This window comes from Monodelphis domestica, chromosome 4 (assembly GCF_027887165.1).
Source record: "Monodelphis domestica isolate mMonDom1 chromosome 4, mMonDom1.pri, whole genome shotgun sequence".
Classification (NCBI taxonomy): Eukaryota; Metazoa; Chordata; class Mammalia; order Didelphimorphia; family Didelphidae; genus Monodelphis; species Monodelphis domestica.
This window is the reverse complement of record NC_077230.1, coordinates 422,881,128-423,025,306: the sequence shown is the minus strand read 5'-3', so window position 1 is coordinate 423,025,306 and position 144,179 is coordinate 422,881,128. Positions and strand designations below refer to the sequence as shown.

Sequence of the window (144,179 nt, the reverse complement as noted above, 5' to 3'; positions counted from 1 at the left end):
TCAGTCTATCAAGGAGCAATTAATGTTTTCCCAGTTGTTTAGATCTGACTTTGTATGAAAAGTGTTTTGTAATTCTGTTCATATAATTCTTGTGTTTGTTTTGGAAAATAGATTCCTAGTTTGGAAGTTTCTATTGTCTAGATGTATTTTAAATGCAATTTCTCTTTCTAAGTCTTGCTGATGGATGTTGTTTGTATTACATAGATATGTTGATGATGTATGTGGATTTATTTTGTATCTGCAACTTTGCTTTAAGTTATTATTTCAACTAGTTTTTTAAGTTGATTCTCTAGGATCCTCTAAGTACACCATCATATTCAAGATTGATTGGCTAGTTTCATCATTGCCTACTTTAACTCTTAATTTACTTTTCTTCTCTTATTGCTAAAGCTAGCATTTCTAGTACAATATTAATAATCATGGTGATAATGGGCACCTTCGCTTTACTCCTAATCTTATTAGGAAATATTCCAACTTCTAACTTATCCCCATTACAAATGATACTTGCTGGCTGTTTTAGATGGACATTTAGTTTTCATTTTACTTACTATTTATTCCTGTGTTTTCTAGTGTTTTTAATATGAATGGATGTTGTATTTTGTTAAAGGCTTTTCTGCATCTATTGAGATAATCATGAGATTTCTTTTAGTTTGTTTATTGATATGACCAATTATGCTGATAGTTTTCCTAATAGTATACCAGCCCTGCATTCTTGGTATAAAGGTAAATTGGTCATAAGTCTCCTTGAAGTATTTTATTTAAATTTTTTGTATCTAGATTCATTAATGAAACGTGCCTGTAATTTTCTTTCTCTGTTTTTGTTCTTCCTGGCTAAGATATTAGCCTCATATTTGTGTCATAAAAAGAATTTGATAGGATTCCTTCTTTGCCTATGTTCTCAAATAATTTATATAGCAATGGAATTAATTGTTCTATAAATGTTTGATAGAATTCACTTGTGAATAATTCAGTTAGCCTTGGGGTTTTTTCTTAGGGAGTTCACTGATGGTTTCTTCAATTGCTTTTTCTGAGTTGGGATTGCTTAAGTATTCTATTTCCTCTGTTGTTAATCTGGGTAATTTATATTTTTGTTAATATTCATCCATTTCACTTAGATTGTCAGATTTATTGTCATATAATTGGGCAAAATACCTTCTAATGATTGTCTTAATTTCCTGTTCATTGGTGATGAATTCATTATTTTCATTTTTGATGCTGGTGATTTGATTTTCTTCTTTCCTTTTTTATTAACCAGTATTCTATTTTATTTGTTTTCTTTTCATAAAACTAATTCCTACACTTATTTATTAATTCAATAGTTCTCTTACTTTTAATTATACTAATGTAGTACTAATACTAATACTGGGACACCATTAGGTGCAGTAGGGGGAAATGACCTTGCCAATAACAACATGGCACCAATTAATGCATCTGCTAACAATATTGCAAATGCATCAAAAGCCCAAAAGATTATGTCTTTGCACCTAAGGTCACTGATAACTCTGGTATTTTACATGCAAAGGTTCATAAGTCATTCATCACCCATGACTTAGAGTCTTTACATAAACCTATGCCTAAATTTTTATTAGATCCTCATCTTGCAATTAAAGAACTAAAGAGAGCATTTTGCCCCTATGAACCAGATTTTGAGGATGTAGAAATTCTTTTATCTGAACTTTTTACAGGCTCGGAATATAAAAATTCTATTGAGCAAACTAGAAAAGATTCTTCACTCACGAGCTGGCCAGAAGTTTTTGAGGATCTGCATTTTTCTAATCCAAGATCAATGGTTTATCTAAGAAAATGCCATGAGAATCTATAAGAAAATGCCATGAAGATCTATTGCAGGGAATTAAGCAATTGTCAGAAAGACCCAATGCATGGGGAAAATTGGACAGATTATCCCAAGAAAAAAATGAACATCCCACCACATTTATTGATCGCCTTAATGAAAAAACTGAGGGACTGTTAGGTTTTAGCCCTGATTCAAAAGAATTGGAGGCACACATGTGTAGACAATTTCTCAAGTGCTGGGATAAGCACTTGAGGGATTTCTTTTTTTTTTTTAAACCCTTACCTTCCGTCTTGGAGTCAATACTATGTATTGGCTCCAAGGCAGAAGAGTGGTAAGGGCTAGGCAATGGGGGTCAAGTGACTTGCCCAGGGTCACACAGCTAGAAAGTGGCTGAGGCCGGATTTGAACCTAGGACCTCCCGTCTCTAGGCCTGGTTCTCAATCCACTGAGATACCCAGCTGCCCCCTGAGGGATTTCTTAAGGAACTATTGCCCTAAGTTTTACACCATCTCACTTAAATGAACTTAGAGACACTGCCACCTATCTTCATAATAACAAAGTAGGTCAAGAAAAAGAAAAGAAAAAGAATGATCTAAAGAAAAAGCTCCAAGAGACCTCTGAAATATTCAGGCAGAAAGAATTAGAGGAGGTTAAAAACCTGGCTACAATTAAGACATTTAACAGACAACCCACACAGTATAGACAGAGACCCCAAAGTCAACAGAGGGTGAAAAGAGATACCAGGACATGCTTTTTGTGTTCTTGTCAAGGACACATAGTAAGAAACTGCCTGATGAAACATCGCTATGAAAAGGGCCAGTATAAGAGAGATGGGAAAGGTCAAAATGCATATTATCAGAGAAAGGTATATAATAACAAAAACAATGTAAGGCAGAACTCTAATAGTAAGCAGTGTTGCTCTCACTACAGACTTAGAGAACAGGAAACCCAATACCTGAAATCCATGGAAGCAGCAATAGTTTCTGGAGCAAAATCCTGTTATTCAGAAGTTGTAGCAAGAAATAAGCAATAATATACCTCATGATGCCAGGCTATTGCATAAAAAAGACAAATTTTGGAGGTACCCCAGGGAGGAAACATGAAGGCATACGCATAAAGAGCAAAAAGGGAGATGGCAAAAAGGAAAATGAAAACTTTAAAATTTTAGTGGTGGAGAAAGAGATAGTTAGGCAAGATGCCAAGGGAAGTACCTTAAGTATAAAACAAAAATCTAGAATTGAGGTGGCAAATGAAATTGCACAGATAATAGCAGACATGAAACATGACATTTATGGTTCACAATACATGGGCACACAAAACTGCATGGAGAAAAGCAAGGAACAGATTAAATCTGTTTTGGAAATTTTTTTAGTTTGCAGAATGGGTCTAGGCAGTGGAAACTCAAACAGGGCTAACAAATCTTTCAAACAGCAACTTAAGTATCCAGGCCATTCTGACAAGATAGCTAAACAAGACATTGTTGCAAGAGACTTTGGAGCTGATACATTTGTACATCTAGAGGGGAAAGAAAGGAAAATGAGGGGAGGACTAACTTAAATCCAAAATTCAAAGACTTTTACCCATGAAATCCAATAACACTCAAAGATTCCAGTCCTGGGGATGGGTTTAGTACAGATCAATACCAAACTTCCAATGATTTTCTATTCCCTGTACCAGAGACTGCAGAACAATCGAAGGGAGCAGGAATAGAAGAGTCTTTGATAGTGAAACCTCATCCAAGCAGTTCTCAAACTGAAATGAACACAAACACAAACCTTTCCTCTGAGCAGGCCGGTAGCTCACAGATAGCAGTGGTTCAAAGTGATTCAGAGCTAGTTAATAATAGTGCATTGAATGGGGATGGAATAACTGAAGAGGGGATGGCAGATTACACTGTAACATCTACAAAACCTGAAGCATCTAGTAGTTATACAAGTGCATTACAAACCCTGGGGCAAGAAAGTAAAGAGGATAATGGGAAACCTGTGTGTGTAAACACCATAATAGATAATTACAAGAAACTCCAGAACCATATCTTCGGACAGAAGTGGGAGAACAAAAGTACAAACCTCTCAGTGATACAGGGCAAGGTGGATCTGTATTGAAGTCATTCCCAAAAGGTAACTTCCCAGTATAATGAAGATGATTCTTCTTAGATTGTATTGATTTTGTTGATGTTAATTAACCTTTTTCAGTTTTTTTTCTCCTCTCCAAATAGTAGGAAAGAATGAATAAAGAACTTAAGACTATGATTGGCAAATTATGCACTGAGACCCATTTAAAATGGCCTGAAATTCTCCCTCTGGCCCTATTTTATCTTAGAAGCAGGCCTAGAGGAGACTTACATATTTCACCATTTGAGATGCTTTTTGGACATCCGCCTATACAGGCTAAGCCTTTCTCCCCGGCTTATACATCGCTATTAGGGGGAGATATTACTATTGCTTCCTATATACAGGAGTTACAGCACAAACTACGTGAACTTCATGAATCCGGAGCTGCAGTACAAGCTGGACCATTAGACTTTTCTCTGCATGACCTGAACCCAGGAGATAAAGTTTATATCAAGAATTTCAAGCGAACTGGAGCAACTGAACCTTCCTGGGAAGGACCATTCCAAATATTATTAACTACTCCAACATCTATAAAGATTGGAGAAAGAGACTCTTGGATTCACTGCTCACATGTGAAGAAAGCATCTTCTGCTGAGACTGATTGACTCTATCCTATCATATGAATTGTGACTCTATCTTATCATATGAATTGGAGATAATAATCCATAGACAAATGGATGCTGTTTTTTCAAGAATATATTGAATTACTGATTTTTTTCTTATTTTTCTTATTTCTTTTCTTTTATTTTTTTATCAGAATATTTGATTTTTTTCTCATTTTTTGTACTGAAGGTACACATAATTAATATTAATATTTTTCCCTGCAGTAATACAAGTTAATATATATACTCTTGCTATAATATCAATATATGCCTAAAAGCTTTAAACTATGGGAACCTGCCATTTATTGATAAAATATTATAGGACTGTGATTAATGTTTGTGTCTGATTCCAGGAAAAGGGATAAAAACAAGGAGCGCAGACTAAACCTGAATAGTGCCAATAGAGCACACAAGAAATATTAAAGTGAGACTCGAGGTTGTGACACTTAATCCCACCTTTTCTCTTTACCCCCATGTGTGACCCAAGGGAAGTTCCTACTTTGTTTGAACCTCTTTCTTCCACTGTCAAATGAGATTGTTGGACCAGATGATTCCTGTTGTTTAATCATCGTCATGTCCAACTCTTTGTGACTCCATTGAATCCAATGAATCCTATTTAATTCCTCCCTTTTCCTGCTACTGGTTCCTTTACAGGGCTCCCAAATCTTGACTAGTTTGCTCCTCTCACTGCCCCCCTCCCTTCTTGTTGGTCATCCTTTCTAATGATTCCAAAAACCTGGGCATCTCACACTCTCTCCTTCTTAGTCAACAGGTCATGGAGTGTCCATGATATATTTCTCAGGCAAGCTCAGACCATGTCTAAAGTCATGTGGCCAATAAATGATCTTCTGAGCCTTTGTGTTAGGCTCTATGCTAAGAACTGGGGATCCAAAGAAAAGCAATAGATAATCTTTGTTGTCAAGGAGCTTATTGTCTAAAGGGTGAGATAACTCACAAGCAACTATGTATGAGCAAGATGTAGAGAAAATAATTTGAAAATAAATAAGGGAGAGAAGGTATTAGAATTCTGGGGGATCAAGGGAATCTTGGGGATCAAGAGAAACTTCTTGTGGAAAGCAGGACTCCAAGGAAGGCAGGGAAGTCAGAAAGTGAAGATGAAGTGGAAGAACCATCCAGGCAAAGGGGATAGTCAGAGGAAATGCCCAGTGTAGATAGTGTCAGGATGTTTCTTATCTAGGGTTCTGAGGTCCTGGGGGTGCTATGATTTCATGATGGAACCTGCATTCTCAGAATTGTTAAGGCTTCCAGGTCTTTGGTTCTAAGAACCTGGACTTCTGCAGTATAGTTCTAGTTACTTCCACTCATCTCTCAATCTGCCTTGATAGTAAGAACAGAGAAGCTATAGAAGGGTGTAAACTCATTGAGGGAAAGAAATGTTTCCTTTTAATCACAACACCTAGCTCTGATGCCTCATTGATGCCTAGCAATAATACAGACGTCCCCAAAGCTCTACCAGTGGTATGGCAGTCCTGGATGGCTTCATCATTCTTGAATGGCTTCCAAATAAACCCTTCACAACAGGCTACATCTGATTTCTGAAAACAGATATCACTAAGTACAGAGAGGCTCACCAGCATTAGGTTGGTCACTCTGGGATGAGTGGAGTCATCTCCTAAGCCCCTGACTAGCTGTTGCTTTCCTTGGGAGGTGGCTTTATTCACTATGCTTGGGGACTGAATGGTTCTTCTCTTGAAAGTTATATTTACTTGATCTTACAAAACAAACAAACAAAGACATGAGAATGACACTCCTGAGCAGAGTGAGAGAGCTCCCTGTGCTAGAATAGATATTTCTGTGATACCAAGTCTTGCCTGTGGATACCTTCAAGCTTTATATCTCCCTCCTGTCCCAGACCTTTAGACTTCTTGTCCCTCTCTGAGGTCTTTGGCCTGAAAAGAGATCACCTCCTCCTTCCCAGCTTCCCCTCTTTCACCTTTAGAGTATATTCTCCCATTCATGCTGTCTAACCCACAGTCCTGTCCCAAAGACTTTTCCAACTCACCTGACTTTTCTTTCCATGGCATACATAAGTTGTGGCATTTTAAAAGGCCACCTTTTGATGCAAATCCATCTTTTGCCAGATTTTCCCCCAGCAATGTTTGTCAAATAAAGAAGTTTCTTCCCCCACCAAAAAAATAAAATAAATTATATTTCTTGTAAATGTTGTGCATTTAGTCCTGTAATATGTACTATTATGCCTCATATTTTACCTACACCTGTTTATTTTTTTCCTTTTAAACATTATTTTATTTGGCCATTTTCAAACATTATTCATTAGAAACAAAGATCATTTTCTCCCCCCCCCCATCCCTCCCTTAGCCGACGCTCGATTCCAATGTGTATCACATGTGTCCTTGATCCAAACTCATTTCCATGTTATTGGTATTTGCATTAGAGTGTTCATTTAGAGTCTCTCCTTAATCATGTCCCCTCCACCCCTGTAGTCAAGCAGTTGCTTTTCCTCGGTGTTTTTACTCCCTGTTTATCCTCTGCTTGAGGGTAGTATTTTTTAGATCCCTGCAGAGTGTTCAGGGACATTGCAATGACACTAATGGAGAAGTCCATCACCTTCGATTGTACCACAATGTATCAGTCTCTGTGTACAATGTTTTTTTGGTTCTGCTCCTCTCGCTCTGCATCACTTCCTGGAGGTTGTTCCAGTCTCCATGGAATTCCTCCACTTTATTATTCCTTTGAGCACAATAGTATTCCATCACCAACATATACCACAATTTGCTCAGCCATTCTCCAATTGAAGGGCATCCCCTCATTTTCCAATTTTTGGCCACCACAAAGAGTGCAGCTATGAATATTCTTGTACAAGTCTTTTTTCTTATTATCTCTTTGGGGTACAAACCCAGCAGTGCAATGGCTGAATCAAAGGGAAGACAGTCTTTTATCGCCCTTTGGGCATAGTTCTAAATTGCCCTCCAGAATGGTTGGATCAGCTCACAACTCCACCAGCAATGAATTAATGTCCCCACCTTGCCACATCTCCCCTCCAGCATTCATTACTTTCCTTTGCTATCATGTTAGCCAATCTGCTAGGTGTGAGGTGATACCTCAGAGTTGTTTTGATTTACATCTCTCTGATTATAAGAGATTTAGAACACTTTTTCATGTGCTTAATTAATAGTTTTTATTTCTTTAACTGAAAACTGCCTATTCATGTCCCTTGCCCATTTATCAATTGGAGAATGGCTTGATTTTTTTGTGCAATTGGTTTAGCTCTTTATAAATTTGAGTAATTAGACCTTTGTCAGAGTTTTTTGTTATGAAGATTGTTTCCCAATTTGTTCCTTCCCATCTAATTTTGGTTACATTGGTTTTGTTTGTACAAAAACTTTTTAATTTGATGTAATCAAAATTATTTATCTTACATTTTGTGACTCTTTCTAAGTCTTGCTTGGTTTTAAAATCTTTCCCTTCCCAAAGGTCTGACATGTATACCATTCTGTGTTCCCCTAATTTACTTATAGTTTCCTTCTTTATGTTCAAGTCATTCACCCCTTCTGAGCTTATCTTGGTGTGAGGTGTTGTTCCAAACCAATCTCTCCCACTCTGTCTTCCAATTTTCCCAGCAGTTTTTTATCAAATAGTGGATTTTTGTCCCCAAAGCTGGGGTCTTTGGGTTTGTCACAGACTGTCTTGCTGAGGTCACTTACCCCAAGTCTATTCCACTGATCCTCCTTTCTGTCTCTTAGCCAGTACCAAATTGTTTTGATGACCACTGCTTTATAATATAGTTTGAGATCTGGGACTACAAGGTCACCTTCCTTTGTATTTTTTTCATTATTTCCCTGGATATCCTTGATCCTTTGTTCTTCCAAATGAACTTTGTTATGGATTTTTCTAATTCAGTAAAAAAGTTTTTTGGAATTTCAATGGACATGGCACTAAATAGATAAATTTGGGTAGGATGTTCATTTTTATTATATTGTCTCGTCCTACCCATGAGCAATTAATGTTTTTCCAATTTCTCAAGTCTAGTTTTAATTGTGTGGAGAGTGTTTTCATTTTTTCCTCCTTCAGGACTGCCCAAACACCCAAACTCCATGTGGTGGAGAGAGCTATAACACCTTTTAACCTGTTCTCCTGTTGGCTATGCCAAGAAAATAGAGAAAACCTATTGTTGTTTCCCACCTTCCTGGAAGCATGGGGTGAGACAAATGGGTAGAGAGTGCCTAGAGAAGTCATGGTGAACTTTTTAGAGAAACTTTTAGAAACTGTAGCCCACATTTGAGCCACCCCCCTACCAGAGGCAGGAGGGGTAGGATGTACTCCCATTGTGCTGCTGGGCAGAGGGGTGTGCCATATGAGAAATTTCCTCAGTAGCAGGGGAGAGGGAGCAGAGAGCAGCCCCCTTTAGCATGTGTTAAATAGGTTCACCATCACAGTCCCATGAATAAATAAAGGTAGATACTTTAGACTTGAGAGGAGGAGGATGTGATATGATACTTTGTTTATATCCAAAAAGTATTTTTTAACTATCCTCTCAGAAAGAAAGCCAGAGATGACTTTCCTTCCCTGGGTCCGTAGGTACATATGGCAGTTTATTGGAGACATTATATTATATATATATATATGTATATATATACATATATATACATATATATGTATATATGTATGTATGTATATATACATATATATATGTATATATGTATGTATATATATACACATACACAATAAATATACTATTTATTAATGCATAATGATATGAAAATAAGGATTAGTATATTGAAAAGCCTTAAAATAACGGAACTAAATCCACCCAACCACAACATCCATCTCACAATGGAATCTTCAGTTCTTCAAAACTACACTAATATGCTAATACTTACTAAAAAAAAAATCAACCCAAAATACTATCTGACTACAAATCTGCCTAAATCCTTATCCAGTTTAATAAAGATGTCCTCCAAGATTCAGTCAGCCAAGATGGCAGATGATGGTGGCCCAGAGACCAGACCAAACAGCTTCATTCTTCCTCCTTCTCCAAAAACTGTTATCCAGGAAAGCAGGTCTATCAGCTTTTTCTGGGTTGTGACTTCTCTCAGTCAGGAATGTAGAAACCCCTTTAGATGGGATTCAGAGGTCTCTCCTCTTATTCACCAACCAAGAGTGAGATGTCTGTCTCCAGCAGTGGCCAGAGAGCGAGCACCAGCTCACCCACCAAAGTCCAGTCAGTCCTAGTCGGAGGAGCTCCCCCAACTGCCACAACCTCTTCCTGTGTTCTTTCTTCCAAATTCTACTCTCGTGCCTTGCTCTCTAGCTTGCTTGTGCTCCCTCAGAGATCTCTTTATCAGCTCTCTTATCTTTAACTCATACTTGATCCCAATTTCCTTACTACACCTAGAAGAAATATGGATATTATAGACACGCCTCATTCAGATAGCTGCTATGAGACCCTGAACTGTACAAAGTACTTCCAGAGCCAAACAGAGGTAAACACTGAATTGACCGTAGAAGCTCCAACCCCTGATCAAAACTCAGTGTACAGTGATACTTTTCCTCCTTGCTATTCTGTATCTCATTCACACAGTGCCAAAATAGGAGAAGGTCCCCTATCCCAGTGTATTTTCCCTGTTACCATCTCTATAAAAGGTCACAAACCTACAGGCAGCCTGGATACTTGGAGACACCCAGACTCTGTGGCAGAGGCCATGTTAAGCAAACAAAGAGGCCCAGCATTCACTAACTGGCCAGTAAAACAAGAAGGATGGGGCAAGTCTAATGCATATTGTCAAGGTTTCCCCATACGTGTGAACCCAGGATCCATTTCACTTTATCAAAACCAACTATGAGCCCAGGAATTGGCAGAGATTTGACGCCTCTGGACCACCTGGAGAAGCTGCCTGGGGACTCAAAAATAGGGCACCCATGGAAGTACACCCCTGAAACTGGCCCTCATACATCTAACCCTGGCACTAACCCTTCTATGGCTTTCCTCCTTACTCATTCCCAAATTTTGCAAAATCTTTCCAGCAGCAGACCAGACCCCATCATGTCCAAACCCCCTTGGGCTTTTACTGAACTTTACTCAGGAACACCCACTGCTTCAGGCCTCCTTTTTCTTTATGAACAAACCCTCTATCACTGGCTTCCCCTCTTTTCCCTGGCATAGGTATTTCTCCCCATCAAGACCTGGGATGCTACATTCCCTGTCCCTCTTCCTTCTCACATACTCCAAAGCAATGCTGACGTTTCCCATTTTTCCCAGTCTTATTGGGGGCAGGAGCTCTCCCAGGGACAACCATTAGAATAACCAGATTTAGTGTTTCCAAGGCTAATTACCAAGAACTAGTGCATTTTAATTTATTGAAGGAAGATATGCCATCATTTGGGGAGGAATCAATATTCATTATAAAATAATTAGAGAACATGTTCAGAACTTTTGACCTGACTTGGATGGATGTTGAGAATTTATTAGAAGCATTTTTAACAAAAAGAGAAAAAAATTGTCTCTCTGGCTAATCAAAAATGAGGTAGAAGAGGACATTATTGGCCAACTGAAAATCCACATTGGAACCCCAATGTTGAACTAGATCACAGAAAACTAAATCAGGCCAGAGAAGCATTATTGATAGCCATGAGAGCATGCTCTGATAGACCTGAAAAATGGTCAAAATTTTAAAGAACCCAACAAGATATTGATGAAACACCCTCCCAGTTTATGGACAGACTTATTGACATAGGAAATATATATATGGAACGTGATTTATCCAGAGAAAGTGACATTAGGCAAATACATAGGCAATTCATTGAGAATTGTTGTTCAGTGGTAAAAGACTACTTTAAAACTAGCTGTCCCAATTGGGACTCTATGGACCTCGAAGAATTAAGGAGAGTAGCAACCTATGTTTATAAAGGTCTTGTAAAAAGACCTGAGGAAGGCAATCCTTTAGTGGAAGACTTAAAGAAAGAAATTGAAATGTTAAAAAGACAATTGAAAAATAAGGGAGAGACTATAGCCCCTTTGCGGGAATTCACAAATAAATCAGTAACCTGCCACTTCTGTGAGAAGAAGGGCCACAAAATGATGGAATGTAGAACCTTTCATAAGATGATTGGAAGAAATACACAGTTTAATAACAACTTTAGAAATACCAACTATAGAATTGATGATAATGGTCATAGAAACCAGAATTTTAGAAATTTTAGAAATTATAATAATGATTATGGAAATAACTATAATGAATATAGAAATAAGAACTTTAGAAACCAAAATTATAGAAATAGGAATTAGGAAAATAATGACAATGCTCAAAATGAAAAAAATGATAATACCCAACAACAATATATGAGAAATGGTGCTCGTCCAAAAAATAGTCGAGGTGCTAATGACCCTCAGAGGGGTGCCCTTCAGGGGGTGCCCAAGGAACATCCCAAACACAATGAAGGTGTATGGGGGGGGGGCTGGGGCACAGGAATAAGAGGATACAACCTTTGATTTTCTGGACCCGGATGTCCTCCTACCTGCTGTCCCCATCCACTGCCCTCCCCATACTAATGAACTCCATGTTACCATAAAGGTGGTAACACTTATTATGATTGTCTCTTAGACACTGGAGCTACCAGGTCTGTATTGAAGAATGTACCAGATTTAAATTGTTATTCCATTGACTCACAAAGTGTAGTGGGAGTATCAGGAATATCCCAAAGAGTTAAAAAAAACTTTCCCCTTGAATGGTGTCTGTAGGACCCCTAGAGGTACAACATTCCTTTCTTTTAATGCCTGACTCCCCTCTAAATTTGCTAGGGATGGACCTTCTATGCAAACTCAGAGCCACAATAACTTGTTCACCAGATGGTTCCTTAACATTGGAAGTACCAGAGGAATCTTTAAATTTAATACCTGTATTTCTCTCAGAGAACCAGGAGGCAAAAGATCCTCCCACTTTTGAAATACCTAAGGATATACTGGAGTCTCTTTGGGTCACATCTTCTTCCGATGTAGGCTTACTTAAATCTGCTGTTCCTGTACAGATAAAAACTAAATCTAGCCTACGTCCTTCCATTCCTCAGTATCCCCTCTCAAAGGAGGCAATTGAGGGCATTACACCAGTTATTAACTCATTAATTAAACAAGGAATAACAATCCCTTGCAAATCAGAATGCCATATGCCCATCCTGCCAGTTAAAAAAACAAAAAGAGGGCTTGATGGCAAGCACCTCTATAGATTCATACAGGATCTGAGGGTGGTAAATAATCATGTTATAAAGAGACACTACGTAGTTTCTAATATAAATACTATTATTTCCTCTATTCCCAGCACAGCTACATACTTTACAGTAGTAGACTTGTGCTCAGCTTTCTTTTCCATACCTATACATGAGAACTCCAGGCATATTTTTGCTTTTACCTGGAAGGGCTCACAATATATATGGAGTCGTCTGCCACAGGGTTATGAGGAAAGTCCGAGTTTATTTGAGCAAATTTTGAGCCAAGACACAAGCAATATAACATTTAAAAATAGTAAATTAATCAAATATGTAGATGATCTACTCTTGGCTTCAACAGACACGGAATCATGTCAAGAAGATAGCAAACACCTTCTTTTGGAATTGCACAAAAGAGGACATAAAATCTCAAAGGATAAAGTTCAGTGGTATCTCCCTAAAGTAGAATATTTGGGGTTCATCCTGACTGCAGGTGCTCGTTATATTTCTCCAAAAAGAATTGAGAATATTCAAAATGTAAGCACTCCTACTACTAAGAAACAGTTAAGAGCAATTTTAGGAGCAACAGGGTTTTGCAGAAAATGGATTCCTTGCTATGGGGAAATTACTAAACCCCTTATAGCATTAATAAAGGATTCGGGTCCTGAACCCCTCAAATTAGAGCCTGAACACTTGTCAGTTTTATCAGATATAAAAAAGGCTATTATGTCTGCCCCTGCTCTAGGCATCCCAGATTACAACAAGCCATTTACTTTGTACGTGCATGAGTGAAGAGGAATAGCTTCAGGTGTTTTAACTCAGACTTTAGGACCTTCTCAGTGCCCAATTGCTTATTATTCTGACCAACTGGACCCAGTAGCATCTGGAACACCACCATGTCTTAGAGGAGTAGCTGCTACAGCCTTACTAGTGACAAAAACTGTTGATCTAGTATTGGATGTCTATTAACAATTATGTGCCCACACGAGGTAGAAGCATTGTTGATAAAACATAGAACATAGGCTTTCTCAGATCAGAGAATTACAAAGTATGAAATAACATTGTTAAATAGCGAAAACATTACCTTAAAATGCTGTACAACTCTTAACCCTGCCACCTAGCTTCCAGATTTACCAATTTCAGGAGAACCATTACACAATTGTGAAACATTAGTATCCATGGCAGAAAAGCCTCGAGATAATCTATTGGACACTCCCTTAGACAATGCAGATCTGATTTTATTTACCGATGGTTCCTCTTTTATGAGGGATGGCATGCGCTACACTGGAGCTGCCGTAGTCTCAGAATTTGCCACTGAATGGTCAGCTTCATTACCCTCTAACATTAGTGCTCAAGGAGCAGAACTCATAGCTCTAAAACAAGCTTGTATAATTGCCAAGGATAAAAAGGCAACAAGTTATACAGATTCTAGATATGCTTTTGCCATTTGTCATTCAGTCAGAATGCTATGGCTCCAGAGAGGATTTTTAACCTCAGCTGGAAAATCTATAGCTAATGCAGAAATTATTAATGAAGTTCTTTCTGCTCTACAGCTGCCTGAAGCCCTAGCTGTAGTTCATTGCTCTGCCCATAAGGTGGCACTGACCCTGTCTCTAAGGGAAATGATCGAGCAGATGCCGCTGCAAAGCTAGTAGCCATAGAAGGACCTGGATTAATTTTAACATTAACAACTACTGATAATTTAAATTTATCACTTTCCTATAATGAAAAGGAAGTGGAAAAATGGAAACAAAAATTTAAAGCAAAACAAATTAATGGAGTATGGGTGTCATCTGAAGGAAAACCCCTGGTCCCTAGAAGTTTCTATAACCAAATTTGCCAATCTATTCATAAAAATGGTCATTTTGGCATCCAGGGCATCGTGGACTCTGTTAACAGAGTATGGACAGCCCCTGGTATGACTACTATAGCCTCTAACATATGTTCAGCCTGCTCTACATGTCAAGCATATAACCAACATGCATATCATGGAAAAGCCTTTGGTGGATGTCCTCTGGCTTACACACTTTTGAATGTCTACAGATAGATTTCATAACAATGCCAAAGGCTGGACATTATAAATTTTGTCTAGTCATTGCAGATCAACTGACCAGATGGCAAGAAGCATTTCCTGCAACCCGAGCCACAGCGGATTTTGTTGCTAAGATACTTTTAAAAGAAATTAGTCCTCACTTTGGACTACCAGCATGTATTGGTTCAGATAGAGGAAGTCATTTTACTGATTCTGTCCTAAATCAGATATATTCTTGCTTGGGGATAACTCCAAAATTCCATGTTCCATATCATCCCCAGAGCTCAGGCCAAGTTGAGAGGATTGTAAAAAATAGACTCGAATACAGGACTACAATCCCCACAAGCCTTTGCTCCACTTCCCCAGAATGCCTTGTAATCTCACCTGGGCCAAGATCGAGAAGGTATTTAAGCTGATTCAAAGGCTTTTGAGGGGCTCTCTCTCTCTCTTGGGCTCTTTTTGGACTTCCGTTTTGGAGCAGGCTCGTCTCTTGCGTGATGTGAGGTTATTTTGTCTAGGCCTCTGGCCTAGGCACATGTTTCTTACTTGTATATTCTTTAATCTTTAATCTTCAATAAACCTCTAAAAAATATAATACTCCTTGCAGAGAGAAACTAATTTCTACCTGCCTCAGTCTCCCCATCTCCCCTAAATTTTAACTGTTACAGGATGAACAAAGAACTTAAAACTATGATTGGAAAATTATGCACTGAGACACATTTAAAATGGCCTGAAATTCTCCCTCTGGCCCTATTTTATCTTAGAAGCAGGCCTAGAGGATATCTACATTTCTCACCATTTGAGATGCTTTTTGGACATCCGCCTATACAGGCTAAGCCTTTCTCCCTGGCTATCGCTATTAGGGGGAGATATTACTATTGCTTCCTATATACAGGAATTACAGCATAAACTACGTGAACTTCATGAATCCAGAGCTGCAGTACAAGCTGGACCACTACTTTTCTCTGCATGACCTGAACCCAGGAGACAAAGTGTATATTAAGAATTTCAAGTGTACTGGAGCAACTCAGCCTTCGTGGGAAGGACCATTTCAAATATTATTAACTACTCCAACATCTATAAAGATTGGAGAAAGAGACTCTTGGATTCATTGCTCACATGTGAAGAAAGCATCTTCTGTTGAGACTTATTGACTGTATCTTATCACATGAATTGTAGATTATAATCCATTGACAAGTGGATACTTTTTTTCAAAAAACACATTTGAATTACTGATTTTTTCCTTATTTTTATTATTTCTTTTCTTTTCTTTTGATTAGAATATTTTATTTTTTTCTCAGTTCTTTTACTAAAGGTACATATTATTAATATTATTTTTCTGCAGTAATACAAGTTAAAATATATATTCTTGCTATAATGTCAATGCATACCCAAAAGCTTTAAACTATGGGAACCTGCCATTTATTGATAAAATATTATGGGACTGTGATTAATGTTTATGTATGATTCCAGGAAAAGGGATTTAAAAAAAGGAGCACAGACTTAACCTGAAAAGTGCCAAAAAGAGCACACAGGAAATACTAATGTGGGACTTGAGGTTGCAAAGCTTGACATATGTTAAGTCATTGGACTTCCTTGTATCTACACTCTTTGAGAAGTACTCATACAAGTACAAAATTTGACTATCATGCTGGTTCCCTATATCTCTGAGAATGAGAAAAAGGTCAGACGAGGGAATGATATCCCCATCAAAATGGAATTCTAATTCTTTCCTTCTTATATATTATGGCAACTTCCTGTAGTCTTGGCTGCAAATGGCTAAATGAAATATTACTAAATTCTGTCCTATAGACTTATGAGATAGAAATTACTTTAAATTGGACCTATACAAGGATCTGTTAGAAATTTATTAAACTTAAATAAGGGTCTATTTTGAATTTTTTCCTTATGTTTTTGATTGTGTTTTTCTCTTCTTTAAAAATTGACTCATACACCCCCATAACTCTACATTGCATCCTGAGCTGAACTGGATGTTTTTTAACACCTACTTCAGGGGGGATTGTATTTTAATTTAAAATCCAGGAATTTTTTATCTTTTGTTTAAGATTGTATTTTTATAAAAATCCAAGATTTGATTTTTGTTCGAGAAAAGATCTTCAAGGAAGAAGATGGATAATTCTTAAATCCAGAGAATATCCAGAGAATGAATTGTTGCAGAAAGATGCAGGAAACTCACACTTCATCAAGATGATCAAGAATGAACTTTGGATATGGTTGAATGAACTGAACTTTCATTGAACATTTATTGTAAATGTATACATTTATGCCCAAAGGGACTGCCCCTAATTTGGCTTTCTGTCAATACCTAGAAAAACATTGGTTTTGCTTTCTTTCTTTTCTATTCCTCCCTCACTACTCTAATTTCCTTTTAGAAAATTGTATATATCTATAGTTAGAAGTGCATTTAGGACTACAATATATGTATGTTAAATTATCAATGGGGAGACTAGTCTCCCAATGATCATCAGGGGGGATTGTGAACCTTAAAAATTCTCAGACCCCTTTATAAGGTTTGGTTAAGACCATTCCCCATTTTAAACAATGAAGGAACTTAGACCAGGAATGTGAGACCTCTACTTAGATCAGGAATGTGAGACCTCTACTCCAACCCTACTTAAGCCTGCTTTAGGGAAAGAAACTCCTTGCTGAACAATGAAAACTACTTAAACCCATACTTATAGTAAGGCAAAAGTTCTTAAGCTGTGCCTATTTTTAGATCTAATACAAAAGGGTGCTAAGTACCTATAAAGGTCAGGCAACTTGTGAATTTACAAGGAGCAAAGAGGTGAGAACTTACTCAGAGGTTTTCTGGTGTGAACTTAATCAAAAATTTAAACCCTCTTAGGTGTGTTAGGTGTGAATTAAGAATGGTCTGACCTTTGAAAAACATCTACCGTGATTTGTAGATGTGAGAATTTAGGGGAGGTGACATAGGAGAAAATTCCCTTTAAAAGGAGAGGAAAAACTGAGAGCAAAGGACTCTCTCCTGCTGGAGCTCCCTCTGGTCTCTCTCTCTCTCTCTCTCTCTCTCTCTCTCTCTCTCTCTCTCTCTCTCTCTCTCTCTCTCTCTCTTCTCTCTCTCTCTCTCTCTCTCTCTCTCTCTCTCTCTCTCTCTCTCTCAGGACTCTCTCAGGAATTGTCTCAGAGATCTTGTGGTGAGTTGATAAAAGACTGACTGATCCCTCTCTTAGGGTTTTCAGCTTAGGCTGGCTCATGCTGGCCTAGGCTGGTATAGCTCTTTTCTCATTATTTCTTTTCTCTCTCTCTCTCTCCCCCTTTCTTTAATTACTCATTTGTATGAATTAAAATCTCTATATAACCCAGCTGACTTGGGTATATTTAATAATTGGGATTTTTCCCTGGTGACCACCTTATAGTTGATTTAAAACAAGACACTGCCTTGAAACCATATTTTCTGCAGTCACAATTTAAGCCAAAACACTCTTTTAACTGCCACAGTTTATGTATTCCACTATTTTAATCATCACACTAGCCAATGTGATATTGGAAATAAATGACCTCATTAGAGGCTTAAAAGACATTAAAGTCCCTCTTTGAAAAGGTCCTTCCATGCCATAGAGCTCTTTTCTAACAGCAGCACAAGGGGTTGTTTTTATGTTAACAAATCGAATCATTTGCTAATAATCATCACTGAGGCACAGGGAAATTCCCAGCATGGAAGAGGAAAACCTTCAAACTCAGGATACTCTTGGGGATCCTAGCTTTTTACTATTGTGAGTTCCCTCCTAATACCCTTGCTAATCATAACTCTCCTTTTGATTATCGATCCATGTGTTCTAAACATGCTCACTAATTTTATTTCTTCTCATTACACTCTATTAGATTTCAGATGGTATCATTCATTGCCAGTCTGCCTGCACCCACTCTCCACAGCTTGGAACAAGCCCATTGATCCTTTCCAAAGACTCAACTAGGGCCAGTACAACATCCCAACTCATCCTGAAGTTACAGCGGTTGAGACTTTCACCTATTCTCCACAGATTTCTTAATTTCTCAGATTTAAAAAAGGGGGGGGATGATGTAGACTGACAATGAGCAGTAACAAGTAGTAATAGGAATTGGATCCTCATACTCTGAAACCTTGTATTTCTTAGTGAGCACTTGTTAAACATCAACTAGGAAATCTGTAGTTTCAGCAATAGTCAAGCATGAATTGTAGATTGTTCAATTATCTCTCAGGGTATTGAATCTGTAAAATTCTATGCCTGGTATCAGCTTTATACCTGTTCTGTTTTTATTAATTACTTTTATTGTTCTTGGAAATAATTAATTACCTCTAGTGGTCTTCCAATGTGCTGCATCTCTTCCACCTGACATATTCCCTTTCTAGAAGTGCAGCAACACCTCTCCCACCCTGACAAATGATGACAAGGTGGACAATGGAGGAACATGGAACCTATGCAATGGGGACTCAGGAATTCCAGAAGAATCCCCTAATCTTGCCCATGCAAAACTCCCAGATCCCAATAAATATACCAACCCAGATCCACATGGTGTGGAAGCTCCTCTCCTCAGAGCAAACTACCACTCTACAGCAGAGCTACTATTCTATACTATCAGCTCTAAAGAGGCTAATCTACTAGCCCCGGGGCTTGCCAGCAGCCCTAAGGCTACCTGATTAGCTCCCTCATTACTCCACCAGCTATTAGGCTATCACTGTCTTAAACATCTTCTTCAAATAAAATTTTTTTCTTACATCTGCACTGAATACAGTTGGAGGCTCCCATTCTTGTGGTGAGTCCCTGCTATAAGCTTTGGTGTGTTTCTCCCACATCAGCCAGACCTATTTTAAACTTCCTCCTTGGATTCCATGTAACCTGGGATGACCTCCAGGAATTGATGCAGAGAAAGGAGCAGAACCAGGAGAACATTGTACACAGAGACTGATATACTGTGTCACAGTTGAATGTAATGGACTTCTCTACTAGCAGCAATGCAATGACTCAGGACAATTCTGAGAGACTTATGAGAAATAATGCTATCCACATCCAGAGAAAGAACTGTGGGAGCATAAATTCATAATAAATGCAAGTGCTTGATCACATGGGTCGATGGGGATATGATTGGGGATGTAGACTCTAAGTGATCACCTTTGTTCAAATATCAATAATATGGAAATACGTCTTGATCAATGACACATATAAAACCCAGTGGAATTGTGGATCATCTACAGGTAGGAGGAGGGACGGGAAAGAACCTGAATCATGGAATCATGGAAAAATATTCTAAATTAATTAAATAATTTTTTTCTGCTGGTGGCCATCAGTCCACGACACCTTGACAGAGTCAAGTGTGGTAGCTGGGGAGACCACAGAGAGGTCCTTGGAGAGATGTGACTGCCGGCTCTATCCTCCTTGCATGACCTCTTTCATCAATGCCCCTGACCTATGAATTGACATGATTCTTATTCCCCCTAGTTTCAAAAGAAATAATGCAAGAGCAAAACACCTGTACCCTAATTCCCCAAAACATCACCAAAAAGAGCAGACCCTCAAACCCAATCCCAAAAAGACTATCATGGGTTAACTTTTACTCCGGTACATAATTCCCAGCAAAACTGCAGCTACAGGCCAAGCCCAAGAACTTCCCCACTCACAGAAGATTATTCTCATTATATCAGCACACAAATCAATCATAGAGGCCCAAGCGATAAGTACAGATACATCAAGCTTCGGTATGCCTCAGTGACTCAGGAAACCCCCAGTAAAGAACCTGAAAAATGATCAGTCTCAATTTTAATTTTGTTCCCAGACCCCTCAGCCTCAATGGTATGATTGTTGAATTGTGTTCTAAGAACAGTTGATTAATTATTCCATTTTATTAAAAGCAATACATAATTTTCCTGATTGTTTGTAAGCTCAAAACTTGTCACAGTGAAATGAGAAAATTAAGCCATCTGTGATGAAATCATTTATCTTTTGTGCAACCTTGATTGTCTGTAATCACAATACAAAAAATATACAATGTTAATCAAGTGATTTGTTAAAAGTTAATATATCATTTTTCCAATTATCTGTCTTTGATTTTGTGTATCTGCATGCCAAAAAAAAAATGGGTATAAAAATAAAGACCAGATATCATCGGGATAGTGGAGTAGCTTTGAGATGCAAAGCAATCCCTTGGCTGTAATGATTAAGCTGTCTTTGACTTGTTATTTTTGTTGACTGATCCTTTGCCACCAGTCAGGATACCCTGGAGTCTCTGGCAAGGGTGGACTTTGCCCGGGGCATTTTTCAATTAAAAAACTGAGTAACTTTGCACATAAAACTCATAAACATTCAGCCAGCTAAAGAGAAAATGCACAGATGCATGGTGAAAAAATTATAACTCTGAAACTATTCTAGAACTCCAGCAACAATCCTACTTTTAATGATAAAACTATTGTACTGGGCAAACTTGGCGATTATGAACCTGCAACTACTATGACAAAGTCTGAGTGTTATATGAGGATAAGAGCATTATGGGTAAGAATGCCATTACACAGCTCAGGCTCTAAATATATGGATTTGCATCGATATCTTTCTGTTATACTTTGAGCAAATTATTTCCATTTTCAACTTCCTGTTAACTCTTACAAAACTCACTTGAGCCTACACAAGCCTTCTTTTAGCAACATTCAATATAATTAACCAAAAGGCAAATTTTAGCTCAATTCACAACAGGGAGCTGCCTGAGAATGGAATGGGCTACCTTTGGTGGTAATAGGCTCCTTTCAATAGTAGACTATTTAAGAATCAAGGGCTGCAAGGAATTGTGTTATTGTTGAATCGATGTCATTTTACATAATTATTAACTGTTTCTAAGACTTGTGCTTTGACCTATTCCTTTTTTATGATTTCATTGTTGTTACACTTTGGGTCTCTGTCTTGTTTTGGGTCACTGAACCAAGGACTGCTATTATTGCTTTATTATCTGTAAATAATGTTTAAGCTATTTCTGCCTTTTTACATTATTTACAAGATGTCTGTGCTCTAATAAATGATCATGGTTTGTAAAGGTAAAAAATAAAAATAAAATAAACTTCCCCCTTGGACCTAATTCAAAATGGACCTGCCATTGTGGTGGGCAAGACACTGAAGGGAGAAAAGGATCAACAAAATTGTGCCTGGAGATAGAAATCAGGTCCTAAACCTAGAAAATAAATTTGAAATACTTGAATCAAACACCCTCAGTTTGCACATAAGGAAAACTGAAGCTTAGACAAATTAACATTGGTATTCAATAGTTTTAGTATTCTTAGTTTCAATACTAAATAGTAAGTAACGAAAGCAGCATGTGAACTTGGATCTTCTGGCTCCAAACCTAAGGAGGGCTTTTCCCCAATAAACTCTGTATGCACTCAGCCTTGGGAGAAAGGAGGTGTCTCAGACAAACAATGAGCTGTACATGGTCACACAGCGAGGAAACATCAGGGCTAAGATCCAAACCAAGGTCTCCTCCCATTGGAAAACTTACTTAGCCTCTGGATGACTCAGCTTCTGGGCTAGCCTTTGCCCTCAGTTTCAGGGATGTGGGCTGATGACCCTGAGCTGCAGTTTCTTCCTCTACCCCTGTTTCAAGGAGGACTTTTCTCATCAAATCTGAAGGACAGATTCCCTGGGACTGGTCTCCCTCCTGCTGAACCTAGCATTGATTCACTTGCTTCTATCAGGGTCAGAATCCACAAACCTCCATTTTTCCTTTAGGTTCCAACAGAGTTGATATCTCACCTGTGATCAGGAGCCACTTCCATGGATTGCCTCCACTGTAGGGGACTTCTGAGGACGTCTCCAACAGTCTGTGCTGCCCATTGTGTGGCACCATCTCTCTCCTTACCAGGAATCTAGATTCCTCTCTTGAGCTGTGGCTCCCTTGTTTAGAGCCCAAGTGCAGACCCTGGAGGTGTCTCTTCTGGTCTCTAGGCTCAGAGCTATAACTGCCTGGGATCCCAGTACTGTCTCTGCTCCATTTCCTCGTTCTCTTGCTAACTGATGCCTCTTTTCAGGGCTGGATTTCTTTCAGCAAGAATCACATACATTTCACAGGGCAGAAACTTGGCTTTTGACTTCCTTCCCCTCTTCTCCTTCTTCTTCCCCTCCCAGCTACTATGGTTTCCTGACTGTCCCAGAGAACCCCTCCACTGCACAGATCCCTCCCACTGACCATAGAGAAGTAGTTTGTCCCCCAAAGGAATATGGGTTACCCAGTATTACCTCCTATTGACTTGTATTGACACCTCATCTCCATCTTTATTTTTCCCCTTCAGTAGAGACTATTTAGACTCCTAAATGAACACGGAAAATGGTACATAGAGAAACTGTGCTTGAATCCCTATATTAAGGTTATATGACGCAGACTACCAAGATCACCTCCCCTGTCAGGCCACACTAGAATACCCTGACCTTTCCTCAAGTATTTTACTGTGCCTTTTGAGAAGTCCCAACATGACTGGGAGTGGGAATAAGAGATGGTGCTGACTAGAGTTTCCTCCTTTATATTGAGAGCACAAATGAAGCATCTTCTCTGCCCTCCACTCTGCTCCTCTGTGGCTCAGTCTGGAATCAAGAAGATGGGAATAGTCCTTACTTCCTCATTTTTAGAGAAGGGGCTGAGACCTTCACTTTTCACAATGACCCAAAGAAAAGGAACAAGTTTTGGGGGAAATGGGAAAGAATGAAAGGGCAGCAAAGGGGACAGGGAGAGAGGACTGGCAATAGATTCAAAGCTGACATGAAAAAGCTGACATTAGGCTCATGATGGATCATGGAAAGAAAACCCAGGTGAGAGAGATAGGCATTGGAGACAAGACTATGCGACAGACATAGCATGAATGGAGAATAGACGCTACAGAGTCTAGGAAGAAGGAGATGATCTCTTCAGGCCAAAGACTTCAGAGAGGGACAAGAAGTCTAAAGACCTGGAGAGGAGAGGGGAGATGAAGCTTGATGTTATCCAAAGGCAAGCCTTGGTCTTGCTGCAAATGTCTCTTCAGGCCCAGAGAGCTCTCTTATTCTAGTTAGGAATGTGATTCCCTTGTAATTCTTTTTTTCTTAATCTCCAGCAAAGATAAGCTTCCAGAGAAGAACCATTCAGCAGCCAAACATAATAAGCAAAGGCACCAAATACAGAAAGCACCAACTAGTCAGGGCCTCAGGATATCTGGTTCCACTTGTCCCCAAGTGGTCAAACTACTGGTGATGAGCCTCTCTATCCTTAATGATGTCTGTCTCCAGAAATTACATGTAATCTGTTGTGGGGACTTTACTGGAAGCCTTTCAAGAATGAGGGAGCATTTTAGGACTACCTTCCTCCTAGCAGAGCCTTGGGGACTTCTGTATCATTGATGGACCTCAGTGAAGCATCAGAACAAGGTATTGTGATGAAAAGGGAGAATTTCTTACTCTCATTAAGCCTACATCCTTCTATAGCTTCTCTGTTCTTACTATCAAGGCAGATTCAGAGAGATGGGAGGTAATAAGATTGGATCCACCTAAAACAACTCAAGAAACTTATTCTCTGAGGGAAGAAAGAAAGCATTTACAAACAATCTAGACTGTAATGTCTTTGGGGATTGATAGACTGGTCCCAGTGTTCTTTACCCTGAAGGTAACAATGCAAGAAGTAGAACAGAAAGCACTAGGGATGGAGTCCCCTATGCTGGAGACAGGTTTTGAAGCACAAACAATCTAGTGACTAGGATGGCAAAGAAAATACGGAGTGAACCCATATTTAACACTTTTTTCATGAATCTATTAACTCTAATTTTTCTAAGATTTCATTCATATCTCTTACCTCTTATTTTTTATTTGATTTATCTATATTTGATAGTGGTAAGTTCATGTCTCCTATTAATATAATTTTACTATCTATTTCCTCCATCAACTCCACTAGTTTCTGTTTTAGAAATTTGGATACTATACCATCTGATGCATACATGTTTATTACTGATTTTTCCTCATTGTCTATACTACCTTTTATCAAGATGTGGTTAACTTCCCTATCCCTTTTTATCAGATCTATTTTTACATTGGCTTTGTCAGATATCATGACTAAAACTCCTGCCTTCTTTCTCTGAGTTGAGGCCCAATAGATTTTGCTCCAACTTTTAATTCTAACTTTGTAAGTGTCTACCCACCTTATGTGTGTTTCTTTTTAGACAACATATGGTAGGATTTTGGTTTCTAATCCACTCTGCTGTTTGTTTTTGTTTTTTGGGTGAATTCATCCCATTCACATTCAAAGTTATGATTGCCACTTGGCTATTCCCAGGCATTTTTACATCCTTTCTTAGGTCTGTACTTTCTTTAACACTTTTCTCAAACCACAATTTTCCCCCCTCTAAAACAAATATTGACCACCAAGCAGACATGTCCAAGGTGAGCTAGTTCTCTCTGAGATGAGCTGATAATATACTGAGCAATGAACATGCTACTGGGAAAGAATGCCATCGTCGGACTTCATGGAAGATCTCTTGGCAGCCAGTTAATCTAATACATGATATGGCATAGTAAGTATTGTTGTTATGTTAACTCACTGTATTAGACTTAGGTTCACAAAAGCCTGATTTAAAACCTGCCGGTGAAGATTATTCATCATTTGACTTCAGATAAGCTCTGTGGTTGCCCAAGAACTTGACTCATCATGGACAATCCCTGCCCTATTGACCCAGAAGGGTGAGTGTGGTCAGGAAGATGCCAAGGTTTTGGGAAGGAATGGTGAACAAGTAGGGACTAGTCCTGTGAGAAGAATAAACTACTCATTAGTCAGGAGCCCTTCAAAGCCACCAGCAGCAGAGAAAGGGGAGAATTCAGCTGGGTTTTCTACAGTCAATGGAATCACAAAGAGCTGGACACAACACTGATTGAACAACAACAGATGATCTGATCCAACAGCCTCATATGGATGTGGAAGGAAGAAGCTCAAAGAGAGTAGTAACTTTCCTCAAGTCACACAGGGAGTTTAAAAAAAAAGTGGGATTCATATTTAGGGACTTCTTACCCAATATCCAGAACTCTACCATATTCTGATTCAGTCAAAACTCAAGCTCTGTTTCTGACTTAGAATCAATACCAAGTATCACTTCCTAGGCAGAAAAGGAAAAAAAAAAGGCTTGGCTATTGAATTTAAGGGTCTTACCCAGTGAGTTAACATAATAACAATGACAATTCTACCCAAATTAATTTACTTTTTTAGTGTCATACCTATCTACTATCAATAAACTTTTATTTATTGAATTAGAAAAAAACTATAACAAAGTTCGTTTGGAAGAACAAAAGATCAAGAATGCCAAAAGAAATAATGTAAAAACTGTGATGCAAGGTGGCCTAGCAGTACCAGACATCAAACTGTACTATAAAGCAGTGGTCATTAAAACAATATGGTACTGGCTAAGAGACAGAAGGGAGGCTCAGGGAAATAGACTCACAGCAAGACAGTGTATTATAAACACAAGGAGCCTAACTTTTGGGACAAAAATCCGCTATTTGACAAAAACTGCAGGGAAAATTGGAAAACAGTATCGGAGAGATTAGGTTTAGATAAACATCTCACACTCTACACCAAGATAAACTCAGAATGGGTGAATGACATGAATATAAAGAATGAAAGTATAAGAAAATTAGGTTAACACACAATAGTATACATGTCAGATCTATGGAAAAGGAAAGATTTTAAGACAAAGTAAGAGTTCAAAAATATTACAAAATGTAAAATAAATAATTTTATTTAAATTTTAAAAAGTTTTTACATACAATACCAATGCAATCTAAATTAGAAGGGAAGCAACAAGATGGGGAAAGAAACCTTTATAACAAAAAACTCTGATGAAGGTCTAGTTACTCAAATTTATAAGGAGCTAAAGCAATTGTACAAAAAAGCACACTATTTCCCAATTGATAAATGGGCAAGGGACATGAATAGACAATTTCGAGATAAAGAAATCAAAACTATCAATAAGCACATGAAAAAGTGTTCTAAATTTCTTATAATTAGAGAAATGCAAATCAAAACAACTCTGAGGTATCACCTCATACCTAGGCGATAGGCTAACATGACAGCAAAGGAAAGTCCTGAATGCTGGAGGGTATGTGGCAAAATTAATGCATTGCTGGTGGAGTTGTGAATTGATCCAACCATTCTGGATGGCAATTTGGAATTATACCGAAAGGGCTTTAAAAAACTGCCTGCCCTTTGATCCAGAGATTGCACTGCTGGGTTTATACCCCAAAGAGATCATAAGGAAAAAGACTTGTAAAAAATATTCATAACTGCTCTCTTTGTGGTGGCAAAAAATTGGAAAAGGAGGGAATGACCTCTGATTGGGGAATGGCTGAACAAATTGTGGTATCCATTGGTGATGGATTACTATTGTGCCCAAAAGAATAATGAACTGGAGGAATTCCATGTGTACTGGAACAACCTCCAGGAACTGATGCAGAGTGAAAGGAACAGAACCAGGAGTACATTGTATACAGAGACTGATACACTGTGGTACAATCAAATGTAATGGACTTCTCTACTAGCAGCAATGCAACGACCCAGGACAATTCTGAGGGACTTATGAGAAACAATGCTATCCACATCTGTCAGAGGTCAAATTCTCAGGGTCTGTCTGAAACTTCCCTAGTCTCCACCTTCTTTTAGTTTCCCATAACAGTATTGCTGACTATTTCATGAACCCCAGAGAATTCCTGGAACCATTATCTTGCCCCAACCCCTATCCTACCAGCTGTTCTATCTACATTTTTGTTACACTTTCCAAATGAACCTTTCTCACAGGAGATTGTTTGTAATTCCTGTGGTTTTTACCTTTAAAAGATCTACCAAGTTTGTAATAAACTCGACCCCATTGCCACTAGCATTGGGTCCCTTCTGACCCCACACTGTAACTGTGACTGTGTGATTCTTATCTTTTCCCTCACCCTTATTTTTAGGTGAGGTCCTTTTTACTTCTACCTGTGTATTTCCTCTTATTATTTTTGCCATTCCTTACCCGAAGAACCCTGGTCTCAGTCCAGCCCCCATCAGGGGCTTTAACACACATCCATAGAAAGAACTGTGGGAGTAGAAACACAGAAGAAAAACAACTGCTTGATCACATGGGTCAATGGGGATATGATTGGGGATGTAGACTCTAAACAATCATCCAGGTGCAAATGTTAATCATATGGAAATAGGCCTTGATCAATGACACGTGTAAAACCCAGTGGAATTACTCATTAGTTATAGGAGGAGGTAGGAAAAGGGGAGGGAAAGAACATGAATCATGTAACTATTGAAAAATATTCTAAGTTAATTAAATAAAAATTTTCAAATGAAAATACAAGTGTCTTGTCCAGGATCTATCAGTAGAAGTATCTCAGATCAGATTAGAACCCAGATCATCCAAATTCCATGTCTGGTTCTCAATTCACTGTACCTAGTTACCCCAGCTATGGCACTCTTGAAGTAGGTATCTTCAGAGGAGGACACATCTCCGTGCCCCATTATATATCAGATTTTACTGGGGTGTCCAGCAAAAATAAGACTTTGGATCTAAGGACTTGAGAGTGTGAAGATTGAAGTTAGCTCTCCCCTGATTATAATAATGAAAGTACTTAGCACTTCCTTGATTGTGATGATTGAATTGTAATCCTCTGTCTATTTGTTGATTTAATCCCCAGAAATGTAAGCACAATAGTTGAAGTTGAGTGAGAAGATCTGCCCATGTTACATCTGATCACCAAGGGTGTAAATCTCCCACTTAATCATGAAGTTGGAGGTCTGTGACTCATATGTGCAATAGTGGGTAATGAATTAGAATTGACTAATTGCCTTCTGGGTAGTCCTACAGCAGAGCATCTGCTGTGATTGATACATGTGAAATTTAGGGGGAGGTGACACAAGAGAAAAAGATCTTAAAAAGAGAACCAGAGGTGATAAGAGGATACATTCAATTCAATTCGATCCTAGTGAGATGAAAGAACTCTGACTCGGTGTAATGACTGGAGGACAGACACTTGAGATACTGGAAGAGGAACTTGACCCTGGAGGAACTCCTGCAGGAGACCTAAGACTATTTTCCTTTTAGACAGTTACCATTGGTGAGTGAAAGGCTGACTTAGTGACCCTGCCTTACTGGAAGCCTGTACCCTCCAGGAAAGGCCTATCATCCTGAGACTCATTTCCCCCTGTCTGGGGCTTAGAAATTCTAACTGATATCAGTGGAAACCAGAGCTCTCTCTCTCTCTCTCTCTCTCTCTCTCTCTCTCTCTCTCTCTCTCTCTCTCTCTCTCTCTCTCTGTCTCTTTGTCTCTCTCTGTCTCTCTCTGTCTCCCTCTCTGTCTCCCACTCTCTCTTTCTCTTTCTCTCTGTCTGCTGGTCTCTCTTCCTTTTTCTCTCTTCTTTAATAGCTTCCCTCTATTGTAAATAAACTACAATAATTTGCATTTTCTTTAGAAATTCATTTTGAGATTTAGAAATTAAATCCCTGGAGAGCACCTATATAAATATTCAGAGTCCAACGACAATTAAGTTTAAGAAGGGCTATGTTTTTCAGTGTCATTAATGATAAATTTGTGGTGAAGTCATCTCTTTCCTCTCCCTCTGCTTTTTGAGGATGCGACTTGATCACTGATCTTTCTAGGAAGCTGATGTGCATTTCCCAAGGACTGTGCCCTCTGGCCAAAGGATGGAAGGTATATTTCATCAGTAACCTCTTTGTGGTCACATTGGCTCCTCAATGGCCTATATTCTGAAGGTACTGGACTTCTTACTTGTATATTATTGTTGTGGCCATTGTGTGGACTTGTCTCTCTGTTCTACTCTCTTCCATCTTCATCAGTTTATAAAAGTCCCTCCATATTTCATTAAATCCTTCAAATTCACATATCTTAAGATACAAAATCCTATGACATTCAAAAATCACAAGTTATTAAGACAGGTCCTAACATATGAATGGCCAGTTTGTTACCAATTTCTTGTTATGATAAAAACTATTGCTATATATATTCCTGTATTTATGTCTCCTTTCTTTCTGTTGTAAGAGTTAAAATTTAGGGAAACTGAGGCAGGTAGAAATTCGTTTCTCTCTGCAAGGAGTATTATATTTTTAGAGGTTTATTTAAGGTTAAAGATTAAAGAAGATACAGAAAAAGAAAGCATGTGTCTAGGCCCAGAGTGGCCTAGAGAACCTCAACTACATTATGAAAAGAGACACGTCTGCTTGGAAGCAGCAACAGAAAAGAAGAAGAGACCCCTCCTACAACAGAGAGGAACTGGTACAAAATCTCTAGTGACTTCTTCCTCTGCCTTAGGCTTGAGGGTTCTTCCAGGGAGAAATCCTTTCATTAATATCCACTCTGATGATGTCCAATATTTGGAGATGGAGGGAAAATGTGTCATTGGCATCTCAAAATAGAGGTCAGGATTAGGAGTACTCTTGCCTCACGAAATATATCTTTTTTCCCTCCTTCCTGGCTTTGTTTCTGTTCCCTGTTCCATCAGACATAAGAAGTTCCTCTTCAATCAGTATTTTTATCACTCTTATGATCCCAGAGTGAGGACTGGCCATTCCCTATGCACATACATGATAGAGACTATAAAAATGGCACTCATTTTAGTCATTCATTCATTCATTTGTTTGTTGGTTTATTTATTTGTTTATTTATATTTTAAACCCTTACCTTCCATCTTGGAATCAATACTGTGCATTGGTTCAAAGACAGAAGAGTGGAATGGGGATTAAATGACTTACCCAGGGTCACACAGCTAGGAAGTGTCTGAGATCATATTTGAGCCCAGGATATCATGTCTCTGAATCTGACTCAATCCACTGAACAAGCCAGATGCCCCCTTATTATCTGTTTCAATGGAAATTTAAACAAACTTCTTTTAGTCAGTGCACCAACCTCTCAGGGATGACATTGGGGAATAGCTGTTTCTAAAGTACTTAGGTCTGTACTTTGCCTGCATCATATAGCCAGCAATATATCAGTAGTGGCTACGGTGAGCATTTCATTCTCAGTGCTCCATTCCTAGCTGTTTTAATGTGAGATCCATTTGTCTTACGTGATTTCCTTTACATTATGCGTGTCTTCCTCTTGGGGTAATTAGCCAGAGCTCATCCCCTCAGTTTCCCAGTCTAAAGGGAGACCAAAGAAGAGATGAAGAGCATTACGAGACGTACAATGAATGATGTTGATTACATGAAATGAAAAGGCTTTTGTCCCAAGAAAACCGATAACACAAGATTCGAAGGAAACAACAAACTGGGGAAATTTTGTAACAAATTTCTCTGCCGAAGGTCTTCGTTCTCAAATTCATAGAGAATCCATAAGAATACAAGTCATGCCACAGTTGACACGTGGTCAAAGGATATGAACAAGAAGTCTTCAGATGGAGAAATCAGAGTAATCCCCAATCATCGTTTAAAACGCTCACGCTGAAAAATCACTCTTGATTGTCGACAGGATGCCAGAGATCTCTGAATCAAGCACCCTTCGTTTATGGACCAGGAAAGTGAGGCTCAGACAAATGAACAGACGTGATTGGTATTAAAAGCTGAAGAGAGAAAGCAACCTTTGAACCTGGATCCTCTGGCTCCAAACTCAGGGAGAACTTAACTTTTCCCATTAAACCACGGGGGCATTTGAAGGCTGACAGGAGGGTGGTCCCAAACAGCCTTGACAAGAAGGTGGTGTTCCAGATAAACCCAAGTTAGGAGAGGTAAGTGAGCTGCCAGTGGTCACACAGCTGGTAACTACCACAGGCAGAGCTCCAAATCCAGGTCTCCTCTGATTGTGAAAAACTCTCAGCCTCTGCAGCTCCTGGGCTAGACGTTGTCCTGAGTGTCAGGGATGTGGGTTGGAGGTCCTGAGCTGCTACCTTCCTCTCTGTCCCAGGCTCTGGGAAGACTCTTTTAGTCAGGACTGCAGAGACTGTCTCTGGGACAGATCCTTTGGGACTGGTCTCCCTCCTGATGATCTTAGCATTGATTCACTTGTCTCCATCAGGCCCAGAATCCCCCAGGCTCTCTCTCCTCCCCTCAGTTCCAACAGATTTGCTGTTTCACCTGTGATCATAAGCCTCTAAAAGGGCTGCCTCCACTGTGGGCAACTTCTGAAGGGCCCTCCAGCCCTCTATGATGCCCACTGTGTGTGACCACATCTCTCCTTCCCAGGAATCTCTGCACTGCCCTCCTGAGCTGGGTCTTTCTTTTATAGGTCTCAGGTGTAGATCCTAGAGGTATCTCTTCTGGTCTCCTATCTGGGAGCCCAGAGCTATTTGTGCTATGTCTCCTTCTTCTCTAGGTGCCCAAAGTCTCTGTTTTCAGGCCTGGAGTTGTCACAGCAAGAATCATAGGAGGTCCACAGGACAGGCACTTGGTCTCTGACTTTCACTTTGTTCTCTTCTCCTCTTTCTTCCACTCCTAGCTGCTGGGGTTTCCAGCCTCTCCCAGGGAGCTCCTCCCCTGCATAGGTCCCTCCCATAGTCCACAGAGAAGTGGTTTTGTGCCCAAGGGGAACATGGGTCACTCAGTATTACTTATTGTTGGTTGACTGGCATTGACACCTCACCTCCTTCCTTATTTTTTCTCCTTGAGGAGAGACTATTTAGACTCCTAAATGAGCACAGAGAATTGTGGGCAGAGATACTGTGCTCTGATCCCTATTTGGAGATTCCAGGACCAGACTGCCAAGGATCTCTTTTCCTATCAGGCCAGAACAGAGTGCCCTGGCCTTTCCCCGGGTATTTCACAAGGGCATCTGGGAGGGTCCAAGAAGGCTGGGAAGTGGAAAGAGGGTATGGTGCAAACTAGAATTTCCTCCTTTATATTGAGAATACAAACAAAGCTTCTTCTTCCTCTCTCTCCCCCACTCTCCAGCTAGATAGTTCAGTTCTGAGAGAACTGAGTCTAGAATCAAGGGAAATGGTCTTCAGTTCCCCATTTTAGGGGAGATTGGGACGAGTCCTAGACTTTCCACAGTCTCCAAAACAAAAGACAAATTTTACGGGGGTGCGGGGGTGAGGGAGGGAAGAAATAATGGAGAGATAGCAAGGGTATGGAGAGAGGTCTAGCAATAGAATCAAAGGGATATGAGGAAGACCTGTCATGAGTTTCTTAATGGGTCAGAGAGAAAAAGTTGAAGCAGAAAAGACTTTGGAACCAGACTTTGGGATAGACATAGCATGAATGGAAGAATAGACCTTACCAGGAGAAAGAACTAAGCCTGGGGAGGAGGGAGTGATCTCTTCAAGCCAAAGACCTCAGAGAGGGACAAGAAGTCTAGAGACCTGGAAGGAGACATGAAGCCTGAGGTCATGCAGGCTGAGGGAAAGCCATGAGGGTAAGGTGTTTTTCCAAGTTAGCACAATCCAAGAGAGTTACGTGAGCTGTCCATGGTCACACATCTAGGAAACATCAGGCCTGGGCTCCAAATCCAGATCTCCTTTCTTTGGAAAAACTCTCTTAGTTCATGCAGAGATTGCTCAGGTCCAGGCTGGACTTCAGAATCCTGGATTAGAAACATCTTGAAAGTATCCACACTGGGCATTTCCTCTGAATATTCCACCTGGATCATTCTTCCCCCTCATCTTCACTTTCTGGCTTCCCTGGCTTCCTTGGAATCCTAATACCTTCTCTCTTTCTCTATTATTTATTTCCAAATTATTTTCTCTACCTCTTGCTCATACATATTTGTTTGGAAGTTGTCTCACCCTTAAGACAATAAGATCCTTGATAGCAATTATTATCTATTCCCTTTGGATCCTCAGTTCTTAGCATAGAACCTCACACAAAGGCTCAGAAGATTATTTATTGGCCACATGACTTTAGACATAGTCTGAGGTTGCCTGAGGAATATACTTATCATGGACACTCTATAACCTGTTGACGAAAAAGGAGAGAATGTGAGATGCCCAGGCTATTGAAATCATTAGAAAGGATGACCAATAATAAGGGAGGGAGCCAGTGAGAGGAACAAACTAGTCAAGATTTGGGAGCCCTTTCAAGGAACCAGGAGCAGGAAAAGGGAGGAATTAAATAAGGTCTGTTAGAGTCAATGGGGTCACAAAGCGTTGGACATGACAATGATTAAACAACAGGAATCATCTGGTCCAACCATCTCATTTGACAGTGGAAGAAAGAGACTCAAAGAAAGTAGGAACTTCCATTGGTTCACACAGGGAAGTAAACAGAAAAGGTGGGATTCATCTTCAGGGTCTTCTGACCTCAAATTAGCCCTCTCTACTTCTCTGATTCAGGTGAAGCTCAAACTCCAATACAGCAGAGAATGACGATTGTCTTTGTGCATTATCATCTTTTGATGTACCCTCATGTGGCTTTGAAGTCCAAAGACTGAGGCGCAGTTTGTCGCACATGGGGCATGGGATGCCAGTTGTTACGGGAGGTGCGGTTGTGGCCTGGTGTCGGCATTCACGCGCAGCGGCAAGACGTCGACGTCGCTCATCTTCAAAGGTGGTGGCGGCATGGTTAATGTGGGTTCACCAGCTGCTTCTGTCAGAAGCAGCAGGTTCTAGTTGCTTTGGTGTAATGCCAGCCCACTTCAAGTTGGACTTTAGCTGATCCTTGAATCTTTTCTTTGGTCGGCCTTGTTTCCTGAGTCCAGCTGACAGTTCACCATAGAATACCTGTCTTGGTCTTCGCTGTGGGTCCATGTGGATGACGTGTCCAGACCATCGTAGCTGGGTTTTGAGGACCAGGACTTCGATGCTGGTGGAGTTGGCTCTGTCGAGGACTTCCTGGTTGGTGATTCGGTCCTGCCATCAGATCCTCATAATTGACCGGAGGGAGCATTGGTGGAATTGCTCCAGCTGTTTCATGTGCTTCCAGTACAGTGTCCATGTCTCACAACTGTACAGGTGCGAGCTGAGGACCACTGCGTTATACACTTTGAGCTTCGTTGCAGTGCTTACACCGCTGTGTTGGAGGACTTTGCAGAGCAGCCGCCCGAGTACCTGGCTGGCCTTTTGGATCCTGGCATTGATCTCGTGGTCTAGGGACCCGTCGTTGGCGATGGTGCTCCCCAGGTACTTGAAAGTGTTGACATTGGAAAGCTGCGTGCCGTCGATTGTAATGCACAGCTGGTTAGTTAGCCTCCCTGGTGCAGGTTGAAATAGCACCTCTGTTTTGCTGAGGCTGATAGTCAGGCCAAACAGTTTTGTTGTGGTAGAGAACCCGTCCACAATGGTTTGGAGATGATTTTCTTGGTGGGCCATGAGAGCACAGTCATCTACGAAGAGAGCTTCCAGGATGAGTCTTTCTGTTGTCTTTGTTTTTGCGGTCAGGCGGTGAAGGTCGAATAGTGAGCCATCCAGTTGGTATTTGATGTAGATGCCCAATTCTAGATCCATCACAGCATGTCGTAATACTTGGGTGAAGTATAGGTTGAATAGCACCAGAGCAAGGACGCAGCCTTGTTTTACATCATTGGAGATGTTGAAGCGAACGGAAGTCTCTCCACCAGATAGGAGTTCCCCTGTCATATAGACATGAAAGAGCTGGATCAGTTTAATGAATTTTGCTGGGCAACCAAGCTTGCTAAGGATCACCCACAGTGCATCCCTGTTCACTGTGTCGAATGCCTTCGTCAGGTCTATGAAGACAATGTAGAGACTCAGGTTCTGCTCAAGGCATTTTTCCTGCATTTGCCTCACCGTGAAGACCATGTCAATGGTGCTGCATTCTGGTCGGAAGCCACGTTGTGATTCAGGCAGGTTCTGCTCTGAGACAGATGACAGGAGTCTGTTGAGTATAACACATTTGAGGATCTTTCCAGCAGTGGAGAGCAGTGAGATGCCTCTGTAGTTGTCACAGGCTGCTTGTGCACCTTTGTTCTTGTATAGGGCTATGATGGAGGCATCTTTGAGTTCTGGGAGCATGTCTTCCTCTTCCCATATGCTGGTCAGCACTATGTGGAATGCCTGAAGCGCCTTTCCATTTAAGGCCTTGTACACCTTGGTTGGGATCCCGTCTTTACTGGGTGCCTTGCCTGCACTCATTTGTTTAATTGCTTTTTGGACTTCTTCTAATGAAGGAGAGATATCAAGTTGCTTGATGATGTGGTTTTGGGGGATCTGGACATGGGCACTTTGGTCAACTGAGGAGGGTAGGTTAAAGAGCTAGTTGAAGTGTTCTTTCCACCTGTTGCTGATGCCTTTTTTGTCTTTTATGTGAGTGTCACTGTCAGAGGATAGCAAGGGGATTGTGGCAGATTTTAATAGCCCATAGACAGTCTTGAAGGCACTGAAAAATTGTTTGTAGTTTTTCATGTCAGCAAAGTGCTGGATTTCTTCTGCTTTTTTTCCCCCACCATCGGTCTTGCATTTTCCTGACTCACACTGCGCCGTGGCTTGGAGGGACTTGAATCTGTCCTTTTTAGGAGCAGAGTTTGGGTTATTTTGCCATTCCATAAAGGTTTTGTTCTTTTTGTTCAACAGGTCTTCAATAGCAGTGTTGTTCTTGTCGAACCAGTCCTGGTGGTTGCATTGTTTGGGGCCTAGGACTGCCTTTGATGTTTCTGTCACCGCATCTCTGAACTGGTTCCATTTCTCGGTTGGGCTTCCAGTGAGTGTTCCCTTGGCAGAGAGTTTGTCATCCAAACAGGACTGGAATGTTTGCAGATAAAAATAGATCTCTGAGATGACTCACGTTGTAAGATGCACGAACTGTCTGGGCACGTTTTGGATGGCGAGGCGCAATGTGTATTTGAAAAGTCATTCTAACCAATCAGTGGTCTGTCCATTCAGCTCTTCTCATGGCTCTGGTGTCTGGTGACTACAATGATGTAGTCAATGAGATGCACTGTTTTGATCGTGGATGCATCCACATTGTTTATATTTGTTCGCCATTCTGAACATAGTGTTCGTGATAGTGAGTTCGAACTCTGAGCACTTGCTGAGTAGGAATAGGCCGTTGTTGTTCATTTTGCCCATGCCGTGTTTGCCAAGCACTCCTTTCCATCTTTCATGGTTCTGACCAAAGTGGACGTTAAGTCTCCCAGTAGTATCAGCTTGTCATTGGTGGGCACTGAGTGCAGGACGGCACTCAGGTCATAGTAGAACTGCTCGATGGTTTCCTCTGTGCTGGTCAGTGTTGGGGCATATGTGCTGATGATTGTGGGTATACTGGTCTTTGCTGAGAGGTAAATGGATCTTCATGAGCCTCTCGCTGATGCCCACAGGCAAGTCTGGCAGCTGTTTAAGCAAGTTGGTTTTTGATGGCCAGGCCAACACTGTGGAACTCATTCTTTCTTTCTTTCTTCTTCTTCCTTGTCTTCTTTCTTTTCTTTCTTTCTTTTCTTTTCTGATCTTTCTTTCTTTCTTTCTTTCTTTCTTTCTTTCTTTCTTTCTTTCTTTCTTCTTTCTTTCTTTCTTCTTTCTTTCTTTCTTTCTTTTCTTTCCTTTCTTTCTTTCTTCTTTCTTTTCTTTCTCTCTTCTCTTATCTTCTTTCTCTCTTTCTCTCTTCTCTTCTCTCTTTCTCTCTTTCTTTCTTTCTTTCTTTCTTTCTCTCTTTCTCTCATTCTCTCTTCTTTCTCTCTTTCTCTCTTTCCTCTCTTCTTTCTTTCTCTCTTTCTCTCTTTCTCTCTCTCTCTCTTTCTCTCTCTCTCTTTCTTTCTTTCTTTCTCTCTTTCTCTCTTTCTCATCTTTCTTTCTCTCTTTCTCATCTTTCTCTCTTTCTTCTCTTTCTTTCTTTCTTTCTTTCTTTCTCTCTTTCTCTCATTCTCTCTTTCTTTCTCTCTTCTCTCTTTTTCTTTTCTTTCTTTCTCTCTTTCTCTCTCTCTTTCTTTCTTTCTTTCTTCTTTCTTTTTCTTCTTTCTCCCTTCTCTCTTTCTCTCTTTCTCTCTCTCTCTTTCTCTCTCTCTCTCTTTCTTTCTTTCTTTCTTTCCTTTTCTTTCTTTCTTTCTTTCTTTCTTTCTCTCTCTCTTTCTCTCTCTCTCTTTCTTTCTTTCTTTCTTTCTTTCTTGTCTTTCTTTCTTTCTTTCTTTCTTTCTTTTCTCTTTTCTTTCTTTCTTTCTCTTCTTTCTTTTCTTTCTTTCTTTCTTTCTTTCTTTCTTTCTCTCTCTCTCTCTTTCTCTCTCTCTCTTTCTCTCTCTCTCTTTCCTTTCTTTCTTTATTTCTTTCTTTCTTTCTTTCTTTTTCATTTTAATCAATCCATCCATGTTTAATTTACAAAATCAAGTTCACGACTTTCTTTTTCAATTTTTTCCCTAATACATATGACTTAATTTTTTACCCTATTGCCCTTTATCATGGTATGGGGAAAAGAATCCTCTAACTTCTTCTCACATCTTCATAATAGACCTTACCAACATTCTTCATCTAACAGTGAACAGAGTCATCTTCAAAGAAACACTGGCAGTCCCATAGTCTCTCTTGTGGTTGGCTGGTGCTCAAGGACAGGCATATATGCTTGGATTGTCCTGTTCTTACTGCTCCTCATTTCAGCTTCTGTAGACTTGTGAGAGGATGTGGGAGGATCATACTCATTCCTGTTTGTGGTCAAGCCTAGCTTTTCCCTAGATGCTAGGTTGTGTTCACCTCTGGAATTGTCTCAGGCCTGGACCTCTATGATACGCCTGAAATCTGGGCCATCATCACCGGCAAGCCTCTTTGTCTTTTAATTCCAGCCTGTAGCCTGCTGAGACCCACTACTCTCCCACACCAATAATAATTCACAAAAGCAGCCTTTCTGAAAATGACTTCATGATCTCTCTGGGCTATTCCTTGGGATATTTCCCTTCAGTATTGCTCCATTCAATTAGCCCTTTTCACAGGACAGAAAGCAAAAGGGCGCTAAAAGCTGCTATTTATGGAAAGTTCCTAGGAAATGCCAAGGCCCGCAGTATGAATTTGTTTTGTTTTTGTTTTTTGTTGTTGTTGCAAAACTACCTCCTCTATACCATCCACTGTTACCAGTCTGAGCCAGAAAGAATGAACACTTGATTGCTTATAAGCATGCATGGGGTGACATCAGTAGATGGAGATGATCTACATGGGGAAATACTAAAATATCTGTTGTGATTCCATTGGACCTCTCTGATAGTACTGGGGTAACTATGTCATAACACTGTTCTTATACTCTTTTAAATTCAGGAGTTGTGTCTCTCTCACACAAACACAACAGTTGTGAAGGCTATTCCTTCCTTGGGTATTGAATGATATCTGCTCATTTTTGGCACTATTAAAATCCACTTTGCCCAAGGCAGGCTTCCTAGCATGAAATCAGTTAGTCATAAGGAGCAAACATTTCAAAGGCAGAGTCCACACATTTCTGTTAATTTGCATTTAGAGACTCACTTGGTAAGGCCAAAGGTACCTTCCATTTAACTGCCAAATAACATGCGGCCTCCTTTCTTTTCTGACAGAAAGAAAGAAGGCATCATGTCTCAGACTAGCTTGGTTCTTGAAAACCAGCTGAGGAAGTGAGAAGATGTAAACTCAAGAGCAATGCCAACTCAACAGAAATACAGGTACTGTTGTCATAACGGTATGGAGAGCCCATTGTGGCCTGACTCATTTCCAAGGCAAGAACTTTTGTAGCTAATTCTCACTCCCAGAGAAAAACAAGTAAATCTGGAGGAGAATTACTTCTAATGGTCATACTCTTCATTCCTTTATGATAGACTATGTAAATGACTACTAAGCCAACAATCAGTCCTTTAGTCTGGCTAAATGGCCAACATGATGATGGGAATCTCAGCAAAACAAAACAGGGTCCATCCAGGAAGTGCCATGACTTTTGTTGCATCTTGGTAAACCAGACACAAGGAGCTCAGTTTTCTTCATCAGAAGAAATGCCTTCAATCTCATCTCTGTCTCCACCAATTGCCATCCAGAATGCTTTGGCCACCTTTTCTGCATTCAACTTTCTTTGTTCATGAGGCAAAGTCACTGCTTTGTCTTTCATTTCTTTTAGTTTTGAAAATAGTCTTTCCAAATTTTCCAGATCTCCTCCCTCCAGTAGTGAGACTGGCTAATTCTTGGATATCCAGGTCTAACATGGGGTCCACAATGCTATTGACTTGGCATCAGCTATGTTAGAAGCACTGTCTTGATAATCAAAGCAGCTTTTAGCCCTATCTCCTACTGGCATACAAGGTTCGGTTTGATGGTTTTCAGTTGACCCAATGTTACAATTTGCACCAGCCAATGAACTGAGAAGGCCAAAGCTTTGATTTCTTTCACTCTTCATTACCACATTCGGACCATACATTGGCATTCAAGGCTTGTACAATTCTCTTTACTCCAGTAGACTCTGGAAAGATCATCATCTTCCTCAGGTAATTCCTCTGGATTAAGTTCTACCAATTCAAAGCCATGTTGAATGCGCCATTCTTGAGCTCTTGGTCGTCTTACACCATTTTCAGATACTCTGTCACAAACCAAGATGGTAGCCATGCTTCTGCCAATGGAAGCCATGCTGAAACACTGTCAAGACTAGAGTTTAGTGTGCTGTCGAAGTAAACAATGAATGCCTGGACAGTCTCTACAATTTCAGCTGTGACAAGGAATCTATTTGGCACCACACACAAATTGATGTCTGCAAAATAGTATTTGTTATCAATGGTCCAAGGGTAAAATCTCACACCATTGTTGGTAGTAGTATCTGCAGGAAGATCTTCTGTTCTGAGATATGTTGGACCAGCCTGTCCCGGTGAAGTGGAAGAACAGCTGGTGACAAGAGCACAGGGCACACCAGCAGCCATCGCTGCCTCGTCCTAGCTACCTCGCTCCGGAACTCTTTTCTTAAACCTCTACTTAGAATCAATATCAAGTATCAGTTCCTATGCATAAGAGAAATAACTGCTAAGCAAAGAGGTTAAATGACTTTCCAAGGGTCACATACTGAGCAAATGTCTAAAGTCACATTTGAACCCAAGTCCTTCTAACCTGAGGACTGCTTCTCAATTCACTGAACCACCTAGCTCCTCCAGCTACGGGATGCTAGAAGTGTGAACATTCAGAGGAAGACATACCTCCCAGTAATACTACATGCCAGGTTTCAATGGAGTGTCCTTGTAGGATAAGAACTTGGATCCAAGGACTTTGACACCATGTGTTACAGTGTCATTGATGATGAATTTGTGGTGAATTCATCTCTTTCCCTCTGCTCTCTGAGGATGTGCCTGGATCACTAATCTTCCTAGGAAGCTGGGTCTCTTCTCCAAGGACTATGCCCTCAGGTCAAAGAGTAAAAAGTACATTTTATCAATCATTTTGTAGTCATGATTGGCCTCTCAAATATCTGCATTCTGAAGCTATTGGATTTCTTCACATCTGTATTATTGTTGCAACCATTGTATCAACTTGTCTCCTTCTTCTATTCTTTCACTCTACATCAGTTGATAGAATCCCCTCCAGATTTCACTAAATCCATCAAATTCATATTAAGAAACAATAAAATTTCATGATATTCATAAATCAGAGTTTATTAAGACATGTCTCAATGAAGGAATGCCCAGTTTGTTTGTAATTTCTCACCAAAATAAAAACTGCTGCTGCATGTAGGCATATACTTATGGCTCCTTTCTCTCTGCCCCTGACATCATTGGGATACTTGCCAATTCCATCACACCTCTCTCCTGATTGGTATTGCCACTGACCTAGATCTCTCAACTTTCTCTCCCAAAAGATGCCTCTCAATTCCACTTAATGAAGTGAATCCAAGGACTATCACAACATCACTAGTGACTTCTCCCTCTGCCTTAGACTTAAGGGTTCTTCCGGGGAGTGATCTTTTCATAAACATCCACTCTGGTGATGTCCAACATCTGGAGATGGAGAAAAAAGTTGTCGTGGGAATCTTAGAATGGAAGTCAGGATTAGGAGAAATCTCCACCTCATCCCCCCTTAAATCCTATCTCCTTTTCTCCCATTATTGACTTTGTTCCTGTTCCCTGTCCCATCAGAAAGAAGTTCATCTTCAGTCAGCAGCATTTTTCTCTCTCTTACTGCCCCCAAGTGAGACCTGGCCAGTCCCTGTCCACATACCTGATAGGGACTCTCAGCTGAGATTTCAGGGGAAATAGAGGAAGAGGCCAAGCCCTGTAGACAGAAAAACAGCACTCAGTCAGAGACTGCAAATGTCAAAGTTTGAAAAGAACTTAAGACAGAGAATGCTAGGACTAGAAGGAAACTCATGACAAGACACAACAGGAAGGGATCCTAGAGACCTCATGGTCATGGAAACTCAAAGTAAGAAAAGGACCAGAAAAAGCATCTAGTTTGATCCAGTTCCAAACACTAACCTCCTTTTAACTCATGTGAGAAAGATCATCCCATCCTTCTTGGAGATTCCATTGTGGGGAAGAGCACCATATCCTAAGAAGCCCATTCCACACTCTTTCTTCAGTAAGCATTTATTTTGTCACTTACTACATGCCAAGCACTTTGTCATAAACTCTGGAGGATTTTTTGTTCTCTACCTGCGACTCCTGCTATAAGAATCTACCTGTCCTGAGTCAAGGTTTCCATAGCAGCTGTCTGCACCACCAATTATTGGACTACAGCCATGAGTCCCTTCTTTCCCAGACCACTGTTCAGCAGCTGCCATCTTTGATACACAAAATAAGCAATCCAGGACCTTTCACTCCTGAAACTTCCATCCTGCAAACTCCACTCTCACCCCATCTTCTCTCCAGGTTTCCAGTCTTGGAAACACAAGTTAATCAATTCTAGCTTGATGTTCAATTCCACTTGCCATTCCTGTAATTTCCCAAAGCAAAATCTCACTATTTGGTCACTAAATGCAAGTGGAATCTCTCTCAATGAAATATAATCTCATCATTGACAAAGATCTATGTTATTTGTATAATTAAATTCTATACTTGGCAGAGTTCTGAACATACAATAAACTATGAATATAATTTGAAGAGAAATGACTCATTGAATGAATGATTTTTCATTCATTTGTTCATTCCTTTCATGAAAAATCCTTGCATACAAGGAGCTAATACTCCATCAGAAGGAAATCATTTTTAAACAGACCATCAAATCTGAAATAAAAACAAAAAAAAAATCACTCAAGGCAGCACACCTATAATAGGAAGGAGCAGAAGAGGTTCCTTTAGGTGTTGGCAGTTGAGCTGAACTAGGCAGAAGGATTGAGGTTCCATGACATGGAGTTGAGGAGAAAATATCTTCCAAATATGGGAGAGAACCTAAATGAAAGAGCAAAGAGGGCAAAAGACCAGAGAGGGCTGGGAACAATAAAAAGTAATTAGGTTGGACATTTGAATTCAGGAAGCACAATAAAGTGAGCTATTTCCATGGAGCAGGAAATAGCTAGCAAAGAGCTGGCCTGGAAGCTAAAAGAAATTTTTTTTTTCCCTGTCTGGTCTCTAACACATAATGGCCTCAGGATCCTGGGCAACACTTTGATGTGTTAAAGTGTTAATGTGAAGACTGGATTTGGCTATTCCCTGATTGTAACAATGAAGCTACTTAGCTCTTCCTTGATAGTGAAGATAAAATTGCAATCCCAGCTCTGTTTTTGTATTTTAATCCCCAAAGTGTTAACTCAGTTCTTAAAGTAGATCTACTCATTTTAACTACAAAAAGGTGAACTAACTACATAAAGGTGTGAACTAAACAAAAAAGGTATGAACACCCATTTCATACATTGAGTGGGAGGTCTGGAACCCATCTGTGAACTAATGGGCAGCCCTAGGGAGGAGTGTCTGCTATTATTGGTAGACCTAGGTAGGGGAGGTGACACAAGAAAAAAGTCTTTAAATTAAGGAAACAGAGGCACACAAGGGGCAATCAAGAATGAAATAGAGTCACTTGGAGGAGAGACTGGAAGACAGACACTCATACTTGGAGTGAAGACACTTGGCTATGGAACTTTTAGACGGTCAACATAGTGAGTGAAAGACTGACTTAGTTTCCTTGCCTTTCTAGAGTTGTGACCTCTGAGAAAGGCCCATCTTCTTGAGACTACTTTCCCCTGGCTAGGGCCTGAGAATTTCTACCTGGCTCAGAGGAAGCCAGAGCTCTCTCTCTTGCTCTCTCTCTATCTCCCCCTTTTCTTCCTTCCTTAATATCTTCCCTCTATTGTAAATAAACTATCATAAATTCCATTCTATTTTAGTAATTCATTTTGGTATTTAGAAATTAAATCCCTGGTGACCAACAATTAATTATTCAGGTTCATATAAATTTAACAGTTAATATCCTCACTATATTCTTTTTTTTAATAAACTTAATTTTTTTTACCACTTACATATAATAAATTTCCACATCAATTCCCCAAAGTTATATGATCCAAAATGTCTCCCTTCCTCCTTCCCTCCCCCTTCCTGGAGATGGTCAGCAATTCAATCTGGATTAAACATATATTATCACACAAAATTTATATTTTGTATATTGTACATTTTTATAATTGATTAACCTGATCAAACCAAAAACCCCACTAAACATTTTCAAACAAAAAAGGGAAAAATCATATACTTTCATCTGTATTCTTACTCCAATAGCTCTTTCTCTGGAGGTGGAGAGCATTCTTTGTTATAGGTCCCTCAGAATTGTCCTGGGACATTGTATTGCTGAGAGTAGCTAAGTCTATTTGCAGTTGATCATTCTAAAATATTGCTGCTGTTACTGTATACAGTGTTTTTGTTCTGCTTATTTCACTCTGCATCAGTTCATGTAGGTCTTCTCAGCTCTTCCTGAAATCATCCTGTTCATCATTCCTTACAGCACAATAGTATTCCATCACCATCATATACCACAATTTGTTCAGCCATTCCCCAGTTGAAGGACATCCCTTTAGTTTCCAATTCTTTGACAACAATAAATATTTTTATATGAACAGTCCTTTCCCACTTCCATCATCATATTCTTAGAATCTGGCTTTCCTCATTTTGCCTCACTTTGAGAATGGAACTTTCTCCCACCAAAATCAGTAACTGGACCCTAGAAATAGAGAGACACTGAGCCTTCCCGATGCAGGAAGTGACATAGTCAGACATGGACCTAAGGAATATGTTTGTCAACTGCCTGGAGAGGAGGATAAACAGTAGAGTTTGGGGCACCAATGAAGAGGGTGTTCCTGAAGATAATATAAGAATGGATAATGACTCAAACTAGAGTATTGGGATGTTTGAGTATGGAAGAGATGGAGGGGGCTGGAGAGATCATGGCTGACATGTCAATGTTAGGAAGATTTCCTAACATCAAGTCTTCACTGGCCTCTACAAACTCTATCCCTCACTCCCAATTACATCCTTTGTCATCAAGGAATGTAAATGTAATTTCTCTTCCACATGACATCTCTCCAAGAACAATTATCAGGTCCCCATTTACCACCACAATCCCCTTCAAAAGTCAACCCTTCTTCATGATGGTCCCCATCCCGAAATTTTCCCAATGCCAGGGAATGAATACCCTCCTTTTTGTCCTCCTTCACACACTCCACCATATCAAATTACTATAGTGGTCATGCAGTCTCTTGGGCAGATCACATTGTCCAAAGCACAGGACCACAAAGACTCTCCAGACCCAGGGAAAAGGGCCCCTTCCCTCCCCCTGATGAACACCCCCAAAGTCCTACTGGGTATTGAGAAGGATCTTCAGTCCCTACCTGTGCAGGCAGAGCCAAGCCTTTTAGGTGAACAGTGTTCTCATATACAGTGGTGTCCTCCCCTGCAGGAAAAGAAAGTTAGAAGAAGATTTCCTTGGTGTATCCTGGGCATAAATTCCAAAAGAGACTGACTCCTCCTTCTCAATTCCACTCCCTCAGTAAATAGGTGAGGAGGACACAGAAGAATTCTATCTTCCTCACTTCCCCCACAGAAATTCAGTCAATAAGCAGTTCTGAAGTTTCTTCTCTCTGACAGATGCTGTGCCAAGCATTGAGCATATGAGGAAAACTGGGAGACAGTCCCAGATAATCCAGAAGATCATAGTCTAAAGGAGGAGACCACTGACTAAAAACAATGTACAAGCAAGATGTAGACAGGAGAAACTGGTGAGACAATCAACAGAGGGAAGGCATTATAATTAAAGGTGAGCAGGAAAGACTTCTGGTGGAAAAGAAACATTAGCTAGCACTCAGAGGAAGACAGAAAACAAGGAGAAGATGAAGAGGGAAAATCTTCCAACATGGGTGGAAGACAGCAACAGAAAATATCCAGTGGAGCCTTTTCCAGGTTGTCTCATATAAGATTCTGATATTTAGGAGTTCTAAGATTTCATGATGGCATTTGTTAAAGCTTCTAGTTCCTTGGTTCTAAGATACTGACCTTCCACAATATAGGTCCCATCTTATCATCTCCACTAATCTCTAAATCTGACTTGAGGGAGAGAACAAAGAAGCTTCAGGAGAATATAAGCTCAGGGAGGGCAGGAATGTGTCATTTTGATGATAACCCCTCACTCTGGTGACTCATTGAAGCTTAGTGGTGAGCCAGACACCCCCAAATGTAGGAAGCTTCCTCTCTTCTGGAAGTGCTTCTAGTCCCTATAACAGGCTATGTATAATTTCTTTGGTCTTGGCAGCTCAGGGTAAAAACACCACCACACAATGTCTGTAATCTTTTGCTTAAAAGTCACCTTGCAATGAAGCAGTGATTTCAAAGCAAAGATATGGAGATGGATGAGACTGCTGAGACCAACTCATTAAGCCCTCTTTCTATGCCCATGAGGAAACTGAGGCATAGAGATCTTTTCCCAAGATAACCCAGGTGGTAAGAAAAGAGTCAGACTTGGAGAAGAATAGTAGAAGATGGAGTAGAGAGAGTTGGGAGGGACCATCTCTGGGCCATGCATAAATAGTAGCAGAACTCTTTAACCTCAAAATATTAGGAGCTTTGAGCATATATAATAACAAATATTGTTTCAATTGAGTAGAGTAGAAGACTCTAAGAACAGCTGGATTGTACTAGTCTCCATAGTCTTCCTACTAAAAAAAATAAGCCAAAAAGAAGGTTAGCTCATTGGTTCTCATTGAAATGAGATTGAAAGATTTCTTTGGTTTGAGACAAAACTCCCAGGATTGGATGCTGCTTTCAGTGGTCGGTGCCTTTACTTACCATATCTTGGTGCTGACTGTTTCCCTCGAGGGTGGTGTTTTTTGCCCCTGAAGAAAGAACAGACATGTGGGACTGACATTCCCAATCAGAGTAAAAGAGTTCCTGGACCTAGAAGGGATATTTGGAGCAGAGCCAAGTCTGGTCATATGATGCCCTCAGGTTTCCTGTCTTATCCTTGAAGGACAACCCTCTCACTGCTAGTTCCTTTCCCCACACCTACTATTATTTTCCTGCTAAGCCAGGCTATAGCTTCGGAATCTGCCCCACTGGCCTTTTACTGCACTTGGTTTTTCACTATGTTGTAGATACTAAGCTCTCTCCTTTCTCCCTGCAGCCCCCGCCTCCCATTCTTCATCCCTCTGCCTTCTTGATATCAGTTCATTTGGTTTTTGACCTGACAAGATGGTTAGCTCTAGAGCTCAGCCCATTGGGAAATTGAACACCTCTTCTGAGATGTACTAAAGTGTGACTGTAGAGGAAGGAGGAAAGCCCAAAGAAGGAGGTCACCCCAGGATATTAGTACTGAAATGTAGGACTTTGGGAAAGGCAGGTAGACTGTGTACGAGGAGGGGGAACAGATTACAGAGGACATTCATGGCTTCTTTTCCTCATTCTGGGACACGGACCAGGAGGGAGGACAACAAGAAGCATGATTCTACCTTCCAGTATTTTTGGTGATGAGGACATAGATGAGAGCCCCAAGAAGAGCCACTCCAGCTAGAACTCCAATCACAACGCCCATGATAGCTCCACCAGAGAGAGTGGCACCATTACTTCTTTCTGGAGACTCAGATGCTGCGGACAAAGAACAGAAAATGGACCTTCAGGGTTTTTGAGGTGTTCCAGACATGAAGTGCCTACCACTTGTGCACAGTGCCTGGCCATTGGGAAATACTGAGTCACTGCTAGCTGATTTGCAACATAGACTCCACTTTTCTTCCTCAAGTCTGAGTATCGCCTTGTCAGGGTCCCATTGTAGGCTACCTGGCAAATGATTGGAGACACCTGAATTTTGGTCAATCACACCAAACTCTACATACCTAATCTCTGAATTTACGATCTCTCACCAACATTGTGTCCACTACCATTCCATTTCTGTTGATGGCACCACCACACTACCAGTCATCCAGGTTCAAGTTAAAAGCCATGTTTGACCTTTTCTTCTGAAATGATCATCTAATCAATGTCTCTGATGGTCTCCTTAATGCTATGATTATTTGTGCTTTTACTGGATGGTATCTCTCACACCTATCCCTTGTCTCAGGTTCCATCCACATAATGGCAATAGTTTTCTTTTTTTTCCCTCAAGGACTTTAAATTATATTTTAATTTAATTTATTTATTGAATCACTTTAGAACATTATTCCTTGGTTACAAGAATCATTATTTCTCTCTCATCCCCCCACCCTTCCCATAGCTGATGCACAATTTTACTTGGTATTACACGTGTCCTTAATCAGAACCTATTTCCATGTTGTTGGCGTTTGCACTAGGATGTTCATTTAGAGTCTATATCCTGTGGAAGAGGCATGAAGAAAGAGAGAACTTCATGCTTGCAAAACAAAGTGAGGGACCTCGTCTCTCAATCAAGGTGAACATTCCAAATCAGAATGTTCCCAGGAAAGTCAATTAGAGCCTGGCCAGAGGAGATGAACTGAGAGACTTCTTCTCTGGGATTTCTGACCAACGGAGAGACTGGCTTTTTTTGATCTAGGCAGAGAGAGACCTTGGTGGCTTTTCTGAGAGAGTGGTGAAGAAGCTGGATTTTCTAGCTTTGAACTATTTGTCTTGGTTTCAGAGAGAGATTTCCTTGGTTTTTGGCTGAAGTGGGAAGAAACTGAGAACTGATCTCTGTTAGCTTCTGTCCCAGGATGAAGAACCCTGGGGGGAGAGGGGGCTTCTTGAGGTAAAACTGAGAAGAAATTATCTTTTGTTGGTGGCTTTGTGTAACTGAAAGAAGAAACAAGTTATCCTCCATCTCTCTGACTGTCCCTGAGTCACAGTTGTGACAGGACTGTTATTTCCCCAAATCCTCCTATACCTCATTATAGATTAGGGAAACCCTCATCCCTCTCAACTCAATCCCCATCCTGTTGTTCCCAATAAAACCCCTTACTTGAGAAAAGAAGAGAAAAGAATATTTCTCTGAAATCTCATAGTTCCCCTGAGTTACTTAGAAGGTGGCTGACTAAGACCAGGAGAGGGAAAAAGAAGGCAGAAGGACATGGGTGGAAACTGGGAGGTGAAGGGAGGAGGAGGGTAGTAAATATCTTGATCTATTAGACATCAATAGTGATCAACAGGCAATCCCAGAGTACCCCTCTAGTAACATCTCTCTATCTTTCAGAAATACCTTTATCTCCATCATAACTAAGCACCTTGAGGTTTCCCCTGATTGTAGTATTTCACCATTACAACAAGGCACTTTCAGGTTTCCCCTAGTAGCTCTCTATCTCCTAGCAGGCCTTTAGTCAAACCAGAGTACATTCATTTGCTGCAATCAGAAATATCTCCACAGTATCCTTTTTCTAATACAATCCCCAATCATATCCCCTCGACCCATGTAATCAATAAGTTATTTTTCTTCTATGTTTCTGCTCCCACAGTTTTTCCTCTCAATGTGGATAGTGTTCTTTCTCATAGATCCCTCCCAGTTGTTCAGGATCACTGCATTGCCACTAATGGAGAAGTCCATTACATTCGATTGTACCACAGTGTATCAGTTTCTGTGCACAATGTTCTGCTTCTGCTCCTCTCACTCTGCATCAATTCCTGGAGGTCTTTCCAGTTCACATGTGTAAACCTTGAAATCTCTCAGACTTGTGAATGTTAAAAATTTCCCCATCAGGGAATTCTTAATTGGAACAAATTCCCTACTGAGAAACATTCCCCATTTTGATGTGAGAACTCACCAGGATCAGAAATGGGAGGACCTCTACTCCAACCGTACTTAAGACTGCTTTAGGGGAGAAAACTCCTTGCTAAACAATGAAAGTACTTGGACCCATGCTTATAATAAGGCAAGCAGTTCTTTGAGCCAGGCCTGTTTTTAGAATGGATACAATGGGATGCTAGGTACCTAAAAGAGTCAGGCAAGTTTTCTCTTGACGAGATTAATTGACTCAGCTGTGTTTTCTCTGATTCAGACTTACTGAGGAGATTGGTCGACTTAGCAGGACCTTAGATGGGCAGTCCTTTGGAAAGCGTCTACAGTGGTTGGTAGATGTAGGGACTTAGGCGAGGTGACATGGGAGAAAAACTCCTATATAAGAAAAAGCAGAATCTCTTGATAGAGATCCTTTTGGAGAAATCCTCTTGGAGAATCTCTGATTAGGATCACTTGGGAAGAATCTCTTGAGAGAGGCTCTGGAGAAGGGAAGCTCTTGGAGGACAATCTCTAAGAAGGTCTCGCTGGATCTCTCTCTGGTGAAGTCAGCTGAAATGGAGCTGGTCTGGTGTCACTAGAATCTTTGTTTAGGCAGACCTTGTGGTGAGTGTTAAAAAACTGACTGATTTCTCTCTTAAGACTCAGGGCTAGGCCATATTGGCTTGAGGCCCTTCATATTTATTCGTTTCTTACTCTCTCTCTCTCTTTCTTTGATTACTCATTGTATTGTTAATTAAAATCTCTATAAAACCCAGTTGACTTGAGTATTTGAATAATTGGGAATATTTCCCTGGTGGCCACCCTATATTTAATTTAAAAACCAAGACACTGTAGTGAAACATATTTTTGCGGTCAAATTTACTCACCCTCTCTTATATCTATCACAATTTATATCTTCCACCATTTTAACTCACTACAGTTTAAGACCTCAACCATTTTAAATCTCACACATGGAATCCCTCCGGTTCATTATTCCTTTGAGCACAATAGTATTCCATCACCACCAGATACCACACTCTGTTCAGCCATTCTCCAATTGAAGAGCATCCTCTCATTTTCCAATTTTTCATGGCAATAGTTTTCTGGCCAATGTTTCTGCCTCTGATATGTCATCTCTCTAATTTATCCTTCAGATCATTGTCCATATTTAAGCATCTTTAAATACCATTCTGATTACATCATTTTTCTCCTAAAAAAATCTCTAAATGATTATCTCTGGCTTTGATACCTGAAAGGCAATACATTGAAACAGAAAGTGCCCTGGGATTAGAATTTTGTGAGCAGGATCTAGCTATGAGATTTAGGGAAGTTTCTTCCACCATCTGGTCATCACTCTCTCAATTGTATTATATGATGCAGCGTGGGTTGGGAGTAGGTCTATGTGTCACATTCATCTCAGCTTTCAATCCTCTGAGTTCATCTTTCTCTCCCTTGGCACTTCCTAGCCTAAAAGCCTTCATTAGTGTAAAAGAGGATTTACAAGACAAGACAAGCCTGCAAACCAAAGTAAAGGACCTCAGCGGTCAATCAAAAAAAGAACATTCCAAATAGAATGTTCCCAGGAAAGAGAGATGGAGTCAGGCAGACTGAAGGGGAAGAAGCTCTGAACAGGTCCCCTGTTAGTTTCTGTCTTAGGCTGAGGGACTGGTGTGGCTTTGGAGGTGAGAGAGAATTTTGTGAACTAATTTTGGGCGGGTGGCTGAGTGTGGTGAGGAAGATACTGGTTATTCTGAGACTTGAGTTTGAAGGAAGAAGAAAGAAGATTAAACAGTTGTCCTCCCATCTCTCTGAGTGTCCCTGAGTCACAGCTGTGACAGAACTCCCAATACCCTCTGAACTCCTTGTATAGATTAGAGAAACCCCCAACCCTCTTACCTCATCTCCACCCTGTACTATCTTCCCCAATAAACCTCCTTACTTGAAGAAAGAGTTTTTTCTCTAAACCTCAAAGTCCACTCTGAGAAGGAAGGGGGAGGGGTGAAGCTAAGGACTTCAGAAGAGAGAGGTAAAGGCAGGTATTGAGGGAGACGGGGGGGTAGGAAAATTATTAATCAATTAGTCATATAGTGAATTGATAAACACCCTCAAGTGTTCCCCTAATATCACTCTATTATAACTAGGCACCCTAAGGTTTCCCCTAGTATCTTTCTAGTCAAGCCAGAGTATATCCTTTATTATAACTAGAAATATCTCCAAATTATCCTTTTATTACATTATTTTCCATTTTATTATTTTTTGAATAGCTTCTTTATTGGTCTTCCTTCCTTTAGTCTTTCTTTCAATCTGTGCCCTTCCTCTTTGCAGTTTGAGTGTTCCATGTATTGTTATTGAGGAGAATCATTAGGATCTCTTGGAGGATGGGCTAAGGTTGGCGGATAGAAATGAGATCACTTCCTCTGGTCAAAAGGAAAAATGACAAAACTGTCCTTGAGCCACCAGCTCTTTACAATTATGGCATTTACTCTGTAGTCTTTCCTTTTTAATTCAAAGATCTTTACTTAATATAAGTCTTATTGCATTGTGATCAGTATATGTGTTTAATGCTTTGCTTTTTAGCAAGCAGGAGTTCATTATGCCCTGATGCATGGTCAGTTTTAGTAAAAGTGTCAGACACAGATGAGATGACTCTATGCTCTTTCCCATTCTTATTCAATATTCACCAAACATCCATCCTATCCTGCTTTCATACACTTTGGGTCAGGCCCTTAGGCACCTCTCTTTGTGGTTATATTTTCCAGATCTGAAAGCAGTACATTGAGATCCCTTACTGTTATGATTTTCTTCAGCTTTTTTTTCCCCTTTTGGTACATATATGTTTGGCAATTTGACCCACACTCATTATTATAGTGGTGCAGTAATTCAATGTCTATGGTATCTTTCAATATAATGGAGTTTCTCTAATTATTTTTTTCATATCAAGTCCATTTTTGCTGTCATCTCAGATCATGATTGATACCAATTTCTTTTAGTTCTACTGGAACATAATTTGACTCCATTCTCTATATATTTGAGAAATGAGGCTTTGGTCAGAGAAACTTGCTCTAAATTTTCTCCCCCCTAGTTTTCTGCTTTCCTACTAATCTTGGCTGATTGTTTTTGTTTCTATAAAATCCTTTTATTTTAATGTAATAAAAATGATCCATTTTACATTAAAAACTAACTCTATATTTTACATCTGTGAGTGAATCATCATATTTCAGATGTATCCTTTAGAGACAACATATTGTTTAGCTTTTGCTTTCTGCTAAACTATGCTAACCCCTTCTCTTTTATGGATGAAATTCTAATTTATATTTACAGTTTAAAAATAATACTTTTCCTCCATCTTCTTCCCATATCTTTTCATCTCATTGTTCTTTGTCTCCTTCATTCAGAAAATGGAAGAGAGAGAGGAGTGTTCCTTTATTATGATAACTGTTTAGTTTTGTGTGATCCTCATAGTGATTCCTTATTATGAAATACTTGAGTAAATACTTCTCCTGGCCATGCATTGTCTGCCCAGGCTGCATTGGTCTGTTTTCTGCACTCAGCCATACACAATAGTTACCTTTGAACTCCTTTGAACATTACCTTGAGCTATTTCTCCATAGAAATGGAACATTCTCACTCCTCTTCTTTGATGTATTGAGCTCCTCCCCATTCTTTAAAGCACAACTCAGGTGACAGCTCCTCTCTGAAACCAGATGATTTCTGACCTCCCAGAACTGTGATGGACTTTCCCCCATCATGCACATCATTCTCTAAACTTACTTGACCTCTAATATTGTCTGCCAATTACTTTTGTTGGAATATGAACCATCTACTAAATTATAAGATTCCCAAAGGTAAGAATTAAATCTTGGGTAAATCTTGTGCATCATTCAGTGTCTACCATAGTGTTCTGCACATAGTAGGCACCTAAATGTGTGTCACACAATGAATGAGCTTGCATTGGACATGAGAGTTTCTCACATTAGTAAGGGAGAACAAGTGGTTTGTCTCCATTTCTCCCAAGGACAACTAGGATAAATGGACTAACAGTCACTACAAATCTGACCACATCCCTCAAAGAGATGTTGTTCCTTTACATGTCCTCTCCCAATGCTCCATGAAACGTCATCCCCATTCTAGGCCAACTCAAGGGACTTATTCTCTGAGGAAAGAGAGAGAAGACTCACCAGCCACCTTGACTGGGATGTTCTTAGACACTGATAACCTGGTCACCCTGTTCCTCGCCCAACACGTATACTTTCCTAAATGTTCCAAAGATGCTGGCGTGAGAGTAGAAGTGCTCCCTGAATGTACAGATCTAGAACTCTCCTTGACATGCCATTCATACTGGGCAGGGGGGTAAGACAGAGCCAGACACTGTAAAGTCTGGGAGTCATTGAATTGGACCTCAATTTCCCCACTTTCTCTGAGGAATCCTGATCTGCTCTGGTCCAATCGAGGAAAGAGCAAAGAGGGAAATGGGATTTCAGTCATTTATTGCTGGGGACAGCTTAGGAGGAAGGAGATAGAGAATTACTCACAGCTCACAGTCAAGGTGAGGGCATCACTTCTCTTGGCATGGGCTGGATTCCAGGCTTCACACTGGTAGGACCCAGAATCTTCCCTCTTCACACCCTTAATGAGGAGAATCTGATTATTCTCGAATGTGCTCATCCTTCCATGGAGAGACAAGGGCTGGTCGTTGAAGAACCACCGAATATTTGCCCCCACATTTTCTGTGCTACAGGTCAAGATCAAAGACTCATCCTCTAGGATGTTGGTGTCATTGACAGCAATCATGGGTTTGGCCAGTTTCTCTGGAGAGAGCAAAAGAAGGGAGACTTGTGTGAGGGTCAGGGCTGCGTCTCCACCAGGCACCATTTCATGGGAAAAAATACCAAAAACCCAAACCCAAACCCTTCCATTACAGACATTGGGGGAGGGAGATGCCACTTCATTCTACAGTTGTGCTAATAATTAAGGTGAGCAGGAAACTATGGCAAAGGAGTACTGTGTCCTGGGCTACCTTTGCACCAGATAGCTCCCAGGACATGAAGAACTAGTGATTAAGGTGAGAATAAGAGAAGAGAATAAGCATTTATTAAGTGCAGAATGGATTCCTGACAGGAGCAGCAAGGTGCTACAGTAGATAAAGGTCTAGTTATGAAGATCTGAGTTCAAATCTGTCCTGGAACACTTACTAGCCGTGTGACCCCAGGCAAGTCACTTCACATCTATTTGCCTCAATTGCTCATCAGCAAAATAGGGATAAAGTGAAGGAGAAAATGCAAGCCACTCCAGGATCCTTGGAAAAGAAATCTTACATTGTGCATGTAGAGGCAGATAAGGCTGAGCATCTGTGTAACCAAAACAAATATGTCCTGCACGTGGTAGTTGTGGTTGTTCATTTGTTCCAGGTCTATCTCACTCTTTGGGACCCTGTTTGGACTTTCTTGTAAAAATACTAGTATTTCTTTCTGTTACTCATTTTTTTTGATATTGCACATTTCTTTAATTTTATTTGAAGGAAAACAAAATGCCATTTTCATTACATTTTCATCAATTTTAAGTTCTTTTAGGGATGGTTTTTAGATCTCATCAAGATTTACTACATACTTAAAAGTAATCATAGCACGATGGGAATTTTACATTATTTGAAGATAATGAGATACCTGTTTTTGAGTTTAAAATCAAGAAATTTGTTAGCTCAAAATGCAAGAACTCTTTTGAAATAAGTCGGAAGAAAGAGAGAAATTTTATCAACTATTGGTGATTTAATTTTAACTGTCTATCCAGCATAAACAAAGCTGACCTAAAGGGAGAGCTAAAAGCAAAGAATATATTCCTTAGAGCAAAAGGGGACAAATTGAATTATGTTGATGAATTTTCCTAATAAAATTGCTATACAACTGGTTAGAATTACGAGGTACAGAAAGCCAATGAGCCGAGTGGTACGAATGATTATACAACAAAAAAGCAAGTATTGACAATGCTTTCACCTGGTGCTGGATTTAAAAAAAACAACTATTATACAAGTGCATATGAAAGTTTGTGCATACCACATATAATCCACATAAAGCACAGCATAGACCTCTTACTGTATTAAATATCCCACCTATATGGGTCTACTTTGGGTTTATGTCCCTTTATTAAGTAAAAAAATTATGTAGATATTAAAATTATAAGCTAATGACCTGCATCTTTTCATATAGATGACTTTAATACATCTGAATAGAAAATAAATGGTAATCCTAGCTATCTATCTCAGAAACAAAATTTAATTGAACTTTTCAGACTTGCATACAAATCGCTCTACGAGGTATGCAGGTTTTAAAAGGATTCATGATCAGTTTTCAGAAAAGCAGCAAGTTACTCCTGCAAAGTCTCTTATGGGAACTGATTGAATTCAGTCATTTTTGGATGAGATGTCTTAGAAATGTATGAAAGGTTTTTTCCAACCACACAGTAGTAGCTGAACACTTGTCTCAAAACCTAAATTATGCAGACACACTCTAGGTTCTATTTGTTTTTATTTGTCATTCTAGAATCACTATTGGTTGAGGAAGAGCTTTGAAATAAGAAAAAACCTAGATGACCATTTCCTTAAATATCTAAAAAGAATCCAGCTCTTCAAATACTTTTAATCTCAAGTCATTTGGTGCTGCTGAAATATGGAAACAGTGAGATTTCAAGAACTATGTTCATAGTAAAGTTATGAATTCTTCTGTAGTCTCCCCCAAACCAATCACCTGGTAAGATTAAGTGGCGTGAGCTACCCCTGATCTAAACCATAAACCGTATACCAATTTATCAGTTCTGGTACCTGGTAAATTTCTCTTGTGCTGCTCTCTTCCTACTCTTAACACAAAGCAATAGAGACCTGGAAATAAATCCATGGATTCAAAGGAATGCATTGAAGCAGAAGTGAATTAGGAGAGTAAATCCTGCAAGGCAGTTAGTTTTTCTTGGCTGCCTCAGGTGTTGTTTCCTCTAGTAAGTAAATTTAAAACTTAACCTTTTACACAATTCAAAGATTTTTAAAAATCTGGAAAATCCTGTAGGCCAAAGGAGTTTTTTATGAATGAATGCTGTAGATGTGGCCTCCAGTGATGGGTAGGGCTGTGACCATTTCTGTGGTGCAGCTGGAGAACGGATCTCATTTGTCATTTGTTGGCACGAGGAGGGCTCGTTTCCTAGGAGCCTACTGAAGGATCAATGAGCTCCCATGATTTTGTAGTGAAGGGTTCAGGTCACTGAAGTTACATGCCATGGTCATTCCTTGTGCAAAGTTTGATGGAGGTGAAGATAAAGTGGTTTCTTGGTCAACAACTGCAGTTTCTTTCTTTTAAAGTCAGTGGGTTGTTTCTTGTAGAGTTCTATTATAATCGGCCCAGGTTTAATTTCATCCATCTCCATGAAAGCAAAACATTTGGTGCTGGTGAACCTTTTTTTAGGCTTATAGTGTTTGAATTCAAAGAAAATAGCTGCACCTTTGGTGAACTTTTCAATGTGTTTCTAAAATTCAGTGTCCACATTAAAGTGAACATATGTATCCTCCTTCCTTGAAGCCACAGGAGTATCTTGCACAGGGGTTAAATCTATGCCATTCAGATCTGGAACTCTAGCAGGGAAGGAGTCTGGAGACCCTGCTCCAGCACCACCCTCTTCATCGTCATCCTCAAATTCCAAATTCTCTTCTTCACCAGGTGCTAAAATTCTTCTTAATGGGACAGGCTGTACATCAAAGGGGAATTCTTTATTATAAGTAAGAATATTCTTTAAGATTGGTTCTAGTTTTTTCAGGTCCTCCAGTTTAAATTCATCTTGAGACTGTGTGGACTGTAAGGCGGCACTTCATAATTCCAAGCATGTTGCAATTTTACCAATGGTCTTCTTTTGCTCTTCTGTGAATTCTGAATTATGTTGAGCCTGAGCTTCTTTCTGAAGATGTCTTGCTAATATCTGGTACTCGTCTATCGCTTCCACAGCTGCCCCCACGAGTCGAAGTCGGCGCCCCTCCTGAAGCTGGCGCCCCAGTGCTGCAGGAGACTCCGGGTCACCTCAGACATGGCCGGTCCCGTCCCCACCCCACCCCTGCCCGATGGTTTTAGGGAGCCATGATCTTGGACTGGAGCCGCGGCATCCGCGAGGCACCGAGGAACGGCTTCAGTGGCCTCCACCGCCCGCTCAGGAGCCACCCAAGCCCATTTGCCGCCTCTGTTACTCATTTTACAAATGAGGAAACTGAGGCAAGCAGAGATAAGTGATTTGCTCAATGTCACACAATGAGTAAGTATCTGAAGTCAGTTTTTAACTCAAGAAGATGAATCTTCCTGACTCTAGACCACACACATTATTCACACCATGTGTAGCATACCAGGCATGTTAGCATCTGGGAAGTATGGTTGATGTATTGATATTGTATCCTATATATTCATTTATCAGATACATGGTAAGATCAGTTAATGATCATTGTATGGAAGTTACAGTCCAAAGGGCAAGAGAATTCCTGAGCCCCCACAGGGTCCTAGCTCACACCTTGTCAGACCACATTCCTTTCCAAGGCACATGTCAGGTTAATCTCCACCTCTTTGATCTTGTCGTTGTCAATTCAACCAATGTTAAGACCTATGCCATGTTACGTCTTCATTGATCACCTCCCAATCCACATTCCTAAAACCTCCAATAAAAACTGGGGAACAAGCGCGAATCTCTCTTTTACATCCCTGGATCTTCAGTGTGCTCTGTCCTAACTTTTTCCTTTTGATCTCACTTTCCTCTCAATGCTGTCAACCACATGCTTCCTATTAATCCTCGGACACTCTCGTCCATAGGATGCATTAGGGAGTTCTTACTTCCCATGTGTTTTCTTATTCCTCATGTTTCCCTTTAATTAATTATCCGGGGGAAATATTAAGGAGTTCGCACCATTCCCCATGTGTTTTAACTTGTTGGCTCTGAGTCTTTATTATTCACCTACTTCCTTAGTCTCCCTTCTCCTTCTCAGGTTATTACCCACAGGTAAATATATACAGGGACCACAGGTCGGTCTTTATACCATGGCCCATGGTAGATAGCACAGAAATGTTGCTTTTTCATGGTTATTACTATTGTCAGGGGCTTTACAAATATTAGTTCATTTTATCCTTATGACAACCTTAGGAGCTTTAGTGCTCTCAATATCCCCATTTTACAGTTCAAGAAATGGAGGTATGCTGAGGTTATGTGCCTTTTCTAACATATACATCCAACAAGTACCTTGTAAACCTCAAAATTTCTTAGACTTATAAATGTTGGAAATTTCACCATTGGGAAATTTCGTACTTGGAAAATTTCCTATTGATAGTGGGTCTTGACTATTGGAATGTGAACCCCATTGGCATGGGAGGTTCCTTCTCCTCCCTTCTTAAGATTACTTTAGGACAGAAACCTTTTGCTGAACAATGGAAAGGACTTTGACCTATGCTTAAGCATAGAACAGGAATTTCTTTGAGTCATGATTGATTTTAGAATTGATACAATGGAGATACTTGGAATCAATCTCCACCCTATTCAGTCCTAACAGGATTGAGTAAGGGCTGCAGCCTAGATCAAAATTTAATTATTCCAATCTCTACCCTACTCAGGTTAACAGGATTTAGAAAGGGCTGTAGCAAAGGATCAAAGATTTAATTATTTGAAAATATGACCTTCAACAGACATGTGCAAAGCCAGAGACCTCTGGGCGGTCCTGGGTTAAGCTAGAGCCTCCATTGGCACAGGGAAATTGATGGACAGGTGATTGGTAGATGTGAGGACTGAGGGGAGGGAACTTGGATGGTTTCCTTAAGGATAGGGGGGTCTAGAGACTCGGGGTGGTGGAGGAGTTGGTCGGAGTGGTTGCAGTGTGCTCTGAGAAGCTTGCGCAGAAGGAAGCTGAAGGTGGGGGCCTCTGAGACTGTTTCTCCATTTTGGTCACGTGAGTAATAGGGACTGATCTCTTTTCTTTGCCCCAGCTATCTAAGGGCTTGGGCCTTTTAGCCCAGCCTAAACAGAAGAGGTATTTAAGCCCTATTCCTTTCTCTCCCCTTTCTCTCTCCTTCTATCTCTCTATCTCTAATTCCTTTCTTCCTCCTGTTTGTAATTAAAACTCCATAAAAGGTTGACGGCTGACTTGAGTTTTCATTAAGGAATTACATAGCTGAATTCCTTGGCGACCTTAAATTAATATATATCAGTCTTTTTAAAGTGATTTCCTTGTCACAACCTGAGGCTAGATTTGAACTCAGATCTTCCTGACTTCAGGCCCAGTAAACTCCCTATATGATGAGACTTTCTCTGCCTCTCATCAGCATTTCATTCTACTCAAGGAGTCCCTTGACCTGAATCCTATGATCCTATTAAAAAAAAAGATGCCAATAACTATATTTCAATAAAATTGGTTTCCTTTAAAGGTTTATGGATTTTATTTTTGGAACTTAAAAGCCTCCTCCTCAGAAGGGGCTCCTGGATGCTGACTGCCCAAGAATTCTCTGGCCCAAAAGAAAGCTTCCCTCAGTTTCTGCTCAATGTTTCCCACTGTTTCAGAATCTGAATGTCTCCTCCCAGACAGTGGCTCCAGGAAATAGTCAGTGCATATTATTCTCAGCCTGAGCCTTGTTGAAGCTCCATTTCCCACCTCTTTGTCTTAGTTTCTTCATCATCCCTACAATGAGGGAGCTGCATTAGCTGTGTGATACTTTGCAGGTTCCTCACAACCCACTTCACAAAGGAGAAAATGGAGGTCCAAAAAGGCTGATGGGATTGCTAAGAAGGTGAGTGACTACTCCTTTTCCAGGGTCTCAGCTCTCTCCTCTTTACCCAAAGGTCCTTGTGGACCTTTTTCATACCAGGAACCTGAAGGCTCAGGGCTCACAGAGACAGTGAGGACCGAAATTGTCACCAGGGATGGCTTTTAGCCTTATCTAAAATACTCTTTTAACTTTTTTACAGCATAAACTACACAAACTTCATGAATCCGGAGCTGCAGTACAAGCCAGACCACTAGACTTTTCTCTTCATGACCTGAACCCAGGAGACAAGGTGTATATTAAGAATTTCAAGCATACTGGAGCAACTCAGCCTTCATGAGAAGGACCATTCCAAATATTGTTAACTACTCCAACATCTATAAAGATTAGAGAAAGAGACTCTTGGATTCATTGCTCACATGTGAAGAAAGCATCTTCTGCTGAGACTGATTGACTGTATCTTATCATATGCATTGGAGATAATAATCCATTGACAAGTGGATGCTGTTTTTGAAAACACATTGAATTACTAATTTTTCCTTATTTTTATTATTGCTTATCTTTTATTTTGGTTAGAATATTTGACTTTTTCTCATTTCTTGTACTAAAGGTACACATAATTAACATTATTTTTCTGCAGTAATAGAAGTTTAATACATATATATATACTTGCTAAAATGACAATGCATACCCAAAAGCTTTAAACTATGGGAACCTGCCATTTATTGATAAAATGTCATGAGATTGTGATTAATGTTTGTATCTGATTCCAGAAAATGGGATAAAAACAAGGAGCATAGACTTAACCTGAAAAGTGCCAAAAAGAGCATACATGAAATATTAATGTGAGACTCGAGGTTGCGACGCTTGACATATGTTAAGTCGTAGGACTTCCTTGTATCTACACTCTTTGTGAAGTACTCATACAAGTACAAAACTTGACTATCATACTGGCTCCTTATATCCCTGAGAATGACAAAAAGGTCAAACGAGGGAATGACATTTCCCCATCAAAATAGAATTCTAATTCTTTTCTTTCTTCTATTATGGCAACTTCCTGTAGTCTTGGCTGCAAAAGGGTAAGTGAAATATTACTGCATTCTGTCCTACAGATTTATGGGATAGAAATTACTTTAAATTGGACCTATACAAAGGCCTATTTTGAAGTTTTTTTTTTCCTTATGTTTTTGATTATTTTTCTATTCTTTTGATAATTGACTCATACACCCCCATAACTCAACATTGCATTCTAAGCTGAACTGGATGTTTTTTAACTCTTACTTCAGGGAGGATTGTATTTTAATTTAAAATCCAAGAATTTTGATTTTTTGTTTGAGATTGTATTTTTACATAAAATCCAAGATTTTGATTTTGTTCAAGAAAAGAACTTCAAGGAAGAAGCTTGCTAACTCCAAAATCCAGAGAATGAATTGTTGCAGAAAGATGCAGAAAATCTACATTACATCAAGAAGATCAAGAATGAACATTGGATATGGTTGATTGAACTGAACTTTGATTGAACATTTATTGTAATTGTATACATTTATGCCAAAAGGGACTGCCCCTCATTTGGCTTTCTGTCAATGCACCTAGCAAAACATTGGTTTTGCTTTCCTTCTTTTCTATTCCTCCCTCGCTACTCTAATTTCCTCTTAGAAAATTGAATATTGTATATATCTGTAGTTAGAAGTGCATTTAGGATCACAAGATGATTATGTTAAATGATCAATGGGGAGACTAGTCTCCCAATGATCATTCAGGGGGGATTGTGAAAGTTAAAAATTCCCCATTGGGACCATTCCCCATTGGGATCATTTCCCCATTTGGGCAGTGAAGCTACTTAGATCAGGAATGTGAGACCTCTACTCCACCCATACTTAAGCCTGCTTTAGAGGAGAAAACTCTTTGCTGAACAATGAAAAGTCCTTAAACTCATACTTATAGTAGGACAAAAGTTCTTAAGCTATGCCTATTTTAGGACTAATACAAAGGAGTGCTAAGTACCTATAAAGGTCAGGCAACTTGTGAATTTACAAGGAACAAACAGGTGGGAAACTTACTCAGAGCTTTCCTGGTGAAAATTACTCAAAAGATTAGTCTACTCAGGTGTGAACTAAGAATGGTCTGTCCTTTGAAAACCGTCCACTGTGATTGGTAGATGGAAGGACTTAGGGGAGGTGACATAGGAGAAAATGCCCTTTAAATAGGAGCTCATATTCATTCAGAAGGCATTCAGATTGAGGATTGAGCTGGCAGAGGCAGCTGAGATGATGCTGGCCTGGTGTCACTAGAATCCTTGCTTGGACAGATCTTGTGGTGAGTGATTAAGGACTGACTGATCTTTCTCTTAAGGGCTTAGGCCTGGGTTGGCCAGGGCTGCCTTGGGCTGGCCTATCCTTTTTCCATTATTCCCCTTTTTCTCTCTTTCTCTCCTTTTCTTTAATTCCTCATTTGTATTAATTAAAATCTCTATAAAACCCAGATGACTTGGGTATATTTGAATAATTGGGAATATTTCCCTGGCGACCACCTTATATTTGATTTAAAAACAAAACACTGTAGTGGAAACATATTTCCTGCGATCACAACTTAATCATCCACTCTTTTATCCACTACAATTTAAGTCTTCCACTATTTTAACTCACTACAATTTATGGCCTCAACTATTTTAATCATTACAGAAGAGAGTCTCAAGATGATGGGACTTTCCTGGAGGCCTCATGCCTCCAGAACGCAGGGTCACCAAGTCAACCTTTCACTCACCAACACTGACCATCTAAATGGAAAGAAGTCTGGGTGTCTGTCTTCTGGTTGCTCCTCAAGGGTCTATATTTCAGTCACTGCTCTGAGTCCAACTCTTGAATCAAATATATCTCCTTCTGGCCTTTCATCCTCTTTTTAAAGAATCTTTTTCTCTTTTGTCACCTCCCCCAAATTTCATGGCTACCAATCACAACAGACACTCTTCTCCAGAACTGCCAACTCTTAGTTCTCACCTTCTTTGGTTAAATTATATCTTTTTGGGGTACTTAACATCTTTTTTGGTTAGTTCACCTTTTGTCGATACCTAACACCTTTTTTTGGTTAAAAACGCGTAGATCTACTAAAAATACTTTCATCACCTTTTTGTAGATTAAAATCTAAAATTAGATTGTGGATTACAATTCTAGTTTCACTATAAAGGAAGAACTACATATCTCCATTGTTACAATCTGGGGAGAGCTAAATCCAATCTTCACACTAGATCTTCTTCCTTCCTTCTTGATTTCCCATCATCCCTGTCTATGCACATTAGATGGAAGATCTCTGCAAAAATCCTCTTCCTGCCAGGATCAGATCACTCTACATCTCATCCAGGAATCGTTTCTTTATGTCTCCTTCCCCAGCTGACATCCTCCCTCCTCAGGGGTTTTATCCCAAATCCAGCACTCTATTCACTGGATTACCCAGCTGCCCAAGTCATTTGCAGAAGGCAATTGAGTAGAAGAAGATAACAGAGCATTCCCAAAGTAATACTGATTGGCTTAGCTTGCAGGCTTGAAGGTTCCTCCCTCAGGACCAGTCTGAGAGACAGGTATTTACAGGAATAAGTGTCCCCATTTTACAGATGAAGCAGTGGAGACTCGGAGAGCTAAGGTGACTTGCTGGTGCTCACATGGTAAATGCTGGAGCTGGGGTTTGAGTGCAGACTTCCTGATCTCATGTCTAGAGCTTGCCTCTTGCCATGGCCCTACCCCTTTAGCTGAAGCTGGTAGCCTTGGGAGAGTCCAACTGAGATTTTCTTTGGTGAAGGGCCCAATCCTTTGTTGCCTCCAGACCTAAGAAGACCCTGCAGAAGAACTGAGGAACTCTGTTAAAAAAACAAACATCCTTTATGTCGTAGTAGCCCTGACCCTTCCTGGTCAGAGAAGAACAAAAGTTTGGTGTGTATGGGTGCTCAGGGAGGGGTAGTATCTCTGGTATGGAGGGCTTGTCGTGCCCTCCTAGGGCAGCTCTCTAGCTTCTGACCCTCACCTGACACCCAGCTCTCACTTGTGGCTCCCAGTAGCTGCTGGCATGTGGCAGTGGCCACACCCCGGGCAACAGCTTCGACAGGCCAGCTAAACCTTGTGAGGGTAGCCATCGGGTCGTCGACCCCTGGTGAACCAGGGCTTTGCTCACCCAGCATGTGAAGACTGCTGCGGCTGAACAGACGGAAGAAACCAATAAGAAGGTTCAACGGCTGAGAGGGCGACGCAGCAAAGCACTGTGGAATGCTTAGGGTGTGTTGGAGCACAAAGGACAACACAGCCACCCAATGCAGATGACGAAGTCTCCAGGTGTAACGACTTTTCGTGCCACTGGACCCAGGCTTCCAACGCCAAGAGAGTGGGACTGTCACTGTGCACTGAATTTTCCACTTAAATCTCCTTCACGTACAAGTGTCTTTGTGCACACTCATCTACATCACAGATGAAAGTGCACAAAGACAATCGTCATCCTCAGTTACTGAGAGACTACTGCTATGCTATAGCCCTTACAAGAGAGAAGGCAACGGGATAAGCGATGGGGTTGTGACTTGCCCAGGGTCAAACGGCTAGGACCTCCCAAGTCCAGGCATGATATTCCATCGATTGGGACACATACCAGCCCTGGAACTGAAGGAGGTTCCCCTCCTCAGCAACTATCACTGGGTTCTCTTCAGGCTTTTTCTTCCCAGGCTCTTCAGAGAGTCCATTAGGCAGAACTTCTTTCCCAGGTCCCAATCATTAGAATGTCTGGTCCTAAGGAGTAAATCCAATACTGTCCCCCAATTTGGGATGTTCTTTGTCCTTTCCTCTCCAACTTAGTCCCCTTATTTTCCTTCAAGATGACTTTTAAACAGGATGTCCTCTAGGAAACCTTCCTCGGTGCCATCATCTGCTAGTGCCCTCCCTCCAAAATTACTTTGTATATAACTAGGGAACCTGCCTTGAAGCCAAGAAGAACTGGGTGCAAGTTCTACCTCAGACACATACCAGCTTCCTAATTTACTCCTCAAACTGCTTTTTCTCCTCACTGCCTAAAAGAACTCAAAGGCTAGTGGTTAAGAACCAGGGGTCCCCTTGCATTGGCAGGGAAATTTGCCTCCCCAAAGATTTCCACCTCCAGATCCAGGGTCGATCCCTGTTCCCCTTACTTTTGTTCCATGTTCACTTTTATATGTTCCCTCAATAGAATGCATTCATTCTATTTTGTCATGTTTTATCCCCAATACCCAGTAAAGTGCCTGGCACATGATAGGTGCCTGAATAAATGCTTCTGGATCAACAGCTGGGTGATTCTTAGGTCCTGCCTCCCATAATCTCCTCTGCCCAGGGACTGGGTGACAGAAAGTCAGCTGGAGAAGAGCAGCCCAGTGTTGACTCCTGCATCTCACTCTGGAGCTATTGAATGCCTCCATCAGCCACCTAGGAAAATTTCCCACAAGCACACTCTGCCAGAAACCCCCACATGTCCTGCCTTGTCACCACTCTCCTGTAGCTCCCAACACCTCATGGCCAGACATTCCCCAGAGGGCCTCTGGAATTCCACCATGTTGGACCTCTGAGTCATTTGGAAACCAGACCTGGTTGGGGCGCCCACTCAAACATCCCAGGGAAACGGCCATTGGATCTCTGCTGAACGATTCCCCGGCCAAATGCTAAAAGTGGGTATTTTAACTGGGCATTTACCCTTGTTAATACTGAGACATCAGTGACTGGCCCCAAACCCAAACTTGTCTAGGTAAAACCACAGCAGCCCATCGGAGGAGACTCTCTTCCCATTTAGCTTGTAGCGCTCAGCACACTCCATGCTCTTCTTGGGGAGAATATGGGCAAATAGATGCCAAGAGACTTCTGGGACATGTCAGTGATTCTCTTTCTACACACAGATATTCCTTTTCGGACATCTCTGTTCCCTCCTCCCCGCCAGGTTGTGTGTGTTTCCCCCGAGAACGTGTTTCCATGTTCATGATGTCGGGAGAGAAGGTACATCTTGCTTCCGTGTACGCAAAGTCCAAGGAGGAAGTCAGATTCAGAAGGATGAATGTCACTCCATTCGGAAAGCCATTGGCTCGGAAGGCTGTGGAGCTCCAGAGAATGGGCTCTGGAGGCTCTCACTTGAAGGTATTTCTGTTAGTTAGTTTGGGGCTTTGGCTCCGGGGTGAGTGTGCTCTTCCAAGAAGGTCCAAGAGGGAAGTAGATTCTCCATGGCTAACTGGATGACCCAGATCAATACTCTTGCCATCCCCAAGTAGGGGAGAGAAGGGAGGGAAGGAGACGTCTCGGCTCTTGTAATTTTGGAAACCCCGTGTTGAAAATTATTGTTACATGTAATTGGAAAATAAAATAACTCTGAATTTTAAAGAAAGCTTTCAGGATCTCCTGAGGTGATTATCTGTAGTGGATGGAATGTTGGACTTGGGGTCAAGAAGGCTTGAATTCAAATCCTGCCTCTGATACTTACTAGCTCTGTGACTGGCCAAGTGACTTCGGTTCTTTCTGTCTCATTTTCTTCCCTGATAAAAAATGGTGCCACAATTGCAGGGTCCTTGTGAGAATCCAATGAACTATTCTACTTGAGCACTTCGTATGCCCTCTGGCACTTGAAAGGTAATATTGACATTTTTTCCTTAGGGAAAAGCTTTCCTCTTTGGGAAAGTTGCTCCTGGGTGGAGCCCCAAATGATCTCTTTAATCCTCTCCTTGCATTGAATTTGTCTCCTCTTCTTTCAGCAGACACCTCAGCAGAATCCACGACCTTCTGTCCCAGTCTTACCCTACAGAAGGGGGCCCCTGGGAGCCTCTCTCTTGGACTTTCCTGGAGGAAATGGAGGTAAGAAGGGCAGGTAGGTGGCTCGGTGGAGAAAGAGAGGGTTGGAGATTTATCCTCAGACACTTCTTAGCTATGTGACCCTGGATAAGTCACTTAATCCCAATTGCCTGGCCCTTACCTCTTTTCTGGTTTGGAACCAATGTCTAGTACTAAATGGAATACGGAAAGCAAGGGTTATTTAAAAAAAAACAAGACAAAAACAGAGGAGATGATGCAGGTGTTCCCCCCCCCCCCCCGGCATCCCTGTTTATAACGGGTTCCTCTCTTTCTTTCACAGAATTGGGAGTTTGGGGATGAACAGACCTCCAAGGCAGCCAGGCCTCTGGCTCGCCAGCACTAGGTAGTCTGGAGGGCAGACCTGCTGGACCCGCCTGGAAAGGGTACATCAGTGACCATCTTCTCACCCAACAATACTCCGCCTGCCTCATATGCTTTTAAATGTGTCAACACGGAATCTAGAAAGCCCCACCGTGTAGCCCAGTAAGACCTAAAGAACCCCAAGTTTCAGGACTAGCTTGTAGGTTGGAGACCCCAAAGCTTGTCCTTGTTCCCTGTTCCTGTGAGAATCCACCCTGAAGGGAATCTCAGGCTGGCAGTTTCAGACTGAATGCTGGACCCCAAGGTAAGACGATCCCCATCAGGTGGGGCCAAGCCCCAGCCAAGCGAGTCTTTCGCACAGTGGGAGGCTCTTCAGTCTCAGAAACTGAAGGCCCCAAGTTTGACCCCCGAAAGGGGGATGTGGTACAATGGGGAAGCTTCCAAGGCAGAAAGAGGCACTCAGCTTGTGCTTAGTTCCACCACACTGGGATTGTCCTTTCCCTTGGGGTCCATTATTCAGTCTGAATCTGCTAGCCTGGCCTTCTGTCAGGGTGGATTCTCAGGGAACAAGCACAAGCTTTGGGGTCTCCAACATACAAGCTAGTCCTAAAACTGGGGGCTCATCAGTTCTTACTAGACTACACGTTGGGGTTCTAGATTCCACATCGCCATTATGTAAGGCTGATATAAGGCAGAGCCGGCAGAACCAACCTACCTTGGCCCTGACTGACCTGGACCTCCAGATCTTCCCTGAGGTGAATCAGCTCTCCTGGGGCAGGCAGTGGCCTGGGTGACTTGGTGCAGAGTGGCCAAGACAACTTAGCCCACATGGAAATAAGCAGCCAAGTCCTCTGGAGACTTGTCTGGAGAGTGTAGAAGCCCTTGCATTCCCTCAGTCTTGGGGGCCTCCACAGCCAGGAACCTCTGAACTCTCATGGGATCTCTGGGGGTGATAAGCAGGAAGGTATGAGGGGGCAACTGGGTAGCTCAGTGAATGGAGAGCAAGGCCTACATATGGGAAGTCCTGGGTTCAAAGCTGGCCTCAGACACTTCCCAGCTGTTTGACCCTGGGCAAGTCACTTCATCCCCATTGCCTGGCCCTTACTGCTCTTCTGCCTTGGAGCCAATACACAGCATCGATTGTAAAGTGGAAGGAGAGGGTTTCAAAAAAGCAGGAAGCTCGAAGTTCAGGGAGTCTCCCCTCCTCAGGCTCCTTCCTGTGGGAGTGGGTCAGGCTGGGGCTTCTTCCTGCTCCCTGGCTAAGGAGGGTGGGGAGGAGTCGGACCCCAGACAGGGAGAGGCTGTTAGAACAACTGCAGGGCCCGTGGGTAGGGCAGCACTTACCATACACTGTCAGTGGGGCTCCTCCTCTAAGTATCTTTCCAAAGGTATCGACCATCTGTACAGTGTAGTATTTAGTGTCATTGAGGACGAGGTTGGGGATGAGCAGGGAGCCATTGGGGAGCACCTTCTGCCGGATATTGGCTGGTGTCTGCATACTGTAAATAACAGAGTACATGACCATCTCAGTGTCACTGGAATCTCCTGGTGATCTACTAAACCAAGCATAGCTCAAAGTTGTTCCTGAGACCCCCTGGAGCACCAGGGTGACGTTGTCGCCTTCTTTCACGTTGGCCGGTTCTGGTACAACAGTGAGATCCTGAGCAGACGTTGGCTGGCTCCAGCAGCTGAGGATGGAGGCTGAGGGGAGGAAGGAGGCAGAGAGAGGTCAGCACATCCCCTGCCCTCCTGGCAGACCCCGATCCCAGAGCTCTCCCCAGGCAGGGGGTGCTGCCAAGCCGGCCCCAGAGTCTAGGGTGGGCTCGGTGGGGCATGTCTGGAGGGCCTTCCAGTGGCTACCCATCTTCCTATCTGTCCTTCTCTGCAGAAGATCTGAGAATCTGGTCCTGTGTGGGCTGCCAGTGGGCAGTGAGGGGCAGGGATGGGAATGGGGTCCTCCTACTCTGAAGTCTCCCATTTCTCACCAGTTAGCGCTGATTAAACCTCAGCTGTCAAACCTCTAGTTTCAGCATTAGTCATGCATGCATTGCAGATTATTCCATTTTCCACTCTGGCTACTAGATCTAGAACATTCTAGATTGACCATCAGCTTTGTCCCTGCTCCATTTTATTAATGACTTGTATTCTTAGAAATAGAAAAGGACCTGTAGTGGTCCTCCAATGTACCGCACCCCTCAGCCCCATGTTCCCACTCTAGAAGGGCAGCGAGACCTCTCCAGTGCTGACAAATGATGACAAGGTGGACAATGGAAGAACATGGAACCTGTGCACTGGACACGCTGGCATTGCAGAAGAATCCCCCCATATTGCTCATGCTCCTCATTCCCAATGGCCTCAAACCCCAAACATAACTCCCCCTGAGATGGGAAAGGGAGATGCTACGCTCCCAGAACCCAATAAATATGCCAGCCCTGCTCCACGGGCTGTGGAAGCTGCCACTCTGCAGAGGAGCTGCTCCTCCAAACCATCAGCTCCCAAGAAGCTACTCTACTAGCTAGTCTCTGGGCTCATCCATCAGCCCTCAGACTGCCTGGTCAGCGGCCAAGACTATCCAGAAATGGGGCTGTTAGTTATAACACTCTCTTTCCATTGGACCTGCTCTGCCACCAAGTGGACACAATACCTCATGCCTCGTCCTTCGAGGCCCGGGCACAGAGCCCAGAACTTAGTGGGTGGTGTGCGTGGCTAGGAAGGCTAAAGAGAACCCAGAGCCACTCTTTTAGAAGACCCCATCAGGGCTCCAGTCTCCCTAACTCCGCTCCTGCCATTCCTCCTCTCACCCACCCCCACCTTGGGGGTAAAGGCTCTGCCCCTGTCCCATCTGTCTCCTCTGCTTCCTCTGGTCCCTCTTCCTCTGTCCCAGCAGAAACCCCCCCTCAGCAGGAGGTGCCCCCTTCCAGCCCCTGCAGGCTCTGCTTCCTCCCGTTTCTCCCTTGCCACCTGCTCCCCCTCCTCCTCTGCCTCCTTCCAGCCCATTCCACACCAGGAGCCACTTGTCTTATGCACCATCGCCTGTGGAGTGGCTGTGGGGAGAGAAATTAGGCGAGTATCCTGCAGATCCTCCCCATTTCATTGGCTTAAAGCAATCGCCCTGCAGATTGGCCTGCCCCAGGCCGCACGGACATCATCCTGTCTCCTTACTGCCCAGTGGATGAAAACGAGAGGATTTGGGGTCTGGCAGAGGGAAGGGCAGTGGGTGAGCAGCCGGTGATCCAGATGTCCCCTGGGTGCTTCGGCAGCTCCCGTATCTGACCTGGGCTGGGGTTACCAACAGGACAGCCATGATGAGCAAAGAGGAACCCATAAGCTGATGGGCCTGATTGAGGAAATGGTGAAAGGAGTAACAGAACAGGTCACTCATGAGAAAGTAATGGACGTCACCGGAAAGATGGAGGAAGGCCCTGCAGGCCATGTTGCACAGCAGGTTGGAGGGAGCCAGGGAGAAATTTACCAGCATGGAGCCTGAGTCTCCCGAGGGAGGCCACCTTCCCAGCATGCATTTCATCAGCCAGTCAGCTCCTGGGATGAGAAGGAAGCTGTGGAAATTGGAATCTGGCCCCCAAACACCCACCTGCAAACGGCTTCATGCTGCCTTCGAGCTATTTAATAGCAAGACCTGGAGCCGACTGAGGGAGAGGCATGTAAAGGTCCTGCCCATTGCAAGGAACAGGCACTGCGCATTGGAGTTACCAAGCCAGGCCCTCCCGGTAAGAAACCGGCTCCAGGCAAAACAGGCTTCCATGTTTCCTCTGAAATCTGGGACTTGGAGATCCCCCGGAAAGCTCTCCATGTGGAACCAGTTAGAGTACATTGGAAAGAGCGCCTTAACTACCCCTACAGGAAGCCAATAGCCTATCAGCATAGAAGGAAAAGGGGCCTCCAGTCCCTGATGGGCAGACTTCCTCAGTATGGCTTTTTAACCCCTTGTCAATCATTTGGCAGATCACCAATCCTTCCTGTAAAGAAATCAAATGGGGATGATCAGCTGGTATGGGATCTTAGGGCAGTCACTGAGGCAATTATTCCTGTGCACCCCAGAGTGCCCAACCCCTGTGTCATCCTGCTCAGTTAGTCAGGTAGCTGAAAGACATTGGACACAATCCCTTCCCATGGTCCTGTTGAGGATTCACATATATGCCAAGGCTGGCCTAAGAATCAGACCCTTTGAATTTCTATATGGGAGACCCTTCTTTACTGACTCTCTTTTAGACTCAGAGTCATATGCCTTCACTAGTTTTGCCTGCCAAATAGCATCTATTCCCATTGCCTTATGGGAATCTGCAGACACCGTTCTTCCTAAAACAGTGGAGGGAGAGATGGGATCACATCCACCTGCACAGCTGGGAGGCATAGCATATCAGAAGACCTGGAAAGTAGAAGGGGTAAACCAACAACTTTATGTGAAATGGAGGGACCCATTCTGTGTCATTCTTGTAACCCCTACTGCTGTTAAATTATAAGGACAGTCCTCTTGGACACATACCTCTCATATCAAACCATTTTTACCCCCAGATTGTGCTGACCCACTTCCATCATACTCCTGTGAACCAACTGAAGATCTTAAATTCCAATTTGAGAAGAAGTCAAGTAGGGTCAATTGTAACATCTCCTGAACACCACTGGCATAACATTCCTACTAATCATTTGGCTTGGGGCTTTTACTCTTAAGATTCTACTAAAGTATTGTCTATTTCAGCAACCTATAATACAGGGATTTCCCACTTTATTTTCATTCTTTCCTCCTTCTGGACTGCCCAAAACACCCAAAATCCATGTGGTGGAGAGAGCTATAACACTCTTTAACCTGTCCTCCTGTTGGCTATACCAAGAAAATAGGGAAAACTTATTGTTTCCCACGTTCCTGGAAGCATGGGGTGAGAAAAACAGAGTGAGAGTGCCTAGAGAAGTGATGGTGAACCTTTTAGAGAACCTTTTAGAAACTGCAGCCCACATGGGAGCCACCCCCTACCCCAGACAGGGGAGGGAGTAACTGCTCCTATTGAGCTGATGGGCAGAGGGGTGGGTCATGTGAGAAATTTCCTCAGGAGCAGTGGAGAGGGGGAAGAGAGTAGCCCCCTTTAGCATGTGTTACATAGGTTCACCATTACAGCCCTATGAAGAAATAAATGTAGATAATTTAGACCTGAGGGGAGGAGAATGTGATATGATAGTTTATATCCAAAAAGTATCTTTTAAGTCTCCTCTCAGGAGGAAAGCCAGTGATGGCTTTCCTTCCTTGGGTCAGTATGGCAGGTTATTGGAGACATTATATGTGTGTGTGTGTGTGTGTGTGTGTGTGTGTGTGTGTGTACTATTTATTAATGTATAGTGATATGAAAATAAGTATTAGGAAATTGAAAAGCCTTAAAACAACAGGGAACTAAATCCACCCAACCACAACATCCATCTCACAATGGAGTCTTCTGTTCTTCAAAACTACACTAATATTGTGCTAATACTTACTAAGGGAAAAAAAACTGGATCTGACTACAAATCTGCCTAAATCCTTATGCAGTTTAATAAAGATGTCCTCCAAGATTCAGTCAGCCAAGATGGCAGATGATGGTGGCCCAGAGACCAGACCAAACAGCATCATTCTTCCTCCTTCTCCAAAAACTGTTATCCAGGAAAGCAGGTCTATCAGCATTTTCTGGGTTGTGACTTCTCTCAGTCAGGAAAGTAGAAACCCCTTTAGATGGGATTCAGAGGTCTCTCCTCTTATTCACCAACCAAGAGTGAGATGTCTGTCTCCAGCAGTGGCCAGAGAGCGAGCACCAGCTCACCCACCAAAGTCCAGTCAGTCCTAGTTGGAGGATCTCCCCCAACTGCCACAACCTCTTCCTGTGTTCTTTCTTCCAAATTCTGTTCTCAGGCCTTGCTCTCTAGCTTGCTTGTGCTCCCTCAGAGATCACTTTATCAACTCTCTTATCGTTAACTCATACTTGATCCCAATTTCCTTACTACACCTAGAAGAAATATGGATATTATAGACACGCCTCATCCAGATAGATGCTATGAGACCCTGAACTGTACTAAGTACTTCCAGAGCCGAACAGAGGTAAACACTGAATTGACCGTAGAAGCTCCAACCCCTGATCAAAACTCAGTGTTCAGTGATACTTTTCCTCCTTGCTATACTGTATCACATTCACACAGTGCCAAAATAGGAGAAGGTCCCCTATCCCAGTGTATTTTCCCTGTTACCATCTCTATAAAAGATCACAAACCTACAGGCAGCCTGGATACTTGGAGACACCCAGACTCTGTGGCAGAGGCCATGTTAAGCAAACAAAGAGGCCCAGCATTCACTAACTGGCCAGTCCAACAAGAAGGATGGGGCAAGTCTAATGCACATTGTCAAGGTTTCCCCATACGTGTGAACCCAGGATCCATTTCACTTTATCAAAACCAACTATGAGCCCAGGAAATGGCAGCGATTTGACGCCTCTGGACCACCTGGAGAAGCTGCCTGGGGACTCAAAAATAGGGCACCCATGGAAGTCCACCCCTGAAACTGGCCCTCATACATCTAACCCTTGCACTATCCCTTCTATGGCTTTCCTCCTTACTCATTCCCAAATTTTGCAAAATCTTCCCAGCAGCAGACCAGACCCCATCATGTCCAAACCCCCTTGGACTTTTACTGAACTTTACTCAGGAACACCCACTGCTTCAGGCCTCCTTTTTCTTCATGAACAAAACCTCTATCACTGGCTTCCCCTCTTTTCCCTGGCATAGGCATTTCTCCCCATCAAGACCTGGGATGCTACATTCCCTGTCCCTCTTCCTTCTCACATACTCCAAAGCAATGCTGACGTTTCCCATTTTTCCCAGCCTTATTTTATTAATTACTTGTATTCTTCTTGGAAATAATTAATTACTTATAGTGGTCTTCCAATGTGCTGCATCTCTTCCACCTGAAATATTCCCTTTCTAGAAGTTCGGCAACACCTCTCCCACACGGACAAATGATGACAAGGTGGACAATGGAGGAACATGGAACATATGCAATGGGGACTCTGGAATTCCAGAAGAATCCCCTAATCTTGCCCATGCAAAACTCCCAGATCCCAATAAATATACCAACCCAGATCCACTGTGTGTGGAAGCTCCTCTCCTCAGAGCAAACTACCACTCTACAGCAGAGCTACTATTTCATACTATGGAATAGAGCTCTAATGAGGCCACCCTACTAGACCCTAGTCTTGCCATCAGCCCTAAGGCTACCTGATTAGCACCCACATTACTCCACCAGCTATTAGGCTATCACTGCCTTAAACATCTTCAAATAAAATTCTTTTCTTACTTCTGAACTGAACACAGTTTGAGGCTCCCATTCTTGAGGTGAGTCCCTGCCACAAGCTTGGGTGTGTTTCTCCCACATCAGCCAGACTTATTTTAAACTTCCTCCTTGGATTCCATGTGAACTTGGACAACCTCCAGGAATGGATGCAGAGAAAGGAGCAGAACCAGGAGAACATTTTACACAGAGACTGATATACTGTGTCACAGTTGAATATAATGGACTTCTCTACTAGCAGCAATGCAATGACCCAGGACAATTCTGAGGGACTTATGAGAAATAACGCTATCCACATCAAGAGAAAGAACTGTGGGAGCGGAAATACAGAAGAAAATAAACTACTTGATCACATGGGTCGATGGGGATATGACTGGGGATGTAGACTCTAAGTGATCACCTTCGTTCAAATATCAATGATATGGAAATAGGTCTTAATCAATGACACATGTAAAACCCAGTGAAATTGTGAATCATCTACGGGTAGGAGGAGGGACGGGAAAGAACATGAATCATGTAACCATGGAAAAATATTCTAAATTAATGAATTAAATAAATTTTTTTTCTGCTGCTGGCCATCAGTCCATGACACCTTGACAGAGTCACGCATGGTAGCTGGGGAGACCACAGAGTGGTCCTTGGCGAGATGTGACTGCCCACTCTATCTCCCTCGCATGACTTCTTTCATCAATGCCCCTGACCTATGAATTGACATGATTATTATTCCCCCTAGTCTCAAAAGAAATAATGCAATAGCAAAACACATGTAACATAATTCCCCAAAACATCACCAAAAAGATCAGACCCTAAACCCAATCCCAAAAAGACTATCATGGGTTAACTTTTACTCAGGTGCATAATTCCTAGCAAAACTGCAGCTACAGGCCAAGCCCAAGAACTTCCCCACTCACAGAAGATTATTCTCATTAAGTCAGCACACAAATCAATCATAGAGGCCCAAGTGAAATGTACATCAAATTTCAGTATGCCTCAGTGACTCGGGAAGCCCTCAGTAAAGAACCTGAAAAATGATCAGTCTAAATTTGAATTGTGTTCCCAGACCCCTCAGCCTCATTGATATGATTGTAGAATTATCTTCTAAGAACTGCTGAGTAATTATTCCATTTTATTAAAAGCAATACGTAATTTTCCTTGATTTCCTTGATTTTCCTTGATTGTTTGTAAGCTCAGGAAGGGGTAGTATCTCTGGTACGGACGGTTTGTCGTGCCCTTCTAGGGCAGCTCTCCAGCCTCTGACCCCCACCTGACACCCAGCTCTCACTTGTGGCTCCCAGTAGCTGCTAGCATGAGGCAGCGGCCACACCCCGGGCAAAGGCTTCGACAGGCCGGCTAAACCTTGTGAGAGCAGCCATCGGGTCGTCGACCCCTGGTGAACCAGGGCTTTGCTCACCCAGCATGTGAAGACTGCTTCGGCTGAACAGATTGAAGAAACCAATAAGAAGGTTCAAGGGCCAAGAGGGCGATGCAGTGTAGCACTGTGGAGTGCTTAGGGTGTGTTGGAGCACAAAGGACAACACGGCCACCCAATGCAGGTGACGAAGTCTCCAGGTGTAACGACTTTTCGTGCCACTGGACCCAGGCTTCCAACGCCGAGAGAGTGGGACTGTCTCTGTGCATCGACTTTTCCACTTAAATCTCCTTCACGCACAAGTATCTTTGTGCACGCTCATCTACCCTAACCCCGCCCACCCTCTTCAAGACCTGCCCCGATGGGGGAGTGGTGATGCAACAGGTGGAGGTGACCACTGGCAGTTGTAGTCACGATCCTGCACGTAGGCGGCCCACGGACCAGTGGTCGCTCAGCCCTGTGGGCAGCAGGGACGTTCGGCAGCATCCTGGGCAACTGAGCAGCCCTCTCTAGGACAGCACTGCTCACCCTAATCAAGGGAGGGGACTAGAAAAGGTGTCCCAAACATTGCCTGCCCTACAAACACCCAGTCAGTACACCACAGCTAGCGGGTCATCCCTTTAAGCGGTCAAAATCAAAGACGAAATACAAAGAAACTCCTACTAGGAGCATGGAACATCAGGACATTACTTGACAGAGAGAATACCCCAAGACCTGAGAGAAGAACAGCTCTAATCGGTAAAGAACTGGCGCAATATAACATCGACATCACAACCCTAAGTGAAACACGCTTACCAGAAGAGGGATCACTCAGCGAAGCCACCACTGGGTACACCTTCTTCTGGAAAGGTAGAGCCTCAAATGAAGACAGAATCCGGTGCTGGCCTGGCCATCAATACCAGTTTGCTCAAACAGCTGCCAGACTTGCCTGTGGGCATCAGCGAGAGGCTTATGAAGATCCATTTGCCTCTCAGCAAAGACCGGTATGCCACAATCATCAGCGCATATGCCCCAACACTGACCAGCACAGAGTAGACCATCGAGCAGTTCTACTCTGACCTGAGTGCCGTCCTGCACTCAGTGCCCACCAATGACAAGCTGATACTACTGGGAGACTTTAACGCCCACTTTGGTCAGAACCATGAAAGATGGAAAGGAGTGCTTGGCAAACACGGTGTGGGCAAAATGAACAACAATGGCCTACTGCTACTCAGCAAATGCTCAGAGTTCGAACTCACCATCACGAACACTGTGTTCAGAATGGCGAACAAATATAAAACAACGTGGATGCACCCAAGATCAAAACAGTGGCATCTCATTGAATACATCATTGTACGCTGGCAAGACATCCAGGATGTAAAGATCACCATAGCCATGAGAGGAGCTGAATGCTGGACAGACCACCGATTGGTTAGAGCGACTCTTCCAATGCGCATTGCGCCTCGCCATCCAAAACGTGCCCAGACAGTTCGCGCATTTTACAACATGAGTTGTCTTAGAGATCCATCTTATTTGCAAACATTCCAGTCCTGCCTGGACAACAAGCTGTCTGCCAAGGGACCACTCACTGAAAGCCCAACCGAGAAATGGAACCAGTTCAGAGATGCAGTGAAGGAAACATCAAAGGCAGTCCTAGGCCCAAAACAACGCAACCACCAGGACAGGTTCGAAGAGAACAACACTGCTATTGAAGACCTATTGAGCAAGAAGAACAAAGCCTTTATGGAGTGGCAAAATAACCCAAACTCTGCTCCTAAAAAGGACAGATTCAAGTCTCTCCATCCCATGGCACAGAGTGAGATCAGGAAGATGCAAGACCGATGGTGAGGAAAAAAGGCAGAAGAAATCCAGCGGTTTGCTGATATGAAAAACTACAAACAATTTTTCAGTGCCCTCAAGACTGTCTATGGACCATCAAAACCCACCACCACTCCCTTGCTATCCTATGACGGTGACACTCTCATAAAAGATAAAAAAGGCATCAGCAACAGGTGGAAAGAACACTTCAGTCAGCTTCTCAACCGACCCTCTTCAGTCGACCAAAGCGCCCTTGACCAGATCCCCCAAAACCACTCCATTGAACAACTTGATATCCCTCCTTACATAGAGGAAGTGCAAAAAGCCATTAAACAAATGAGTGTAGGCAAGGTACCCGGTAAAGACGGATCCCAACCGAGGTATACAAGGCCTTAAATGGAAAGGTGCTCCAGGCTTTCCACGTAGTGCTGACCAGCATATGAGAAGAGGAAGACATGGCCCCAGAACTCAGAGATGCCTCCATCTTAGCCCTATATAAGAACAAAGGCTCACGAGCAGCCTGTGACAACTACAGAGGCATCTCACTACTCTCCACTGCTGGAAAGATCCTCGCCCGTGTTATACTCAACAGACTCCTGTCATCTATTTCAGAGCAGAACCTGCCTGAATCACAATGTGGCTTCCGACCAGATCACAGCACCACCGACATCGTCTTCACGGTGAGGCAAATGCAGGAAAAATGCCTTGAGCAGAACCTGAGTCTACATTGTCTTCATAGACCTGACAAAGGCGTTCGACACAGTGAACAGGGATGCATTGTGGGTGATCCTCAGCAAGCTCGGTTTTTCAAACTGATCCAGCTCTTTCATGTCTACATGACAGGGGAAGTCCTATCTGGTGGAGAGACTTCTGATCGCTTCAACATCTCCAATGGAGTGAAACAAGGCTGTGTCCTCACTCTGATACTATTCAACCTATTTTTCACCCAAGTATTACAACATGCTGTGATGGATCTAGCCCTGGGCGTCTATATCAAATACTGACTGGATGGCTCACCATTTGACCTTCGCTGCCTGACTGCAAAAGCAAAGACAACAGAGAGACTCATCCTGGAAGCTCTCTTCGTAGATGACTGTGCTCTCATGGCCCACCAAGAAAATCATCTCCAAACCATTGTGGACAGGTTCTCTACCACAACAAAACTGTTTGGCCTGACTATCAGCCTCAGCAAAACAGAGGTGGTTTTCCAACCTGCACCAGGGAGGCCAACTAACCAGCCGTGCATTACAATCGACGGCACGCAGCTTTCTAATGTCAACACCTTCAAGTACCTGGGCAGCACCATCGCCAACGACGGGTCCCTAGACCACGAGATTAATGCCAGGATTCAAAAGGCCAGCCAGGCACTTGGGTGGCTGCGCTGCAAAGTCCTCCAACACAGCGGTGTAAGCGCTGCGATGAAGCTCAAAGTGTACAATGCAGTGGTCCTCAGTTCACTCCTCTACGGTTGTGAGACATGGACACTGTACTGGTAGCACATGAAGCAGTTGGAGCAATTCCACCAGCTCTCCCTCCGGTCAATCATGAGGATCCGATGGCAGGACCCAATCACCAACCAGGAAGTCCTCGACAGAGCCAACTCCACCAGCATCGAAGTCCTGGTCCTCCAAACCCAGCTACAATGGTCTGGACACGTCATCCTCATGGACCCACAGCGAAGACCAAGACCGGTATTCTATGGTGAACTGTCAGCTGGACTCAGGAAACAAGGCCGACCAAAGAGAAGATTCAAGGATCACCTAAAGTCCAACTTGAAGTGGGCTGGCATTACACCAAAGCAACTAGAACTCGCTGCCTCTGTCAGAAGCAGCTGGCAAACCCACATTAACCATGCAGCCACCACCATTGAAGATGAGCGACATCGACGTCTTGCCACTGTGCGTGAACTCCGACACCAGGCCACAACCACACCTGCCGTTACAACTGGTGTCCCATGCCCCATGTGCCACAAACTGTGCGCCTCAGCCTTTGGACTCCAAAGCCACATGAGAGTACACCATAGATGAAACTGCACAAAGACAATAGTCATTCTCGGTCACGGAGAGACTACTATATATACTGTAAGCTCAAAACTTCTCACAGTGTAATGAGTAAATCAAGCCACCTGTGATGAAATCATTTATCTTGTGTGCAACCTTGATTGTCTTTAATCACAATATAGAAAATATATAAGGTTAATCAAGAGATTTGTTAAAAGTTTATGTATCACTTTTCTAATTATCTCTCTTTGATTTTGTGTATCTGCATGCCAAAAAAATGGGTATAAAAATAAAGACCAGATATCATCAGGAGAGTGGAGCAGCTTTGAGATGCAAAGCAATCCCTTGACTGTAATGATTAAGCTGTCTTTGGTTTGTTATTTTTGTTGACTGATCCTTTCTCACCAGTAGGGATACCCTGGAGTCTCTGGGAAGAGTGGACTTTGCCCGAGGCATTTTTCAATTAAAAAACTGAGTAACTATGGACATCAAACTCATAAACATTCAGTCAGCTAAAGAGAAAATGCACAGATGCATGCTGAAAAAAATTATAACTCTGAAACTATTCTAGAACTCCAGCAACAATCCTACTTTTAATGATAAAACTATTGTACTGGGCAAACTTGGCGAGTATGAACCTGCAACTACTATGACAAAGTCTGAGTGTTATAAGAGGATAAGAGCATTATGGGTAAGAATGCCATTACACAGCTCAGGTTCTAAATATATGGATTTGTATCGCTATCTTTCTGTTATACTTTGAGCAAATTATTTCCATTTTCAACTTCCTGTTAACTCTTACAAAACTCACTTGAGCCTACACAAACCTTCTTTTACCAACATTCAATATAATTAACCAAAAGGCAAATTTTAGCTCAGTTTCCACCTGGGAGCTGCCTGAGAATGGAATGGGCTACCTTTGGTGGTAATAGGCTCCTTGCAATAGTAGACTATTTAAGAATCAAGGGCTGAAAGGAATTGTGTTGTTGTTGAATCGATGTCATTTTACATAATTATTAACTGTTTCTAAGACTTGTGCTTTGACCTATTCCTTTTTTTATGATTTCACTGTTGTTACGCTTTGGGTCTCTGTCTTGTTTTGGGTCACTGAACCAAGGACTGCTATTATTGCTTTATTATCTGTAAATAATGTTTAAGCTATTTCTGCCTTTTTACATTATTTACAATATGTCTGTGCTCTAATAAATGATCATGGTTTGTAAAGGTAAAAAACAAAAATAAAATAAACTTCCTCCTTGACCTAATTCAAAATGGCCCTGCCATTGTGGTGGGCAAGACACTGAAGGGAGAAAAGAATCAACACAATTGTGCCTGGAGATAGAAATCAGGTCCTAAACCTAGAAAAACAAACTTGAAATACCTGAATGAAACACCCTCAGTTTGCACATAAGGAAAACTGAAGCTTAGACAAATGAACATTGGTAATCAATAGTCTTAGTAGTCTTATTTTGGTATTAAATAGTGAGTAACGGAAGCAGCATGTGGACTTGGATCTTCTGGCTCCACACCCAAGCAGGGCATTTCCCCACGACACTCTGTGTACACTTGAAGCCTCTAAGAGGTTTGCTCCCAAACAGCCTTGGGAGACAGGAGGTGTCTCAGACTAACAATGAGCTGTACATGGTCACACAGCGAGGAAACATCAGGGCTAAGGTCCAAACCAAGGTCTCCTCCCATTGGAAAACTTACTTAGCCTCTAGATTACTCAGCTTCTGGGCTAGCCTTTGCCCTCAGTTTCAGGGATGTGGGCTGATGACCCTGAGCTGCAGCTTCCTCCTCTACCCCTGTTTCAAGGAGGACTTTTCTCATCAAGTCTGAAGGATAGATTCCCCAGGACTGGTCTCCCTCCTGCTGAACCGAGCATTGATTCACTTGCTTCTATCAGGGCCAGAATCCCCCAAGCCTCCTTTTCTCCTCTAGGTTCCAACAGAGTTGGTATCTCACCTGTGATCAGGAGCCACTTCCATGGGTTGCCTCCATTGTAGGGGACTTCGAAGGACCTCTCCCATAGTCTGTGCTGCCCATTGTGTGGCACCATCTCTCTCCTTCCCAGGAATCTAGATTCCTCTCTTGAGCTGTGGCTCCCTTGTTTAGAGCCCAAGTGCAGACCCTGGAGGTGTCTCTTCTGGTCTCCAGGCTCAGAGCTATAACTGCCTGGAATCCCAGTACTGTCTCTGCTCCATTTCCTCTTTCTCTTGCTAACTGATGCCTCTTGTCAGGGCTGGATTTCTTTCAGCAAGAATCACATACATTTCACAGGGCAGAAACTTGGCTTTTGACTTCCTTCCCCTCTTCTTATTCTTCCCCTCCCAGCTACTGTGGTTTCCTGACTGTCCCAGGGAACCCCTCCCCTGCACAGTGTAAACCTTAAAATTTCTTAGACTTATTAATGTTGGAAATTTCACTATTGGGAAATTTCATACTTGAAAAATTTCCTATTGATAGTGGGAACTCTATTGGAATGTGAACCCCATTGGCATGGGAGGTTCCTCCTCCTCCCTTCTTAAGATTACTTTAGGACAGAAACCTTTTGCTGAACAATGGAAAGGACTTTGACCTATGCTTAAGCATAGAACAGGAATTTCTTTGAGTCATGATTGATTTTAGAATTGATACAATATAGATACTTGGAATGACAGAACCAGGTCTTGGAAATTACAATCTCCACCCTACTCAGTCCTAACAGGATTTAGGAAGGGCTGCAGCATAGATCAAAATTTAATTATTCCAATCTCTACCCTACTCAGGGTAACAGGATTTAGGAAGGGCTGTAGCAAAGGATCAAGATTTAATTATTTGAGAATATGACCTTCAACAGACATGTGCAAAGCCACAGACCTCTGGGTGGTCCTGGGTTAAGCTAGAGCCACCATTGGCACAGGGAAGACATGGACAGTGATTGGTAGATGTGAGAATGGAGGGGAGGGAACTTGGATGGTTTGCTTAAAGAGAGAGGGGTCTGAGGACTGAGAGGTGGTTGGTTGGAGAGTTTTGGCTCTGAGTGGTTGGAGAGGTGCTCTGAGAAGCTTGCTCTGAAGGAAGCTGGAGGTGGAGGCCCCTGAGACTGTTTCTCCATTTTGGTCATGTGAGTAATAGGGACTGATCTCCTTTCTTTGCCCCAGCTATCTAAGGGCTTGGGCCTTTTGGCCCAGCCTAAACAGAAGGGGTATTTAAGCCCTATTCCCTTCTCTCCCCTTTCTCTCTCCCTCTCTCTCTCTATCTCTAATACCTTTCTTCATCCTGTTTGTACTTAAACTCCATAAAAGGTTGACTGCTGACTTGAGTTTTCATTTAGGAATTACATAGCTGAATTCCTTGGCGACCTTAAATTAATATATATCAGTCTTTTAAAGTGATTTCCTTGTCACAACAGATCCCTCCCACTGCCCATAGAGAAGTAGTTTGTCCCCCAAGGGAACATGGATCACCCAGTATTACCTCCTATTGACTTGTATTGACACCTCATCTCCATCTTTATTTTTCCCCTTCAGTAGATACTGTTTAGACTCCTAAATGAACACAGAAAATGGTGCGTAGAGAAACTGTGCTTGAATCCCTATATTAAGGTTATATGACCCATGTGACAAGGAAAATACGGAGTGAACCCATATTTAACACTTTTTTCATAAATCTATTAAGTCTAATTTTTCTAAGATTTCATTCCTATCTCTTACCTCTTTTTTTATTTGATTTATCTTGATTTGGTAATCAATTGAGGTAAGTTCACGTCTCCTATTAATATAGTTTTACTATCTATTTCCTCCATCAACTCCACTAGTTTCTCCTTTAGAAATTTGGATACTATACCATTTGATGCATACATGTTGATTACTGATTTTTCCTCATTGTCTATACTGCCTTTTATCAGGTTGTGGTTAACTTCCCTATCCCTTTTTATCAGATCTATTTTTACATTGGCTTCATTAGATATCATGACTAAAACTCCTGCCTTCTTTCTCTGAGTTGAGGCCCAATAGATTTTGCTCCAACCTTTAATTCTAATCATGTGGGTGTCTACCTGTCTCCTGTGTGTTTCTTGTAGACAACATATGGTAGGATTTTGGTTTCTAATCCTCTCTGCTGTTTGTTTTTGTTTTATGGATGAATTCATCCCATTCACATTCAAAGTTATGATTGGCACTTGGCTATTCCCCAGCATTTTTACATCCTTTCTTAGTTCTGTCCTTTCTTTAACACTTTTCTCAAACCACAATTTTCCCTCCTCTAAAATGAATATTGACCACCAAGCAGACATGTCCAAGGTGAGCTAGTTCTCTCTGAGATGAGCTGATAATATGCTGAGCAATGAACATGCTACTGTGAAAGGATGCCATCGTCGGACTTCATGGAAGATCTCTTGGCAGCCAGTTAATCTAATACATAATATGGCATAGTATAGTTTGATAGTGGTAAGTTCATTATTATTATTATGTTAACTCACAGTATTAGACTTAGGTTCACAAAAGCCTGATTTAAAACCTGCCTGTGAAGATTATTCGTCATTTGATTTCAGATAAGCTCTGTGGTTGCCTAAGAACTTGACTCATCATGGACAATCCCTGCCCTATTGACCCAGAAGGGTGAGTGTGGTCAGGAAGATGCCAAGGTTTTGGGAAGGAATGGTGAACAAGTAGGGACTAGTCCTGTGAGAAGAATAAACTACTCATTAGTCAGGAGCCCTTCAAAGCCACCAGCAGCAGAGAAAGGGGAGAATTCAGCTGGGTTTGCTACAGTCAATGGAATCACAAAGAGCTGGACACAGCACTGATTGAACAAAAACAGATGATCTGATCCAACAGCCTCATTTGGATGTGGAAGGAAGAAGCTCAAAAAAAAAAAAAAGGCTTGGCTATTGGATTTAAGGGTCTTATCCAGTGAGTTAACATAATAACAATGACAATTCTACCCAAATTAATTTACTTTTTTAGTGTCATACCTATCAAACTACCAATAAACTTTTATATGCTGAATTAGAAAAAAACTATAACAAAGTTCATTTGGAAGAACAAAAGATCAAGAACGCCAAAAGAAATAATGTAAAACTGTGATGCAAGGTGGCCTAGCAGTACCAGACATCAAACTGTACTATAAAGCAGTGGTCATTAAAACAATATGGTACTGGCTAAGAGACAGAAGGGAGGCTCAGGGAAATAGACTCACAGCAAGACAGTGTATTATAAACACAAGGAGCCCAACTTTGGGGACAAAAATTCACTATTTGACAAAAACTGCTGGGAAAATTGGAAAACAGTGTGGGAGAGATTAGATTTAGATAAACATCTCACACTCTACACCAAGATAAACTCAGAATGGGTGAATGACGTGAATGTAAAGAATGAAACTGTAAGAAAATTAGGTTAACACAGAATTTTATACATGTCAGATCTATGGAAAAGGAAAGATTTTAAGACCAAGGAAGAGCTCAAAAACATTACAAAATGTAAAATGAATAATTTTATTTAAATTTAAAAGGGTTTGTACAAACAATACCAATGCAATCAGAATTAGAAAGGAACTAACAAATTGGAAAAAGTCTTTATAACAAAAACCTCTGACAAAGCTCTAATTCCTCAAATTTATAAGGAGGTAAGTCAATTGTACAGAAAAACAAACTATTTGCCAATTGATAAAAGGGCAAGGGACATGAATAGGCAATTTTCAGATAAAAAAATCAAAACTATCAATAAGCACATGAAAAAGTGTTCTAAATCTCTTATAATTAGAGAAATGCAAATCAAAACAACACTGAGGTATCTCCTTATACCTAGGAGATTGGCTAACATGACAGCAAAGGAAAGTCCTGAATGCTGGAGGGGATGTGGCAAAATTAATGCATTGCTGGTGGAGTTGTGAAATGATCCAACCATTCTGGAGGGCAATTTGGAATTATACCGAAAGGACTTTAAAAGACTGCCTGCCCTTTGATCCAGAGATAGCACTGCTGGGTTTATACCCCAAAGAGATCATAAGGAAAAAGACTTGTTCAAAAATATTCATAACTGCCCTCTTTGTGGTGGCAAAAAATTAGAAAATGATGGGATGCCCTCTGATTGGGGAATGGCTGAACAAATTGTGATATCTGTTGGTGATGGAATACTATTGTGCCCAAAAGAATAATGAACTGGAACAATTCCATGTGGACTGGAACAACCTCCAGGAACTGATGCAGAGTGAAAGGAACAGAACCAGGAGTACATTGTATACAGAGAATGATACAGTGTGGTACAATCAAATGTAATGAATTCTCTACTAGCAGCAACACAATGACCTAGGACAATTCTGAGTGACTTATGGGAAACAATGCTATCCACATCTGTCAGAGGTCAAATTCTCAGGGTTTGTCTGAAACTGCCCTAGCTTTCTCCTTCTTTTAGTTTCCCATAACAGTATTGCTGACTATTTCATGAACTCCAGACAATTCCTGGAACCATTATCTTGCCCCAACCACTATCCTACCAGCTGTACTATCTACATTCTTGCTACCTCTCCCATGAACTTTTCTCACAGGAGATTGTTTGTAATTGCTGTGGTTTTTACCTTTAAAAGAAATACCAAGTTTGTAATAAACTTGAACCCATTGCCACCAGCATTGGGTCCCTTCTGACCCCACACTGTAACTGTGACTGTGTGATTCTTATCTTTTCCCTCACCCTTATTTTTAGGTGAGGTCCTTTTTACTTCTACCTTTGTATTTCCTCTTATTATTTTTGCCATTCCTTACCTGAAGAACCCTGGTCTCAGTCCAGCCCCCATCGGGGGCTTTAACACACATCCATAGATAGAACTGTGAGAGTAGAAACACAGAAGAAAAACAACTGCTTGATCACATGGGTCAATGGGGCTATGATTGGGGATGTAGACTCTAAACAATCATCCAGGTGCAAATGATAATAATATGGAAATGGGTCTTGATCAATGACCCATGTAAAACCCAGTGGAATTGCTCATTGGTTATGGGAGTGGGTAGGAAGAGGGGAAGAAAAGAATATGAATCATGTAACCTTTGAAAAATATTCTAAATTAATTAAATAAAAATTTTCAAATTAAAAAACAAGAGCCTTGTCCAGCATCAATCAGTGGAAGTGTCTCAGATCAGATTAGAACTCAGATCCTCCAAATTCCATGTCTGGTTCTCAATTCACTGAGCCACCTAGGTAACCCAGCTATGGGACTGTTGAAGTAGGACATCTCCCTGCCACATTATATATCAGATTTTACTGGGGTGTCCAGCCAAGATAAGACTTTGGATCTAAGGACTTGAGGGTATGAAGATTGAATTTAGCTCTCCCCTGATTGTAACAATGAAGGTACTTAGCTCTTCCTTGATTGTGATGATTGAATTGTAATCCTCTGTCTATTTGTTGATTTAATCCCCAGAAATGTAAGCACAGTAGTTGAAGTAGAGTGTGAAGATCTGCCCATATTACATCTGATCACCAAGGGTGTAAATCTCCCACTTAATCATGAAGTTGGAGGTCTATGACTCATGTGTGCAATAGTGGGTAACGATTTCGAATCAACTAATTGCCTTCTGGGCAGTCCTACAGCAGAGCATCTGCTGTAATTGATAAATGTGAAATTTAGGGGAGGTGACACAAGAGAAAAAGATCTTAAAAAAAGAAACAGAGGTGAGAAGAGGATAAATTCAATTCAATTCGATCCTAGTGAGATGAAAGAACTCTTACTCAGAGTAATGCTTGGAGGATAGACACTTGAGATACTGGAAGAGGAACTTGACCCTGGAGGAACTCCTACAGGAGACCTCAGACTATTTTCCTTTTAGACAGTTACTATTGGTGAGTGAAAGTCTGATTTAGTGACCCTGCCTTTCAGGAGGCGAAGCCTCCAGGAAAGGCCTACCATCCTGAGACTTGTTTCCCCTTAGAATTTCTAACTGGTATCAGTGGAAGCCAGAGCTCCCTCCCTCTCTCCCTCTCTCTCTCTTTCTCTCTCTCTCTCTCCCTCTATCTCTCTCTCTCTTTCTCTCTCTCTCTCACTTTCTCTCTGTCTGCCTACCTCTCTCCCCTTTTCTCTCTTCCTTAATATCTTCCCTCTATTGTAAATAAACTACAATAAGTTGCATTTACTTTGGAAATTTTGGGATTTAGAAATTAAATCCCTGGAGACCACTTATACAAATATTCAGAGTCCAACCAAAATTAAGTTTAACAAGGGCTATGTTTTTCAGTGTCATTAATGATAAATTTGTGGTGAAGTCATCTCTTTCCTCTCCCTCTGCTTTATGAGGATGTGCCTTGATCACTGATCTTTCTGGGAAGCTGAGGTGCATTCCCCAAGGACTGTGCCCTCTGGCCAAAGGATGGAAGGTATATTTCATCAGTAAGCTTTTTGTGGTCACATTGGCCTCTCAATGGCCTATATTCTGAAGGTACTGGACTTCTTACCTCTATATTATTGTTGTGATCACTGTGTGGACTTGTCTCTCTGTTCTACTCTCTTCCCTCTGCATCAGTTTATAAAAATCCCTCCCTATTTCATTAAATCCATCAAATTCACATTTCTTAAGATACAAAATCCTATGACATTCAAAAATCACAAGTTATTAAGACAGGTCCTAACATATGAATGGCCAGTTTGTTTCCACTTTCTTGCTAAGATAAAAACTGTTGCTATGTATATTCCTGTATTTATGTCTCCTTTCTTTCTGTCTCTGACATCTGCCAGTTTGGTCACACCACTCTCCTTATCATTTTTCCCATTGAATCAGATCTCTCAACTTCCTCTCCTGAGAGAAGCCTCTCAACTCCCCCTTAATGAAGTAAAGGAGAAGAACTGGTACAAAATCTCTAGCGACTTCTTCCTCTGCCTTAGACTTGAGGGTTCTTCCAGGGAGAAATCTTTTCATAAACATGCACTCTGATGATGTCCAGCATCGGGAGATGGAGGGAAAATGTGTCTTTGGGATCTCAAAATAGAGGTCAGGATTAGGAGTTCTCTTGCCTCACCAAATCTATCTCTTTTTCTCTCCTTCCTGGGCTTGGTTCTGTTTCCTGTCCCTTCAGACATAAGAAGTTCCTCTTCAATCAGTATTTTTATCACTCTTATGATCCCTGAGTGAGGACTGGCCATTCCCTGTGCACATACCTGATAGATACTCTAAGATGGCACTTTAGGAGAAATGAAAGAAGAGTCCAGGCCCAGGAATGGAGAAACAGCATCCAGTGAAATACAACAAAAGTCAAAGTTTGAAAAAACTTAAAATAGAGAAAGCTGGCACTAGAAGGAACCTTATGAGATATGGCAACCAGAAAGGTTCTTAGAGACCTCAAAGTCATGGATTCTCTGAATTAGACAGAACCATGACAAAGGGGAGGAGAGAGCACCTTCCAGGCATAGGAGATAGCCTGACAAATGACCAGAGAGAGCAGAAAGATGATGATAATCTGGGAATAATAAAGAGTCTAATTTGGTTGAACTTTTGAGTCCTGGAAGGACAATAAAGTGCAATGATTGTACACACTCACCTGCATCCCTGGCTGAGATATTTCCAAGGAATAAGAGGAAGTAAGGAAAGATATGGCCTTCAAATCAGAAGGAGGTGCTTTTCACTCTGGCCTCTGATACTACTGGCCTTACAAACCTAGGCAAATTCTCTAAGGTGTTAATTCCTGTTGGGAGCCATCAGTCCATGATGCCTTGACAGAGTCACGTGTGGTAGCTGGGGAGACCAAAAAGTGGTCCTTGGTGAGATGTGACTGCCCACTTTATTCCCCTTGCATGACTTCTTCCATCAATGCCCCTTACCTATGAATTGACATGATTATTATTCCCCCTAGTCTCAAAAGAAATAATGCAAGAATAAAACACCTGTATCCTAATTCTCTAATACATCACCAAAAGATCAGACCCTTAAACCAAATTCCAAAAAGACTATCATGGGTTAACCTTTACTTAGGTACATAATTCCCAGCAAAATCGCAGCTACAAGCTAAGCCCAAAATTTTCTCATGAAGCCAACACACAAATCAATCATAGAGGCCCATACAATAGGTACAGGTGTAGTACAGGTACACTAAGCTTCAGTTTGCCTCAGTGACTCAATTACACATATCAGTAACTCAATCTCCCTAGTAAGCCACCTGTGACAAAATCATTTATCTTGTGTACAACCTTTATTCTGTCTGTAATCACAATACAAAAATATAGAATGTAAATCAAGAGATTTGTTAAAAGTTAATGTATCACGTTTCCAATTATCTCTCTTTGATTTTGTGTATCTGCATGCCAAGAAAATGAGTATAAAAATAAAAATCAGACATCGGGATAGTGGAGTAGCTGAGATGCAAAGCAATCCCATGGCTGTAATGATTAAGCTGTCTTCGTTTTGTTATTCATTATATATTTTTTTCATTTCTTAGAAGATTATTTTCCTGTCATTTTTAAAATTTTTAAACATTATTTTATTTGGTCGTTTCCATACATTATTTACTGGAATATTCATTATATTTTATTTATTTTGACTGATCATTTGCCACCTGTTGGGAACCCTGGAGTCGTGAGTGTAGCTGGACCCTGACCGCAGCAAATTCCCTCTCAAAGTTCTAAGACTCAAGCTTGCCCCACATTGAGAATAGAAATTAGCCATTCTCTGGGACTGGAACCCAGAGAAACAAATATGAGGTTGTAGTTCTGCTTCCCTGGAAACAGGGAGCCATTGGGCCTTCCTGATTCAGGAACTGACATAGTCAGACTTGGACTTAGGGAATATGTTTTACAGCCATGTAGAGATGAGGGGAGCCAGTGGAGGTTGGGGCATCCATGAAGAGGCTATTCCAAAAATCAAGGGCCTGGCTCTCAATCCACTGAGCTACGCAGCTTCCACCAAGAAAACCCATTCTACTTAGGTTAGTGAGATTGAACCAGAGGTAATTCCATTTGCTCTACCATGGAAACCATATTTCCTCATCCTTTTGGCCATGGAGAGCTCACTACTTACACAGTGCATTTACAAACTCTTCTTGAGAGTGTGCTACAGGCTGCCCTCCTTGGTCTTGTGCCTCTTGTTCAGAGCTACATAGAATGCTTTGCACAGGGTAGGTGTGTAACAAATATTTTCTAGTGGAACATTCTGGAACCAACATATTGCTTACCACCCTCATTCTGGGTATTTAATTTTAAAACCATCTTAGAATCTCCCAGCTACTAGAGACCTCCAAATGTATAGAGAGCAAGCGTTCTCTCACTCCTCCCTGAGTGGCTCATTCCCCCACAGCTGCCCCATGGCTACATTTTACTCCACTCCTCCTTAGACTCTCAGTGTTGCAGCAACCTTGACTTCCATCACAAAATTATTACATTCCAATATGTTTAGGAGGATTCCTCTGCTTGTACATCATTCTGTCCGTCTCAGCCTCTGCAGAGGATCAGAGAATTTGTTTTGTGACACGTTTTAAACTCCCTCCATGGACTTGATTCAGGAAGAGCCTGTCAGTATGCTAGGCAAGACAATGAAGGGAGAAATGAATCCATAAAATGGTGTGACTAAGGAGACAAATCAGATCATCCAACTGAGCAGGACCTTTGAGAAAACTCTCAATTTATTGACAAAGAAACTGAGGTCTGGATCAGATGATGTGACTGATACAAAATAACAAATAGCAAAGGCAGCATTTGAACCTGGATCTTCTGGCTCCAAACCATGGAGGGCATTTGTCTCTAAACCCTGGGGAAATCTTGCTAATTTGTGGAACAATACATTTACACCAAGTTAAGATAATGAGATGGAGGTTCCTAACCTGGCTATCCACTTGCTAGTAAATATAGTATGCTCATGTATATTACCATAAGGCATCCTTAAACTATCTTAGAATAATATGGGAATAATTAGACAAATACAAAAACAATTATAGGACAAGCTTGCATCTCTATACATTTATAAAATGAAAAGCCAGAGACTTTTTTCTCTCATTTTAGTCATTCATTCATTCATTCATTTGTTGGTGTATTTATTTGTTTATTTATATTTTAAACCCTTACCTTCCATCTTGGAATCAATACTGTGCATTGGTTCAAAGACAGAAGAGTGGAATGGGGGTTAAATGACTTGCCCAGGGTCACACAGCTAGGAAGTGTCTGAGATCATATTTGAGCCCAGGACATCCTGTCTCTGAATCTGACTCAATCCACTGAACAACCCAGATGCCCCCTTATTATCTGTTTCAATGGAAATTTAAATAAACGTCTTTTAGTCAGTGCACCAACCTCTCAGGGATGACTTTGGGGAATAGGTGTTTCTAAAGTGCTTAGGTCTGTACTTTGCCCACATCATATAGCCAGCAATATATCAGTCGTGGCTACCGTGAGCACTTCATTCTCAGTGCTCCATTCCTAGCTGTTTTAATGTGAGATCCATTTGTCTGACGTGACTTCATTTACCTTATGCGTGTCTTCCTCTTGGGGTAATTAGCCAGAGCTCATCCCCTCAGTTTCCCAGTCTAAAGGGAGACCAAAGAAGAGATGAAGAGCATTACGAGACGTACAATGAATGATGTTGATTATATGAAATGAAAAGGCTTTTGTCCCAAGAAAACCGATAACACAAGATTCGAAGGAAACAACAAACTGGGGAAATTTTGTAACAAATTTCTCTGCCGAAGGTCTTCGTTCTCAAATTCGTAGAGAATCCATAAGAATACAAGTCATGTCACAGTTGACACGTGGTCAAAGGATATGAACAAGAAGTCTTCAGATGGAGAAATCAGAGGAATCCCCAATCATCGTTTAAAACGCTCACGCTGAAAAATCACTCTTGATTGTGGACAGGATGCCAGAGATCTCTGAATCGAGCACCCTTCGTTTATGGACCAGGAAAGTGAGGCTCAGACAAATGAACAGACGTGATTGGTATTAAAAGCTGAAGAGAGAAAGCAACCTTTGAACCTGGATCCTCTGGCTCCAAACTCAGGGAGAACCTAACTTTTCCCATTAAACCACGGGGGCATTTGAAGGCTGACAGGAGGGTGGTCCCAAACAGCCTTGACAGGAAGGTGGTGTTCCAGATAAACCCAAGTTAGGAGAGGTAAGTGAGCTGCCAGTGGTCACACAGCTGGTAACTACCACAGGCAGAGCTCCAAATCCAGGTCTCCTCTGATTGTGAAAAACTCTCAGCCTCTGCAGCTCCTGGGCTAGACATTGTCCTGAGTGTCAGGGATGTGGGTTGGAGGTCCTGAGCTGCTACCTTCCTCTCTGTCCCAGGCTCTGGGAAGACTCTTTTAGTCAGGACTGCAGAGACTGTCTCTGGGACAGATCCTTTGGGACTGGTCTCCCTCCTGATGATCTTAGCATTGATTCACTTGTCTCCATCAGGGCCAGAATCCCCAGGCTCTCTCTCCTCCCCTCAGTTCCAACAGATTTGCTGTCTCACCCATGATCATAAGCCTCTAAATGGGCTGCCTCCACTGTGGGCAACTTCTGAAGGGCCCTCCAGCCATCTATGATGCCCGCTGGGCGTGACCACATCTCTCCTTCCCAGGAATCTCTGCACTGCCCTCCTGAGCTGGGTCTTTCTTTTATAGGTCTCAGGTGTAGATCCTAGAGGTATCTCTTCTGGTCTCCTGTCTGGGAGCCCAGAGCTATTTGTGCTATGTCTCCTTCTTCTCTAGGTGCCCAAAGTCTCTGTTTTCAGGCCTGGAGTTGTCACAGCAAGAATCATAGGAGGTCCACAGGACAGGCACTTGGTCTCTGACTTTCACTTTCTTCTCTTCTCCTCTTTCTTCCACTCCTAGCTGCTGTGGTTTCCAGCCTCTCCCAGGGAGCTCCTCCCCTGCATAGGTCCCTCCCATAGTCCAAAGAGAAGTGGTTTTGTGCCCAAGGGGAACATGGGTCACTCAGTATTACTTATTGTTGGTTGACTGGCATTGACACCTCACCTCCTTCGATGTTTTTCTCCTTCAGTAGAAACTATTTAGACTCCTAAATGAGCACAGAGAATTGTGGGCAGAGATACTGTGCTCTGATCCCTATTTGGAGATTCCAGGACCAGACTGCCAAGGATCTCTTTTCCTATCAGGCCAGGACAGAGTGCCCTGGCCTTTCCCTGGGTATTTCACAAGGGCACTTGGGAGGGTCCAACAAGATTAGGAAATGGAAAGAGGGTATGGTGCAAACCAGAATTTCCTTCTTTATATTGAGAACACAAACAAAGCATCTTCTTCCTCTCTATCCCCCACTCTCCAGCTAGATAGTTCAGTTCTGAGAGAACTGAGTCTAGAATCAAGGGAAATGGTCTTCAGTTCCCCATTTTAGGGGAGAGTGGGACGAGTCCTAGACTTTGCACAGTCTCCAAACAAAAAAGACAAGTTTTAGGAGAGAAAAAAAGAAATAATGGAGAGATAGCAAGGATAGGGAGAGAAGTCTGGCAATAGAATCAAAGGGATATGAGGAAGACCTGTCATGTGTTTCTTAATGTGTCAGAGGAAAAAAAAAGTCAGTTGCTGCGTAAAAGACTTTGGGACAGGACTGTGGGACAGACATAGCATGAATGGGAGGATAGACCTTACAGGAGAAGGAATTAAGTCTGCGGAGGAGAGAGTGATCTCTTCAAGCCAAAGACCTGAGAGAGGGACAAGAAGTCTAGAGACCTGGAAGGAGACATGAAGCCTGAGTATATGGAGGCTGAGGAACAGCCTTGAGAGGAAGGTGTTTTTCCAAGTTAGCACAAGCCAAGAGAGTTAAGTGAGCTGTCCATGGTCACACATCTAGGAAACATCAGGCCTGGGCTCCAAATCCAGATCTCCTTTCTTTGGAAAAACTCTCTTAGTTCATGTAGAGATTGCTCAGGTCCAGGCTGGACTTCAGAACCCTAGTTTAGAAACATCCTGAAAGTATCCACACTGGCCATTTCCTCTGAATATCCCCCCTTTCCTGGAAGGTTCTTCCCCCTCATCTTCACTTTCTGGCTTCCCTGGCTTCCTTGGAATCCTAATACCTTCTCTCTTTCTCTCTTATTTATTTCCAAATTATTTTCTCTACATCTTGCTCATACATAGTTGCTTGGAAGTTGTCTCACCCTTAAGACAATAAGATCCTTGATAGCAATTATTATCTATTCCTTTTGGATCCTCAGTTCTTAGCATAGAACCTCACACAAAGGCTCAGAAGATTATTTATTGGCCACATGACTTTCAAGGTCTGAGGTTGCCTGAGGAATATACTTATCATGGACACTCTATAACCTGTTGACTAAGAAGGAAAGAGTGTGAGATGCCCAGGCTATTGGAATCATTAGAAAGGATGACCAATAAGAAGGGAGAGAGCCAGTGAGTGGAACAAACTAGTCAAGATTTGGGAGCCCTTTCAAGGAACCAGGAGCAGGAAAGGGGAGGAATTAAATAAGGTCTGTTAGAGTCAACGGGGTCACAAAGCGTTGGACATGACAATGATTAAACAACAGGAATCATGTGGTCCAACCATCTCATTTGACAGTGGAAGAAAGAGACTCAAAGAAAGTAGGAACTTCCATTGGTTCACACAGGGGGGTAACCAGAAAAGGTGGGATTCATATTCAGGGTCTTTTGACCTCAACTTAGCACTCTCTATTTCTCTGATTCAGGTGAAGCTCAAACTCCAACACAGCACTCTTTTCTTAAACCTCTACTTAGAATCAATATCAAGTATCAGTTCCTATGCAGAAGAGCAATAACTGCTAAATAAAAGAGGTTAAATGACTTTCCAAGGGTCACATACTGAGCAAATGTCTAAAGTCACATTTGAACCCAGGTCCTTCTGACTTGAGGCCTGCTTCTCAATTCACTGAACCACCTAGCTGCTCCAGCAATGGGATGCTGGAAGTGTGAACATTCAGAGAAGACACACCTCCCAGCAATATTACATGCAAGGTTTCAATGGTTTGTCCTTGTAGGATAAGAACTTGGATCCAAGGACTTTGACACAATGTGTTACAGTGTCATTGATGATAAATTTGTGGAGAATCCATCTCTTTCCCTCTGCTCTCTGAGGGTGTGCCTGGATCACTGATCTTCCTAGGAAGCTGGGTCTCTTCCCCAAAGGCTATGCCCTTCAGGTCAAAGAGTAAAAAGTACATGTTATCAATCATTTTTGTAGTCATGATTGGCCCCTCAAATATCTGCATTCTGAAGCTATTGGATTTCTTCACCCTATATTATTGTTGGGGTCATTGTATGAACTTGTCTCCTTCTTCTATTCTTTTCACTCTACATCAGTTGATAGAATCCCCTCCAGATTTCACCAAATCCATCAAATTCATATTAAGAGACAATAAAATTCCATGATATTCATTTATTAAGACATATCCCAGTTGGGGAATGCCCAGTTTGTTTGTAATTTCTCACTAAAATAAAAACTGCTGCTGCATGTAGTCATATACTTATGGCTCCTTTCTCTCTGCCCGTGACATCATTGGGATACTTGCCAGTTCCATCACACCTCTCTCCTGATTGGTATTGCCACTGACCTAGATCTCTCAACTTTCTCTCCCAAAAGATGCCTCTCAATTCCACTTAATGAAGTGAATCAGAAGGACTATCACTACATCACTAGTGACTTCTCCCTCTGCCTTAGACTTAAGGGTTCTTCCGGGGAGTGATCTTTTCATAAACGTCCACTCTGGTGATGTCCAATATCTGGAGATGAAGAAAAAAGTTGTCATGGGTATCTTAGAATGGAAGTCAGGATTAGGAGAAATCTCCACCTCACCCCCCTTAAATCCTATCTCCCTTTCTCCCATTATTGACTTTGTTCCTGTTCCCTGTCCCATCAGAAAGAAGTTCATCTTCAGTCAGCAGCATTTTTCTCTCTCTTACCATCCCCAATTGAAACCTGGCCAGTCCCTGTGCACATACCTGATAGGGATTCTCAGCTGAGATTTCAGGGGAAGTAGAGGAAGAGTCCAGGCCCTGTAGACAGAAAAAACAGAACCCAGTCAAAGACTGCAAATGTCCAAGTTTGAAAAGAACTTAAGACAGAGAATGCTAGGACTAGAAGGAAATTCATGACAAGACACAACCAAAAGGTATCTTAGAGACCTCGTGGTCATGGAAATTCAAAGTAAGAAAAGGACCAGGAAAAGCATCTAGTCTGATCCAGTTCCAAACACTAACCTCCTTTTAACTCATGTGAGAAATATTATCCATTCTGTCTTGGAGATTCCATTGTGGGGAAGAGCACCATATCCTAAGAAGCCCATTCCACGCTCTTTCTTCAGAAAGCATTTACTTTGTCACTTACTACATGCCAAGCACTTTGTCATAAACTCTGGAAGGAATTTTTCTTCTCTACTTGCAACACCTGCTATAAGAATCTACCTGTCCTGAGTCAAGGTTTCCTTGGCAGCTGTCTGCACCACCAATTATTGGACTACAGCCATGAGTCCCTTCTTTCCCAGACCACTGTTCAGCAGCTGCCATCTTTGATACACAAAATAAGCAATCCAGGACCTTTCACTCCTGAAACTCCCATCCTGGAAACTCCACTCTCACCCCATCTTCTCTCCAGGTTTCCAGTCTTGGAAACACAAGTTAATCAATTCTAGCTTGATGTTCAATTCCACTTGCGATTCATGAAATATCCCCAAAGCAAAATCTCACTATTTGGTCAATAATCCACAGCAAGTGGAATCTCTCTCAATGAAATATAATCTCAACATGGACAAAGATCTATGTTATTTGTATTATTAAATTCTATACTTGGCAGAGTTCTGAACATACAATAAACTATGAATATAATTTGAAGAGAAATAACTCATTGAACGAATGATTTTTCATTCATTTGTTCATTTCTTTCATGGATTAAAGAGTGGGAAGACAATCCTTGCATACAAGGAGCTAATACTCCATCAGAAGGAAATAATTTTTAAACAGACAATCAAATCTGAAATAAATACCAAAAAAATAAAAAATAAAAAATAAAACACTAGAGGCAGCACACCCATAATAGGAAGGAGCAGGAGAGGTTCCTTTAGGTGTTAGCAGTTGAGCTGAACTAGGCAGAAGGATTGAGGTTCCATGACATGGAGTCCAGGAGAAAATGTCTTCCAAATATGGGAGAGAACCTAAATGAAAGAGCAGAGAGGGCAAAAGACCAGAGAGGGCTGGGAACAATAAAAAGTAATTAGGTTGGACATTTGAATTCAGGAAGGACAATAAAGTGAGTTATTTCCATGGAGTAGGAGATAGCTAGCCTAAGAGCTGGCCTGGAAGCTAAAAGAAGGTTTTTTTTTTGTTTATTTGTTTTCTGTCTGGTCTTTAACACATAATGGCCTCAGGATCCTAGGCAACACTTTAATGTGTTAATGTGAAGACTGGATTTGGCTAGTCCCTGATTGTAACAATGAAGGTACTTAGCTCTTCCTTGATAGTGAAGATAAAATTGTAATCCCAGGTCTATTTTTATATTTTAATGCCCAAAGTGTTAACGCAGTACTTAAAGTAGATCTACTCATTTTAACTACAAAAAGGTGAACTAACTACATAAAGGTGTGAACTAAACACAAAAAGGTATGAACACCCATTTCATACATTGAGTGGGAGGTCTGGAACCCATCTGTGAACTAATGGGCAGTCCTGGAGAGAAGTGTCTACTGTGATTGGTAGACCTAGGTAGGGGAGATGACACAAGAAAAAAAGGTCTTTAAATAGAGGAAACAGAAGCACACAAGGGGCAGTCAAGAATGAAGAAGAGTCACTTGGAGGAGAGACTGGAAGACAGACACTCATACTTGGAGTGAAGACACTTGGCTATGGAACTGGAACCCTGGAGGAACTCATTCAGGAGACCTCAGACTGCTTTCCTTTTAGACGGTCAATGTAGTGAGTGAAAGCCTGACTTAGTTTCCTTGCCTTTCTGTAGTTGTGTCCTCTGAGAAAGGCCCATCTCCTTGAGACTACTTTTCCCTGGCTGGGGCCTGAGAATTTCTACCTGGCTCAGTGGAAGCCAGAGCTCTCTCTCTTGCTCTCTCTCTCTCTCTAGCTCTCTCTCTCTCTCTCTCTCTCTCTCTCTCTCTCTCTCTCTCTCTCTCTTTCTCTCTCTCTCTCCCTCCCTCCCCTTTTCTCCCTCCCTTAATATCTTCCATCTATTGTAAATGATCTATCATAAATTCGGTTCTACTTTAGTAATTCATTTTGGCATTTAGAAACTAAATCCCTGGTGACCAACAATTAATTATTCAGGTCCAATCATATAAACTTAACAGTTAATATCCTCACTGTATTCTTTTTTAAAATTAAATTAATTTTTTTACCAATTACATATAATAAATTTTCACATCAATTCCCCAAATTTATATGATCCAAATTGTCTCCCTTCCTCCTTCCCTCCCCCTTCCTGGAGATGGTCAGCAATTCAATCTGGACTAAACATATATTATCACACAAAATATATTTATATATTGTTCATTTTTATAATTGATTAACCTGATGAAACCAAAACCACAAAACCACAAAATATTTTCAAACAAAAAAGGGAAAAATCATATGCTTTCATCTGTATTCTTACTCCAATAGTTCTTTCTCTGGAGGTGGAGAGCATTCTTTGTTATAAGTCCCTCAGAATTGTCCTGGGACATTGTATTGCAAAGAGTAGCTAAGTCTATTACAGTTGATCATTCTAAAGTATTGCTGTTACTATATACAGTGTTTTTCTTCTTATTTCACTCTGCATCAGTTCATGTAGGTCTTCTCAGCTCTTCCTGAAATCATCCTGTTCATCATTCCTTACAGCACAATAGTATTCCATCACCATCATATACCACAATTTGTTCAGCCATTCCCCAGTTGAAGGACATCCCTTTAGTTTCCAATTCTTTGACACCAATAAATATCTTCATATGAACAGTTCTTTCCCATCTCCATCATCATATTCTTAGAATCTGGCTTTCCTAATTTTGTCTCACTTTGAGAATGGAACTTTCTCCCAGCCAAATCAGTGACTGGACCCTAAAAATAGAGAGACACTGAGCCTTCCTGATGCAGGAAGTGACATAGTCAGACATGGACCTAAGGAATATGTTTGTCAACTGCCTGGAGAGGAGGAGAAACAGTAGAGTTTGGGGCACCAATGATGAGGGTGTTCCTGAAGTTAATGTAAGAATGGATAATGACTCAAACTAGAGTATTGGGATGTTTGAGTATGGAAGAGATGGAGGGGACTAGAGAAATCATGGCTGACATCTCAATGTTGGGAAGATTTCCTAACATCAAGTCTTCATTGATCTCTACAAATTCTATCCTTCACTCCCAATTACATCTTTTGGCGTCAAGGAATATAACTCTAATTTCTCTTCCACATGTCATCTCTCCAAGAACAGTTATCAGGTTCCCATTTACCACCACAATCCCCTTCAAAAGTCAACCCTTCTCCATGATGGTCCCCAACCAGATATTTTCCCAATGCCAGGGAATGAATGTCCTTCTTTTTGTCCTCCTTCAAACACTCCACCATATCAGTGTACTATAGTGATCACGTGGTCTCTTGGGCAGATCAGTGTCCAAGGCATAAAACCACAAAGAATCCCCAGACCTAGGGAAAGGGGCTCTTTCCCTCTCCCTGATCAACACCCCCAAAGTCCTACTGGGGATTGAGAAAGACCTTCAGTCCCTACCTGTGCAGGCAGAGCCAAGCCTTTTAGGCGAACAGTGTTCTCATAGACAGTGATGTCCTCCCCTGCAGGAAAAGAAAATGAGAAAGAAGATTTCCTTGGTGTATCCTGGCCTAAATTCCAAGAGACTGACTCCTCCTTCTCAATGCCACTCCCTCAGTAAATAGGTGAGGAGGGCACAGAAGAATTCTCTCTTCCTCACTTCCCCCACAGAAATTCAGTCAATAAACACTTCTGAAGTTTCTTCTCTCTGCCACATGCTGTGCCAAGCATTGAGCATATGAAGAAAATCAGAAGACAGTCCCAGATAAACCAGAAGATCATAGTCTAAAGGAGGAGACCACTGACTAAAAACAGAGTACAAACAAGATGTAGACAGGAGAAACTGGTGAGACAATCAACCGAGGGAAGGCATTATAATTAAAGATGAGCATAAAAGGCTTCTTGTGGACAGGAAACATTAGCTAGCACTCAGAGGAAGACAGAGAATAAGGAGAAGATGATGAGGAAGGAAAATCTTCCAACATGGGTGGAAGACAACAACAGAAAATATCCAGTGGAGCCTTTTCCAGATTTTTTCATATAAGATTCTGATATTTAGGGGTTCTAAGATTTCATGATGGCATTTGTTAAAGCTTTGAGGTCATTGGTTCTAAGATACTGACCTTCCTCAAGATAGGTCCCATCTTATCTTCTCCACTTATCTCTAAATCTGACGTGAGGGAGAGAACAGGGAAGCTTCAGGAGAATGTAAGCTCAGGGAGGGCAGGAATGTGTCATTTTGATGATAACCCCTTGCTCTGGGGACTCATTGATGCTTAGTGGTGAGCCAGTCACCCCCAAATCTAGGAAGCTTCCTCTCTTCTGGAAGTGCTTCTAGGCCCTATAACAGACTATGTATAATTTCTTTGGTCTTGGAAACCCAGGGTAAAAACAACAACACACAATGTCTGTAATCTTTTGCTTAAAAGTCACCTTGCATTGAAGCAGTGATTTCAAAGCAAAGATATGGAGATGGATGGGACTGCTGAGACCAACTCATTAAGCCCTCTTTCTATGCCCATGAGGAAACTGAGGCATAGAGATCTTTTCCCAAGATAACCCAGGTGGTAAGAAAAGAGTCAGACTTGGAGAATAGTAGAAGATGGAGTAGAGAGAGTTGGGAGGCACCATCTCTGGGCCATGCATAAATAGTAGCAGAACTCTTTAACCTCAAAATATTAGGAGCTTTGAGGGTACATAATAACAGATACTGTTTCAATAGAGTAGAGCAGAAGACTATTGGAGCAGCTGAATTGTACTAGTCTCCAAAGTCTTTCTACCAAAAAATAAACCAAAAGGAAGGTTAGCTCATTGGTACTCATTGAAATGAGATTGAAAACATTCTTTGGTTTGAGACAAAACTCCCAGGATTGGGTGCTGCTTTCAGTGGTCGGTGCCTTTACTTACCGTATCTTGGTGCTGACTGTTTCCCTCGAGGGTGGTGTTTTTTGGCCCTGAAGAAAGAACAGACATGTGGGACTGACATTCCCAATCAGAGTAAAAGAGTTCCTGGACCTAGAAGGGATATTTGGAGCAGAGCCAAGTCTGGTCATATGATGCCCTCAGGTTTCCTGTGTTTTTCCTGAAGGACAACCCTCTCACTACTAGTTCTTTCCCCACACGTACTATTATTTTCCTGCTAAGCCAGGCTATAGCTTCTGAATCTGCCTCACTGGCCTTTTACTGCACTTGGTTTTTCACTATGTTGTAGATACTAAGCTCTCTCCTTTCTCCCTGCAGCCCCCGCCTCCCATTCTTCATACCTCTGCCTTCTCGGATATCAGTTCATTTGGTTTTTGACCTGACAAAATGGTTAGCTCTAGAGCTCAGCCCATTGGGAAATTGAACACCTCTTCTGAGATGTACTAAAGTGTGACTGTAGAGGAAGGAGGAAAGCCCAAAGAAGGAGGTCACCCCAGGATATTAGTACTGAAATGTAGGACCTTGGGAAAGGCAGGTAGACTGTGTACAAGGAGGGGGAACAGATTACAGAGGACATTCATGGCTTCTTTTCCTCATTCTGGGACACGGACCAGGAGGGAGGACAACAAGAAGCATGATTCTACCTTCCAGTATTTTTGGTGATGAGGACATAGATGAGAGCCCCAAGAAGAGCCACTCCAGCTACAACTCCAATCACAACAACTGTGATAGATCCACCAGACAGAGTGGCACCATTACTTCTTTCTGGAGACTCAGATGCTGCGGACAAAGAAGAGAAAATGGACCTTCAGGGTTTTTGAGGTGTTGCAGACATGAAGTGCCTACCACTTGTGCACAGTGCCTGGCCATTGGGAAATACTGAGTCACTGCTAGCTGATTGACAACATAGACTCCGCTTTTCTTCCTCAAGTCTATCACCTTGTCAGGGTCCCATTGTAGGCTACCTGGCAAATGATTGGAGACACCTGAATTTTGGTCAACCACACCAAACTCTACATACCTAATCTCTGAATTTATGATCTCTCACCAACATTGTGTCCACTACCATTCTATTTCTGTTGATGGCACCACCACACTGCCAGTCATCCAGGTTCAAATTAAAAGCCATGTTTGACCTTTTCTTCTGAAATGATCATCTAATCAATGTCGCTGATGGTCTCCTTAATGTTATGATTATTTGTGCTTTTACTGGATGGTATCTCTCACACCTATCCCTTGTCTCAGGTTCCATCCACATAATGGCAATAGTTTTCTTTTTTTTTCCCTCAAGGACTTTAAATGTTATTTTAATTTAATTTATTTATTGAATCAATTTAGAACATTATTCCTTGGTTAGAAGAATCATTATTTCTCTCTCATCCCCCCACCCATCCCATAGCTGATGCACAATTTTACTTGGTATTACATGTGTCCTTAATCAGAACCTATTTCCATGTTGTTGGCATTTGCACTAGGATGTTCATTTAGAGTCTATATCCTGTGGAAGAGGCATGAAGAAAGAGAGAACTTCATGCTTGCAAAACAAAGTGAGGGACCTCGTCTCTCAATCAAGGTGAACATTCCAAATCAGAATGTTCCCAGGAAAGTCAGTTAGAGCCTGGCCAGAGGAGATGAACTGAGAGACTTCTTCTCTGGGATTTCTGACCAAGGGAGAGACTGGCTTTTTTTGATCTAGGCAGAGAGAGACCTTGGTGGCTTTTCTGAGAGAGTGGTGAAGAAGCTGGATTTTCTAGCTTTGAACTATTTCTCTTGGTTTTAGAGAGAGATTTCCTTGGTTTTTGGCTGAAGTGGGAAGAAACTGAGAACTGATCTCTGTTAGCTTCTGTCCCAGGATGAAGGACCCTGGGGGGAGAGGGGGCTTCTTGAGGTAAAACTGAGAAGAAATTAACTTTTGTTGGTGGCTTTGTGTAACTGAAAGAAGAAATAAGTTATCCTCCATCTCTCTGACTGTCCCTGAGTCACAGTTGTGACAGGACTGTTATTTCCCCAAATCCTCCTATACCTCATTATAGATTAGGGAAACCCTCATCCCTCTCAACTCAATCCCCATCCTGTTGTTCCCAATAAAACCCCTTACTTGAGAAAAGAAGAGAAAAGAATATTTCTCTGAAATCTCATAGTTCCCCTGAGTTACTTAGAAGGTGGCTGACTAAGACCAGGAGAGGGGAAAAGAAGGCAGAAGGACATGGGTGGAAACTGGGAGGTGAAGGGAGGAGGAGGGTAGTAAATATCTTGATCTATTAGACATCAATAGTGATCAACAGGCAACCCCAGAGTACCCCTCTAGTAACATCTCTCTATCTTTCAGAAATACCTTTATCTCCATCATAACTAAGCACCTTGAGGTTTCCCCTGATTGTAGTATTTCACCATTACAACAAGGCACTTTCAGGTTTCCCCTAGTAGCTCTCTATCTCCTAGCAGCCCTTTAGTCAAACCAGAGTACATTCATTTGCTGCAATCAGAAATATCTCCACAGTATCCTTTTTCTAATACAATCCCCAATCATATCCCCTCGACCCATGTAATCAATAAGTTATTTTTCTTCTATGTTTCTGCTCCCACAGTTTTTCCTCTCAATGTGGATAGTGTTCTTTCTCACAGATCCCTCTGGGTTGTTCAGGATCACTGCATTGCCACTAATGGAGAAGTCCATTACATTCGCTTGTACCACAGTGTATCCATCTCTGTGTACAATGTTCTGGTTCTGCTCCTCTCACTCTGCATCACTTCCTGGAGGTTGTTCCAGTCTCCATGGAATTCCTCCAGTTCATTATTCCTTTGAGCACAATAGTATTCCTTCACCACCAGATACCACACTCTGTTCAGCCATTCTCCAATTGAAGGGCATCCTCTCATTTTCCAATTTTTCATGGCAATAGTTTTCTGACCAATGTTTCTGCCTCTGATATGTCATCTCTCTAATTTATCCTTCAGATAATTGTCCATATTTAAGCATCCTTAAATACCATTCTGATTATATCACTTTTCTCCTTAAAAAATCTCTAAATGATTATCTCTGGCTTTGATACCTGAAAGGCAATGCATTGAAACAGAAAGAGCCCTGGGATTAGAATTTTGAGAGCAGGATCTAGCTATGAGATTTAGGGAAGTTTCTTCCACCATCTGGTCATCACTCTCTCAATTGTATTATATGATGCAGTGTGGGTTGGGAGTAGGTCTATGTGTCACATTCATCTCAGCTTTCAATCCTCTGAGCTCATCTTTCTCTCCCTTGGCACTTCCTAGCCTAAAAGCCTTCATTAGTGTAAAAGAGGATTTACAAGACAAGACAAGCCTGCAAACCAAAGTAAAGGACCTCAGCGGTCAATCAAGAAAAGAACATTCCAAATAGAATGTTACCAGGAAAGAGAGATGGAGTCAGGCAGACTGAAGGGGAAGAAGCTCTGAACAGGTCCCCTGTTAGTTTCTGTCTTAGGCTGAGGGACTGGTGTGGCTTTGGAAGTGGGAGAGAATTTTGTGAACTAATTTTGGGCGGGTGGCTGAGTGTGGTGAGGAAGATATTGGTTATTCTGAGACTTGAGTTTGAAGGAAGATGAAAGAAGATTAAACAGCTGTCCTCCCATCTCTCTGAGTGTCCCTGAGTCACAGCTGTGACAGAACTCCCAATACCCTCTGAACTCCTTGTATAGATTAGGGAAACCCCCCAACTCTCTTACCACTTCTCCATCCTTTCCTATCTTCCCCAATAAACCTCCTTACTTGAGAAAGAAGAAAGAGTATTTTCTCTAAACCTCAAAGTCCACTCTGAGGAGGGGGGAGGGGCGAAGCTAAAGGCTTCAGAAGAAGGAGGTAAAGGCAGGTATTGAGGGAGGAGGAGGGTAGGAAAATTATTAATCAATTAGGCATATAGTGAATTGATAAACACCCTCAAGTGTTCCCCTAGTATCACTCTCTATTATAACTAGGCACCCTAAGGTTTCCCCTAGTATCTTTCAGTCAAGCCAGAGTATATCCTTTATTATAACTAGAAATATCTCCAAATTATCCTTTTATTATATTATTTTCCATTTTATTATTTTTTGAATAGCTTCTTTATTGGTCTTCCTTCCTTTAGTCTTTCTTTCAATCTGTGCCCTTCCTCTTTGCATTTTGAGTGTTCCATGTATTGTTATTGAGGAGAATCATTAGGATCCCTTGGAGGATGGGCTAAGGTTGGCGGATAGAAATGAGATCACTTCCTCTGGTCAAAGGAAGAAATGACAAAACTGTCCTTGAGCCACCAGCTCTTTACAATTATGGCATTTACTCTGTAGTCTTTCCTTTTTAATTCAAAGATCTTTACTTAATATAAGTCTTATTGCATTGTGATCAGTATGTGTTTAATACTTTGCTTTTTAGCAAGCAGGAGTTCATTATGCCCCGATGCATGGTCAGTTTTAGTAAAAGTGTCAGACACAGATGAGATGGCTCTATGCTCTTTTCCATTCTTATTCAATATTCACCAAACATCCATCCTATCCTGCTTTCATACACTTTGGTTCAGGCCCTTAGGCACCTCTCTTTGTGGTTATATTTTCCAGATCTGAAAGCAGTACATTGAGATCCCTTACTGTTATGATTTTCTTCAGCTTTTTTTTCCCTTTTGGTACATATATGTTTGGTAATTTGACCCACACTCATTATTATAGTGGTGCAGTAATTCAATGTCTATGGTATCTTTCAATATAATGGAGTTTCTCTAATTATTTTTTTCATATCAAGTCCATTCTTGCTGTCATCTCAGATCATGATTGATACCAATTTCTTTTAGTTCTACTGGCACATAATTTGACTCCATTCTCTATATATTTGAGAAATGAGGCTTTGGTCAGAGAAACTTGCTCTAAATTTTCTCCCCCCTAGTTTTCTGCTTTCCTACTAATCTTGGCTGATTGTTTTTGTTTCTATAAAATCCTTTTATCTTAATGTAATAAAAATGATCCATTTTACATTAAAAACTAACTCTATATTTTACATCTGTGCATCATCATATTTCAGATGTATCCTTTAGAGACAGCATATTGTTTAGCTTTTGCTTTCTGCTAAACTATGCTAACCCCTTCTCTTTTATGGATGAAATTCTAATTTATATTTACAGTTTAAAAATAATAATTTTCCTCCATCTTCTTCCCATATCTTTTCATCTCGTTGTTCTTTGTCTCCTTCATTCAGAAAGTGGAAGAGAGAGAGGAATGTTCCTTTATTATGATAACTGTTTAGTTTTGTGTGATCCTCATAGTGATTCCTTATTATAAAATCATTGAAGAAATATTTCTCCTGGCCACGCATTGTCTACCCAGGCTGCATTGGTCTGTTTTCTGTGCTCAGCAATGCATCATAGTTACCGTTGAACTCCTTTGAATATTATCTTGAGCTATTTCTCCATAGAAATAGAACATTCTCACTCCTCTTCTTTGATGTATTGAGCTCCTCCCCATCCTTTAAAGCACAACTCAGGTGACAGCTCCTCTCTGAAACCAGATGATTTCTGGCCTCCCAGAACTGTGATGGACTTTCCCCCATCATGCACATCATTCTCTAAACATACTTGTCCTCTAGTATTGTCTGCAAATTACTTTCGTTGGAATATGAACCATCTACTAAATTATAAGATTCCCAAAGGTAAGAATTAAATCTTGGGTAAATCTTGTGCATCATTCAGTGTCTACCATAGTGTTCTGCACATAGTAGGCACCTAAATGTGTGTCACACAATGAATGAGTTTGCATTTGACATGAGAGTTTCTCAGATTACTAAAGAAGACAGAGATGTTTGTCTCCATTTCTCCCAAGGACAAACTAGCATAAATGGACTAACATTCACTACAAACTTGACCACATCCCTCAAAGAGACGTTACTCCTTTACATGTCCTCTCCCAATGCTCCATGAAACGTCATCCCATTCTAGGCCAACTCAAGGGACTTATTCTCTGAGGAAAGAGAGAAAAGACTCACCAGCCACCTTGACTGTGATGTACTTAGACACCCTGTTCCTTGCCCAACACATATACTTTCCTGAAAGTTCCAAAGCTAATGATGTGAGGGTGTAAGTGTTCCCTGAATGTACAGGTCTAGAACTCTCCTTGACATGCCATTCATACTGGGCAGGGGGGGTAAGACAGAGCCAGACACTCTAAAGTTAGGGAGTCATTGAATTGGACCTCAATCTCCCCACTTTCAGGACTCTGAGGAATCCTGATCTGCTCTGGTCCATTTGTGGAAAGAGCAAAGAGGGAAATGGGATTTCAGGCATTGCTGGGAACAGCTTGGGAGAAAGGAGCCAGAGAGTCACTCACAGCTCACAGTCAGGGTGAGGTCATCACTTCTATTGGCGTTGGCTGGATTCCAGGCTTCACACTGGTAGGACCCAGCATCTTCCCTCTTCACACCCTTAATGAGGAGAATCTGATTATTCTCGAATGTGCTCATCCTTCCGTGGAGAGACAAGGGCTGGCCGTTGAAGAACCACCCAATATTTGCCCCCACATTTTCTGTGCTACAGGTCAGGATCAAAGACTCGTCCTCTAGGATGTTGGTGTCATTGACAGCAATCTTAGGTTTGATCAGTTTCTCTGGAGAGAGCAAAAGAAGGGAGAGTTGTGTGAGGGTCAGGGCTGAGTCTCCACCAGGCACCATTTCATGGCAAAAATGACCAAAAACCCAAACCCAAACCCTTCCATTACAGACACTTGGGGAGGGAGATGGAACTTCATTCTACAGTTTTGCTAATAATTAAGGTGAGCAGGAATCTATGGCAAAGGAGTACTGTGTCCTGGGCTACCTTTGCACCAGATAGCTCCCAGGACATGAAGAACTAGTGATTAAGGTGAGAATAAGAGAAGAAAATAAGCATTTATTAAGTGCAGAATGGATTCCTGACAGGAGCAGCATGGTGCTACAGTATATAAAGGTCTAGTTATGAAGATCTGAGTTCAAATCTGTCCTGGAACACTTACTAGCCGTGTGACCCCAGGCAAGTCACTTCACATCTATTTGCCTCAATTGCTCATCAGCAAAATAGGGACACAGTGAAGGAGGAAATGTAAGCCACTCCAGGACCCTTGTAAAAGAAATCTTACAGATGTTGGCATGTAGAGTCAGATAAGACTGAGCAACTGAGCAACCAAAACAAATATATCCTGCACATGGTAGTTGTGGTCATTCATTTGTCCAGGTCTGTCTCACTCTTTGGGACCCTATTTGGACTTTCTTGTAAAAATACTAGTATAGGGGGCAGCTGGGTAGCTCATTGGATTGAGAGCTAGGCCTAGAGATGGGAGGTCCTAGGTTCAAATCTGGCCACAGCCACTTCCCAGCTGTGTGACCCTGGGCAAGTCACTTGACCCCCATTGCCTAGCCCTTACCACTCTTCTGCCTTGGAGCCAATACACAATATTGACTCCAAGACGGAAGGTAAGGGTTTTAAAAAAATACTAGTATTTCCTTCTCTTACTCATTTTACAAATGAGGAAACTGAGGCAAGCAGAGGTAAGTGATTTGCTCAATGTCCCACAATGAGTAAGTATCTGAAGTCAGTTTTTAAATCAAGAAGATGAATCTTCTTGACTCTAGACCACACACATTATTCACACCATGTGTAGCATACCAGGCATGTTAGCATCTGGGAAGTATGGTTGATGTATTGATATTGTATCATATATATTCATTTATCAGATACATGGTCAGATCAGTTAATGATCATTGTATGGAAGTTACAGTCCAAAGGGCAAGAGAATTCCTGAGCCCCCACAGGGTCCTAGCTCACACCTTGTCAGACCACATTCCTTTCCAAGTCTCATGTCAGGTTAATCTCCACCTCTTTGATCTTGTCATTGTCAATTCAACCAATGTTAAGACCTATGCCATGTTACATATTATTTCTAGAAGATGATCCTTCCAGGCCAACGTTCTCTACCTTCTACCTTTAGCAAAAGGAGATCATGAATATGCTGGACTTGAAAATCCATCTTCTTGTAGCTAAGCTTGGGGCGATAAGTCTCTGCTCATTGGCAAAGGCCAAGTCCCTTGATGATGGACATCTTGGGTTGTTCTCTCCTGTCACAGCTTGACTAGGGGAGCCCAGGGCTATCTTCTTGGTTCAATGAGACATTGAAGACCAGCTTCTTAGAGAGGGACTTGTTGAGTCCATCTTAATTTGTGGTACCCAGATAATTCAAGGGTAGCCTGGCCCTCGCAGAACATACAACAAGTATCCCTGCTTCCCTGGCTCTAGAGAGCCTATTACAACCAAAGTCAAGTTTGCTTTTAGTCCAATCAATCCCTGAAGATACTTCCATGGCCAGTTTGGTCAGATCTTGGCTCCCACCTTTTGTGTTCAATGAATCCAGCAGGATTTCAAGATCTGAAAGAGAAGGTTATTTGGTTCAATCCAATATTTTCTTGTCTGGAGAACTCTTGTGAAAAGAAGCTTTCTATATGCTAAGAAAACCCACTCCAGTTAGGTTAATATTGTATATATGGAGTTTTCTGCCCCAGGACTACATTTCCCAGAATTCCTTGAATTATATTCCCTACATTGTGTCCTCACATTTTGTAAATAAATTTCTGTGAATTCTGCCCTGCCACTCTGTTCTTCCCACACTCTCCTCCTCTTTCACCAGACCTCGGACAGGTTTCTCTGTCTCTCTACTCACGTTTTTCTTATTTTCTTTACTTCAAGTTTATTATTAATAATTTTATAATAATAATAATAATAATACAATAAATTAATAAATATAATAAACTAAATACAAAATAAAAATTATAATAATATGTTATAAGATTTATTGCCTGGAGTATTGGATATAATTTTAATCTTACAATATGATTCAACCACATGTCATTCTACTTGCTCTATCATTGAAGCCACATTTCTCCATCCTTTCTGCCATGGAAGACTTCTAGGGACAGAGAGCTCACTACTTACACAGCGCATTTAAAAACTCCTCATCATAATGAGCTGGAGGCTGCCCTCCTTGGCCTTACACTTCTTCCTAGACACATATGATGCCTTCTACGTGGCAGGTGTGTAACACACATTTTCAAATGGAACATTCCGGAACCAGTGGATTGATGACCGCTCTTGTTCTGGATATTTACTTGAAGTCATCTTGGAATCTCACAGCTACCAGGGAACCCCAAAAGTATAGAGACCAGCCCATGTATAAGCAGGCATCCTTTCTCCATCTTTCTTGACAAATAACCGTTCATTCACCTTCTGCTTCAATGCCCTTAAGGAGTATGGAACACTATCTTTGAATGTGGTTATTCCTTAGATATGGATTAGGTCTCCCCTAAATATCTGACCAGATAGCAGAGTTCCACATCTCCTAAGCCCCCTGTTTGCCTTCCCCCGAGTTCCATTACAAACTTGAACCCTAGAATTCAACAATATTCCGGACGACTCAATTCCTTGGGGCCATGCCCTTGCCCTGCCATCTCCAAGCCATGGATCAAAGGGTTACAGACTCAGAGCTGGCAGGGACCTCAGCCATCACATGGACCATACGCTCATCACCTTTTCATTTCATGGCTCCATGGGGCAGGCAGTCGGAAGAAGCACAAGGACCCCTTTTCAGAATCATGATTTTTAAATTCACAAAATGAAATCAAAAGGATTCCCCAAAACCCAAAAGTTAGGACAAAGGAAGATGCCATTTTCCCATTGACATTTATGGACCTCCTCAAATAGAAGAAGCTTTGATCTAGTCTAATGTTCCCATTGTTAGAGAAGAAAATGAAGACTCGGGGCTGTTACCTGATTAAACAAACAGCAAGAAGCAGAGCTGAATTTGAACCCAAACTCCCTGACTCCAAGGTCATCCTCTTTCCCTCCTTCAAAGGAACAGCTTAAGGCTCAGACCTCAATTGGCCAGCCTATCTGAAGGGTTTCAGTAACCCAATCATGAAGATATTGAAGATGTGTTCAAAAGCTGACTCTAATGAGCAAAATGATCATGGACCAGACTTGGGGATATATTTCTAATATTCCACGTGATTGATTTCTGAATCCTTAAATCGGTTGGGCTTAGATTTTGTGGAACTTGGAAATCAAAGTGTCTCAACTATCTGCAGTCTGAAAGCTAGCAGAGAAGTTCTAAAGGTGCTTTGTATTGTCACAGACTGACCCTTGCATTTGTGTAAGCTGGTGCCAGTGTGCCGGAAAGGAGAAGGTTTCACATGAGCTTCTTTCCTGGGCAGATGGCGGTACTGTTGTGTTGCCAGCTGTTCCTTTTGGTGGTGAGTGCTATGTTATAACTTCTGATGTGCTACCTATTTGATTGACATCCCACAGCCCCCATGGCTACAATCCTCAATAAAAGCAGGTCAGCTCCCTCCCTCCCTCTCTCTGACTGCTGAGGAGGAGCTGACAGTCTGACATGATGCTGAAGATCCCTGTACTTCTTTGTGTGTTTCTTATACACATGTCCTTTCTCCCTTCATCTTTAACCCTTCCACCCATATCCTCCCAGCTCTTGGCTTTCCTTCTAAGCTTAGACCCATGCAGGAAGATCATGAAGTGGCTGGACCACTTCACTATCGCTACAGAAACAGTAAATGTCAGGGGCAGAACTTAATTTCAGGTATTCCCATGTCTGTATCTGTTGGTCCTTCTCCATATAACACTGCCTTTTGTATTCTGTATGATGAAATGAAAGACATTTGTATATATTTCTCAAAGAAGTACTGCAAATATTCAAGGAAGAAAGTACAATCAGAGTCCCTTATAATGTAATCATCTCTGAAGCTCTTTCAAGTTCAGGTCAGCATTGGTAAACCTTTTAGAGATTACATGCCCAAATTGTACTCTCAAATTTTCTGTGAACCCCACCACCACCACTACATGCATTGCCCTACGCAAGAGAGGGAGGAAGTGCTTGCACTGAGCTACTGGGCAGAAGAGCAGGGCATGATGGAGAGGGGGAACAGAGCAACCCCCTCCAGCATGCTGGGGCATGTGTGCCACACCTTCAGTAACACAGTTATAGGTGGTAGAATTCTGATCAGCCCAAAAATGTTCCACATTAGAGAACAGCAAGAACATCAGAGGATGGTCTGAGATTCCCCAATAAGCTTACACATCATGGACATTCCTGCCCTGCTGCTCCAGCAGATTTAATGTCACCAACAATTTACTGAGGTGATAGGAAGAGACCTCAAGGCATAAACAACAAGAAGAGATGAGGCCTGCGTGAGGAGGAAATTACTCAAGTCAGTTTGGGACCAGCAACAGCAGGAGAAGAGAAGGAATTCCACCAAGCCAGAGGTTTGCCCACTGTTCCCCAACTTGGGATGCTCTTTGTCCTTTCCTCTCCCTCTTGGATCCATTATTTTCCTTCAAGATGACCTTTAAACAAGATGTCCTCTAAGAAACCTTTCTTGTTGCCATTATCTGCTAGTGTCCTCCCTCCCTAACTACTTTGTATATAACTATGGAACCTGCCTTGAAGCCAAGAAGAACTGGGTGCAAGTTCTGCATCAGACACATACCAGCTTCTTAATTTACTCCTCAGGCTGCTTTATCTCCTCACTGCCCAAAAGAACTCAAAGGCTAGTGGTTAAGAACCAGGGGTCCCCTTGCATTGGCAGGGAAATTTGCCTCCCCAAAGATTTCCACCTCCAGATCCAGGGTCGATCCCTGTTCCCCTTACTTTTGTTGCATGTTCACATTTTTATGTTCCCCCAATAGAATGCATTCATTCTATTTTGTCATGTTTTATCCCCAGTACCCAGTAAAGTGCCTGGCACATGATAGGTGCCTGAATAAATGCTTCTGGATCAACAGCTGGGTGATTCTTAGGTCCTGCCTCCCACAATCTCCTCTGCCCAGGTATTGGGGGACAGAAAGTCAGCTGGAGAAGAGCAGCCCAGTGTTGACTCCTGCATCTTACTCTGGAGCTATTGAATGCCTCCATCAGCCACCTAGGAAAATTTCCCACAAGCACACTCTGCCAGAAATCCCCAGATGTCCTGCCTTGTCACCACTCTCCCGTAGACCCCAACACCTCATGGCCAGACATTCCCCAGAGGGACTCTGGAATTCCACCATGTTGGACCTCTGAGTCATTTGGAAACCAGACCTGGTTGGGGCGCCCACTCAAACATCCCAGGGAAACGGCTATTGGATCTCTGCTGAACGATTCCCCAGCCAAATGCTAAAAGTGGGTATTTTAACTGGGCATTTACCCTTGTTAATACTGAGACATCAGTGACTGGCCCCAAACCCAAACTTGTCTATGTAAAACCACAGCAGCCCATCGGAGGAGACTCTCTTCCCATTTAGCTTGTAGCGCTCAGCACACTCCATGCTCTTCTTGGGGAGAATATGGGCAAATAGATGCCAAGAGACTTCTGGGACATGTCAGTGACTCTCTTTCTACACATAGATATTCCTTTTCGGACATCTCTGTTCCCTCCTCCCCGCCAGGTTGTGCGTGTTTCCCCCGAGAACGTGTTTCCATGTTCATGATGTCGGGAGAGAAGGTACATCTTGCTTCCGTGTACGCAAAGTCCAAGGAGGAAGTCAGATTCAGAAGGATGAATGTCACTCCATTCGGAAAGCCATTGGCTCGGAAGGCTGTGGAGCTCCAGAGAATGGGCTCTGGAGGCTCTCACTTGAAGGTATTTCTGTTAGTTTGGGGCTTTGGCTCCGGGGTGAGTGTGCTCTTCCAAGAAGGTCCAAGAGGGAAGTGGATTTTCCATGGCCAAACTGGATGACCCAGATCGATTCTCTTGCCATCCCCAAGTAGGGGGAGAGAAGGGAGGGAAGGAGACGTCTCGGCTCTTGTAATTTTGGAAATCCCATGTTGAAAATTATTGTTACACGTAATTGGAAAATAAAATAACTCTGAATTTTAAAGAAAGCTTTCAGGATCTCCTGAGGTGATTATCTGTAGTGGGTGGAATGTTGGACTTGGGGTCAAGAAGGCTTGAATTCAAATCCTGCCTCTGATACTTACTAGCTCTGTGACTGGCCAAGTGACTTGGTCTCTTTCTGTCTCATTTTCTTCCTTTATAAAAAATGGTGCCACAATTGCAGGGTCCTTGTGAGAATCCAATGAAATATGCTACATAGAGCACTTCATGTGCTGTCTGGCACATGCAAGCTAATGTTGATATTTTTTCCCCAGGAAAAAGCTTTCCTCTTTGAGAAAGTTGCTCCTGGGTGGAGCCCCAAATGACCTCTTTAATCCTCTCCTTGCATTGAATTTGTCTCCTCTTCTTTCAGCAGAGACCTCAGCAGGAACCACAACCTGCTGTCCCAGTCTTACCCTACAGAAGGGGGCCCCTGGGAGCCTCTCTCTTGGACTTTCCTGGAGGAAATGGAGGTAAGAAGGGCAGGTAGGTGGCTTGGTGGAGAGAGATAGGGTTGGAGATCTATCCCCAGACACTTCTTAGCTATGTGACCCTGGATAAGTCATTTAAACCCAATTGCCTGGTCCTTACCTCTTTTCTGGTTTGGAACCAATGTCTAGTACTAAATAGAAGATAGAAAGCAAAGATTATTTAAAAAAATAAAAAACAAGAGAAAGACAAAGAGGTGATGCAGGTGTTCTCTCCCCGGCGTCCCTGTTCATAACAGGTTCCTCTCTTTCTTTCACAGAATTGGGAGTTTGGGGATGAACAGACCTCCAAGGCAGCCAGGCCTCTGGCTCTCCAGCAGTAGGTAGTCTGGAGGGCAGACCTGCTGGACCCGCCTGGAAAGGGTACATCAGTGACCATCTTCGCACCCAACAATACTCCGCCTGCCTCATATCCTTTTAAATGTGTCAACATGGAATCTAGAAAGCCCCAACGTGTAGCCTAGTAAGACCTAAAGAACCCCAAGTTTCAGGACTAGCTTGTAGGTTGGAGACCCCAAAGCTTGTCCTTGTTCCCTGTTCCTGTGAGAATCCACCCTGAAGGGAATCTCAGGCTGGCAGTTTCAGACTGAATGCTGGACCCCAAGGTAAGACGATCCCCATCAGGTGGGGCCAAGCCCCAGCCAAGCGAGTCTTTAGCACAGTGGGCGGCTCTTCAGTCTCCTAAACTGAAGGCCCCAAGTTCGACCCCCGAAAGGGGGATGTGGTACAATGGGGAAGCTTCCAAGGCAGAAAGAGGCACTCAGCTTGTGCTTAGTTCCACCACACTGGGATTGTCCTTTCCCTTGGGGTCCATTATTCAGTCTGAATCTGCTAGCCTGGCCTTCTGTCAGGGTGGATTCTCAGGGAACAAGCACAAGCTTTGGGGTCTCCAACATATAAGCTAGTCCTAAAACTCTGGGCTTATCAGACCTTTTTTTTTTTAATTTTTTTTAATATTAGCAAAAGCTTTTCTTTTTTTCTCCTTTTTTCCCCCATGTGAATTAATTTATTTAGTCAATTTAGAACAATATTCCTTGGTTACAATAATCACATTATTTCCCTCCTTCCCCTCCACCCAACTCTTCCCACAACCAACACTCAATTTCATTGGGTATTACATGTGTCCTTGATAAGTACCCATTTCCATGTTGTTGTTTACATTAGGATGTTCATTTAGAGTCTACATCCCCAACCATATCCCTTTGACCCAAGTACTCAAACAGTTGTTTTTCTTCGGTGTTTTTACTCCCACAGTATTTCCTCTGGATGTGGATAGTGGTTTTTCTCATAGGTTCCTCCGAGTTGTTCTGGGGCATTGCATTGCCACTAATTGACAAGTCCATTACATTCAATTGTACCACAGTGTATCAGTTTCTCTGTACAATGTTTTCCTGGTTCTGCTCCTCTCACTCTGCATCAATTCCTGGAGGTTGTTCCAGTCTCCATGGAATTCCTCCACTTTATTATTCATTTGAGCGCAATAGTATTCCATCACCAACATAGACCACAATTTGTTCAGCCATTCCCCAATTGAGGGGCATCCCCTCATTTTCCAAATTTTTACCACCACAAAGAGCACAGCTATGCATATTCTTGTACATGTCTTTTTCCTTATTATCTCTTTGGGGTACAAACCCAGCAGTGCTATGACTGGATCAAAGGGCAGAAAGTCTTTTATCACCCTTTGGGCATAGTTCCAAATTGCCCTCCAGAATGGTTGGATAAATTCACAACTCCACTAGCAATGCATTAATGTCCCTACTTTGCCACATCCCCTCCAGCATTCATGACTTTCCTTTGCTGTCATGTTAGCCAATCTGCAAGGTGTGAAGTGATATCTCAGAGTTGTTTTGACTTGCATTTCTCTGATTATAAGAGATTTAGAGCACTTTTCATGTCTTTATTAATAGGTTTTATTTCTTTAATTGAAAATTGCCCATTCATGACCCTTGCCCATTTTTCAATTGGAGAATGGCTTGATTTTATGTACAATTGGTTTAGCTCTTTATAAATTTGAGTAATTAGACCTTTGTCAGAGGTTTTTGTAATGAAGATTGTTTCCCAATTTGTTGCATCCCTTCTAATTTTGGATGCATTAGTTTTATTCATACAAAACCTTTTTAATTTGATGTAATCAAAATTATTGATTTTACATTTTGTGATTTTTTTCCTAGCTCTTGCTTGGTTTTAAAGTCTTTCCTTTCCCAAAGATCTGACAAGTATACTATTCTGTGTTCTCCTAATTTGCTTATAGTTTGCTTCTTTACATTAAGGTCATTCACCCATTGTGAGTTTATCTTGCTGTAGGGTGTGAGATGTTGATCCAAACCTAATCTCTCCCATACTGTCTTCCAATTTTCCCAGCAGTTTTTAATCAAAAAGTGGTCTTTGGTCCCCAAAACTGGTATCTTTGGGTTTATCATAGACTGTCCTGCTGAAGTCATTTACCCCAAATCTATTCCACTGATCCTCCTTTCTGTCTCTTAGCCAGTACCAAATTGTTTTGATGACTGCTGCTTTATAGTATAGTTTGAGATCTGAGACTGCAAGTCCTCCTTCCTTTGCATTTTTTTTCATGATTTCCCTGGATATCCTTTATCTTTTGTTCTTCCAAATGAATTTAGTTATGGTTTTTTCTAATTCAGTAAAGAAGTTTTTTGGTAGTTCAATGGGTATGGCACTAAATAAGTAAATTAATTTGGGTAGTATTGTCATTTTTATTATGTGAGCTCATCCTACCCATGAGTAATCAACATTTTTTCCAATTGTTTAGATAGTTTTAATTGTGTGGAGAGTGCTTTGTAGTTGTGTCCATATAGTTCCTGTGTTTGTCTCACCAGATAGATTCCTAAGTATGTTATATTATCTAGGGTGATTTTAAATGGAATTTCTCTTTCTAATTCTTGCTGCTGAGATGGATTGGAGATATATAGAAATGCTGATTACTTATGCAGGTTTATTTTGTATCCTGTAACTTTGGTAAAGCTGTTGATTATTTCGACTAGCTTTTTGGTTGATTCTCTAGGATTCTTTAAGTATACCATCATATCATCCGCAAAGAGTGATAGCTTGGACTCCTCATTGACAATTTTAATACCTTCAATTTCTTTCGCTTCTCTAATTGCTACTGCTAGTGTTTCTAGTACAATGTTAAATAATAGAGGTGGTAATGGGCATCTTTGTTTCTCTCCTGATCTTATTGGGAAGGCTTCTAGTTTATCCCCATTACAGATGATGTTTGCTGATGGTTTCAGATATATACTGTTTATTATTTTTAGGAAATGCCCTTCTATTCCTATACTTTCTAGTGTTTTCAATAGGAATGGGTGTTGTATTTTATCAAAGGCTTTTTCTGCATCTATTGAGATAATCATGTGATTTTTGACAGTTTGCTTGTTAATATGGTCAATTATGAGGATGATTTTCCTAATGTTGAACCATCCTTGCATTCCTGGTATGAATCCTACCTGGTCATAGTGAATAACTCTTGTGATGACTTGTTGGAGTTTATTTGCTAGTACCCTATTTTAGATTTTTACATCTATATTCATTAGGGAAATTGGTCTATAGTTTTCTTTCTCTGTTTTTGACCTGCCTGGTTTTGGGATCAGTACCATGTTAGTGTCATAAAATGAATTTGGTAGAACTCCTTCTTGACTTATTCTGTCAAATAGTTTGTATAATATTGGAATTAGTTGTTCTTTGAATGTTTGATAGAATTCATTTGTGAATCCATCTGGACCTGGGGAATTTTTCTTAGGTAGTTCTTTGATGGCTTGTTCAATTTCTTTTTCTGATATGAGGTTGTTTAGATAATTTATTTCTTCCTCTGTTAGTCTAGGCAATTTTTATTTTTGTAAGTATTCATCCATTTTACCTAGATTGCCATATATATTGCCATATAATTGGGCATAGTAGTTTTTAATGATTGCCTTAATTTCCTCTTCATTAGAGGTGATGTCTCCCTTTTTATCTTGGATACTGTCAATATGGTTTTTTTGTTTCCTTTTTTTAATTAGACTGACTAGTACTTTTTCAAGTACCAGCTGCTAGTCTTATTTATTAAATCAATAGTTCTTTGATTTTCAATTTTATTAATTTTGTCTTTGATTTTTAGGATCTCTAATTTAGTCTTCATCTGAGGATTTTTAATTTGTTCACTTTCTAGTTTTTTAATTTGCATGCACAATTCATTGACCTCTGCCCTTCTTAATTTGTTAATATATGAACTCAAGGATATAAATTTCCCCCCGAGTACTGCTTTGGCTGCACCCCATAGGTTTTGAAAGGATGTTTCATCATTGTCATTTTCTTCAATGAAGTTATTAATTGTTTCTACGATTTGTTCTTTAACTAACTGGTTTTGGAGAATTGTATTGTTTAATTTCCAATTAATTTTTTATTTACCTCTCCATGAACCTTTACTAATTATTATTTTTATTGCATTATGATCTGAGAAGATTGCATTTATTATCTCTGCTCTTTTTCATTTGTTTGTAATGTTTTTATGCCCTAATACATGGTCAATTTTTGTGAATGTACTATGTGCTGTTGAAAAGAAGGTATGTTCCTTTTTGTCCCTATTTCTTTTTCTCCACATGTCTACTAACTCTAATTTTTCTAAGCTTTCATTCACTTCTCTTACCTCTTTCTTATTTATTTTTTGGTTTGACTTATCTAGTTTGGATACAGGAAGGTTCAGGTCTCCCACTAGTATAGTTTCTCTGTCTATTTCATCCTTGAGCTACTCTAGTTTCTCCTTTAGAAATTTTGATGCTATGCCATTTGGTGCATACATGTTGAGTACAGATATTTCCTCATTGTCTATACCGCCTTTTATCAGGATGTAATTACCTTCCCTATCTCTTTAAACTAGATTTATTTTTACTTTGGCTTTGTCAGATATCATGATTGTGACTCCTGCCTTCTTTTTATCAGTTGATGCCCAATAGATTTGGCTCCATCCTCTTACTTTCACCCTATGCATTTCTATCTTCCTCATGTGTGTTTTTTGTAAACAGCATATGGTAGAGTTTGGGATTCTAATCCACTCTGCTATTCGCTTGTGTTTTATGGGTGAGTTCATTCCATTCACATTCAGAGTTATGATTACTAGCTGTGTATTTCCCAGGATTTTTATTTCTACTCCTGGTCCTGCCTTTTCTTCTTTCACTGTTTCCTTCTTCACCAATGTTTGTTTATAATCAGTCCCCCTAGTTCCCACCCTTATTTTACTTCCCTTTCTACCCCCTGCTCTTCTTATCCCCCCCCTTATTTTCCCTGTAGTCTTTCTAAAATTGTCCCCCACCCTCTCCCTCCCTTGTACTGCTTCCCTCCCCACCGGTCCATTTGTTACCCTTCTATTCCCCTATAGGGTGAAAATCTATTCTCTGCCCCAATGGACTGGATTGTTCTTCCCTCTTTGGGTCAGTTTCAAAGCACGTAAGATTTAAGTATTTCCTATCTCCCACCTCTTTACCCTTCCTGTGTATTGATGTTCTCCCCCCTCCTGCCATGAGCTTCTTTGTGACATATAAATTTACCCCCATTCCTTTCTTTTTCCATTTTTTTTGGTATTAACCTCTTTTTTAAGCTCTAGTTATATATATATATATATATATACACACACACACATGTATATGTATTTATGCATGCATATATCTATATACCTATTTATGTCTTGTAATTTCATCCTATACAGTTTGTCACTGTTCCCTCTAAGTGTAATTCTTCTAGGTGCCCAGGTGATAGCAACAGTTTTATGGAGTTATCAATGACCGCTTTTCTTATAGGGATACATATCATTTTAACTTATTGAGACTCTTAAAAATTTTTTGTTGTTGTTTTGTTTTTCTTTTTCCCCTCTTTTTTAATTACCTTTTGATGATTCATTTGAGTTCTGTGCTTAAACATCAAATTTTCTGTTCAGGTCTGGTCTTTTCTTTTCAAATTCTTGGAATTCTTCTATTTGGTTGAATGACCATACTTTCCCCTGTAAGAATAGAGTCAGTTTTGCTGGGTAGTTGATTCTGGGTTGTAGACCTAGTTCCCTTGCTTTCTGGAATATCATATTCCATGCCTTTCTGTCCTTTGGTGTGGATGCAGCCAGATCCTGTGTTATCCTATGTGGTTCCATAGTATCTGAATGACTTCTTCTTGGCAGCTTATAATATCTTTTCTTTGGTCTGAGAGTTCTTGAATTTGGCTATAACATTCCTGTCTGTTGTGAGTTGGGGATTAAGTACAGGAGGTGATCTGTGGATTCTTTCAATCTCCACTTTTGCCTCTTGTTCTAGAATATCAGGGCAGTTTTCTTGAATAATTTCCTGTAGTATTATGTCCAGGCTTTTTCTTTTGTCATGGTCTTCTGTTAGAACAATGATTCTTAAATTGTCTCTCCTCAAATCTTTTTCTAAATCCTCTGTATTGTGAATGAGATGCTTCATATTTTCCTCAATTTTTTTATTCTTTTGATTTTGTTTTATAGTGCCCTGCTGCCTTGTGAGGTCACTTACTTCTAGTTGTTGTATTCTGGTTCTTAAAGACTGAATTTCATTCCTAGCTTTTTGGTCATCCTTCTCCTTCTCTTTCATCCTCTTTACCTCATCTTTCATCTCCTTTGCCTCATCTTTCATCTTCTTTTCCTCATCTTTCATCTCCTTTGCCTCATTTTCCAGGTGGTTGATTTTGGCTTTCAAGACACTATTTTCTCTTTCTAGTTCAAGTGCCTCTGTTTCCAGATGAATTATCTTAGTTTTTAAGTTCTTTTCCCAATTGTCTTTAGCCTCTCTTAATTGTGTTTTGAATTGCATTTTGAGTTCTTCCAAAGCCTGTATCCAATTTGCTGGGATTTCTGATTTATCTTTTGCTGATCCCTCCTCCTCTGTTCCATTCACTGTATAGAAGATATTTACTGTAATTTGTTTCTTCTTTTTTGTTGTTTGCTCATATTCACCCCTTCTTTTCTCCCCATATTTGTCTGTGCTCTTGTTCCTCTCATTTTTTTGCTTTTTGGGGCTTCTCTCATTCTCCCATCTTAGAGCTTTGACAGAAGATCTCTTGGTGCAGTCTGTGGAGGAGGTTTGTAGGACTTTAAGATTCCTTGTCCTCTGGAGGCTTTTGATTGGATTAAACTTCAGCAGTCAATGAGGGAGAGGTGTAGAGCCAGGCTTCCAGGAGTTCTGAAGACTTTTGATGGGATTAAGTTCAGCCAGGTTGGGCTGGGTGTGCTCTGAGGCCAAAACCTCCTGGAAGGCTGGAGCAAATATGGAGGACCTCCACAGCTCCGGCCAGGCTGCCAGGTATATGCTCCCTCTCCAACTCCTTCCCCACCATCTGTGTTCGACGCTCTGAGCATGGCACAGCCCTGCCCACAAGGTACACCCTCCAGACAACACCTTTGCCCGCCCAGAGGTTCCCGCTGCCGCAGGAGGCTCAGCATTCTGGGTGGGTGGATGGGTGGGGTCCTGGGACCTTCCTTCAGCCCTCCTCATAAACCAGAGTGTTCTTGGATTAAGACTTTTGGGGCGGCATGCCTTTTGGATTGAGTCCAGAAGGAGGGTGCCTTGGCTCTGTCCTGTTGTGAGGTTTGATTTTTAGTCCCCTTGAGCATTCGGTTTGTGATCGGTAAGTAAGGGTTTTCAGAGGACTGAAATTCTGCTCCTTCTAGGCTTCCATCTTGACTCCAACTTCATCAGATCTTACTAGGCTACACATTGGAGGTTTCTAGATTCCACATCGACAAATGTCTCCGGAAAGAAGAAATTCAAGATGCCTCAGATGTACCTGTCATAGATTAACTGCCATTATGAACCCTGGTCAGATGTAAGGCAGAGCCAGCCCAATTTGGCCCTGACTGACCTGGACTTCCAGATCTTCACTCAGGTGAATCAGCTCTCCTGGTACAGTCAATGGCCTGGATGGCTTGTTGCAGAGTGGCCAAGATGATTTAGCCCACATGGAAATAAGCAGCCAAGTCCTCTGGAAACTTGTCTGGAGAGTATAGAAGCCCTTGGATTCCCTGAGTCTTAGGGGCATCAGCAGCCAGGGACCTCTGAACTCTCATGGGTTCTCTGGGGGTGATAAGCAATGAGGTATGAAGGGGCAACTGGGTAGCTCTGTGGATGGAGAACCAGGCCTAGATATGGGAAGTCCTGGGTTCAAATCTGGCCTCAGACACTTCCCACCTGGGGGACCCTGGGCAAGTCATTTCACCCCCTTTGCCTAGCCCCTACCACACTCCTGCCTTGGAGCCAATAAACAGCATTGATTTTAAAGTGGAAGGTAAGGGGTTTAAAAAAAAGCAGGAAGCTAGGAGTTCAGGAAGTCTCCCCTCCTAAGGCTCCTTCCTGTGAGAGTGGGTCATGTTGGAGGTTCTTCCTGTTCCCTGGCTAAGGAGGGTGGAGAGGACTTGGACTCCAGACAGAGAGAGGCTATTAGAATAACTGCATGGCCCATGGGTAGGGCAGCACTTACCATACACCATCAGTTGGACTCCTCCTCTAAATATCTGTAAATAAGAATCAAGGATCTCTACAGTGTAGTATTTAGTGTCATCAAGGACAAGGTTGGGGATGAGCAGGGAGCCATTGTGGAGCACCGTCTCCCGGATATTGTCTGGTCTCTGCCTTCTTCTAACAGAGTACCTGACGATCTCAGTGTCTCTGGAATCTGCTGATGATCTAGTGTACCAAATATACCTCAAAGGTGTCCCTGAGTACCCCTGGATATTCAGGAGGACGGTGTCGCCTTCTTTCACATGGAGAGGGTACTCTACAACAGTGAGACCTTGAGCAGACTTTGGCTGGATCCAGCAGCTGAGGATGAAGGCTGAGGGGAGGAAGGAGGCAGAGAGAGGTCAGCACATCCCCTGCCCTCCTGGCAGACCCCAATCCCAGAGCTGTCCCCAGGCTCAGGGGGCCCTGCCAAGCCTTCCCCAGAGTCGGGGGGGGTGCTCAGTGGGGCATGTCTAGAGGGCATTCCTGTGGCTACCCATCTTTCTATCTGTCTCTCTCTGCAGAAGACCTGAGAATTTGGTCCTGTGTAGGCTGACAGTAAGCAGTGAGGCTCAGTAATGGGAATGGGGACCTCCTACTCTGAAGTCTCCAATTTCTCACGAGTTAGTGCTGATTAAGCCTTAGCTGTCAAACCTCTAGTTTCAGCATTAGTCAAGCATGAATTGCAGATCATTCCATTTTCCACTCTGGCTACTAGATCTAGAACATTCTAGATTGACCGTCAGCTTTGTCCCTCCTCTATTTTATTAATTACTAATATTCTTAGAAATAGAAAAGGACCCATAGTGGGCCTCCAATGTACCGCACCCCTCAGCCCCATGTTCCCACTCTAGAAGGGCAGCGAGACCTCTCCAGTGTTGACAAATGATGACAAGGTGGACAATGGAAGAACATGGAACCTGTGCACTGGGGACTCTGACATTGCAGAAGAATCCCCCCATATTGCTCATGCTCCTCATTCCCAATGGCAGCAAACCCCAACACACAACTCCCCCTGCGATTGGAAAGGGAGATGCTACGCTCACAGACCCCAATAAACATGTCAACAGGACAGCCATGATGAGCAAAGAGGAACCCATAAGCTGATGTGCCTGATTGAGGAAATGGTGAAAGGAGTAACAGAACAGGTCACTCATGAGAAAGTAATGGACGTCACGGGAAAGATGGAGGAAGGCCCTGCAGGCCATGTTGCACAGCAGGTTGGAGGGAGCCAGGGAGAAATTTACCAGCATGGAGCCTGAGTCTCCCGAGGGAGGCCGCCTTTCCAGCATGCATTTCATCAGCCAGTCAGCTCCTGGGATGAGAAGGAAGCTGTGGAAATTGGAATCTGGCCCCCAAACACCCACCTCCAAACAGCTTCATGCTGCCTTCGAGCTATTTAACAGCAAGACCTGGAGCAGACTGAGGGAGAGGCATGTAAAGGTCCTACCCATTGCAAGGAACAGGCACTGCGCATTGAAGTTACCAAGCCAGGCCCTCCCGGTAAGAAACCGGCTCCAGGCAAAACAGGCTTGACTCAAAGTCAAGGCTCAGCAACCTGCTCTCAATGTGAGAAGGAGGGCCGTTGGGATGGCAGGTGCCCTGAGAACCACAATAAGCCAGCTTTGCCCCCAGGCCCTTGTCACTCCTATGGGGAGAAGGGGCATTGGAGATTTTATTTTTAAGATTCTACTAAACTATTTTCTATTTCAGCAACATCCACTACAGGGATTTCCCACTTTATTTTCATTCTTTCCTCCTTCTGGACTGCCCAAAACACCCAAAATCCATGTGGTGGAGAGAGCTATAACACTCTTTAACCTGCCCTCCTATTGGCAATGTCAAGAAAATTGAAAAAACCTATTGCTGTTTCCCAGCTTCCTGGAAGCATGGGGTAAGACAACAGCCTGAAAGTCACTTCAGAAGTGATGGTGAACCTTTTAGAGAAACTTTTAGAAACTGCAGCCCACATGGAATCCACCCCCCTACCCCAGGGAGGGGATGGGGGAAATGCTCCCATTGGGCTGCTGGGCAGAAGGGTGGGTCATGTGAGAAATTTCCTCAGGAGCAGTGGAGAGGGGAAGGGAGCAGCCCCCTTTAGCCTGTGTTACATAGGTTCACCATCACAGTCCCATGAAGAAATAAAGGAAGATAATTTAGACTTGAGAGGAGGAGGATGTGATATGATACTTTGTTTATATCCAAAAAGTATCTTTTAAGTCTCCTCTCAGGAGGAAAGCCAGTGATGACTTTCCTTCCCTGCATCAGTATGCAGGTTATTGGAGACATAATATGTGTGTATATGTGTGTGTGTACACTATTTATTAATGTATAGTGATATGAAAACAAGTACTACTAAATTGAAAAGAAAATAACAGGGAACTAAATCCACCCAACCACAACATCCATCTCACAATGGAGTCTTCTGTTCTTCAAAACTACACTAATATGCTTATACTTACTAAAAAAAAATCAACCCAAAACTCTATCTGACTACAAATCTGCCTAAATCCTTATCCAGTTTAATAAAGATGTCCTCCAAGATTCAGTCAGCCAAGATGGCAGATGATGGTGGCCCAGAGACCAGACCAAACAGCTTCATTCTTCCTCCTCCTCCGAAAACTGTTATCCAGGAAAGCAGGTCTATCAGCTTTATCTTCTCTCAGTCAGGAAAGTAGAAACCCCTTTAGATGGGATTCAGAGGTCTCTCCTCTTATTCACCAACCAAGAGTGAGATGTCTGTCTCCAGCAATGGCCAGAGAGCGAGCACCAGCTCACCCACCAAAGTCCAGTCAGTGAGAGTTCTGGTCAGAGGATCTCCCCCAACTGCCACAACCTCTTCCTGTGTTCTTTCTTCCAAATTCTACTCTCGTGCCTTTCTCCCTAATTTGCTTGTGCTCCCTCAGAGATCTCTTTATCAGCTCTCTTATCGTTAACTCATACTTGATCCCAATTTCCTTACTACACCTAGAAGAAATATGGATATTATAGACACGCCTCATCCAGAGAGCTGCTATGAGACCCGGAACTGTACTAAGTACTTCCAGAGCCGAACAGAGGTAAACACTGAATTGACCGTAGAAGCTCCAACCCCTGATCAAAACTCAGTGTACAGTGATACTTTTCCTCCTTGCTATTCTGTATCTCATTCACACAGTGCCAAAATAGGAGAAGGTCCCCTATCCCAGTGTATTTTCCCTGTTACCATCTCTATAAAAGATCACAAACCTACAGGCAGCCTGGATCCTTGGAGACACCCAGACTCTGTGGCAGAGGCCATGTTAAGCAAACAAAGAGGCCCAGCATTCACTAACTGGCCAGTCCAACAAGAAGGATGGGGCAAGTCTAATGCATATTGTCAAGGTTTCCCCATACGTGCGAACCCAGGATCCATTTCACTTTATCAAAACCAACTATGAGCCCAGGAATCGGCAGAGATTTGACACCTCTGGACCACCTGGAGAAGCTGCCTGGGGACTCAAAAATAGGGCACCCTTGGAAGTACACCCCTGAAACTGGCCCTCATACATCTAACCCTTGCACTATCCCTTCTATGGCTTTCCTCCTTACTCATTCCCAAATTTTGCAAAATCTTTCCAGCAGCAGACCAGACCCCATCATGTCCAAACCCCCTTGGGCTTTTACTGAACTTTACTCAGGAACACCCACTGCTTCAGGCCTCCTTTTTCTTCATGAACAAAACCTCTATCACTGGCTTCCCCTCTTTTCCCTGGCATAGGCATTTCTCCCCATCAAGACCTGGGATGCTACATTCCCTGTCCCTCTTCCTTCTCACATACTCCAAAGCAATGCTGACGTTTCCCATTTTTCCCAGCCTTATTGGGGGCAGGAGCTCTCCCAGGGACAACCATTAGTCTAACAGGATTTAGTGTTTCCAAGGCTAATTACCAAGAACTAGCCAACCAGATATTGGCAATAAATGACCTCATTAGAGGCTTAAAAGGCATTAAAGTCCCTCACTGAGAAGGTCCTTCCATGCCATAGAGCTCTTTTCTAACTGCAGCACAAGGGGTTGTTTATATGTTAACAAATCGAATCATTTGCTAATGATCATCACCGAGGCCAAAACTGAAGGGGAAAATCTTCAAACTCAGGATCCTCTTGTGGATTCTGGCTTTATACCATTGTCAGCTCCCTCCTAATACCCTTGCTAATCATAACTCTCCTTTTGAATTGTGGTCCCTGTCTTCTAAACAAGCTCACTAATTGTATTTCTTCTCGTTACACTCTACTAGATTTCAGATGGTATCATCTCTTGCCAGTCTGCCTGCACCCACTCTCCACCGCTTGGAGCAAGCCCATTGATCCTTTCCAAAGACTCAACTAGGGCCAGCACAACATCCCAGCTCAGCCTGAAGTTACAGAGGACGAGACTTTCACCTATTCTCCCCAGATTTCTTAATTTCTGGGATTTTAAAAGGGGGGATGATATAGGCTGACAATGAGCAGTAAAGAGTCGTAATAGGAATGGGACCCTCATGCTTTGCATCTTGTATTTCTTAGTGAACACTTGTTAAACATCAATGAGAAATCTGTAGTTTCAGCAATAGTCAAGCATGAATTGTAGATTGTTCAATTATTCACTCAGTGTACTGAATCTGTAACATTCTATGCCTGGCATCAGCTTTGTACCTCTTCTGTTCTATTAATTACTCATATTGTTCTTAGAAATAATTAGTTACCTCTAGTGGTCTTCCAATATGCTGCATCCCGTCCACCTGCCATGTTCCTATTCTAGAAGTGCAGCAACACCTCTCCCTCCCTGACAAATGATGACAATGGAGGAACATGGAACCTATGCAATGGGGACTCAGGAATTCCAGAAGAATCCCCTAATCTTGCCCATGCAAAACTCCCAGACCCCAATAAATATACCAACCCTGATCCACACGGTGTGGAAGCTCCTCTCCTCAGAGCAAACTACCACTCTACAGCAGAGCTGCTATTCCATACTATCAGCTGTAAAGAGGCTACTCTATTAGCTCCAGGGCTTGCCAGCAGCCCTAAGGCTACCTGATTATCCCCACATTACTCCACCACCTATTAGGCTATAACTGCCTTAAACATCTTCTTCAAATAAAATTCTTTTCTTATTTCTGCATTGAACACGGTTTGAGGCTCCCATTCTTACGATGAGTCCCTGCTACAAGTTTAGGTGTGTTTCTCCCCCATCAGCCAGACATATTTGAAACTTCCTCCTTGGATTCCATGTAACCTAGGAAGACCTCCAGGAATGCATGCAGAGAAAGGAACAGAACCAGGAGAAAAACATTGTGCACAGAGACAGATGCACTGTGGCACAGTTGAATATAATGGGCTTCTCTACTAGCAGCAATGCAATGATCCAGGACAATACTGAGGGACGTATGAGAAAGATCCCTATCCACATCCAGAGAAAGAACCGTGGGAGTGGAAATACAGAAGAAAATAAACTACTTGATCACATGGGTCGATGGGGATATGACTGGGGATGTAGACTCTAAGTGATCACCTTTGGTCAAATATCAATGATATGGAAATAGGTCTTGATCAATGATACACGTAAAACCTAGTGGAATTGTGCATCAGCTACGGGTTGGAGGAAGGATGAGAAAGAACATGAATCATGTAACCATTGGAAAACATTCAAATAAATTAATTAAATTATTCAATTAAAAAACTGAGTAACTTTGCAAATCAAATTCATAAACATTCAGTCAGCTAAAGAGAAAATGCCCAGATGCATGCTGAAAAATTTATAACTCTGAAACTATTCTAGAACTCCATCAACAATCCTACTTTTAATGATAAAACTATTGTACTGGGCAAACTTGGTGATTATGAACCTGCAACTATTAAGACAAAGTCTGAGTGTTATAAGAGGATAAGAGCATTATGGGTAAGAATGCCATTACACAGCTCAGGTTCTAAATATATGGATTTGCATCGATATCATTCTGTTATACTTTGAGCAAATTATTTCCATTTTCAACTTCCTGTTAACTCTTACAAAACTCACTTGAGCCTACACAAGCCTTCTTTTAGCAACATTCAATATAATTAACCAAAAGGCAAATTTTAGCTCAGTTTCCACCTGGGAGCTGCCTGAGAATGGAATGGGCTACCTTTGGTGGTAATAGGCTCCTTGCAATAGTAGACTATTTAAGAATCAAGGGCTGCAAGGAATTGTGTTATTGTTGAATCGATGTCATTTTACATAATTATTAATTGTTTCTAAGACTTGTGCTTTGACCTATTCCTTTTTTATGATTTCACTGTTGTTACGCTTTGGGTCTCTGTCTTGTTTTCGGTCACTGAACCAAGGACTGCTTTTATTGCTTTATTATCTGTAAATAATGTTTAGGCTATTTCTGCCTTTTTACATTATTTACAAGATGTCTGTGCTCTAATAAATGATCATGGTTTGTAAAGGTAAAAAACAAAAATAAAATAAACTTCCTCCTTGGACCTAATTCAAAATGGACCTGCCATTGTGGTGGGCAAGACACTGAAGGGAGAAAAGGATCAACACAATTGTGCCTGGAGATAGAAATCAGGCCCTGGACCTAGAAAATAAATTTGAAATACTTGAATCAAACACCCTCAGTTTGCACATAAGGAAAACTGAAGCTTAGACAAATTAACATTAGTATTCAATAGTCTTAGTAGTCTTATTTTGGTATTAAATAGTGAGTAACGGAAGCAGCATGTGGACTTGGATCTTCTGGCTCCACATCCAAGCAGGGCATTTCCCCACGACACTCTGTGTACACTTGAAGGCTCTAAGAGGTTTGCTCCCAAACAGCCTTGGGAGACAGGAGGTGTCTCAGACTAACAATGAGCTGTACAAGGTCACACAGCGAGGAAACATCAGGGCTAAGGTCCAAACCAAGGTCTCCTCCCATTGGAAAACTTACTTAGCCTCTGGATGACTCAGCTTCTGGGCTAGCCTTTGCCCTCAGTTTCAGGGATGTGGGCTGATGACCCTGAGCTGCAGTTTCTTCCTCTACCCCTGTTTCAAGGAGGACTTTTCTCATCAAGTCTGAAGGATAGATTCCCTGGGACTGGTCTCCCTCCTGCTGAACTGAGCATTGATTCACTTGCTTCTATCAGGGCCAGAATCCCCCAAGCCTCCTTTTCTCCTCTAGGTTCCAACAGAGTTGGTATCTCACCTGTGATCAGGAGCCACTTCCATGGGTTGCCTCCACTGTAGGGGACTTCGGAGGACCTCTCCCTTAGTCTGTGCTGCCCATTGTGTGGCACCATCTCTCTCCTTACCAGGAATCTCTAGATCCCTCTCTTGAGCTGTGGCTCCCTTGTTTAGAGCCCAAGTGCAGACCCTGGAGGTGTCTCTTCTGGTCTCCAGGCTCAGAGCTATAACTGCCTGGGATCCCAGTACTGTCTCTGCTCCATTTCCTCTTTCTCTTGCTAACTGATGTCTCTTTTCAGGGCTGGATTTCTTTCAGCAAGAATCACATACATTTCACAGGGCAGAAACTTGGCTTTTGACTTCCTTCCCCTCTTCTCCTTCTTCTCCCCCCCCCAGCTTCTGTGGTTTCCTGACTGTCCCAGGGAACCCCTCCCCTGCACCGATCCCTCCTACTGACCATAGAGAAGTAGTTTGTCCCCCAAGAGAACATGGGTCATGCAGTATTAACCCCTATAGACTTGTATTGATACCTCATCTCCTTTATTTTTCCCCTTCAGTAGAGACTATTTAGACTCCTAAATTAACACAGAAAAGGGTGCATGGGGAAACTGTGCTTGAATCCCTATATTAAGGTTATATGACGCAGACTATCAAGATCACCTCCCCTGTCAGGCCAGGCTAGAATACCCTGAACTTTCCTCAAGTATTTCACTGTGGCTTCTGAGAAGTCCCAACATGACTGGTATTGGGCATAGGAGATGGTACTGACTAGAGTTTCCTCCTTTATATTGAGAGGACAAATGAAGCATCTTCTCTGGCCTCCACTCTGCTCCTATGTGGCTCATTTGGTTGAAGTTTGAGTCTGGAATCAAGAAGATGGGAATAGTCTTTACTTCCCCATTTTTAGAGAAGAGGATGAGACCTTCACTTTTCACAATGACCCAAACAAAATGGATAAGTTTTGGGGGAAATGGGAAAGAATGAAAGGGCAGCAAAAGGGACAGGAAGAGAGGCCTGGCAATAGATTCAAAGGGAGGTGGGGAAAAGCTGACATGAGGGTCATGATGGGTCATGGAAAGAAAACCCAGGTGAGGGAGATAGACATTGGAAACAAGACTATGGGACAGACATAGCATGAATGGAGAATTGACCCTGCAGAGTCTAGGAAGAAGGAGATGATCTCTTCAGGCCAAAGACTTCAGAGAGGGATAAGAAGTCTAGAGACCTGGAGAGGAGAGGGGAGATGAAGCTTGATGTTATCCAAAGGCAAGCCTTGGTCTTGCTGCAAATATCTCTTCAGGTCCAGAGAGTTCTCTTATTCTAGTTAGGAATGTGATTCCCTTGTGATTCTTTTTTCTTAAGCTACAGGAAAAAAGAACCATCCAGAGAAGAACCATTCAGCAGTCAAACATAATAAGCAAATATACCAAATAAGGAAAGCACCAGTTAGTCAGGGCCTCAGGATATTTGGCTCCACTTCTCCCCAAGTGGTCAACCTTCTGATGGTGAGTCTCTCTATACTTAGTGATGTCTGTCTCCAGAAATTAGATGTCATCTGTTGTGGGGACTTTACTGGAAGCCTTTCAATAATAGGGGAGCATTCTAGGACTACCTTCCTAGTAGCAGAGCCTTGGGGATTTCTGTGTCATTGTCAGAACTCAATGAAGCATTAGAACAAGGTATTGTGATGAAAAGGAAGGATTTCTTCCTCTCAATAAGTCTACATCTTTCTATAGCTTCTCTGTTCTTACTATCAAGGCAGATTCAGAGAGATGGGAGGTAATAAGATTGGACCCACCTAGAACAACTGAAGAGACATTCTCTGAGGGAAGAGAGAAAGCATTTACCAACAATCTTGACCATAATGTCTTTGGGAATTGATAGACTGGTCCCAGTGTTCCTTACGCTGAAGGTAACTTTAATGCAAGAAGTAGAGCAAGAAGCACTATGGATGGAGTCTCCTATGCTGGAGACAGGTTCTGAAGCCTGAACAATCTAGTGACTAAGGTGGAGAAGGAAATATGGAGTGATCACATATTTAACACTTTTTTCATGAATTGATAAACTCTAATTTTTCTAAGATTTCATTCACATCTCTTACCTCTTTCTTATTTATTTTTTCATTTGATTTATCTAGATTTGATAGTGGCAATTTCAGGTCTCCCACTAATATAGTTTTACTATCTATTTCCTCCATCAACTCCACTAGTTCAACCTTTAGAAATTTGGATACTATACAATTTGGTGCATACATCTTGATTACTGATATTTCTTCATTGTCTATACTGCCTTTTATAAGGATGTGGTTATCTTCCCTATCCCTTTCAAGCAGATCTATTTTTACTTTGGATTTGTCAGATATCATGACTGAAACTCCTGACTCCTTTCTCTCAGTTGAGGCCCAACAGATTTTGCTCCTATCTGTAATTCTAAACTTATGAGTGTCTACCCTCCTCGTGTATATTTCTTGTGGACAATATATGGTAGGATTTTGGTTTCTAATCCACTCTGCTATTTGTTTTCCTTTTATGGGTGAGTTCATCCCATTCACAATCAAAATTATAATTGCTGCTTGAGAATTCTCCAGCATTTTGATATCCTCTCCTAGTTCTGTCCTTTCTTTAACACTTTTTTGAAACCACAATTTTCCCCTCTCTAAAATGAAGATTGGCCAGGAAGCAGACAAGTCCAAGGTGAGCTAGTTCTCTCTGAGGTAAGCTGAATATATGCTGAGCAATGAACATGCTACTGGGAAAGAAGGCCATCAAAAGACTTCATGGAAGATCTCTTGGCAGTCAGTGAATCTAATGGATGATATGTGTGACTCTTAACATTTCTCAGACTTGTAAATCTTAAAAATTCTCAGACTCTACCATAGAACATTTGGTTAGGACCATTCTCCATTTTAAAACAATGAAGGGATTTTGGTCAGGAAGGTGGGAACTCAAACATTACTCCACCCATACTTAGGCATATTTTAGGGGAAGATAAAGTTGTAAACTCCTTACTGAACAATGAAAAGTACTTAACATACTTAAAGTAAAGCTAAAACCCTTAAGCTGGGTCAATTTTTAGATCTAATACAAAAAGGTGGTAAGTACCTATGAAGGTCAAATTAATCATTAAAAGTTCAAGCAAGCTTAGCAAGAGGTGTGAGGTTTTAGTCTACCCATAGAAGGTGATAACAAGGTGTGAATATAGAATGGTCAGTCCTTTGGAAAACGTCTACTGTGATTGGTAGATGTGAAAATTTAGGGGAGGTGACATAGGAGAAAATTCTCTTTAAAAGGAGGTCAGAAGGCCTCTGAAAATTAATTCAGCTTGCCAAAGCTGAATTGGAGGCTGGTCTCTCTCTCAGTGGTTGAGCTTAAGTTCAGCTTCCTGAGCTGGAGGGTCTCTCTGAACACTAGAATCTTGCTTGGGACAAATCTTGTGGTGAGTGGATTAAAGACTGACTGGTCTCTCTTAAAGCTCAGGCCTAGGCCCCTTTTCCATTATTTCCTCTTACTCTCTCTCTCTCTCCCTTTCTTTAATTCATTACTTGTATTACTTAAAATCTCCATAAAACCCAGCTGACTTGGGTATTTCATATTTGGGAATTTTCCCATGGTGACCACTTTATTTTTAATATAAAATCAACACACTAAAATTATCTTTACAGTTTTGATAATTCAAAGTCTTGAAACCATATTTTCATGGTCACAGTTTAAGGCAACCACTCTTTTGTCTGTAACATATGGCATATTTAGTAGTATTAGACTTAGTTTAAGGAAAGCCTGATTTAAAACCTGCCTCTGAAGATTATTGGCCATTTGACTTCAGATAAGCTCTGAGGTTGCCTGAGGAGTTGACTCATCATGGACAATCCCTGCCCTGTTGACCCCGAAGGATGAGTGTGGTCAGGAAGATGCCAAGGTTAAGGGAAGGAATGGTGAAAAAGAAGGGACTGCTCCAGTGAGAAGAACAAACTACTCATGAGCCAGGAGCCCTTCAAAGCCACCAGCAACAGGGAAAGGGGACAATTTAGGGGTGTTTGCTACAGTCAATAGAATCACAAAGAGCTGGACACAGCAATGATTAAACAACAACAGATGATCTGATCCAAAAGCCTCATTTGGAAGTGGAAGGAAGAAGCTCAGAGAGTAGTAACTTTCCTCAGGTCACACAGAGGGAGGTAAAAAGGAAAGGTGGGATTCCTATTTAGGATCTTCTTACCCTAAATCCAGAACTCTACCATATTCTGATTCAGACAAAACTCAAGCTCTGTTTCTGTCTTAGAATCAATACCAAATATCAATTCCTAGGCAGAAGAGCAAAATAAAAAGGTTTGGTTATTGGATTGAAGTGTCTTATCCAGTGAGCTAACATTATAAAAATGACAATCATACTGAAATTGATTTACTTATTTAGTGTCATACCTATCAAACTACCAAGAAACCTTTTTTTTTTTACTGAATTAGGAAAAACTCTAACAAAGTTCATTTGGAAGAACAAAAGATCAAGAATGCCAAGGGAAATAATGGGAAAAATGCGATGGAAGGTGGCCTAGCAGTACCAGATCTCAAACTGTACTATAAAGCAGTGGTCATCAAAACAATATGGTACTGGCTAAGAGACAAAAGGGAGGGTCACAAGAATAGACTCTCAGCAAGACAGATTATGATCAACCTAAAGAGCCCAGCTTTTGGGACAAAAATCCACTATTTGACAAAAATTGCTGGGAAAATTGGAAAACAGTATGGGAGAGATTAGGTTTAAGTCAACATCTCACACTCTACACCAAGATAAACTCAGAATGGGTGAATGACTTGAATATAAAGAAGGAAACTGTAAGTAACTTAGGTGAACACAGAATAGTTTACTTATTAGATCTATGGGAAAAGAAAGATATTAAAACCAAGCTAGAGTTTGAAAATCTTACAAAATGTACAATAAATAATTTTGTTTAAATTAAAGAGGTTTTGTACAAATAAGACCAATGCAATCAAAATTAGAAAGGAACTAACAAATTGGAAAAAATCTTTATAACAAAAACCTCTGACAAAGCTCTAATTCCTCAAATTTATAAGGAGGTAAATCAATTGTACAGAAAAACAAACTATTTCCCAATTGATAAATGGGCAAGAGACATGTATAGGCAATTTCCAGATAAAAAAATTACAACTATCAATAGGCACATGAAAAAGTGTTCTAAATCTCTTATAATTAGAGAAATGCAAATCAAAACAACTCTGAGGTATCAGCTCGCACCTAGCAGATTGGCTAACATGACAGCTATGGAAAGTACTGAATGCTGGAGGGGATGTGGCAAAATTGAGACATTAATGCATTGCTGATGGAGTTGTGAATTGATCCAATCATTCTGGATGGCAACTCAGAACTATGAACAAAGGGCTTAAAAGACTGTCTGCCCTTTGATCCAGCCATAGCACTGCTGGGTTTGTACCCCAAAGAGATAATAAGGAAAAAGACTTGTACAAGAATATTCATAGCTGCACTCTTTGTGGTGGCAAAAAAATGGAAAATGAGTGGATGCCTTCTGATTAGGGAATGGTTGAACAAATTGTGCTATCTGTTGGTGATGGAATCCTATTGTGCTAAAAGGAATAATAAAGTGGAGGAGTTCCATGGAGACTGGAACAACCTCCAGGAACTGAGGCAGAGTAAAAGAAGCAGAACCAAGAGTATATTGTACACAGAGACTGATACACTGTGGCACAATCAAATGTAATGGACTTCTCTACTAGTAGCAATGCAATAAATCAGGACAATTCTGAGGGACTTATCAGAAAGAATGCTATCCACAACTGCCAGAGGTCAAATTCTCAGGGTCTGTCTGAGAATGGTTCCAAGTGCCCTCACCTCCACCTTCTTTTAGTTTCCCATAACAAGATTGCTGACCATTCCATGAACCTCAGATGATTGCTAGAACCATTATCTTTCGTCAAACAGTGTCCTACTAGTCGCACTATCTACATTCTTATTATACTTTCCCATGAACTTTTCTCACAGGCAATTGTTTGTAATTCCTGTGGTTTTTACCTTTAAAAGACCTACCACGTTTGTAATACTCTTGAATCCATTGCCACGAGCATTGGGTCCCTTCTGACCCCACATTGTAACTATGACTGTGTGATTCTTATCTTTTCCCTCACCCTTATCTCCAAGTGAGGTCCTTCTTACTTCTGCCTTTGTATTTCCTCTTATTATTTTCACCATTCCTTGCCTGCAGAACCCTGGACTCAGTCCAGCCACACTCAGGGGCTTTAACACACATCGAAAGAAAAAACTGTGGGAGTAGAAACCCAGAAAACAACTGCTTGATCGAATGGGTCAATGCAGATATGATTGGGGATGTAGACTCTAAACCATCACCCTGGTGCAAATGTTGATAATATGGAAATGGGTCTTGATCAGTGACACATGTAAAACCCAGTGAAATTGCTCATTAGCTATGGGAGGGAGTAGGAGGAGGGGAGGGAAAGAACATAAGTCATGTAACCATTGAAAAATATTCTAAATTAATTTAATACAATTTTCCAAATGATATAAAAAGTGTCTTGTCCAGGATCAATCAGTGGAAGTGTCTCAGATGAGATTAGAACCCAGATCTTCCAAATTCCATGCCTGGTTCTCAATTCACTGAGTCACCTAGTTACCCCAGTTACAGGACTCTTAAAGGTACCTTCAGAGGAGGAAATATCTCCATGCTCCATTATATATCAGATTTTACTGGGGTGTCCAGCCAAGATAAGACTTGGATCTAAGGACTTGAGGGTGTGAAAATTGAATTTAGTTCTCCCCTGATTGTAACAATGAAGGTACTTAGCTCTTCCTTGATTGTGAAGATTAAATTGTAACCCTCTGTCTATTTGTTGATTTAATTCCCAGAAATGTAAGCAAAGTACTTGAAGTTGAGTGGGAAGATCTGCCCTTGTTACATCTGATCACCAAGGGTGTAAATCTCCCACTTAATCAACGGGTGCAATAGTAGGTAAGGAATTAGAATTGGCTAATTGCCTTCTGTGCAGTACTAGAGCAGAGCATCTACTGTGATTGGTAGATGTGAAATTTAGGGAAGGTGACACAAGAGGAAAAGATCTTAAAAAGAGGACCAGAAGCGAGAAGAGGATAAATTCAATTCGATTCCATTCTAGTGAGTTGGAAGAACTCTGACTCAGAATGACGACTTGAGGACAGGCACTTGAGGAGAGACTGAAATAGGAACTTGACCCTGGAGGAACTCATGTAAGAGACTTCAGAATATTTTCCTTTTAGACAGTCACTGTTGGTGAGTGAAAGGCTGACTTAGTGACCCTGCCTTTCTGGAGGACTGAAGCCTCCAGGAAAGACCCATCATTTGGATACTCTTTTTCCCTGGCTGGGGCTTAGAATTTCTAACTGATATCAGTGGAAGTCAGAGCTCTCTCTCTCTCTCTCTCTCTCTCTCTCTCACTCTCTCTCTCTCTCTCTCTCTCTCTCTCTATCTCTATCTCTCTCTCTCTCTCTCTCTACCTCTATCTCTATCTCTCCAACCCCCCCTTTTCTATCTTCCTTAATATCTTCCCTCTATTGTAAATAAACTACAATAAGTTGCATTTACTTAAGAAATTCATTTTGGGATTTAGAAATTAAATCCCAGGTGACAACCTATATAAATATTCAGAGTCCAACCACAATTAAATTTAACAAGGGCTATGGTTTTCAGTGTAAGTTAATGATAAATTTGTGGTGAAGTCATCTCTTTCCTACCCCTCTGCTTTTTGAGGATGTGCCTTGATCACTGATCTTTCTAGGAAGCTGAGGTGCTTCCTAGTCCACACAAGGATTGTGCCCTCTGGCCAAAGGATAGAAAGTATCTTTCATCAGCCACCTTTTTGTGGTCACATTGGCCCCTCAATGGCCTATATTCTGAAGGTACTGGACTTCTTACCTCTATATTATTGTTGTGGTCACTGTGTGGACTTGTCTCTCTGTTCTACTCTCTTCCCTCTGAATCAGTTTATAAAAATCCTTCCATATTTCATTAAATCCATCAAATTCACATTTCTTAAGGCACAAAATTCTATGATATTCAAAAATCACAAGTTATTAAGACAGGTCCTAACATATGAATGGCCAGTGTGTTTCCACTTTCTTGCTAAGATAAAAACTGTTACTATGTATATTCCTGTATTTATGTCTCCTTTCTTTCTGTCTCTGACATCTGCCAGTTTGGTCACACCACTCTCCTTATCGTTTTCCCCATTGACTCAGATCTCTCAGCTTCCTCTCCTGAGAAATGCCTCCCAACTCCCCTTTGATGAAGTAAAGGAGAAGAATTGGTACAAAATCTCTAGTGACTTCGTCCTCTGCCTAAGGCTTGAGGGTTCGTCGAGGGAGCAATCTTTTCATAAATATCCACTCTGATGATGTCCAGCATCTGGAGATGGAGAGAAAATGTGTCATTGGCATCTCAAAATACAAGTCAGGATTAGGAGTTCTCTTGCCTCACTAAATCTATCTCTTTTTCCCTCCATCCTGGGCTTGTTTCTGTTTCCTGTCCCATCAGACATAAGAAGTTCCTCTTCAATCAGTATTTTTATCACTCTTATGATCCCTGAGTGAGGACTGGCCATTCCCTGTGCACATACCTGATAGAGAGTCTAAAATGGCACTTCAGGAGAAATTAAAAAAGAACCCAAGCTCAGGAATGGAGAAACAGCAGCGAGTGAAATACAACAAAAGTCAAAGTTTGAAACAACTTAAAATAAAGAAATCTGGTACTAGAAGGAACCTTATCAAATATGGCAACCAGAAAGGTTGTTAGAGACCTCACAGTCATGCATTCTCTGAATTAGACAGGACCATGACAAAGAGGGGAGGAGAGAGCACCTTCCAGGCTTAGGAGATAGCCTGACAAATGACCAGAGAGGGCAGAAAGAAGCTGATAATCTGGGAACAATAGAGTCTAATTTGGTTGAACTTTTGAGTCCTGGAAGGACAATAAAGTGCAATAATTGTACACACTCACCTGCATCCCTGGCTGAGATATTTCCAAGGAACAAGAGGAAGTAAGGAAAGATATGGCCTTCAAATCAGAAGGAGCTGCTTTTCTCTCTGTCCTCTGACACTACTGGCCTTGGGAACCTAGGCAACTTTTCTAAGGTGTTAATTCCCTCTTGGTGTTCTAATACTTGAGCTTGCCTCACATTGAGAATGGGAATTACCCATTCTCTGGGACTGGGACCCAGAGAAACAAATATGAGGCCATAGTTTTGCTTCCTGGAAATGGGGAGTCATTGGGCCCTCCTGAATCAGGGATTGACATAGTCAGATATGGACTTAGGGAATATGTTTTCCAGCCATGTAGAGATGAGAGGACACAGTGGAGGTTGAGGCATCCATGAAGAGGCTAATCCAGAAATCAAGGGAAAAGTGGAGAATGGCTCAAACTCAAGCATTGGGGTGTTTAAATGGGAAAATGGTGGAGAGGAGTGATCTTGACTGTTACCTCATTATTAGGAATATTCCTAACATCAAATTTCCCTTGACCTCTACAAATCCAATTCCTCACACCCAAGTATGTCCTTTGGGGCCAAGGAGAGGAAAGATAAATCCTCCTCCAAAAGTCTTCCCTTCTTCAGACTGGCCTCTAATCAGATCTCTTCCCAGTGCCAAGGAAGGAGCACCCTTCTTTTTTCCTCCTTCAAACACTCTTCTCCATGTCACTGTGCTCTGGTAATTATTCAGTCTCTCAGGCAGATCACAGTGCCTAAGACTCAGAACCACAAAGAATCTCCAGGACTAGGGAAAGAGGCCTCTTCTTCCCCCAGATGCACATCCCTAAGTTCTGAAGGTGATTGAAAAAGATATTCTTTCTCTTCCTGTGCAGGCAGAACTGAGCTTTTAAGGCAAATGGTGTTCTCATACACAGTGGTGTCCTCACCTGCAGGAAGAAAAAGTCAAGACAAAAGATTTCCTTGGTGTATCCTGGGCCTAAATTCCACTAGAGACAGAGTCCTCCTGCTCATCAGCCCCACTTCCTCAGCAAAAAAATGAGGATGGCGCAGGAGAATTCCATCTTCCCCACTTCTCCCATAGAAAGTCAGTCAGTATTTCTAAAGTTTCTATTCCATGCTGGTTGCTGTTCTAAGCATTTGGACAAATAAAGAAAACCAGAAGACAATCCCTGATCTCAAAAGGAACCCAATCTAAGGGAGAAGACAACTGGCAAATAACTGTGTACAAACAAGATGTAGGCAGGAAAAACTGGTGAGATAATCAACAGAGAGAAGGCTTAGAACCAAGAGTGAGAGAGAAAGGCTTGTTGGGGAAGGGCAACTTTGGCTGTCACTCAAAGAAAGAAAAGGAACCAGGAGAAGATGAGAATGGAGAATCTTCCAGACAGAGGTGGATGTCAACCACAGAAAATGCCCAGTGGAGCCATTTCCAGGATCTCTTATCTAGGATTCTGAGATGTGGGGGCTCTAAGATTTCATGATGGGATTTGTTAAAGCCTCGAAGTCATTGGCTCTGAGAGATTGGCCTTCTACAGCCTGACTCTACATGGGCCCTATCTTATTACATCCACTCATTTCTGAATCTGCTTTGATGGAGAGAACAGAAAAGCTCCAGAAGAAAGTAAGCTCGATGAGGACAAGAAAGGTGTCATTTTGATCACAACCACTTGCTCCAGTGATTCATTGATGACTGGAGATGAGCCAGAGGTCTCAAAAGATTGGGACAATTTCACTCGTCCGGAAGGGCTTCAAGACCCCATAACATGCTCCATCTGAGTTATTTGGCCATGCCAATAGCATACAAAAACCAAAACAAACAACATCTGTAATCTTGTGTTTAAAATCATCTTGCATTTGAGCAGTGATTTAGAAGCAAAGATATAGAAACGGAAAGTACTATCGAGACCAACTGAATTAGCTGTTTCTGAGGTAACTGAGGCATAGGGATCTTTTCCCAAGGTAACCCAGGTGGTAAGTACAGAGTCAGAATTTGAGCAAACTAGTAGAAGATAGAATAGGGAAAGTTGGGAGACACCATCTCTAGGGCATGCATAAATAGTAACGTAACTCTTTAACCTCTGAATATTAGGAGCTTTGGCAGTGCCCAATGAGGATGTGCATTAATAAATACTGTTGAAATGGAGTGGAGTGCAGGACTACTGGAGAAGCTGAATTGTATCATTCTCCATGGCCTCCCTATTAATAAATAAACCTGCTCATAGATACTCCTTGAAAAGATACAGAAGAGTCTGGCTTGAGACATATCTCCCAAAGCCTCCATTAGATTATACCTTCATTGGTTGGTGTCTTTACTTACCATGTTTTGATGCTGAATACTTCTCTGGAAGGTGGTCTTTTCTTCCCCTTAAGAAAGAACCAACATGTGGGACTGACATTGCTAATCAAAGAGTTCTGCGACCTAAAAGGGACATTTGGGATAGATTCAAGCCTTGTACTTGGATGCCCTTGGACCTCCTGTATTATCTCTAGTTCCTTCACCAATAGAGACTATTATTTTCCTACTAAACTTATCTATCGAGTCTGAATCTGGCAACACTGCTTTTCCCTTCACTTGTTTTATCCCCAGGTTATAAGCACTAACCTATCTCTTTTCTTCCTGCAGTCCCTCCCATTCTTTAACTCTCTGCCTTCTTGGGCCTCAGTTTCTTTTTCCAGTGTCTGACAAAATGGTTAGATCTAGCCCCCAACCCACTGGGAAAATGAACAAATGGGAGTTCTGAGATGCACTCAAGTGTGAGTGCAGAGAGAAAAGGAAAGCCCAAAGAAGTAGGTCACCCAAGGATATTAGTGCTGAAATGTAGGAGTTAAGGAAAGGGAGATAGAAGGGGTCCAAGAAGTGGGAACAGGGTACAGAGGACATTCCTGGTTTCTTTTCCCCATTCAGGGACACAGACTAGGAGGGAAGAAAACTAGAGCATCATTTTAACCTTCAGTGTTTCTGATGAATAGATGTAGATGAGGGCTGCAGAAGAGCCACTCCAGCTAGAACTCCAATCACGATGCCCACAAGGGCCCCACTGGAGAGGGAGGAGCCATTACCTCCTCCTGGAGACTTAGATGCTATGGACAAATAAGAGAATATAGACCTTCAGAGTTTTCCTGACAAGAAGTGCCTAGCATTTGTGCACAGTCCTTGATATATAAATTCTTAATAAATGCTTGTTGATAGATGAAGTAGACTTGGCATTTGTTTCTCAAAGCCTGGGGATTCCCTTGGCAAGGTCACTTTCTAGGGTGCCTGAAAAACAATTGGACATGCCTGGATTTTGTTTAAGCACATCAAACTCTACAAACTCAATCTCTGAACTCATGATTTCCTCCCCACTTTGTGTCCACTACCGTTCTCTTTTTCTGTTGATGACACCACCAAACTTCCAGGCATCAGGTCCAAACTGAAAGTCATCTTTGATCTTTCCTTCAATGTTCAATAATCAGTTGCTGTGATGGGCATCCTAATTTCATGATTTATCTGTGTTGACTCTACTTGGACAGTATCTCTCACACCTACTCCCTCACCTCAGGTTCTATGTTAGACACACCTATCTCCTCTCTTCTACATCATAGGAAAAGTTTTCTGACCACTGTTTCTGACTCTTGTCTGGCATCTCTCTAAGTTATCCTTCAGACCATTGTCCATTTCTAATCATTCTTGGATACCATTTTGATTATGTCACTTTTTTCTCTCATTGGATACCCTTGGACTTCCTGTATTATCTCTGAAATCCTTTAAATGAGTGTCTCTCGCATCTATTCCTGAAAGGCAGTGCACTTTCGAGAAAGACCATGGGGACTGGAATTTGGAAATCTGTATTAGAATCCTGACACTCACTTGCTAGCTGTGAGATCTTGAGGAAGATTCATCTATTACGTGGGCACCAATTTCCCAATCTTTAAAATGATGCAGTGTGGGTTGGAGGGTCTATCTGTCACATTCATCTACGTTTTAAATCCTCTGAACTCACTTTTCCTCCCTCTCTACTTTCCAGTCAAAAGCTTTCATTATTTTCCATTTGATTTTTTT

General features: G+C 41.7%; 2 protein-coding genes, 1 long non-coding RNA gene and 2 pseudogenes across 3 annotated transcripts; all 5 read right to left on the bottom strand.

Moving 5' to 3' along the window:
• Positions 1–37,848: 37,848 nt before the first annotated feature.
• LOC103096488 (alpha- and gamma-adaptin-binding protein p34-like) lies at positions 37,849–40,242 on the bottom strand (annotated as a pseudogene).
• Positions 40,243–41,158: 916 nt separating this feature from the next.
• Positions 41,159–82,319, bottom strand: LOC103096854 (carcinoembryonic antigen-related cell adhesion molecule 21-like). The gene is made up of 8 exons (XM_007491551.3): positions 82,011–82,319; positions 68,903–69,259; positions 54,177–54,452; positions 47,438–47,573; positions 46,779–46,825; positions 45,329–45,390; positions 41,737–41,790; positions 41,159–41,516 (listed from the first exon to the last, which is right to left on the bottom strand). The coding sequence occupies exons 1-8, from the start codon at positions 82,102–82,104 to the stop codon at positions 41,457–41,459; spliced, it is 1,086 nt and encodes a 361-aa protein (XP_007491613.1). The 5' UTR covers positions 82,105–82,319; the 3' UTR covers positions 41,159–41,456.
• LOC130453962 (axin interactor, dorsalization-associated protein-like) lies at positions 56,879–57,858 on the bottom strand (annotated as a pseudogene).
• Positions 82,320–90,124: 7,805 nt separating the features above from the next.
• On the bottom strand, positions 90,125–102,188 carry LOC103099393 (uncharacterized). The gene is made up of 4 exons (XR_008911655.1): positions 102,109–102,188; positions 100,663–100,724; positions 96,908–96,961; positions 90,125–96,688 (listed from the first exon to the last, which is right to left on the bottom strand). It is a non-coding gene; the product is annotated as an uncharacterized LOC103099393 (long non-coding RNA).
• A 575-nt stretch (positions 102,189–102,763) lies between these two features.
• LOC103102736 (carcinoembryonic antigen-related cell adhesion molecule 1-like) lies at positions 102,764–108,965 on the bottom strand. Its single transcript, XM_056826220.1, has 2 exons — positions 108,444–108,965; positions 102,764–102,903 (listed from the first exon to the last, which is right to left on the bottom strand). The coding sequence occupies exons 1-2, from the start codon at positions 108,781–108,783 to the stop codon at positions 102,764–102,766; spliced, it is 480 nt and encodes a 159-aa protein (XP_056682198.1). The 5' UTR covers positions 108,784–108,965.
• Between the last annotated feature and the right edge of the window lie 35,214 nt (positions 108,966–144,179).

Coding starts and splice junctions, on each gene's coding strand:
- LOC103096854 (XM_007491551.3), bottom strand. CDS start 82,104: ATGGTGCCACACAATGGGCAGCACAGACTATGGGAGAGGTCCTTCGAA. Junction 46,826..47,437: donor ATCACCAAAAATACTGGAAG/GTAGAATCATGC, acceptor TTCTTTCTTCAG/GGGCAAAAAACACCACCCTC. Junction 45,391..46,778: donor ACAGTCAGCACCAAGATATG/GTAAGTAAAGGC, acceptor CTTTTCCTGCAG/GGGAGGACACCACTGTATAT.
- LOC103102736 (XM_056826220.1), bottom strand. CDS start 108,783: ATGGTGCCTGGTGGAGACTCAGCCCTGACCCTCACACAACTCTCCCTT. Junction 102,904..108,443: donor CCTCACCCTGACTGTGAGCT/GTGAGTGACTCT, acceptor CTTTGTCCGCAG/CATCTGAGTCTCCAGAAAGA.